Raw genomic sequence first — 142,616 nt, 5'->3', positions numbered from 1 at the left:
GATAAAATACCTGTTTTTTCCGAGAATTGAACGGCTTGCATGAATACGGGTTTCAATGTCGGCCAGAACGCTTTGTAAAATTCGATAGGAAAGCCGTCGTTGCCTGGTGATTTATTGTTCCGCATTGAATTAATTGCGAATAAGCACTCTTTTTCTGTAACTTCGGTTTCAAGCACCATACTTTGCTCTGGGGTCAAGCGAGGCGGGGAAAGGCTTGCGAGATGAGCAGCGATTTGTTTAGTATTCCAATTTGTGCGATTTGGCTCATATAGTTCCTGGTAAAAGTTTGCTAGTTCCGCTATTATTGCCGATTGGTTTGTTATTTCCCGGTTATCGCTTTTAAGTCTAAAGATAGTATTTTTCTCTCTGCGTATTCTTTCCAGGTTTAGGAAGTATTTTGTGCTTCTTTCTCCCTTCTCGGTCCAAAGCGCCCTACTCCTCACGATTGCGCCCATGGTCCGCTTTTCTACTAAGGTATTAAGCATGTTCTTTTGAGCTTCCCTTTGTTGTAAAAGTTCCGTCGACGGGTTGATTATACTCGTTATTTCGGATTCCGTTTTTTTAATTTTATTTTCAATCTCTTTTTGTTCAGCTTTAAGAGCTCGTGTCTTTTCCGCGCAAAATTTGATTGTTACTCCTCTCAGATGGCATTTTAACGCATCCCACCTCAGCGTCGGCTTAAACTGTTGCGGGGGGTTAAATGTACAAAATTCTTTAATTTCTGCCTTAATCATTTTTATGTAGCGAACATCAGATAACACAGTCGAGTTCAGTTTCCAAGTACCCCTACCTCGTGGGTTAGGATCAAGCATAACCTCAAATGTAGCGACGCAATGATCTGACTTTACGCCGGGAACTATGGACGCAGCACGCAGTTTTGATAGGACGAGTTTGGAGACTAAAAAGTAATCAATTCTACTAGCGGCGTATGGGTTGTTTTGGATGCGCGTGAAAACCTTTAGACCAGGATTATTAAATCTGAGTGGGTCTGAAAGGTTATGAGCAGTCATATTGGTTGTTAAAACGCGGTGGGAGTTTTTGTTTCGAAGGGTTGGGATGTTTCTGTCTAGCGCAGGATTTATCGTTACATTGAAATCTCCTCCTATTATAGTAGCTCCGGTATATTGGGTAATAAGCAGCTTTTGAAATAGGTCCTCGAAAAACTGAGGTTCATCCCTATTGGGGCCGTATATGTTTGTGATGGTTAATATCGTGCCGTTAATCTTTATCGTTGCCATTAACCACCGTCCGATAGGATCCGCAGCGTGGGTAAGCACTTCATATGACAGTCTTTTGTTAAAGAGTATTGCTACCCCCCTACTGTTATTGGTACCGTTGGCCCACAGAATTTCCCCTTGCCATTCCATTTCCCAAAGTTTTTGTTTCTCTCTCGAGCAATGCGTTTCTTGTAAAAAAGTTATACAGTATCGTTTGTTTTGTAAATAGCGAAAAATAGTTTTACGTTTTTTATCATTTCTTAGACCAGCTACATTAAAGGTTGCAAAATTTACAGTCATTGGAAAGTTGTTATTAAAGTTTTCTAACACCAATATCAACATCGTATTCATATTCAAAGCCACAGCTACATTTAAATGGTGCTTGCGGTTCTATTTCTTTGATATACCTTTTTCCGCAATCGCAGTGGATTAGGCGACATTTGCATTTAGCGTTAGTGCAAGCTTTACTTAAGGGTTTACCAAGAAGAACGTTAAATTGGTTGCATTTACAATGTGTGGAGTACCTTTGGCAGTTCGCACATTCGTATGTTCCATCTTCCAATCTGTATTCTGGTTGTACCGTTTTACAGCACGGCATCAATAGCATAGTTTCCTTGCATACTGGGCATGCAGTTGATTCACTATCGAAGCTTGTGAGGAATAGGTCGCTTCCACAGCACACTTTGGATATCAAAAATTCGTTGCTGCAGCTCCAGCAGAAGTAGCTTTCGGTTTGTTCTGTGGTGAGTCCTTCCATATTGCACTTTGGGCAGTTTACCGGTAGTTTTTTTTTCACTGACGCTAGCCGACTTGACTCTAGTGTTTCTTTGGTCATCAGGGCTGGGATAAGCTCTCTTGATTCGAGCAGCGGTTGTTTCGCTCTCCATAGCAGTTGACGCCTCCTGCGAGTCACGCGCTACCTGCGGCAGCGTGCTGGCGTTCTTATCTCTGACGTCAGGTAGCCTCGCACTGGCTGTCGGAGTATTCAGCTTCAGGCCGGACTCTTGCTCGAGCGTGGCAGTTTCGAGACGAGGGAAGTCGCTTTTTCTCTGTTTGCAGTCTGCTTGTTTGTGACCAGGTTTTGAGCAATATTTGCATGTAATCTTTTGGCCAAAGTATGAGACATAAAACTCAAGATTGTTAACTACGATATAACTGGGAATCGGGTTTTTTTCCACATCTTCTCTTTTCATTGTTATGTATCTGACTCCGGTCTTGAACCCATCTTTATCTATTTTGTGAGTGCTTTTAATTGGTTTGCCATATTCCTTTTCAATGTGTTCCAGCAGCGTTTTCTCAGGAAAGGGTATTGGAACCCATCCTATTACTACATTTACAATGTCGGATTCGTACAGTCGAAGGCCGTAAATTTCGTTTACTGTCGTTAACTTTTCGAACAGATCCAGAACATTCTGCCTGGTAACACAGGTGACATCCACTTTGTTACCTTTCATTGCTGCAATGCCAGCTATTCTGTTTTTTGTAAAACCTGCTTCTTTTAACAGAAATATTATCTCGCTTCTTGACATTAGCTTGTTCGTTCTAAACATAAGGCATGTTGGTCTTTTAAACACTATTCCTGGTGTATTAGCTGCCACCATCTGAGCGAAGCTGGCCCTTTCAGGTGCTGCCCTTGCGGACAACCGTCCGCTAGCCATACTAAACGTCGCGAAGAGATACGCTCGATAACAAGCTAAGCATAAGTGCTCTGCAGCGCCACCTTACTGTAACACAGATTTGTGAAATTCCATGTGTAATCTGCTGTTGGATTTTTAAAAACTCTGTCCGCACGATAATCCGCCTGTGGAGCTGTTATATACTTTGTACAGATATGTGTGTGTGGAATAAGGATTCAGTTATGTTTCAGATGACTAATAGACTAATATGTATATACAAGAGAGCAAAGCTCTTATGGATAAGCACGTATAATTTAAACATAGTAGCGGTTGAGAATGTATAAATTAGCGGCATCAGGTTAGGGACAAATGCGAAAATATATCTGTGCTCGAGACGCACTCAACCGCCCCAACATTAAGAATCGGTCAAAGAAACACCGAGTGGTCTCACTGCTTGCATTGTAAGTCCAAAATCAAGCAAACACCCTGACTTTTCAATGATCAAGCAAACACCCTGACTTTTCAATGTGTTTAGACAATTATGTTTTGTTGCAAACGTAAAATGGCTTACATTTACCCTGTCAAACATCTTTAGAAAAAAAAAAACATAGGGTTTAAACGTACTTGTTAAGTTTTGTTTGCGTTTTCCTTTTGTGGGAAGGTGTAAAATAGCTTTTATTATTCTTTTAATATTTTTTTTGCGAAATACCATAAAAATTACCCTTATTAAATGAATAAAATATCACCGGTCCCTTTAATTAGTGCATGTTCGCTATGTCCCCTATATTCAGTTCAGTATGTCCGCCATGTTTTGCTATGTCCACTATGTAGTGGGTCCACTACGTAGTACGCTTTGTCCACAAATTAATTACTTTAAATTCTATTAAGTATTTGTATAATTAAAAAAATATACGCCCGGTCCCTTTTGTATGGAATACATTTGTTTTGTGTTTTCGATGGAAGTATAATTTTACTGCGGTATCTTTATAAATAGTAATATTTAACACTTTTACTACAACGCATGATTATACGCGTTTTACAGACCGACTTACATAACATGTTATAATGTCCCAACCCGTACATTATAAAGTCGACGATAATTATAAAATCGGCAAATAAACCTATTGGGGGTTGCTCGTCCACATTTATAAAAGTTAGCATATCACAAAGCAACATTATGTTTGACCAGGTGACCTAGTTTAACTCACAGTTGTAAAACATATTTGCATTAAATAGTTTACTATGAAACTCATTTGTGTATAACAAAAAGTAAAACATGGTATTGTATGATAACAATGTATTGAATAAATCAGGTACAACCCCATTAGTGAATGGTAATACCCAACAAATTTAGTATTGCACAAAACAAAACGGTGATTTAAGATTGGCATCGGGATTCACATTGTAGCACAATCTTGGGTGACGTGATTAAAATGCATTTACGATCATAGCTTAAAACATAAACAAAATTCATTGAATAGTATGATTAGAGTATGGTTTGGGCCCGATTGTTTCTATACGCTAGACACTTAACAGCAGGTTAAAATTTGTAGTGATATGTAAAACTTGGGCTAAAACACTTTATCTTACAATTGTTTTGAAAATTGGGGTGACAAGGCACCCCCGGAACCCTTAAATGGACGCTTATGAATAGTCGTACATAAACATGATAAAGTATTATACTACACTAATGTCTGAGAAATAACTAATACATGTTCGATTCCTTGTTGCTATGCGTAAAAAATCATCTATTTAACTTCTATACTTTCCTTAAATTTGATCTGCATAATAGATTATATACAGAACACAATATGACTTACAATGTACAAGGCAACGATAAATAACGGTGCATATCAGTCTTTGCGTAAACTACGTTAACAACCTAAGTAACGGCATTAGCAAATGTAGGTAACCACAAACGTCTGTTGCCTGCTACTATGCTAGTGCTTTCCTTTAAATTGACTTTATTTAAGAATTCGTAGGAAATTAATGATCACTGTTATAAACACAACCAAAGATGTTCATTTAATAATCCGCAGTGAAATATTCCAATCCGCAGTTAAACATTGTCCAGGAATTAACCTCGACTGGTAAGTTTAGTAATTATTACAAAAATAATTGTGTAATAATTACTAAATTCATTTTAACTTTTATGGCAAAAATCACAAACCTTCCACCAGAGAGACGGCAGTATTACCCATCTTTGGATAGTTATATCAAGCATAGATGTGTGATAATGAAAAATCTTTATTGTTCTTTTTGTTTGTGTAGAGATTTGTAGACAACTTTACTGATAGCAGTAGTTCTTCCCAGTCTTTTTGGACAACCCCGGGTCAGTATGTGAATTGTTTATGTATAAAATTTTCAAGACTGTTGCTCGTAATTAGAAAAGAAGTTATATTTTCGGTTTTATTTAAAGAGGATTCTAGCATTGAAAGTACCAGAGAAGATAGTTTCCCTATTCTTCTGATGCTGCTACTTCACACATAACCTGCAAATGCAACTCAACCAGAAGAACCAAGTTGCAAAAGAAAGAAAACAGACAAACACCTGCAAATGCAACTCAACCAGAAGAACCAAGTTGCAAAAGAAAGAAAACAGACAAACAAAAAGTACAGGTACACTCTCTGAAATATTAAAATATAATGTATTGCAAACTAAAACCATCATAAAGAAAAAAAATTACAAAACTCTTGTGTCGATTCTAACCAAAACAACTAATTGCTATAAAACCAAAATTTATTGAGTTTACTGAGGTTTCTATAACTCATGGGCTGTGTTATTACTACAATAAAACCAACAATAAATAGAATTTTAGCTGTTGCACAACAGTCCACTTGGTTATTGTCTGCGTATTTTCTTTAATGTTCTTTTCAGTTCGTTTTAATAAAATTGAGAAAAGGATAAGTTATTTTGTTGTGAGGTGACTCAAAATACCTTACAGGTGTGCGGCCTACAGGTTGTGTATACGCCCGGACGAGAGCGCAGACTGTCTGGGGATTTCCCGGCTGCAGCCGCAATTATTTCCAGTGTGCATCGCTTTAATCATACCAATAACACACGTGTGAATTAAGTATGTAATATATTTTCTAGTCCATTGAAACATCCAGCAGTAATGCTATGGAGAAGGCTATAACAGATCAACACTTACCAAGAAGAAAAATGCTTGCAACATTCAAAGCATATTGTATGGCATGTTTCAAAAGGTTAGTATACAAAATATCATGATAACTGTACCGCATGTCAAATTAAAGGGGTTTTCCCAACAAGTTTCCGAAAAAAAATTACTCTGTATCAAAAAAACATCCCTCTGTATCTGCAAGGATAAAAACTCTGACGAATTATGTATATTACACAATAGTCCCCAGATGTTAAAGTAGCAAAGTGGCTATCCCTATTAAACAATATGACAGGCGTGCATAGCAGCCTGATGCACGATATCCAAAATGCGGACATGACCTATTTACCTTCAGATGTTCAGAGATCAAAGAAATGGTTTAAGCCAGGTTAAAATACTTCTTTATTTTAGTGAATATCAAAAATGCTAAATTAATTTATTTAGATGATGAGGCATACAATGAAATAGAAAAACTTGTTGACAACACCAGAATGATTGCTGATATTAGGCGTTTAAGCACAAAATACCAAAAACCAGTGTGCAGTTGAAGGGGTTTATTAGCTTACATTATTTTTACCCCTAAACGTTCTGCGTTTATGTATCGAGGAATGCTTAGGGTAAACTAATGCATTATTACCACATTTTAAACTATTCACCAGATTTCTATACAACTTCTGGCAGTTCTTTATTATAATGAAAACTGTGACCGGGTAAAAAAGGGGCAAGCACAAATCTGGGGACTATTCAATTAGAAGAAGACAGATTTAACCATGTTATGGTAATAAACATTGGTACTTTTTGATTCAATGGTGTCATTGTAATGAATTTATTCAGGTTACATAAAAGATTTGCTTCAAATGGTCATAAATTCCACAAAGCAACAGTTGACTGAGTTCAGGAAAGATTGGGACAGAATTGATGTACTCAATGCCAGTTTTGACCGTCCAAAACCATGCTAATATTTATCTATTTCATCGTTTAACAGCAATAACCTTTGAAAGCGTTCTGCTAAGTCAGCTTGCTTTCTTCCAGCAACTTACACTTTGTTTGGCCAATGCTTATAATATATTCAAGAAAATGCTCTAAACAGCAACTTACACTGTTTCGTGTATACCACCTGGCCAAATCTTTAAATTAAACAAATGCTCCTACAGGGCAACTCACACTGTTTCGTGTATGCTTGGCCATTGCTTTAAATTAAGCAAATGCTCTTACAGAGCAACTTACACTGTTTCAAGTATGCTTGGCCAATGCTTTAAATTAAGCAAATGCTCTTACAGAGCAACTTACACTGTTTCAAGTATGCTTGGCCAATGCTTACAGAGCAACTTACACTGTTTCGTGTATACTTGGCCAATGCTAAGCAAATGCTCTATTCGTGTATGCTTGGCCAGAATGCTTTAAATTAAGCAAATGCTCTTTGTATATTAATTGAAACAAATAAATTAAATTCTCGATGTTTTTCAGGTACTTACGTACGGATGGGAAAAAGTAAATGATGCGCAGTCGAATTCTCTACGGTCATGTATAAATATAAACTATTTATACTGCAGAATAGTTTTAATTTGTACAAATAGCCCGATCGGGTCACGCGTTTTCGAGATACAGATGTTTTAAATTTGTGTTTGAAGCGATGTGAACGAAATAGAGTAACTCTTGGTACAGCCTAATTTAGAATATTTTCATAGTGCTGATTCAATTCCTGACCTAGATAAAGATGTGGCGAAAATACATGGTGATTGTGGATATATGTTTGAGCCTGAATATTCCAAAATGAGGTGCCAATATTGTTGAAAATACGATTGGCAAACTCCTAATTACTGTTAGTTTTTTAGTATATCAAAAGATATTTAATAAATAATTTTTGTGTGCACATGTGACAATTTTATACCGACAATTTTTCAATGCCCCATCTCTTTTACAATTGTTATGTCGCTGTTAACTTGGAAGGGAGGCGACTGGATCAATTAATGGAAATCAGTGTGGTTACTTGTATCACGAAGCACCCCCAGGATTCCAAGGCTCAATCCCTTGGTTTTAGAGACAGCACACTTTAGCTTACAAGCAAGATTATGACAGTTTATTATAGATGTATATGTCTTTATGTCCGGTTTATTATCGTTTAAGAGATTCAGACATGTGGCCTACGGACAATTTGTCCGTTGGACATGAGGCCATGGATGACGTGTTCTTGTGCCTTTCCCATCAGCATGAGTTGTTTATTTCTAAATGACACCTGTACTGAATTCAAACTGCCAATTTAGATTTTTTTATTTTGTTAAAAAACGTTATTTGCAATAAATACAGAAAAACAATTTATATGGGCTAAAATTGCAACTTCCTTGTCATTCAAGGTAGTTAGAGGTTAAAAGTGGCGTCCAAGAAAGTTCAGTCCAGGAAAGATTGGGACAGAATTGATGTACTCAATGCCAGTTTTGACCGTCCAAACCATGCTCTAATATTTATCTTCTGCTAAGTCAGCTTGCTTTCTTCCAGCAACTTACACTTTGTTTGGCCAATGCTTATAATATATTCAAGAAAATGCTCTAAACAGCAACTTACACTGTTTCGTGTATACCTGGCCAAATCTTTAAATTAAACAAATGCTCCTACAGGGCAACTCACACTGTTTCAAGTATGCTTGGCCAATGCTTTAAATTAAGCAAATGCTCTTACAGAGCAACTTACACTGTTTCAAGTATGCTTGGCCAATGCTTACAGAGCAACTTACACTGTTTCGTGTATACTTGGCCAATGCTAAGCAAATGCTCTATTCGTGTATGCTTGGCCAGAATGCTTTAAATTAAGCAAATGCTCTTTGTATATTAATTGAAACAAATAAATTAAATTCTCGATGTTTTTCAGGTACTTACGTACGGATGGGAAAAAGTAAATGATGCGCAGTCGAATTCTCTACGGTCATGTATAAATATAAACTATTTATACTGCAGAATAGTTTTAATTTGTACAATTTTTTTGGTAAAAAAATTAGCCCGATCGGGTCACGCGTTTTCGAGATACAGATGTTTTAAATTTGTGTTTGAAGCGATGTGAACGAAATCGAGTAACTCTTGGTACAGCCTAATTTAGAATATTTTCATAGTGCTGATTCAATTCCTTACCTAGATAAAGATGTGGCGAAAATACATGGTGATTGTGGATATATGTTTGAGCCTGAATATTCCAAAATGAGGTGCCAATATTGTTGAAAATACGATTGGCAAACTCCTAATTACTGTTAGTTTTTTAGTATATCAAAAGATATTTAATAAATAATTTTTGTGTGCACATGTGACAATTTTATACCGACAATTTTTCAATGCCCCATCTCTTTTACAATTGTTATGTCGCTGTTAACTTGGAAGGGAGGCGACTGGATCAATTAATGGAAATCAGTGTGGTTACTTGTATCACGAAGCACCCCCAGGATTCCAAGGCTCAATCCCTTGGTTTTAGAGACAGCACACTTTAGCTTACAAGCAAGATTATGACAGTTTATTATAGATGTATATGTCTTTATGTCCGGTTTATTATCGTTTAAGAGATTCAGACATGTGGCCTACGGACAATTTGTCCGTTGGACATGAGGCCATGGATGACGTGTTCTTGTGCCTTTCCCATCAGCTTGTTTATTTCTAAATGACACCTGTACTGAATTCAAACTGCCAATTTAGATTTTTTTATTTTGTTAAAAAACGTTATTTGCAATAAATACAGAAAAACAATTTATATGGGCTAAAATTGCAACTTCCTTGTCATTCAAGGTAGTTAGAGGTTAAAAGTGGCGTCCAAGAAAGTTCTGATGAGCGAAACGCTATATTAAACTTATTCTCCACCACATTGTTTAAACTACCTTCATTAATTGCTTTTTACCTTTATTATTTGCTTTTTCATTGTGTTTAAAATTGTACATTTGTTGCAAGTTTTTAGGTCCTGTGGTGATGTCATCAAATTGATTGTTGTTTAATGCAGTGGTTCCCAACCTTTTTTGGTACATTCCTCCCCTGTATCAATTAAGCTTAACAAAACACACTGATTTAATAACGAAACCTGATTTATTTTAACTCATGGCGCCCTCTATAACAGGCCTGGACACCGTCGGCGCCTCTCTCGAAACTGGAGGCGGATGGTTTTGTAGCGCTTGTACGATTTGTAGACAGTTTTGATAAGTTATTTGACGAATTATCGCATTAGATAGTATTTGCTCGTGGTTTTAGCAGTTAATACAGTATGAATGTTTAATTTATTATTCAGTTTACGCGTATTATGTGTATAAAGTAGACAGTTGGTTATTTATAGTTGTGTTTGTACGGTAACGAATGGCCGCCGGTGTAAGATTTTCCAATCGCACCCATGAGGTTAATCTTAATGCAATCATAAGGTTTTTTGACTAAGTAAGGTCTATCGCCAGGAGTTATATTATACATGCTCTGCTGCTGCACTGCGTTTTAAAACTACAAAATTCAAAGATTTCTTAAAATGCACATACCACTCAAAAATGAACTTAAGTCATTTTATGGATCTTTTTTGCAGGTTCTTTACCTATTAAGTGAGGTGTAATTGACTTACACCATCTATTTAAAGAATGTTGTTGAGTATGTGACAGTGAGGAATATTTATTTTAAAACTGTAATGGTCACTTACATGTTGAAAAATATTAAAACCCTTGTGTTAACTTACACACTGGAATCATCTTTATCAAAATCTGTGGCCATCCAAATGTATTTCAACATTATGGCTAAAACTATTGGGGGTGTGGTAAAGAAGCAGCAAGAAATATTGTGCATTGGCGTACAGATTGCGTAACTCGCACCTCGCTCAACAGAAATCCGACTCAAGCAGAAAAGTAATGACTCTATGACAAGTCCAGGTTACAACCTAGTTCATTCGACAAAACGACATCACGCTACAGATAACAGTGAGAACTGCAAAGGCATTACAAGGCCCAACTGCCAGCCCATACAGCACTGGAAGAGCTTATAAAAATGGCGAGAATTCAAAATGCAAGAAGAAGCATTACACACAAGAAGAACATTATACAGCAAGGCAAAGTTTCTCTGCATTGTGGCAGGAAAAAGTCTGTCAGCATTATTGATAAATGCAAGCATTGTTATACATGGGTTACAGGAAACAATCAAGGTGCATATTGCATACACATTACGCCAGCTGGACAGATCACATTTCTTTGCCTTGATTTCAATGTTTGCATATTTCGCCTAAGAATGTCAAGTCATCAGTGTTGTCAATCTTGTAAGTCATTCTGGTCAGTGTTTTTGTACTGGGGAGCTTTCATATGATGCCCTTGAAGATGAAAAATAATCAAATGCCCCGGCAAGTGTGCCTCACCAGAATACACAAGCTTACCAACTAAATACGCAGTTGCATTTGAATTTCTGTAGTCTGTGAGAAGCATGTACGGCTTGCCACAACATTAACAGGATAATAAACTGCCTGTGCTACACATGATTTCTCACTATATCTTGCATACAAGCATTTTGTTATACATGTAACCTGTTTCAAAACTGACATTGCCTTTACCAGCATATACAAACCACAAAAGGGATAGCATTTCTTTTTAATTTGACTCATCTTTTTATTGTACAAATGTAAATGTGTTTTTTTTTAATTACAATGTAACCAAAAATAAACTCAAATGACAATTTTTTAAATTTATGTGACTTTGGTGCAACTCAACAGTTTAAGAAGGGAAAAGTTATTATCTTTTTATTGTACAAATGTAAATGTGTTTTTTTTTTAATTACAATGTAACCAAAAATAAACTCAAATGACAATTTTTTAAATTTATGTGACTTTGGTGCAACTCAACAGTTTAAGAAGGGAAAAGTTATTTTTAACTATGATTAGCCTTTTGCCTCGACTGTGCCAATGTGTCCTGCTATTCTACTTAGAACATCATTTCTCAAGTTTTTTTGATAGAGCAGGACAGGGCCCCTTCTTGAGATCAATATTAGGATTTTATGACAAAAAACAAATGCCAAAGCAGGACAGGGCCCCTTCTTGAGATCAATATTAGGATTTTATGACAAAAAACAAATGCCAAAAAGGGATTTCGAAAAGCAAGCAGTCTACTTAAATTCAAAAATAAACTGGGAAGTGGAAGGTCTCGTAGTTCAGAGAATATTTATGGTTAAAAAAGTTTTGCTAAAACGCTTGTGTGTCTTAAACAAACATAACTTCAGTTAAGATTTCACACTGATGGGCAATCATAAACATAATACACGCAAGCTAAATAAAAAAAACAAAGCATTTATACTGTACTAACTGCTCGAACTTAGAGCAAACACTATCTAATGCGATAATTCGTCATATAACTCATCAAATCGTACAAGCGCTGCAAAACCATCCGCCTCCAGTTTCGAGAGAGGCGCCGACGGTGTCCAGGCCTGTTATAGAGGGCGCCATGTTTTAACTCAATCAGTCAATGAGAAACTTGTGTTCGTTTATCATCCGAGAGTTGCTGAATGCGTGGCATAGCTTGGGACAAAGCACAGTGTTCGTTTATCATCCGAGAGTTGCTGAATGCGTGGCATAGCTTGGGACAAAGCACAATGTAAGTCCTTTTCAACATCGAGTCTATTTCTTTGTTTAGTCTTGATTTGTAGCCCCAGTTACGTAAAGTATGTAAGTCCCAGTTACGTAACAAATGAATTTTTCATTGCCAGTAATTTGTATCACTACTAAGATTGACTAGTGACCTCACTATAATTTACCAAGCAGCCGCAACTCGCAGTTTAAAAAGGACTGGAAGTGTTTACTATTGCCATGAGGCTGGTGGTCAGGAAATTGTCCAATACACTCTGCAATGGCTGCTGTTGTACAACATTCTTCTATCCAAGATACTTTTCGTTGGTCAAACTAGTCTAATGCTAGTTTTGAGAAATAGCTTCCTAGTTTAATAATATTTTCCTTTACAGGTTAAGGTTTTAATTCTTCGAAGTGCACAGTTTTGTTGCTTCTTCTTCATGTGCAAATCAGATTTTTAAAAAACACATTTTTAGTGGGCCAACTGTTTTTAAAAAGTAGGTGTAAAAATGGGGGTTAAGGTTTTAATTCTTCGAAGTGCACAGTTTTGTTGCTTCTTCTTCTTGTGCAAATCAGATTTTTAAAAAACACATTTTTAGTGGGCCAACTATTTTTAAAAAGTAGGTGTAAAAATGATCCAGACATCCATGCACCACAATCATCATCAAAGTAACGCAGTTGGCCACGTTTTCTTTTGGCTGTATTTAGTTGATTGTCAAAAACTACAAAACAATTTTCTTTTTTTGTCAGCAGGGATCATTGCAGCCTGTTTTACGTCATTTTTTGTCAGCATTGTAATAACGTTTTTTTAAGAATGCCAGCTGTTGTTTGGGAGTGGCTGCAACAATTGTATTTTGTCAGTTATGTACTTTTCTTTTTGATCACTTGCTTGGTGTTTTGGAAAAAAACAAAATGATTTGGCAACCACGTCCTATGAGTGGTAGATCCCACTTTCACATAATTCGCAAAGTATGCAGTCTTGGTTGACAGTGTATAGCATTGCACACTTAACAGTTCACAACCATCGTAAATATTAAAAATGGAAACCTGCAGTAGCACCATTTTGTAAATGAAAAAAACAGGTATTTTCAGGAATGTGCTGGATTTATACCCGTCATTTAGGTTCGCGTTTGGCAGCAGCCTTGTGCTAAATATTCATGCGTCTATATGTTATGAAAAGGTGTTTAGGTGAGTTACTTGGAAATGAAGTAATTTTACCATAGTATTAGTAGCAATCCGGGAAAATGTATCTTGAAATGTCATGTGCAAACATGTATAAGCTGTCGCTCCCGGGTATATTATCAACTTTTTAAGAAAACTTTCCAACCATGATAAGATTTCATTCCAACGTTTCGACGTCCTATAAGGTCGCCTGCATTAGGGTAAGTGGATGTGGCATGATAAGGACGACGTCGAAACATTGGAATAAAATCATATCGTTGCCAGTAGTTTTATTAAAAAGTTGACGTGCAGAAATCGTTGCTCGGTGGTCTATGGTGGCCTATGAGTGCCACCCTAATAAATAAAAAAATAAGAATATTACGATAAAAAAACGATAAGTAAAATGAAAGCGAAAAGTAAAATGAAATTAAAAAGTAAAATGAAATTGAAAAGTAAAATGAAATTGAAAAGTAAAATGAAATTGAAAAGTAAAATGAAAATGAAAAGTAAAATGAAAAGTAAAATGAAAATGAAAACGAAACGTAAAATGAAAATGAAAACGAAACGTAAAATGAAAATGAAAATGAAAACGAAACGTAAAATGAAACGAAAAGTAAATTCAAAACGAAAGGTAAAACGAAAACGAAAAGTTAAATGAAAACGAAAAGTAAAATGAAAACGAAAAGTAAAATGAAAACGAAAAGTAAAATGAAAACGAAAAGTAAAATGAAAACGAGAAGTAAAATGAAAACGAAAAGTAAAATGAAAGCGAAAAGTAAAATGAAAAACTTCACGTGGACGAGACGTGCCAGTGCCAACATAGACATCACAAAAATCTTACATGTAGTATTTCTATGGCAGGTCTTCTTTCATTTTAAATCTTTGCACGCGCTTTGAAACAAGATATTATCAACAAAAATGGCTGATATGTGGAACAAATTTAAAGAGGAGATGAAACAAAAAAGAACAAAGAAACCTGAACGTAAGGTTACCGGTAAGAATGACTCGCAAATTTTAGATAGGAAATGCATTACCATTCAAAGATGCAGCCCTGAAGTATCAGGCAAGGCTCAAAAATATTTAAAAATAGGAGCTCGCGAGTTTGTTCCATTTCTGTTTGATGAATTGAGCATTAAAAACATAAAAAAGGCATGTAATGCTCATTTTTCCTTTGAAGATGATGATATGACCTGTGACATTTTAGCTGGGGAGCAAGGTCCATCATGCTGTTTACTTGATCAATTACCAAACTTCAATGTCGTACATATTAGAGCAATTGCTAACACAACTGAACTAGCTTGTAAAGAAAATTCTAAGTTTAAACTTGTGGTATCAAGCTCTTTGCCCCAAATTAAAAGAAGAAAAACTGACCATCTTCAGCCGCAACAAATTTCTGTGGAATTTAGTGTGAAAAGGGAACACCCAATCCCCAAAAGTTTATCGGTTGTAGAAATGATGAAATTAGGAAACGTTATGGACGCTACCAGTACAAAAATTAAACTATCTCAGTTTCACATTTCTGACATGATGTGGAGTACTGAAATTGAGGAAATTATTCGGGTCGAAAAGGAAAGTTTTAGCCAAGGAGGCTTTAGAAAGGCATATAAGGTGCAATCTTCTTCCAAGCTGTTGCCTGGTACTTGGGTGTTAAAGCAATACTTGCCAGAAACATTGGACACACTTAATGAAATAAACCAAACCCCTGAAGGCCATACCCGCAAGATCGTGCAAATGCACATGCTTGCAGCAAATTTTACTTCCCAACTTGCCAAAGCAGTACAAAATCTGACTAAAGGCAAATTTGGATATATACCGACATATACTAAAATATACTTCGGAAAAATTACAGACGGCGAAGAGGACACATTTGTTACCTTGGAAGAATATATACATGGAAAATTTACAAAATATACATCGAATGATGGTACTGTATGTGGAAACAAAGAAACGACAGCATGTAAAAAAGCAGTATGTTTAGCACATTTCAGCTTTCAGCATTCTTCCCAGCAGCTGCTTTTAACCGACATTCAAGGAGATACTACTGTGTACACTGACCCAGAGATTGCTTCCATTAAACATGTAAACGAAGATGGAACTTTATTGTTTTGTGCAGGGAATCTAGCACAGCGAGCAATCTCTACCTTCGTTGCACAACACGAGTGCAATGATTATTGTGAAGCTTTGGATTTAAAGATGTAGTGAACAATAAATTAAGGATCTATTAATAATCTTGAAAAAGAATAAGCTTGCAAATCAATATTATACATAGCAGGCGAATTGTCAAAACGCTTGAGGTACCGGTAATAAAGCATTTCAGTTTTACGTATAAGCCAGCTAATTTCTTTTCACAATCAGGTGCACAAATCTAACTATTTGATAACATACCCGTACATATATTTTTATAATCTATTATAATATGGTATTTCTTTTATAGATTTCCTACACCTACATTTTGTTATATTGTGTACCCGGTACATATTTGCCTTTTACAATTTCTCTTGTTCCTTTCATTTTTCAACTAATGTTCTTTTTACCTTATGACAGTGTAGTTTTATTATAAATACACAAATGGTGGCTCACTGTTGCATTTTTAATGAATATTTTCTGCGAGAAAATTTCAGCAAAACTGGAAATAAAATCAGTGGTAATTTAATTTAGTTTTCTGGTATTTAGACTTAAACAAAAAAACAAACATATTTATGGTATAACAGGTTCTTTAGTAAGCTGAGAAACAAGCTTTCTTCTCAAAAACAAGTAAGCATCTGTACATTCATTTGCCGATAGGAGATGAGGGTTAGGAATATATTCTTGTAAAGTCTTTCGCTGGGATGACAATAGGAAGTCGGTTCTCACATCCAGAACTCCAGAAACCTCACAAACTTCCTTTAGCTGTGAATCAGTTATATGCTGGCCTGGAGAATCACTATTATTAGTACTGAACACCAGAGCAAGAATAACAATATAATTTACCACATTTTTCAAGACCATAGTTTTCCGGAAAATTGTAAATATGATTGGGAATGCCGTTGGGAAGATATGTACCCCTTTGATATCTTATTCTATGTGTATTCCAGTTATCCACGAATACTTTCATTTCCTTTTCCAGCACTGGTATATACACAAATGCAAGTATATCTCTGTTAACAAACATAAATAATAATGTTTTTGTAAGCTCTACTTTGGGTAAATGCAAATAAATGTTATTACTTACATCGTCCAGCTGCATATAGTCTGTTGTGCCAGAATTCAACCGAAAGGTTGTAGGGTCAGAAACCCACTGGTGGCTTAGTCATTTGTATCCTTGGGCAAAGCAATTAGCAAATATAGCCTGAACCCAGTGGATTAATGGGTTAAACTAACACAGTCAGGAACATCTGAATTATACACTGCAATACCTCCTGTAACTCGACAGTGGGCATGCTTGCATTTTCCAATGAATATCCTACATTGGCTATTGCAATGCAAAATTTAATTGCGTCATGTTACCTGTCTAAAGCTATGTCAGGATTGTAATGACCCAGATCTTTCAAAGACATTAATTGGCGTTTAAAATACTTTTCCAGGCGTTCATGTAACTCTTTCCACCATCTTTCAATCTACAAACAAAGCCATTGTATTAATTACAGAGTGTCAACCACTACTGTTAAAAAAACATATTTAGACTGCACCCCATGTTTTATGCTCACATTGAAACTGATTTCACCAAATCATATTAAGTACCGGACACTGGTATGTTTAAGCATTAATAAAAAATGTTAAGTTAGCAACATACCTGATTTGAAGTTGATTTTCCATAAATAACAGTATCACTCGCATCAGTAACATCAATATGAGATTTTCGAAGAAATGCATGCATTGTGGCCATGATACCAGTTTCTGTACCTTTGTCAAGCCTCATATATGATGCAATACATTTTGTCTCATAAATATAATCAAAGTACCAACGAGCAATTAATTTGGGGTCACAATTGTCGGTCCAAATTTTAAGCCACAGCAGATTTCGGCTAGCAGTGTCTATGCAACCATACACAGCTAGTGGAAAAGTACTTTTTTGAAATCCCATTAGTTTACAGTGGCCGTCAAGTGAATGTACCCAGTCAGGTCCTTTGCTACTAAAATGACCCTTTTTTAACCTTTTCTTCCCTGGTGTTCTTGCTTCCAGCCCATCGGGATCTAACTCCACCATGATTGCATATACTAGGTCCCTAGGTACATTCATATGGTGCTGTTTCCTTACTTTCTGATGCATGGCGCGATATCCTAAACACTTTCCAGGTCCATCAAGTTCTTTGGTTACTGCTGACTTTACATCATTTATTGCAATTGCTGGATCAATATAAGTGATGTTAAAAAATTTCAATCTTCGACAAAGAGTTCTTAGACTCCATGGGTACTGAGGAAAGTCACGCTTTACAAAATCAAGTATTTCTAATCTTTTAATGGATTGTCTCACATAGTTTTGCAATGCACCAGTCAACACAACGTCATTTTGCCAATCCATCACTGATGTCAGCAATGGCACTTAACAAGTTTACTAGGCCTGTGCTGTGGTAACATATTATTAAATGGTTAAAATTTTTGCATAGGGGTTAGTGCATAGTAAAAATCTGAGCATTCCGTAGTTTTAAACCTAATGCTGTCAGGGTGGGTTACGGATTAGTATAAATTTTCCTAGTTCCATATTTCTGTCTTTAAGTGGGCCTATACTGCCCATGTTACATTATTATGTCTAACATCTAAGTATAAACCATATCAAAACATAGAAAATACAATAACCTCAAGTTGACATTATTTCTTTATATCTAAATCTGCTATGTCTAGTAGTCTTGTACCATACCAGTACCTACAATGTACATTGCATAGATAAAGCGTAATAGTTTAGTATACTAGTCGGCCATCTGCGAAGCAATGATATCCACTTTAGTACCTGATCCGAACTATTGTTTACATGAGGCTTTTGAGGCTGGTATATCTACTTGTTCACCCAAGACCAAAAATTCACCTAATAAAAATTAACAAAGCGTTGACCTATATTACTACTTGTTTAGGATAGCCTACTATGGTTCTACTCCTAATATTAGGCCTACGCATAACGAATGTTTGGTTAGATTTAAAAGTTATGACAAATTGCAACAACATTGTTGGGTTGATTTGGCTAATAACAAGGAATAAATAAACAACTACCGGTACGTTAAAGCAACAAGTACGAAGGTTTAAAATGAAAGAAGACATTCCATAGAAATCAGAGTAAATAAAAAGTAATTTTGATAGAATTTTTAAGATTTCTATGTTGGCACTGGCACGTCTCGGCCACGTGAAGTTTTTCATTTTACTTTTCGTTTTCATTTTACTTTTCGTTTTCATTTTACTTTTCGTTTTCATTTTACTTTTCGTTTTCATTTTACTTTTCGTTTTCATTTTACTTTTCGTTTTCATTTTACTTTTCGTTTTCATTTTACTTTTCGTTTTCATTTTACTTTTTGTTTTCATTTTACTTTTCGTTTTCATTTTACTTTTCGTTTTCATTTTACTTTTCGTTTTCATTTTACTTTTCGTTTTCATTTTACTTTTCGTTTTCATTTTACTTTTCGTTTTCATTTTACTTTTCGTTTTCATTTTACTTTTTGTTTTCATTTTACTTTTCGTTTTCATTTTACTTTTCGTTTTCATTTTACTTTTCGTTTTCATTTTACTTTTCGCTTTCATTTTACTTTTTGTTTTCATTTTACTTTTTGCTTTCATTTTACGTTTCATTTATTTACTTTTCGTTTTCATTTTACTTTTTGTTTTCATTTTACTTTTCGTTTTCAATTTACTTTTCGTTTTCATTTTACTTTTCAATTTCATTTTACTTTTCAATTTCATTTTACTTTTTAATTTCATTTTACTTTTTAATTTCATTTTACTTTTCGCTTTCATTTTACTTATCGTTTTTTTTTATCGTAATATTCTTATTTTATTTATTTATTAGGGTGGCACTCATAGGCCACCATAGTGGTCATATGGAGCTTCACAAACAGTAAAATGTAAGAACACGTGCGTCATTGACAGCGAGGTCGACGACAATCGTTATAAAACGAGTGTCTTGTTGCATCCAAAGTTAGTATAGACCAAGTTAGGAACGGGATTGTAAAACAACGAGTCTTGTTATCCATTGTCTATGACGTCATAGTCGCCACCATTACGGAGCCCACCGCATAGCATTTTATCATTGCTGGGTGCTGTTTTTCGTTGGAACATTGCGATTTTTTTAAAAACCAAGCATTTCTGCGCGTAAAAAAATGGCTTTCTACTAATTAATAAACCTCACAAAAATAATCAACTTTTATTGAACACTCAATCGATTAAAAAAACATAAAATAACATGCCTAAAAGATTTTTTTAAAAACCAAGCATTTCTGCGCGTAAAAATGGCTTTCTACTAATTAATAAACCTCACAAAAATAATCAACTTTTATTGAACACTCAATCGATTATAAAAAACATAAAATAACATGCTTAAAATATAAAAATGCAAACAAAAACGCTTAAAATATAAAAATGCAAACAAAAACGCATAACATTACCATTAACTGGTGTATCTAGCTACAGTTTTGCATGTAAATTGCCGTGATTTTACTTTTTGGCTCAACCCGGCAACGAAACTTAAGGTATCTTTGTTGTAAAATTTGCCTAATATCGAAGTGACATTGAGGAAAACAATACTGAGTTACTTTTTTAGTCCTCTGCTTGAATTAGTAAGCTACCTTTTCTTTTAAGCAGTTTGGAGCTGCATGTCCACTCATGTTGGAGTAGTAAAGATTCGTAGGTATATGATCATATACTATTATGTAAACTAAGCTGATTGGCTGCTGGTCTTAATCGCCAACGTAAAGGACCCTGTTAAACCACACTGTACGCTGAAAACCAGTCAAAATATTAATTTACTTCACATTAATTCCTAGATTTAATGTTATATAAGAAATTATATTTTAAATGTTAAAACAACTGCTATACGTGTTTTCTAGCTTTGTATCGCTTACAAGAACTAAATGAACACATGCCGACCATGCATTTGTATAGGTGATTCACGCCCTGTGGGCTCCGTAATGGCGGACACGAGCGCCGTTTCCTAACTTGGTCTATACTAACTTTGGTTGCATCCAACTCTTGTACACTTGTACAGTTTTAATATGTGTTATGATGTCATAAACATTTATTATTTCATTTTAAAACAACGTAAACGTGGCGATACATTAGTTTAACTGGAACCACTGGTGTACTGCGGTATTTGAAGAGGTCCCAGTCACAGAAATAAAAAAGAATAGAACGCGCATGCGGTATTTGAAGAGGTCCCAGTCACAGAAATAAAAAAGAATAGAACGCGCATCTCTAACGTCGATAAAGGAGAGAGCATGATACACTCTCTCTTTTTCACGACTCGTTCCCGTTTACTATAGTAATCAATGGAAGCCAGGTCGTTTTATGTAGTTTTTCTTCGTTTTACGACTTAATTTAAGTTTATACGGAAAAGTTTATACGGAAAATAACTATTTCCAAACATATATATATTTCTAACAAACCGTTTTTTGAACGTTTTTAATTAGATTATATCACGGTCTTGGGCATATGCGCGTTCTACTCTTTTTTTATTTCTGTGGTCCCAGTTTACATCGTAAAATCAGAGAATAGTGCGCGTTACTCTTTTTTATTTCTGTGGTCCCAGTTTACATCGTAAAATCAGAGAATAGTGTAGCTTTCTTTGGTGAAATAAAGTTAGCACTTACTATACTCCGCACTGTAGAGATGGAATATTTCTCCATGCAGAATCTGTTTTGTCAATAATAAGCTTTATATTAAAATTTTGTTCAATTTCTGTTACTGCACTACTTTCTAGAATAACCTAATGTGAAAAGAAATAGCAACTGTCAAAACATAAATTGAAAGAAGGCACTCCAATATTTCAAAAGCTTTTCAAAATTTCAACTTGAACTAAAGAAAATAGTCTATTTGAACTAAAGAAAAAAGTAAAAACAGCAAACATAACCCAAACTTTACCTACTCCACTGCCACCATCCCAGCTAACACAAAACGTTCACACAACTTTGGCGACGTTGTAATTTGGTTCTATAAGGACATACGCCAACAGCGTTGGCAATGCGTTACCATTACTTTGTGGGAAACCCTTTGGGTTTAAAATGAATGTCTGCATGAAAAGTATGCGGGTACATGTAGTGTTCATGCTCATTGTTTATATTCATGCTATCATATATCACGAAGTATTTGATATCTATGTATCGTATCACGTGATCGGATCATAATTCATAACCACGTTATTAACTCGACTAACAATATACCGAACTAACAAACATTCCAGTCTAGTCTTTAAATGATAGAACAAATTTTGTTCAATTTCTGTTACTGCACTACTTTCTAGAATAACCTAATGTGAAAAGAAATAGCAACTGTCAAAACATAAATTGAAAGAAGGCACTCCAATATTTCAAAAGCTTTTCAAAATTTCAACTTGAACTAAAGAAAATAGTCTATTTGAACTAAAGAAAAAAGTAAAAACAGCAAACATAACCCAAACTTTACCTACTCCACTGCCACCATCCCAGCTAACACAAAACGTTCACACAACTTTGGCGACGTTGTAATTTGGTTCTATAAGGACATACGCCAACAGCGTTGGCAATGCGTTACCATTACTTTGTGGGAAACCCTTTGGGTTTAAAATGAATGTCTGCATGAAAAGTATGCGGGTACATGTAGTGTTCATGCTCATTGTTTATATTCATGCTATCATATATCACGAAGTATTTGATATCTATGTATCGTATCACGTGATCGGATCATAATTCATAACCACGTTATTAACTCGACTAACAATATACCGAACTAACAAACATTCCAGTCTAGTCTTTAAATGATAGAACTAGACAGTGGAACACTATAACTGGCGACGAGAATAACGTTACTTAAACAAGGAAACGTGCATTAGTCGATCAGAGAAAGCTAACGGACAAAAGACGTCCATATTACGAAGTTCGCAAAGCAAGACGGTAAAGAAAAACCAAGATGGCTGCTATCGCGTCTGATGGTATTTTTCCGTTTAATCCGTACGAATCTTCGACAACAGGCCCTCGCTGGGAACATTGGGTAGAACGCCTCAATAACTTTTTTGTGGTAAAAGGCATCACAGAAAATAAAGTGAAAAGAGCTAATTTACTACATTATGCTGGTGATGAAGTCTTTTCAATATTCAAAAGTCTACCTGACACTGACGATGCTGAATCATATGATCAAGCCATAGCAACTCTAAACCAACATTTTACAGACAAGAAGAATGTTGATTATGAAAGAGTAACATTCCGTGAAACAAAACAAGAAGAAGATGAAACAATGAAACAGTTTCACTCTCGTCTTCGTAAACTATCAAAGAATTGTGATTTTCATAACGCTGACGATGAAATCAAAACTCAGATAATCAGCAGATGCAGAAATCACAAAATAAGACAAAGAGCGCTTGAGACACAACAGCTTACTCTTGTCAATTTACTTGATATGGCGAATGCGATGGAAAGATCAGAAGCCCAAGCATCATCCATCGAGAAAAACATAAAGTCAGAATCAAATGCTCGAGAGTCAGCATATAAAGTGAAAAAACAATACACGAAGAAAACAAGACATCAACAAAGAGAAACAAGAAGCAGGAAGTGCTACTTCTGTGCTGGAAACTATCCTCATGCACAAGGACGGAAGTCATGCCCCGCATTTGGAAATCAATGTCGTAACTGTGGAAGATACAATCATTTTTCGCAATGCTGTTTACACATGAAACAAAAGAAGCATGTGAGACAAACTGAAGATAACTCAGAATCAGAATACAGTGATGAAGAACCAGAGGTACGTAAAGCATATGTTACCATATGTAGGCATAACAAACCTCAACGCAAACCACCCAAAGTAAAATTGGAAGTGAATGACAACAATATTACTTTCTTACTTGATACTGGTGCTGCTGTCAACATTATTGATGAAACACATTTCAAAATGTTAGATTGCAAGCTTGAGAAAACTAACACTAAAATTTATGCATACCAAGCAAAGAAACCACTACCTGTACTTGGAAAGATCACTGCAGAAGTCAAAACACCTAAATACATAATGAAAACAAAAATGTATGTAATAAAAGGCAAAGAAGAATGTTTACTGAGTTACCATACAGCTGAAAAATTGGGATTAGTAGTGATTCCAACAGCTATCAAAGACAAAGAAGAAATCTTCGCAACTCATGCAGAACAGTGCGATGAAGCTGATGATCAGGAAATTCTCACAACGTACTCCGATCGATTCAAAGGAATTGGAAAACTCCAAGGGTACAAGGCAAAGCTGCATATAGACAAAACAATACAACCTGTAGCACAGCCACATAGAAGAATACCTTTTCACATAAGAGAAAGAGTCACTAAAGAACTTGAGTATCTAGAAACAAATGACATTATTGAGAAAATATCTGGACCAACACCGTGGGTATCTCCAATAGTTACTCCACCAAAGCCAAACAGTCCAGAAGAAGTTCGCATTTGTGTAGACATGCGACAAGCAAACAAGGCTATACACAGAGAAAGACACATATGTCCAACGCTTGATGATATAATACACCATCTTAATGGAGCAACAGTCTTCTCCAAGCTAGATTTAAACAAAGGATATCATCAAATTGAACTGGATGAAGCAAGCAGATACATAACAACTTTCTCTACACATGAAGGTCTTTATCGATACAAGCGACTCAATTTTGGAGTTTGCTCAGCAGCTGAACTATTTCAAAAGATCATACAACAATTGATCGAAGGCATACCTGGAGCATTAAATGTAAGCGATGACATCATCATATTCGGCAAAACCAAAGATGACCATGACAAGAGTCTCAGATCAATACTGGACATCTTAAGAAAGAAGAACCTCACTTTAAACAAAAAGAAGTGTGAGTTCAACAGGTCAAAACTAGAATTCTTTGGATTTGTAATCAGCAACGCCGGAATACATGCTCAAGAAAAGAAGATCAAAGCAATCAAAAATGCTGACAAACCAAAATCAGTGCAAGAAATTCGAAGCTTACTTGGATTGGCAAATTATTGCTCAAGATTAATCAAAGACTATGCCACAATCACTCAACCATTAAGAGAATTAACACACAAGAATTCTACATGGAAATGGAACGAGAAACATGAAAGAGCAATGCAACAGCTCAAATGTAGTCTAACAAGTGAATCAGTCATACACTATTTTGATCCGCAAAAAGACACAGAACTTATAGTGGATGCAAGCCCAGTTGGATTAGGTGCTATTCTAAGCCAACGAGACAAACACAACAATATTTCAATTATTGCTTATGCAAGTAAAGTGCTTACATCAGTCGAACAAAGATATTCACAGACAGAACGTGAAGCATTGGCAATTGTTTGGGGATGTGAACATTTTCACTTATATCTATATGGAATTCAAAAGCCATTTACACTTGTTACTGACCACAAACCGCTTGAATTAATTTTCAAAAACCCATCATCAAAACCTCCTGCTAGAATTGAAAGATGGAACTTACGGCTACAACCGTACAGCTTTAAAGTAGTATATCGACCTGGAAAAGATAATCCAGCCGATTATATGTCAAGACATCCTATTTATCACTCAGCAAGTGAAGAGTCAGACAATGCAGAAGAATATGTTAATCTTATTGCAGCAACAGCAATACCTACTGCATTAACAAAAGCTGAAATACAAAATGCTACTCAACAAGATGACACATTGCAAAAAGTCATAGAGACAATAACAGCAAACAGATGGAAATCAAATGCTAAGGATTCAACTTTGCAACCATACCATTTAATCAGAAGTGATCTATCAGTTACAGAAGATGGCTTACTTTTAAAAGGAACAAAAATAGTCATTCCAAAAACACTGCAGAGAAGAGTCATTGATTTAGCACATGAAGGACACCAAGGAATAGTTAAAACCAAATCATTACTACGAGAACACGCCTGGTTTCCTGGAATTGACAAAACAGTGGAAGAAAGAGTCAAGAATTGTATATACTGCCAAGCTGCGACAGTTGCAAAGAACTATGAACCACTGCAAATGTCAAAATTACCTCAAGGTGCATGGAAAGAACTAAGTTTAGATTTTTCTGGACCATACCCATCTGGAGAATATCTACTTGTATTAATTGATGAGTATACAAGATATCCAATTGTTGAAATTATCAAATCAACCAAAGCAACAACAGTCATTCCTATTTTGGAAAAAACATTCTCATGTTTTGGAATACCAGACATTCTGAAAACTGATAATGGCCCACCATTCAACAGTAGTGAGTTCAAAAGATTTGCAAGGGAACTTGGATTCACACACAGAAGAATTACTCCACACTGGCCGAAAGCAAACGCTGAAGCTGAAAGATTTATGAAAACACTGAATTCACACACAGAAGAATTACTCCACACTGGCCGAAAGCAAACGCTGAAGCTGAAAGATTTATGAAAACACTGAACAAAGCTGTAAGAATTTTCAATGCTGAAACTAAGTCATGGAAAAGCAAGCTACTTACATTCCTACGAAACTACAGAGCAACACCACACACTACAACACAAGTCAGCCCTGCTGAACTACTATTTGGAAGAAAGATAAGCATTACAATTCCTAATGCTGAACAGATGAAAGAAGATACAAATCTTCGCAACAGAGACAATAGTGCAAAACACAAGATGAAGAAATATGCAGACGAACTTACACATGCAAAAGTATCTCACTTCAAGACTGGAGATAAAGTTCTTGTAAAACAAAGAAAAGAAGGAAAATTAATGCTTCCTTACAATCCACAACCATTCACAATTACAAAGATCAAAGGAACAATGATTACAGCAGAAAATGCATACAAAGAAATTACAAGAAACTCTTCATTCTTCAAGAAAATAAATACATCACAACAACATAAGAAACACACAGATGACGATCAACCATATTATCCATACAACCATAACAACACAGTGAACAATGAAGATAACCTCACTAATGAGACAAATGAACATACTGATAATCATCGATATCCGGTACGAAATCGTAGGCCTCCTGAATACCTCAGAGATGGTACCTTTATATAAGTACTCGTGCATGCCATGTTCATTTATTGCTTGTATATTGCAGTATTTCATTTCGTTACCTAAGCCACGTACTGCCAATTTAATACAACGTACTTCAAACTTTCTTTTATAACTTCATATACAGTGTTAAACAAGCTACCTGTGTTAATCCGAGCCATATTACTTCATTGTTTTATTTCATATACCTTCCAAAAATACTGTGTTATTGTGAACCAATTTAGATATTGTGCATTTAGCTAAACAACATTTTAAAATGTAATTTACCATCTAACTTGGAGAGGGATGTAGTGTTCATGCTCATTGTTTATATTCATGCTATCATATATCACGAAGTATTTGATATCTATGTATCGTATCACGTGATCGGATCATAATTCATAACCACGTTATTAACTCGACTAACAATATACCGAACTAACAAACATTCCAGTCTAGTCTTTAAATGATAGAACTAGACAGTGGAACACTATAGTACATTGCTAGTTTCATAATTGTGGCAACGTTTTAATATATCGTTTTCCGTCTGGTGGGCCTGACGGTTCGTTAGGAAATTATTTATGAATTTCATATGACGTTGTCCGTAATTCAGCTTTCTTAAATCTGTAAACTATACAAGATGTTTTCAAATTGTGTGTTTTACATTCTAATTTCTTTGTAATAAAAACTTAAAGTCCCCAGATAATAAAAATGAATTTTATAAAGGTAAAAAAAAACTCTGCTTGGAGACTAAATCAGCCCAACCAAATTAGAAAACAATTTAATAAATTGGGTTAATTAATGCACATTAAATAAAACATAATGACGTTGATGAAATATTATTACTTCAATATTTTACATCAAATAATGGTCAATTGTGCACAAAAACATAATGACGTTGATGAAATATTATTACTTCAATATTTTACATCAAATAATGGTCAATTGTGCACATGTATTCAACAGCTAAAGAAACTGATAACTTGGATGTTTTAGATTTGTCTATCAATATTGATGGCCTTCCTGTTTTTTTCCAGTACTGGTTCTTGCTTCTATTACCAATATATCACCACAGATTGTATTTACTGTAGCGATTTGTTAGGCACATCAAAACCTATTCAACAGCTAAAGAAACTGATAACTTGGATGTTTTAGATTTGTCTATCAATATTGATGGCCTTCCTGTTTTTTTCCAGTACTGGTTCTTGCTTCTATTACCAATATATCACCACAGATTGTATTTACTGTAGCGATTTGTTAGGCACATCAAAACCTATTCAACAGCTAAAGAAACTGATAACTTGGATGTTTTAGATTTGTCTATCAATATTGATGGCCTTCCTGTTTTTTTCCAGTACTGGTTCTTGCTTCTATTACCAATATATCACCACAGATTGTATTTACTGTAGCGATTTGTTAGGCACATCAAAACCATTAAATCTTGATTTCTTGACTGACACAATAGAACATTTTGGTTGCAATCAATGAAGGTCTAGAAGTTAATGGAAAGTTTTATTCAGTGCGGTAAAATTGTGCTTAATTTCTCCTGTGTTTCAGTGTAGGTATTAATAATTTGGTTTACCCTGAGGGTGCAAGCTTTTTACTGGTTCAATCAATTTGTTTCCCAATGTAACTATATGGTGACGAATTTTTAGTCCTACATTGTCTTGTTCACCTTGCTAATGAAGCCCAGTTATTTGGACCGCTGTATTGCTTTTAAATTTGAAAACTTCAACTGTTCAAGTTGTTAAGCGACTATACGAATCTGAACCAACTATTTCTGTGAAACAAGTGTATATGAAATCTCCTGATAATGCCTATTTATTTTGTCTTCGGAATGCTAAAACTAATGGAATTGTTGTTGTTTTAGCTGAGGCAAGTTCAGTTTTGATTAATTGGAGCATATAAAGGAAATGCAAATAGCCAAAGTGCATACTCAAGAGCAACTTACTTTATCTTGGGAAGCAATCTGTTGTAAAACTTTGTCTACTATTGTTTTTCTTGCTGTTTTACACGAAGTGATGTTTTATTTTTGAAGATACGGAACATCACTAATAATAATATTAAGTGTTTTAAATATTTAGAGCTGCTGTTATCGTTCTTCCTGTATACATGGTTTATGTAGAGCTATACAAAAAGTATAATAATCATACATTCATAATATGTGTTTTATTGTAAACTTTTGTTTATATTTTACAGGTATTTCATTAGCAGAAGAGTATATATATTGTAGGTTAATTTGCAATGTTTATGCTGTTGTTGGATTTTTAGAGGATGACTCAATTGACATTGTTTGTACATCTTGGATTGTTCATAAAGAGGATGTGAGTGCTGTTCGTTACTTTCATATTGCATCATAAATACTAATAACATATTATTGTTGGTGGTAGAGTAGAATCATATTGGCCTCCTGGCAATGCAAAAGTGAAAGTCGTCAGACAAGATGTTCCCGACCGGAAATGGACTCTACATCGTATCAGAATATTTACATATGAAAGTGAATAAGTATTGTTTAATGCAACAACTACTTGGACTAAATTTGAGAGGAGTTACCAATGAATATGGACTCTACATCGTATCAGAATATTTACATATGAAAGTGAATAAGTATTGTTTAATGCAACAACTACTTGGACTAAATTTGAGAGGAGTTACCAATGAATAGTTCATTTAATGTTTGTAGATGGTTATATAGTAATGCAGTTACAAAGGGGGCTAAATATGCGGAAACATCAAGTTTGTAGATGGTTATATAGTAATGCAGTTACAAAGAGGGCTAAATATGCGGAAACATCAACTGTAGAGACTGATGTGGAATTGGAAACTAGGAAAAGACCTCACAAAAAGCCGGGACGATACGTGCTTTCAGAGTTGCAGGGTAAGCGAGATTTATATTGTAATCAGTGTATGAACATTAATTGTGTTACTTATTTTTTAACAGAAATTCAAGTTGATGTTGATGAATCAACTCCACCGGCTAAAAGTACTTATACTTTTTTATTTTATCTTAATATTCTTTGATCCACATATTTTTTCATAAAGCTACAGTGATGAAGCTTTATGCTTCCCAAATTAATCTAATGGAAGGTTGGTATTACCATTATAACAGAAATTCAAGTTGATGTTGATGAATCAACTCCACCGGCTAAAAGTACTTATACTTTTTTATTTTATCTTAATATTCTTTGATCCACATATTTTTTCATAAAGCTACAGTGATGAAGCTTTATGCTTCCCAAATTAATCTAATGGAAGGTTGGTATTACCATTATAACAGAAATTCAAGTTGATGTTGATGAATCAACTCGACCGGCTAAAAGTACTTGTACTTTTTTATTTTATCTTAATATTCTTTGATCCACATATTTTTTCATAAAGCTACAGTGATGAAGCTTTATGCTTCCCAAATTAATCTAATGGAAGGTTGGTATTACCATTAATGTAAACTATTTTTATTTCATCTTAATATTCTTTGATCCACATATTTTTTCATAAAGCTACACAGTGATGAAGCTTTATGCTTTCCAAATTAATGTAATGGAAGGTTGGTATTTTACCATTAATGTAATATATGGTTTAAATAAATGTGGTATAGTGTTTCTTGTTAGTCTAATATACTATAAAAATGACAGATTTGGTGGTTTCAACAAAACATCAGATGTTGCTTCAGCAACCGTGTCGACTCCAACAACATCAGATGCTGTTTCACCAACCGTGTCAAATAAGGAAAACTGTTTACCAGTTTCAAACAATGCTCTTTTGCGTGAGTTTCATAGTATATTTATAAGTTATTTTTATGCCAGTTTTCTGTTTTTCCATATTATATACTATTTGTTTTTTATTTACTCTTCAATTTTTTGTCAAGATGGATGAAATTCTGCAAAATCAAAAGATCATTACAACGTTACTGCAATCGTCAACCCCAGAGACTGATGACTGTGATCTGGTAGAGCCAATCAATGGTCAACATGAAACCATAGATACTCAATACGTAGATAGGAGACAATTAAACCCGATGAGCAATATAGGATTAATAAAAGAAACAAATGCTCTTTGAGCCCGTCCCGCTTCAGTTAGACTCTAACTTACACTGCTGGTCTAATTCGATTTTTTAGCTACAACATTTGTACTAAATAGAGTTTTTATAAAAAAAACATGACCGAGAAGGCGTTAATAAAACAGTGTTGTTTGATGATCCCGTCCCGCTTCAGTTAGACTCTAACTTACACTGCTCGTCTAATTCGATTTTTCAGCTACAACATTTGTACTAAATAGAGTTTTTATAAAAAAAACATGACCGAAAAGGCGTTAATAAAACAGTGCTGTTTGATGATCCTGAATGGGATAGTTTAGAATCAGAGGTGTAAATACGGTAATGTATATGCTATTATTTTTTGTTTCGATTAAATGCTTTGGTAATGTATATGTTTAAATATAGTTGAGTAAGGGTTACTTAAGGGGAAGCGAAATTTTAAGCAGAGGTTTAAAAACCTTGCCTATAAAGTTTGTTTGACAAAAGACATGTCATCACCATCGGAATCTGCAGCTGACCTGATGGCAGAGGTGTACCAAGGTGTGTGTGCTTGTAGACAAAATAAGCCAGTATTGAAAAATTTACTGGTATATTAATTTCAGAATATTGTAAATGGCCTAGCTTTGAAGCACTAATGACAAAGCTCAGTAGAGATGGCCTACAAGTTGCCTGTCAATGTCAAATTTTAAAGTGTTATGATGTCATTCAAATGTATGCAGAACAAAATGAGCCTTCGGATAATAGCAGTTCAGAACCTAATCTTTTCGAAGAAGATGTGGCGATGGTAGACTATATTGCAGGGTATATTATAAAAAAATTAAGAATGAAGAAAAGGTTTATCGACTAATGAAGAAATTTTCTTGGGTGCCTGCGTAGTGCCCGCAGAAATGTTTTTAGTCAAGGTGTCTGAGCCTCTTAAGCGAGTTCGTATTGACTCTGAAGTTCATTTTAGAAAAAGCAGATGCTCCAAAATGAATGATCTGCATTTGGTAGATGAATGTGTTCAGTCTTCAACTACTAATGTTGAACAAATTGCATTAGATGTTTGCTTAGTGTTCATAAGAAAAATTTGCTTTTTTTGTAAAATAAGAGGTTATCGTTATGCTGCAAAACTTGAGGAGGAATTACTAACAAAGTCTTCATCCAGTAAAGCACTGCGGAAATCCTTAAAATTAAAAAAGCAGCCATGTTTTAACTTTCAGGTGATTTAAAAATGGGCAGTCAAAACTTCTGCAGTGCTGATTCAAATATTTGTTATATTTATCGTAATAAGTTTGGTCACTGCTTAGTAAACGTTGTAATTAATGGAATTGGGTATATGATAAGAGCCAGCTACAGAAACACAAATCAGTTTTTAGGTCTTTTTGTACAAGGTTCAGAGGTTTCCACAATATGTGGAGTAATGCAGTTGTCTTTTAGTTCTTACACCACAGTGTATGTCTGGGATTCTCATTTCTGCGACCTATCACACCACAGTGTATGTCTGGGATTCTCATTTCTGCGACCTATAGCTCGTTGATGGCTGAAGTAGGCCTCCAATGAATCCTGTGAAATCCGTCGAGTAGCAACAAAAGTAAGTCCGTGATTGAGTAAATATTTTACAAGTTCCACCATGTCCCAATGAAGCCATACACAACCCTTCATAAGTTTGGTGAGAGAGGAATCATTGCCAAATTTATTCTGATTGGCCTCTATTTCATTAATCTTTTTGACATGATTTAGGTTGTTTTTAATGAAGAAGTGAATAACCTTGATAAATGGCAAAAGATGTTTTATAAAAATTAAATTCAAAAACACACGCAAGAAGATATCACCCGGATGTAATCAGATGGGCTAATTGAACTTTTATGCTGTTCACCTGCTGCTTATGACCATATAAGACGAAGCAATATTTTAATTCTCCCGTCTTCACCAATAAAAGTTACAGGTTTGTGTGTCTTACAGATGTAATTTGCTGGTATTTATTCATGGAATCTTTAAAAAAGCATTACAGAAATTGCATTCCTTCTACAACAGGTTTAAACAAAACTGCAATTGCTGAAATAGAACGTGTGGCAAAGAAAAACAATCAATTAATTGGTTTCATTACATTAGATGAAATGAAAAGTGAGTTAGTAACCGAGTTGCTTAAAATACAAACAGTGGTTTAACCTTTTATTTATTATGTTTAAAGTTCGCGAGAATGTAGTTATTCGTGATGGAAAGTTAGAATGGGTTTGCTGAGCTTGAAACTGTTGAACAGTCTACAAATCCATAAAGGTTAGCTTTGTAATCACAAATCAAGCACTTTATACAAAACTAAACAGTTCAATATTTTTTCAAGTTTTCTACGTGAGAACAGTTAAACGGGAAATTTCCCTCCCCCTTGCATGGGGTATCCCACAAAATCTGCTGCAGCCTACCACATGGCATTATTTTTTTGGAAGCTGCTCTCTGAATGTGAAAAGAGAGGTCTGCAGATTCATGCTGTAGTTGCAGATAGACTGTCACTTAATCGCAGGTTTTTGAAACTGATAAGTGGCAGTAACCAGGTCCCCCCCTAGATGGAAAATTTACTGCTCCAAACCCAAATGCACCACATCGACCCATCTACTTATGTTCAGACCCATGCCATTGTTAAAGGTATATTCATTTTTATCTTACATAAAAACTAACTGTACAAAATAATAGCAGCAAATAAGGAATTATAAATTGCAGACTGTTCGCAACTAGTGGCACACGATATATGAATATCAATGGTGGAAATATACTGTGGACAGACATTGTTAAATTATATGAAGTGGATGCAAAGTCACCAATCCTAAATTCTTCAAGACTAAACTGTGGATCACATTAAACTTACACCATACAGCAAAGTAACCGACGAGTATCACTTATCCTAACTTGAAAATTTATGTATTAATTATTTGTGCAAATGAAAAAGTTAACTTAGCTAAGGATGTTTTGAGTTGGCGTGTTGTATCACTTATCCTAACTTGAAAATTTATGTATTAATTATTTGTGCAAATGAAAAAGTTAACTTAGCTAAGGATGTTTTGATTTGGCGTGTTGGGCAGTGTTTTAAGTGTTATTCCAGCAGCAAAAGGAACATCTGACTTTAAACTAATTGAATTTCATTAGTTATTATGCCTTGTGCATTGTAGATCATGAATAACTCAATATGTTTTGCAGATGGTTTGAATTAATTAATTGCAGTACAAGTTCCCCCATTCGCAACTGTTCAGACACAAGGTTGGAGTGGTTACAAAAGACGTTCATTAAAAAGTTGCTGAAATGGAAGGTTGCTTACTTGTTCTATTTATTTGTTACGTATTTGCAAAGTATTCTTTTTATCTAATTTAGAAAACTTTACCATTTCAGAATGATGTTAAAGTGAACCACCCAGGAGAAGACAAACGATTAATGGCCCGACCAACTCTGGAGGGGTTGTTGTTTACCACAAAATTTTTTATCGAATTATCTCGCAGGCTGTTACAATGTCTTGATTATGTTTGTCTGCATTCTTTTAGTCAGGACATTTTAGAAGCATTTTTTGGAAATCTGGTAAGTTGTGCAACTATTCAATATGTTTGAAATGTAATGAATAATATAATACAGGGTCAGATCAGAAAATCCTGATGCCTCCCAAGCTGCGTACGGGTTTCAACATATTGAGCATAGGTATTAAAAAAATTAAAGGGACTAATGTAACAACAACCCATGGGAAGAAGAATGCCTTGACATTTGTATGCGATACGCCAATGGCCGAACGAAAAAGAAAATAAATAATACACTGTTTTTAAATTCAAATTGATCTTTTATTTTTCAGTTACACAAACAAACCAAAAAAGAAGTTACAGTGTTTTAAGATTTTACCTTAACCTTTTTACCATAACGCGATGCTTTTAATTGCCAGTGTTTTAAGATTTTATCTTAAACCATAACGCGATGTTTTTAATTGCATAGATAGCTTCAAAAACAACTTCTTTGCAAAACCATAACTTAAAGCTTTTACAAAAACATTTACAGCATGTGTAAGTACCTTTTCTACCAGTGTTTCACAGCAGTCTGCCTCATTATGTACATGGTCTACCAGGTGTAAAAATGCAGAACTATTTAACACTTGATGACTTAAAGCTGTAAAATCAATACTGGTAGGTTTTTTATTGCATTCTATGTCATTTGGATATAAATATGCTGCAGTAGAAACATGTAATTTTCCGATGGATAAATTAATTTAAAATCCTTTTCCATTAACTTAATTAAGGTGCCAGCAGGGTTGTCGGAACATAACAAATTTACAATAGATATATGACTTGGGAATTTTGTACTCACTTTTCTAATGGTGAAGCCAGCAATATACTCGATTATATCTATTTCATTAAGAGTTAATAGGACTACTTTTTTTAAAGAATTTTTAGTAAAATTGTTGTTCGCTTATACTTTTTGATCAGTACTGATGGAACCTTTCTGTTTTCCTTTTCCAGTCATTCCTGTACCTATCGAACAAAGTTCTGATCAGCTGTGTAGCGATACTGTCTAAACAAAATAAACACCATAAACATGTGATTGACCATCTTCTTGGTATGAAGGCCACCAATAAATACTATACTAGTTTAAATTGATTTCGCTAAGTTTTGTATTCTATGCTTGGGTCTCAGTCAAGAATATCATAGGCTATTTGCAACACATATTGTGTTTACACACACATTTCAGCAAAAAAGACAGTGCAACACTTTAACCAACAGACTTATATGTCACATTCTTCAATAAATGCTATAAGATATTCTTAGTCAACCCACCAAATTGTATTTTTGATTTGCTCAGCTTAACTTTTCCATGGTGGTGAACTTGGCCTGTCTACTTCCCCAACACTTGCTTGCTTTTCACAGGTTCAAGCTGGAAAGGCTCAATACCTATTGCTGGTGGACTAGATCTTCACTTATGTCACTTCTTCAGATAAAATACTTCTACCTGACTATACATCACACACTTTTACATTATTGTTAAATGACAAATTTAAATAGTGTAATACTGTAATACACTTACAAACAATCCACGGCTACGCATATTTCTATACCTACGCATATTTCTTAATTTAAAAGTAACAGAAAACGCTATGTCGACGGTACACTCTGTTTTGCTGTGCAAACTTAATTTCATTTTCCGCTAGCAAAGCCCAAATCAGCTGATCGATTAGAACAAATAGTGACGTAACCTCATAGTGCCCGCGAGTGACGCAACAATAGGCGGATTTTTTGGTACTTTTTAAAACGTTTTTTTGAGCAAACTAATTTTTTTTTTCACCAAAAATTACCACAGATAGTATTTATTAAGTGTAAATTGTCATTTAAAACCAACTTATATGAGCGTGGTCCAGACTCTTTAAGAAATTCCTTACCGAGATCAAAATATTTCTAAAATTGTTTGAACTGTTCAATTGAAATAAAATATATATACATTAAAAAACTCCAAACCAGTTCATAAAAATCTGTACATGAGAGATTCATAACCTTGTCAGTACATTGCAATACTTGATGCAAGTATTCTTTGTGTCATTGACTGTCTTGGCATATCTTTATACTTACACGATTTGGTCTATACAGTTTAAAATCCATAAATGTCACGTTGCAAATGTAAATCACAACCACTTACTTAACACACTGTGAACCGTATCATAACGGATATCTCCAACAGAAATCAACTCTACATTTGCAGGCCACCCATAAAATGCAAAAACCTTAATCTTTAAATCATAACCGAATACCACTCTAAAAATTAAACAACAATATACATGTGTGAAAAAAGGTACAAGTTTGCAATTGTTATCCATATTGCATAGTGTCAGTTTAGCATTATCCTACGACCTACCTTGTTCTGGAAACTAGTATCTTTTCTTCCTAAAAGACCGCCTCGAAACCATACCTACTCAAATAAAATGACCACTTTTCTGCAACATTACTAAACGTTACAAATACTACTAATGTTTAACAGAATGAACTAAAGTCAACAAACCTTTCATTACTTAGATGCCCTTTCAAGATCTGAAATGCTCTTATGCTGGACAGCTTGCACAGTATTCCTCTCCAATGGCTTTTTGCGTGGAGTTGTAAAAAACTGTCTGCTTCGGGCAAATTCTTACATGGCTTAGATCCTTGTCTTAAGCTGGCACGTTTGTTTTTTCTGATGATGTCATTGCTATTAAAATGAACTTCGCAGATTGCAGCCCTACAATATATCCGGCTCACAATTCCATAATAAATTTATTTAAGAATTCTATAACTTAATTAAAGAATAATATTTTTCTAAAACTATCCTTTCAAGTTTTACTATAGGTATTACCTTGGACTCAAGTAAAAACTATGCATTTTGGTATATCTAGACAAACTGTCAAATATAAATAAGATTTATACATTTCTCTGTGAAGCATATCCTTTATTTTATCACCAGCCTGTGCATCTCTAACTGATAAAATAAAATTAGTGAGCATCTATCTGTCTATGTTTCTTTTCTTCCTCGGTTTTGGCAGCTGCTGGACGCAGAATTTTGTAAACAAGGAGCGTGTTGCATTTCCCTTGATCTTACGCCTGGACCAACTACAGCCAGGAACAGCACATAATGTGTTGCGGGCACTTTGACTTAATATACAAACGATGTTGTCCTAAAATGAAAAAATGTGGCAAACAGTAACAGTGTAGCGGTTGCAGGATGTTGTATTCTCTGATCCGGGTTGCGTCACCGATGTATTTTGACGTCATAATCACTGTTTTGCTGCAGCCTTAGAAAACTCGTACAACGCAGTGTAAAGTATAGACGAGATCGTAAATAGAGTTAATAAATAGAGCTATAGAGTTAATTAATTAAAAATGCCAAGCTGTGTAGATAGGCTGTGTTACAACAACAGCACAAAAAAGCGCTTGTTTCGTCGCTTTTCCAACACCGATAGTGGATCGTTGCTTGTGAGGAAGGCAAATAGATGCTGACTGGAATCCAACAAGCAAACACACCTATTTTTGCGAGGATCATTTTATTACAGGTATTGGCTGTTATGGTACAGGTATTGGCTGTTATGGTACAGGTGTTGATGTGTATAATGTATATCATATTGAGATAAAAAGTGCTTAGCCTATGCCTATTTCTTGGCTATTCTATTATAAACAATATTTTTCTGACTGTTGAGTGTTGACTGTATGCTGCTTTTTAGGACAACCCTCTTTGTTAAAGTGCCATCCAGATTTTGTGCCTTGCATGTGTCTGCATCTTTGATGACAACCCAGGGGACATGTTTTGGACTGTTTAAGCACTGGGATGGCATCACCTCTGCTGCAAAGACTGTGCAGCTACAATTTTGCGACCGTGTTTTTATGTATAGTTGTATACGAACAATTTTTGCAAAAACATTCTTTATTGTTACATGATCCATCAAAGGTTTATTATTTATTTACAGTTATATGGCTTAAAATATTTGTTGTAGGTATAAAACTTAGCATTTGATGCAGTGTAAGAGGGTATAATCCCTGCAGAAATCTTTGCACCTCACACCACTTGTTGGTTGTGCTCATCTTTGCACCTCACATCACTTGTTGGTTGTGCACAGACTTCTTTAACATTTGTAGCTTCAAATTTGTTCTGCTCCACATCATAAAGACATCAGATGAACTGACTTGTTTTGAGATCATTTTACAATGGTTATCCTGACTTGTATTCATATCTTCCTCTTCCAGTGTCAGGGTTACAGGCACTACCAATGTAAAGCTCAAAATCACATATATATGTATTAATAAAAATAACTGATTAATAAAAGGAATATATATAGAATAAAAATAACCATTCTTGTTTACAACTGCCAACAAATAAAACTGAATAAAGCTTTAATCTACAATAGTAACCTTTATAAAAAATTGTCTTGTTTCCACATTATTACATGTGTAAATGTATACTGAACGTCAACTATACACCGGAATCTCAGTAACACAGCACAAACTGCCTTCGTAGATTACTATATTATGCAGCAATAAAGAAGTCTCAGTAAGGAAAGAACGAATACAAAAACAAGCGGCTTAAACTATCAAAGCATACACCGTGCAACAAATGCTTAGAGGGCGCCAGGCGCGATAAGTCTGCCGCAAACAAAGAGTTTAAAACATCCCTATATATAACTTAACTCACACCAAGTAAGTAAAACTCTGTTAGGTTAGCTTTTTGCATCATAATCGATCGTACTTACTGGTTTCACAATGCGAGCGGTAAACTAAGAGGGCGAATGAACACGAGACGCGGTATTTATACGAAAGATAAACGTGAGAAAAAGGCACTAGTGTACGCGTCGGCGCACACACACGTGGCGGGCCGCCACACACTTCCCCCCCATAAGCCCCGATAAAGCATGCTTGTTTGCGCAATCCGTCCCAAACAATATTCACGGCGCTCAGCTTCTTCGTCGTGCGGAGGGAAGAATAAGAAAAGCCGTGTTTCTTCTCGGAAAACGGTCTGGAATGCTGGCAGTAATGTAGCTACTCTCGGCCGTGCGTCTCTGAATGTTCTTTCCTTTAATGTGCTGAACCTGGTTTCGTCTGCCTCTCTGTCACAGAAACAGAGAATTCTGAGCTCAGGTGTTAAGCGCATGCCATAGTAGATCCGCTTTCTTTGCCATTTCCCTCGTGTCTTTAATGTCGTCCCCAACGTGCTGAAAAAAGAGAAATGCGTACAGCAAGCCGAACTGATGATTTTCGAGGAGAGCAGGCATGTTGATTAAGCGTGCAGTCGCACCGCGTTCCAAACGTGGGAAGTCGAAGGCTTCGAGCAGGCGTTGCTTAATGACTTCGTAGTGGCTCCGGTTTGGTAGTCGTTCCAAAATGTCCATTGGTCGACAGGCTGTAGCCAGTGCCGAAACAACATGATGGAACTTGGTTTCTTTCGCGGTGAAGCGTTTCAGTTGAAACTCGGCTTCAGCTTGAAGAAACCAAACACGTGGCTGAGAACACCAAAATGCTAGAAGTTTGACCGCTGCCGCATGTTCCGAATCCATTTTGCGTGTTGCAGCTATCCAAATGTCGATTTGGACGTCGGGGTCACCAATGTAGCGGTTGCAAGATGTTGTATTGCGAGCGGGGAAACTAAGAGGGCGAATGAACACGAGACGCGGTATTTATACAGAAGATAAACGTGAGAAAGGCACTAGTGTACGCGTCGGCGCACACACACGTGGCGGGCCGCCACAACAGAGCATTTAACAACAATGTTGTTAGATGCGTGCTTCGTCTACGAAAATTCAAGCGATGTAAATATTATGTCATGCGTGACGAAAATGCGCAGGAGAATAAAAGAAACAAAGGGGAAGGAGGGAGCTGGACTACCATATGAATATACTATGGAGGTTGAAAATAAGCTGTGGATGTTAAGAAAGGAAGGTGCAATATTTTTCACGGAACTAGAGGCATATTTAAATAACTTTTGGCAAAAACAGTTAAGTTCAGAACTCAGTGATGACAACATAGTTAATGATTTTATGGATAGTGTGTCTAGAAATAAGTGTAGGATGTCGGCAATACGTCGAACAGCTACTTATCACATATGCTTTAAAAAAAAGGTGTTCGAACTAGAGGTCACATTTATGCCAAACGATATACAAAGCTTTAGCAACGACAAAGGTTTAAAATAGAAAAATGAATTCTAGCAAGGGTCGGAGAACCTCACTAAGAGACAACCTTGCTTCATCACATCACAATTAACTGAGATTTTAATAAACTTACTGCTTCATTATTTTTATTTCTAAATCAGACAGCCATAGGCGAAACTGGAAAAGACTATTTTTGAATAGGAGACAAAGTAAACAGTAAAGTTAGTAATTCAAAGATGATGCGTTAGTAATTCAAAGATGATGCAGACTTTTATATATAACAGGTTACTGCTTTTTTATTATACTAGGAACAGGATTATTTGTGCAGTGCAACATTTTAAATCTTTTTTTAACATTTGTTTACATTTAATGCATTGCACCCCAACACCGAAGTCAAAATAATTAGGGTGTTTCTATTGCACCCTTTTAACTGCCCAAAAATCCTTCTAAAATATTCCTGTGAGATTCTTCGTAATATTACATATGGGGGCACCATTGTTAAGCATGTGTCGAAGATTGCAGTAAACTTTAGAGTTTAGACCATTTAAAGTTTCGGCTGACGACATCATCTTTTCAAGATTACTAAAAGTGTTATCATTCTGCTTGCGCCTGTTGTTGACAGTAGTTTCCCAATTAAGAAAATATTCTGGAAAATAATTTTCCAACCATGCCAATCTTCATCTGCTTGTTTGGGTGGGTGGTAAATAACTTTCAATTCATTGGCAAAAGAGCGTGATAGCACTTGAGCTGCAAAACTTACTTTCATCTTATCAAAAGTGTAAAGATGTATATGGCGATAGCTTATCTTGTGCAGTTTTTCCAACCCTTCGGCACCAGCAACAATGCACTTCTCATAAACTTCAGTTACAGCACTCCACGTGATATCTCCCCCATTCCACAAGTACCTTGTGGGAACCAGATGTTGGTCTACGGCTGTAAATGTGGTTTCGAGTTGTTTTCATTAAATGACTCGGATCACTCACAAAGAACAGTTTCTTGGCTAGCTGTCAAAAATAGGCTATATTCATTATTCAATATAACATATGTTTTGTTTGGGCCAACTTTAAAACGTGAAATGTTTGGTGTATGAATGCATTTTAAACAAATATACGTTTCCAAACCTACAAAACCAAACTCAGAAATAAAATAAATTTTCCCTGGTAAGCTATTTTATACCAAACTTGATTTTGTACAACATACTGATACTGATTTCTCAACAATAATACTCTGTTGAAACTGTTAATATATTATCTTTTTAGCTAAATCAAAACTCAAACTGTTAATATATTATCTTTTTAGCTAAATCAAAACTCAACATTGGTTTAACTGTTAAACTGTGCATCACACTAGGCTAGAATAGTCACGAAAGAAACCTGTGGAATGTTAGAGGATAATTCTTTGACTTCAGACTCTTCGTCATCACTGCCTGAACTATTTTTGATCTTGGTTGGCTTTTAGAAAACTTTCTCTTATTGCAGCCAAAAGCCATAAACTGTTGACCTCTTTGGGGTAGAAATACTTTATAATACATGCGACTATACGAAGAGGTAGATACACTTTTTCCGCTAGGTGTCGGTAACTATTTGAATTAGAAATTACGGAAAAACGCACAAAACAACACTACAAAGTGTTAATAAGTGTAAAACAAATTAATTAAATAATAACAATACAAAAATACATAAAAACACATAGTAAGAACATCTTTCCCACATTAGGTCGGTTAGGGGTTAGCGGCTAGGGAGTGCAGGTTATGTGTATATACCGTGAAACTAACTGCTTCCTATAGAATAGAGAAACGTATTTGTCATCGCGTCCTAGCGGAAACAGTGTACCTACTTCTCTGTCACAGAAATAAAAAAGAGTAGAACGCGCAACTTTCCAAAACCGTGATATATTCTTTTTTCTATTCACGTGACCGCCAACTCCGTCCCCATTTCCCTTCGTCTCCATTGTAAAAGATAGGCGCATAATGTTTTTGAAAGGTTTTAGCTGTTTATTTTAAAAACTACACCAACTATTCAAGTTTGTTAGGCTAGTTTAGTTATTTGGTACGTTAACGCTTACAGTTTACCACTTGTTTAGGAAATTTAATTATTTAAAAAAAATTAATTTGTTAGGCTAGTTTAGTTATTTGGTACGTTAACGCTTACAGTTTACCACTTGTTTAGGAAATTTAATTATTTAAAAAAAATTAATTAAAAATTTCAAACAAACGGTTTTTTAGAAATATATATATATTAGAAAATAGTTTTTTTACACAATAACTTTAAATTAAGTCAAAAAACGAAGAAAAAGTACACAAAACGTCATCGACTCCATTGACTACATAGTAAACGGGAACGACCCGCGAAAGAGAGACAGTGTATCGTGCTCTCTCCTTTGCCGACATTGGAGATGTGCCTTCTATTCTTTTTTATTTCTGTGACTTCTGTATAGTCGCATGTCTTGATAATATTACTCAAATATGAATTCAAAAGCTGTTGAATGACCAGATTATTAAAAATCTGCTAACCGCTAAACATACAAACAACCAAAATAACCCGTATAGCCAATAAACTCTAACTCCTATGACCACTAACTTTTTTAAATCAGAAAATGAAAGAAAAACTACATACGCGCCATAGATTCCATTATTGCCTGCAATTAAAACGGGAACGACCTGCGGTCACGTGACCCTTAAAGCCCAGTATGTCAGCTCTCCCCTTTGGCATTGGAGTACGCGTTCTATTCTTTTTTATCTTGTGGTCCAGTCGACCTTCTCGTTTCTTAGGTAGTATAGTTTACGCAGCTTTGTGTTAGCCATGTGGCGGTTTATTATTCGCGACTGTATTAATTCTTATTGCTGTATTCTATTTGAATAAGGTGTTTGTATAGTGCTACATTTTTCGAAACATTTACTGACACTCCATTAAGGATCGTGATATATGTTGGATTACAGCTCAACTTGACTGGATCGTGATATATGTTGCACCCGGCGCCGTGGCGTAGTGGTTAGCGCGCCTGCCTGTAACCATTAGGTAATGGGTTCAAGACTCGTTGCTGCTACCATTGTGGGCGTATGTGTCTTTGGGCAAGACACTTAACGGCAATTGCTCCAACCCAGTGGTCCAAATTATCAGCCATACATAAAAAAAGGAAAAATCCAAAAAAATAAATAATCACCCACAAAGTAACATACATGGTAACTCATAAGCTTGCACGAGGTGTTAAACCGGTGTGATAACGACTGTCGTTTTACAGCCACGCTAGGATAAAGTAATTACATTCATTCATTACAGCTCAACTTGACTTTGTTAACTTGGCAGTTCGTTTGTGCCTGGTTTGTTTGGATTTGGGGTTTGGCTAATTTGAGTGGATTGTTAGGTTGAATGTAACAACTTACTTTATCCTCGCGTGGCCGGAAAACGACAGTCGTTATCACACGGGTTTAACACCTCGTGCCAGCTTACGAGTTGCCATGTATTTTACTTTGTGGGTAATTATTTTTTGGGGATTTTTTCATTTTTTAATTATTTCTGATAATTGGGATTTTTTCTTTTTTTATGTATTTCTAATAATGTCTTGCCAAGGACACATACGCCCACAATGATATAGCAGCATCGAGCCATTTTGAGTTGTTGAGAGGGGTCAATGCCGTCTCTCAGGCCTTTGGTGGCTACACGGTGTCGTAACAGAGCACAGCTTATACTTAGTCAAAAAGCATAATTTTGAGACGCTGTAACCTAAAACAAAGTGAGAGACGTAAAATCAGACATAATTTAACACAGTATACTGGTTAACTAACAGTGACTCTGTAGAGCCAGAGAGCGCGGTATATAACAGTAAACCGGCTTTGGCGTCGCACGAGAAAGTAATAAGAAGTGCCAGTGTTTCCAACAGAATAACGATAACATAGAATCGATATGCTAGACTGGTGCATGTTAAGAACATTCCCCGATATGTTATTGACGGGTAGGTTTGGTTCGCTACTCGATATTGGACGTCCAGTACAAACATAGGGCAAGGTCCGATGTTGACACGGTGCTCTCTCTTCCATCCTAGTGGCCGCACACGAGCGTACAACAGGTTTGCGTCCAACAGAGTAACAAAGTTACAGAGTGGTTCCCCTTTGTTGCGTACGAACCTACGCACAGAACTTTGTTTCCGTTAAGTAACCACGTCGGCATTAAGGTTACAGTCAAGGCTCGTCTAAGTGCCAGTGTTTCCAACAGAATAACGATAACATAGAATCGATAGGCTAGACTGGTGCATGTTAAGAACTATTTTCTTCGACATTCCCAGATATGTTATTGACGGGTAGGTTTGGTTCGCTACTCGATTCTGGACGTCCAGTACATACATAGGGCAAGGTCCGATGTTGACACGGTGCTCTCTCTTCCATCCTAGTGGCCGCACACGAGCGTACAACAGGTTTGCGTCCAACAGAGTAACAAAGTTACAGAGTGGTTCCCCTTTGTTGCGTACGAACCTACGCACAGAACTTTGTTTCCGTTAAGTAACCACGTCGGCATTAAGGTTACAGTCAAGGCTCGTCTGGAGAATCAGAAAAAAAACGTTCGTGAGGTGTTTCGTTCGTTGCCCCACAAAGCAGAGATCAAATCGCGTATAGTGCTTAACGCGTAGCACATCTCCCTATTGTCTCTCTGGCAAACATCGACTGTGAAGTAAAAGTTTAATAGTTTTCCATATGGTTTGATTCGTTCTCTCGCACTGAGAGTTTCCGGTAGGATGATACGGGTCGAGTTATTTGTCGCTATTCCTCGATTGTGAAGGTAATAAACCAAACTCACGGTGAGCTGTTGAGAGGGGTCAATGCCCCGTCTCAGGCCTTTGGGCTACATGGTGTCGTAACAGAACACAGCTTATCTTAGTCAAAAAGCATAACTTTGGCTTTTTAACATAAAAGACGCTGTAACCTAAAACAAAGTTGGAGAAGTAAAATCAGACGTAACAGTGACTTTGTAGAGCCAGAGAGCGCGGTATATAACAGTAAACCGGCTTCGGCGTCGCATGAGCAGTGTTTCCAACAGAATAACAATAACATGGAAATACAGGGTTTACTTAAAACAGTGATCAAAAAAGGGCGATTTAAATTCGTTACACATATGGCCTTATGTGATTCAATAGCAGCAAAATTTGCTGAGGTCCATCATAGCAGTGAGGGGTCTTCCCCGGGCCCTAGTGGATCTGGGAAAGCAGGGTCTGGGACTTTGTCACAAATCTCAAGTCATGGACGGGGTAAGAAAAGACGGGAGCTAGCACTTCAAGAAGAAAATTTGAAGAAGAGAGCAGAATTGGAGATTGGAGCGTTAGACAGGTAAAGGTCACAAGTTGAAGATGAATATAATCTTCAGTTGGAAAGGATCGCCTTGGACGGCGAAGGCTGCAGTGCGGATGAATTGTACAGAGAAGAGGGAAGTTCTAAAAGGTTTGCGTCAAGGGGTGCATTGAGACTTAATGGAATAGGCCGATAGGCCAAGAAAGGGTTGGGCAATGGCTAGGGATATATTCCATTAGCGGCCGCTTTAGAGTATCAATTGAGGCAACAGAGACCTGCTCAAAGGTCCATCTTCTTTGATCCAGTGGAAGCCACTCATAGTTTAGATCAAGAACATACGCCCACAATGATATAGCAGCATCGAGCCATTTTGAGTTGTTGAGAGGGGTCAATGCCGTCTCTCAGGCCTTTGGTGGCTACACGGTGTCGTAACAGAGCACAGCTTATACTTAGTCAAAAAGCATAATTTTGAGACGCTGTAACCTAAAACAAAGTGAGAGACGTAAAATCAGACATAATTGAACACAGTATACTGGTTAACTAACAGTGACTCTGTAGAGCCAGAGAGCGCGGTATATAACAGTAAACCGGCTTTGGCGTCGCACGAGAAAGTAATAAGAAGTGCCAGTGTTTCCAACAGAATAACGATAACATAGAATCGATAGGCTAGACTGGTGCATGTTAAGAACTATTTTCTTCGACATTCCCCGATATGTTATTGACGGGTAGGTTTGGTTCGCTACTCGATATTGGACGTCCAGTACATACATAGGGCAAGGTCCGATGTTGACACGGTGCTCTCTCTTCCATCCTAGTGGCCGCACACGAGCGTACAACAGGTTTGCGTCCAACAGAGTAACAAAGTTACAGAGTGGTTCCCCTTTGTTGCGTACGAACCTACGCACAGAACTTTGTTTCCGTTACGTCGGCATTAAGGTTACAGTCAAGGCTCGTCTGGAGAATCGGAAAAAAAACGTTCGTGAGGTGTTTCGTTCGTTGCCCTACAAAGCAGAGATCAAATCGCGTATAGTGCTTAACGCGTAGCACATCGACTGTGAAGTAAAAGTTTAATAGTTTTCCATATGGTTTGATTCGTTCTCTCGCACTGAGAGTTTCCGGTAGGATGATACGGGGTCGAGTTATTTGTCGCTATTCCTCGATTGTGAAGGTAATAAACCAAACTCACGGTGAGCTGTTGAGAGGGGTCAATGCCCCGTCTCAGGCCTTTGGGCTACAACATGGTGTCGTAACAGAACACAGCTTATACTTAGTCAAAAAGCATAACTTTGGCTTTTTAACATAAAAGACGCTGTAACCTAAAACAAAGTTGGAGACGTAAAATCAGACGTAACAGTGACTTTGTAGAGCCAGAGAGCGCGGTATATAACAGTAAACCGGCTTCGGCGTCGCATGAGCAGTGTTTCCAACAGAATAACAATAACATGGAAATACAGGGTTTACTTAAAACAGTGATCAAAAAAGGGCGATTTAAATTCGTTACACATATGGCCTTATGTGATTCAATGGCAGCAAAATTTGCTGAGGTCCATCATAGCAGTGAGGGGTCTTCCCCGGGCCCTAGTGGATCTGGGAAAGCAGGGTCTGGGACTTTGTCACAAATCTGAAGTCATGGACGGGGTAAGAAAAGACGGGAGCTAGCAATTCAAGAAGAAAATTTGAAGAAGAGAGCAGAATTGGAGATTGGAGCGTTAGACAGGTAAAGGTCGAAAGTTGAAGAAGAATATAATCTTCAGTTGGAAAGGATCGCCTTGGACGGCGAAGGCTGCAGTGCGGATGAATTGTACAGAGAAGAGGGAAGTTCTAAAAGGTTTGCGTCAAGGGGTGCATTGAGACTTAATGGAATAGGCCGATAGGCCAAGAAAGGGTTGGGCAATGGCTAGGGATATATTCCATTAGCGGCCGCTTTAGAGTATCAATTGAGGCAACAGAGACCTGCTCAAAGGTCCATCTTCTTTGATCCAGTGGGAGCCACTCATAGTTTAGATCAAGACGGAAGTTTCTTGGAATGAGAATCTGGATGGTGGTGTTGGGGGTGCTGAAGAATTTATTCATGGCATTGCGACAGGAGCAGAAGAGATAATTACCTCGGTTTGCAGGTGACCCAGTTGATTATTTTAGTTTTATCCGGTCGTTTGAGGATATTGTACTGAAGCGTATTGATGATCCTATAGCCGGGTGCACACTGCCAAACGATACGATAACGATAGGTCAGATCAGAAGGCGTTAACGACGGCAGCGTGCATTGGGCTTATGACACAACTTCACTACTTGCAAGATATGGTGTGCATTGGTGGTGCCGGTCAGGCGATAAGGCCGTGCGTGCAGTTTGATAAGGTCTCCTGTGGATGGTTCAGGATGCGCTTTAAAGATATTACAAGAGCGATTCGGTCAGCGTCATCTACAAATTAGGCATCATAAGAGACAATAATTGCTGGAAGGCCCAACAGTAAACAGCACAAAAGACTGTTTGGGAAGATTGTTGAATTCCATGGCTACCTATGCCTCAGTTATGCGAGGACAAGGATGTAAGGTCGAACTGAATTCAGAGGAAATTACTCGGTATCTTTCAAAGGTTACCAGGTCGAACTGAATTCACAGGAAATTACTCGGTATCTTTCAAAGGTTACCAACCAACCTTCAAGAACGCTTATGTAGGATGGGTAGTGGAAGAAGATGGTGGTAAAACATCCTTTGTTATGATAGAAAGGGTTCGGAAGAAGCAACTGAATATTTTAAATAGTCAGTTTGGGGAATTAATGGAAAATAAGCATCTTGATAAGGAGAGGAATCAGCCCAGTGTTAGCCGCTTACCAATGTGTAAACGGTACATTAATATATTATTCCATGGTTACCACCCACAGATGATGGCTTATATTCATCTGGAAGGGAGATATGGTAAAAATGTTTGATCGAGACTTTGAAGTAGAACAACATTCACTTGCTAATCCGAGCATAGTGAAGCGTTCGATTCGAAAGATTGATGGGAGGAATGAAATGGGATTGCCCTGGAAATCTGAATCTATTGCTTTGCCGTACAAAAGGTGTTTGGCAGAAAAGCGTTTGGGGCGATACCTTAAGCGAAAACTGAACGGTGACCCAGATTTGTTAAAAGAGGTATGCAGAGAAAATGAAGGAGTCTATTCGGGGTGGCCACATTGAGAGAGTAAACCATGCAGATGGGGTTTCGGGATCTCGTATATGGCTATGTGCCTCACCATTGTACTGGTCCAAAGTTGCGTGTGGTATTTGACTGTGCTGCTCGATTTCATGGGACTTTTGTTTAAATGATAATTTGTTACAAGGTCCTGATCAAACGAACCGCTTAGTGGGGGTACTCATGCGCTTCTGTGAAGGAAGATCGAGATGCACTACGCTTATTATGGTGGTCGAATGAGGATCTAAGTCCAGAAGACCATAGGCGCCTAACGCGGTCAGGCAGTTTATGCACATTGCCTATTATTAATTGTTCCATAATAAAACAAACGCAAACAATTTATGTATTTCATAAACCATTACATGTCGCCGATTGAAGCTCGAGTGTTTACGCTTTAACTTCTGGCTAGATTTACGTTGCTGCTAGTTGTTAAAACATGCGCCCATCAACGTAACTGTTACATCACAAGCTGTATTGTGATCACATCTCGAGATGCTAAAAATATCAACTTACGGCGATACATTACGTCACAAGCGGCATCGTGACTTTCGTATTGCGTAATCCTATGATGTTACATTACTTCACAATCGTCATTGTGACAAAAACAGGATCCTAGGTAGGATATTGCACCTCCGTAACCAGTGCGTAATGTGAGGGTGCGGTAATTACCTTATATTGTGATGTCGTCCATTACCGTAAACCGTAAGGTAAAAAATACTTGCGGCGATATATTACGCAAGTGGTATTGTGATGCAAACATAGGCACCTAACGCGGTCAGGCAGGTAAGGCAAATTCTGGAATTTTAAATTACTTTTTCGTAACCGCAATTGCTCTATACAATATTACCACATGTCCGCACTTCTTAGCGCGTCGCAGCCAGTAACCTACATGTCACAAATGCTTTGTATCAATCAAAGCGATATCCTGGGAACGTTCTGATGAAATAGAAGCGAAGAAACGTGCGGATGAGATTGCAGAAAAGAAACGTTCTGATGAAATAGAAGCGAAGAAACGTGCAGATGAAACCGTGCAGAAAAGAAACGTTCTGATGAAATAGAAGCGAAGAAACGTGCAGATGAAACCGAAGAAAGACATCGGGTTCGCCAACACGAATTGGAATTGAGAAAGCTGGAGCTGGAAGATAGACAACGACGTGATGAAACTACAAGCACGGCGTCGGTAGTAGTGAGTGTCAATGGCACTAGCAAGTGGCCAGAGCTACCAAAATTTGTAGACAACACGGATGACATGGATGGCCACCTGCTTCGGTTTGAGAGGTATGCTGAGAATAGCGGCTGGGAGAAAACCCAATGGGCAACCTGGCTAAGCGCACTACTTACCGGAAAAGAATTGGGGGTATTCTCACGATTGTCAGCCGAGGAGGGAAGAGACTACGAAATATTAAAACGTGCGCTCCGAGAGCGGTATGGGTTGCGTGAGGATGGATACCAAAATAAGTTCAACAGTGAGAACCAGCAACAAGACGAGACGGTTTCTTAGTATTTTATTCGGTTTGAAAACTACTTGGACAATTGGGTAGAAATGGCTTGAGTCGAAAAGACGTACAAAAGACTCAATGAGCTGTTTCTTCGAGAAAAATACCACAGAGAAAGTTATCGCGACCTATCCTTGTATATGAGGCAGCATTCCACTACAAACATGACACAGAGTTTGCGAAAATGGCCGACAAATTCCTAAGTCCCTTGAAGAAACTGATAAACGGATTTAGCTCAGAATCAAAGCGCACGCGAGCTACAGTGTATATTATGCCAACCACGAGAGGACAGGATCATGGGACGTAAACCAGCGTGCGTACCGATCGGGTCCTATTGGTCGCCAGTGTTTTAATTGTGGAATGTATGGGGACACGCTGCTAGGGAATGGTTTACTTTCATCTAAATTAAAAACAAATTAAAAACAGTAAATTGTTGCTTGTTTCTAACTTTAAACACACTAACCTTAGAAAAATTGTTCAATGACATATGTGCTTGTGTAAGCCGAGTCCAGCGTGTGAAAGGAAGAGACTTTTCCAATGAATAAAGATCCGAAATATGCTTCCAAATTATTTCTCTTCCACATTCACCATTTATGTTTAACAATCTCTTTCCGCTCCAACCGGATGAGAGCAATCCATTCCGAACAGTCGAAATATGGCAAATGAAAATAAGAACAAAAATTATGGTTATTATGAGAAATGTCAATTCACACACCTTCAATAAATGTTGAACGTCAGAACAGAGATAAATTGGGTTGTTGATATTATATGGGTTTGGTGCAGAAAAAACTCCTTGCAAGGGGATGTTCTTTTTTCCAGATAACTGCTTAAAGAATTTTCTATTCGTGGCTGCACCATCAGCCACTACAGCATGGACATGAATGTTTCTTTTTTCCAATTCATACAAGATTTTTCAGAATTTTAATGAAATTTGACAGGCTGGTGTGCTCTTTGTGGGATACCAGGCAAGCGGTATACTTCTTTTTTAAATGATCGAACATAGAAAACTAAAAAATAATTTTATTTAAAATGTTATTAAAAACCCTATTATCATTAATAAAGAAAATAACACATACCAATAATATGGGTTGCAATTTCATTTGTTTCCCACCCAAAAACAAACCCAGATATGTCCATTTTGATATACTAGATTCTCGCGAACTGAAAATAATAAATAAATACAAACTGTCAGTACCAATCAAATTTACTAACTTTTCATTTCATCCACTGTGATGTACACTGGAAGTGATTCATTCTCTTCCATTATTCGATCCAATTCCTCAAGAGCCATTTCATTTATTCCGGGCGTAGCTTTAAAGTTATTTCTAAAGAATAAAAAAACATTAGACACCTAGTGTCCTAGTAGTATACCAGTGTCACATACATTATTAATGGATAGTAACTTATCCATGAATTCAGTTTACCTGTACTTTGAAATTGTGGCTGGAGAAGGTAAAAATAATACATCACTGTTACGAATATGATGATAAGCAGCCGGAGACCGTGCATATAATTCAATAGACCAGCGTATCATGTCAGGGTGAAATTTTCTTCCTTTGGGGTCCACTTTGGCATTCTTGATCTGTTCTTGAAAAAACAATATTTGCCATTCATTGAGAGTTGAAACATCCCTCCCAAAAAGCTTCTATAATATAAAAAATGTTAGACTTACTTAGATGCTGTGAACTGAGTTTATTAATGCTCACCATCGTGGTTTTATCATCCACTGTAGAAGTAGAACATGGAACATCCTCGGAACTTTTGGTGGCTTGATTGTTTATGATTTCACATTCAACACAACAGCCTGCAGGATCTAAATACAAACGTCTGTAATACCACACAATCATATCTACAAAAAACCTACTTGAACAAATGACATGGCATTTATTAGGTCTGAAGTATGAATACTTTTTACATATTTGATCTTTTTTTCCATCCCAATAATAGGCACAATGATTTTTGAAACATCCTTGATTTTCAACTCCTTTACAGATGCTGATGTTGTCAAAGACAGCTGAAAAGTATTTATACCAAGTTAACCAAGCAAATTCAAACTACAGAACTATGAATACATACACAGAATATTAATACAGGAGTTCATTTTAAAATTCACCAAAGGCCCTTCTTTGCTTTATTTTCCAACCAGCAACGTATAATTGTTCCATTTGAAGGTCATTGTTAATGACAATCCTAAAAGTAGTTTAATTAAAAAATGAATGAACGATGCTGCATAATAACTTGTCAAGTTTGATATATGTAACGGTCTATGAGAGGCGTGTCCTAGGTCGCCCCGACAGGTCACACGAGGGTTGTAGATTGACGAAAACGCGTACGTTGATTTGTTGTAAACGAATTTATTTTGTACGGGTACGCACGCACGCACGCACGCACGCACGGTTTTCTAAAAATATATACACGATTAAATAATACACAGACACTTAAGTGATACATACACACTTAAATAGTACACACACACAGGGCGTACGGTTTACATAATATTACACAAAATAATACGATATATAAAAAACATAGCACCTACCGAACAATTTTAGGACAAGATAGCAGGCACACACAGGGCCGCTCAGGGGTAACTATTCAAACAAGATGGATGTTGGCAGATATAAATACAACAGTACACTTGGACTGCGAGGTGATCGGAAAAGAAAGATAAAAAATGATTACCAGCAGCCAAAACGTGGCGTAATTGTGACGTCACATAACACATAAAATACACACGCATGAGAAATTAAAATTAGGGGACATAAACAAGCTGCTACAAAGCAAGAGCGAATTATGAAGCAAATTAAGACGTTACATCCTCCCCCCAAATGTACAAAGGTAGTACGAAACGAAGTACATTTAAAATCAAAACCAGAAGGAACGGATAAATTGCGGAATAATAACGAACAGTATAAACAAATAGAGGTAAAACTACTACGTACGATGTAAACAAACAAATTTTTTACCAATATGACGTCACTGACGGAATGTAAACAATGCGTAAAAATGTAAACAGAAACTTTCATTCATAAATTCAGAGCGTTAAAAAACAACACAACATATACTGAAATATAAACAATCAATGAAGCATAAAGAAGTATAACGCCAGAGGACAAATATATTAATAACAATCTGGCATAAAAAGGACAAAACGGGCTATATCGATAACACGAAACGAAATGCACGATAATTTATTGCTCGACTTTTGTATTATCTCGGCAGATTAGGCATAACTTATGGATTGGACGTTTGATGGTATTCAGTTTTGTTTTTAACTCTACTTGGCGAACAATGCCATGCTTGTCAGGGTAAACACGTATGACTCTGGCCATATCCCACTTTCGACGGGGAACAGAATCATCGGGAATCAACACAATATCTCCAACATGTAGATTTGGTTGCCGATCCGGCCATTTTTGTCTTAATGCGATAGTTGGTAAGTATTCTCGTGACCATCTTCTCCAAAACTCATCTGTTAGAAATTGGATCTGTCGCCAGCGTCGACGACTATAACAATCTTTGGCGTCGAATAATCCGGGTGGCATGTTCGGTGACGGATGACACAACAGCAGATGATTTGGTGTCAGTGGTTCGTTGTCAGTGGGGTCAATTGTTATCGGATAAAGTGGCCTGGAATTCAGGATACTTTCTACTTCTACCATCAAAGTGTGCAGCGTGTCGTCGGTAAGCGTTTGATACTTAGTCATCATTGTATTTAGGATCCTCCGAATGGACCTAATCAGTCGTTCCCATGATCCTCCCATATGCGAAGCAGCAGGACAATTAAACTTCCAGTCAATTGCTTGTTGACGACAATAAGACTCCACTCCTCGCATATTCTGTAGTGATTCACGTAAAATTCGCTCGGCTCCAACGAAATTCGTTCCGTTGTCGCTGTAAATTTCCTTGGGTTTGCCTCGCCGTCCGATAAATCGCCTTAGTGCATTGATAAAGGCATCTGTAGATAAATCATGCACGATTTCAATATGGACGGCTCTCATTGATAAACATGTAAAAATACATCCGTATCGTTTCACTTCAGATCGTCCGCGTTTGCACAACCACGGACCAAAACAATCAACTCCAGTATAAGTGAACGCTGGTTCATTTGCCGTCAATCGGACAGCAGGTAAGTCGGCCATTTGCTGTTGTCCGCGCGGCGCGTTTCTCTTACGGCAAAGCATACAATTGCGTAATATTCTTCGAACGGCGGCGCCGCCCCTTGCGATCCAGAATCTTTGGCGTAACGATGTCCATGTATGGGCAGGTCCAGAATGCCCAACCATTCTGTGATGTCGGTTGACGATCAACTCAGTAAGTTTATGATCATATGGTAAAATAACAGGGTGTTTGAGATCAAATGCGATCATAGCGTTCTCCAATCTCCCCCCGATGCGAAGAATTCCGCCTACCAGCATCGGGTTGAGTTTTGACATCCATCTTGACTGTCTCTTTAACTTACGACGGGAACAGCGATCAGATTGAACGTCGGCAGTTTCAGACGATATAAATTCAATTACAGAAGCAAATGCTTGTCTTTGTACGTATTTAATGACTTCGTTCTCAGCAGTATTCAGTTCAGCAGTATTGAGTTTACCAGTTGTTACCGAACCCTTCTGGCGCAAATATGACTTATAGCGCATCAGCCAAGCTACTGACACTTTAAGCTTTTCCAAACTCGAATATCGATCGATGAGTCGGTCAGTCGACTCCAATTGGGTGCACAGGTTAACTGCTATCGGTTTTCTATCAATAGGCTGAAATTCATTTGGTATAACGCGTTTGGCTTCCGGTGGCTTTGGCCAGAACTCTTCGGTCTGCCACAAGAACGTCGGTCCTTTTAGCCACCGCGATTTAATCAGGTTTTGCACGGACATACCACGAGAAGCAATATCGGCGGGATTAAGTTTAGAATTCACATGCTTCCACTGCGAAGGCACTGTCTGTCGGTGTATCTTCGCCAGCCTGTTGGCAACAAAGGTGTGGAAGCGTTTTCCCACGTTGCATATGCTCTGTCGAACAGCACACGAGTCCGTCCAAAATATAGATTCACAGTTAGGGAAATTCAACTGACTTCGTAGCCATTTGTCGGCCTTCACAGCGAGAACTGCCGCTGCAAGTTCCAATCTCGGAATACTTTCTGTCCTAGGGGGAGTGACCTTTGATTTGCCACACAGAAAGGCACAATGTGTGGTTCCTACGTCATCGATGGTACGGAGATACGATACAGTTCCGTATCCATTGGTTGATGCATCAGCGAAATGGTGCATCTGGTACGTATTTACTTCTCCAAGCTGGGGAGGTATAAAGCAACGGGGCAAAGTGAGTTTGTGTAGATCAGGTAATTGATTGAGCCAGTTATTCCACTCGTTAATATCGGCTTCCGGGAGTTCATCATCCCAATCAAGCTTCTTTCTTACAGTTTCTTGTTGCAGAATTCTGGCAACCAAGGTTACAGGCGCTGCAAAGCCTAACGGATCATACAAAGTATTTACAGCGGATAAAATGTTACGACGAGTGAACTTCTTTCCTTCCATAGAGTTCGATACGTCAAATCCAAATTCGTCTTTGTTCACGCTCCAATGAACACCAAGTACCCTTTCCTTAACGGAACCTTGTAGGTGTACGTCTGTAATAGTTTTTGCTCGTTCAGCAGCCGGAATTTCGTCGAGAACTTCTTGATGACTAGACATCCATTTCGTAAGACGGAATCCTCCTAACTGCAGAAGGGCACGAAGTTGCTGCGCTAAAGCTATTGCATCTTTCACGGTGTCTGCAGATGTCAGACAGTCATCCACATAAAAATTATTTTTCACAATGTCAGCGACGCTGGCGCTGAATCGGTCGCCGAATTCTTCGGCTGTTCGGCGGAGACAGAATGCGGCAAGGCTCGGTGAAGAGGTGGCTCCAAAAATATGAACCAACATTCGGTGCTCCACGGCAGGTTTAGATAATTCGCCTCCAGGCCACCACAGGAACCTAAAAGCGTCGTAATCTGGTTCTTGGACACGAACTTGGTGGAACATTGATTCCACGTCAGCAACTAGTGCTACTTTTCCTTTTCGAAATCTTGTTAGAACGCCCACTATACTGTTTACTAGGTCTGGGCCTTGCAATATCGCATCATTAAGCGACACTCCTTTATATTGTGCGGCACAATCAAACACGATGCGCACTTTATCGGGTTTCCTTGGATGAAAAACTGGATGGTGTGGTAAGTACCACAAATGTTTACCACTTTCAACTTCAGGATTAGAAATCACTTCAGCGAAATTCTTGTCGATGTAGTCTTGGATCTGATTGACATATTTTTCCTTTAACGCTTCGTCACGGTACAAGCGATTCTTTAACGACGACAAACGTCGCTCGGCCATCTGGCGGCTTCCTGATGGGAGTGATATTCCAGAACGCCATGGTAGCGGCAAATAGTAGTGTCCATTGCTGTGTTTCACAGTTTCTTGCATAAGTTGAAGAACGTGCCGGTCTTCAACGGAGGTGGGGAATGGAAGATCACGCGGGTCATCCGTAAAATCTTCTGTCCACGATCTTTGTATTCGCTCGTCCAACTGTTCGGAGCAGAGCAGGAAATTCACGTGTACGTTGTCTATGGCTGGGTATCGCAAAGAAGGACCAACAAGAGACCAGCCAAGAGGTGTCCTAGCAGCAAACGGGTGCTTAGTTTCTCCTGTCCGTACCTCGAGAACTCTATGTGCGTACGGTACGTCAGTACCGATCAGTAACAACACTTCTCCCCCGCTCGAGTCGGGTAGATCCAAATCACGAAGATGAGGCAACAATTCAAGTTCCATGGCTGAGGGTTTCGGATTCGGGAATACGGGTATTCTGTCTATGGATAAGGCATCTTCGATTTGGATTTCCACGCTGCCATCGAGAGACGTGACCGTAAAGTCGACACTGAATCCGTCGTGCTTCACAGGTCTTCTTCCAACTGTGTTCATGGTAACTTGTCTCGACTTGCCGGACAAACCTAAGCGTTCGATTACTCTCTTGTCACAAAACGTTGTATCAGAACCTTGATCCAAGAAGGCGTGTGTAGCCAGTTCTTTCCCATTAGCATAAAGTTTGACAGGAATCACACAAAAGTAGGAACTCGAAGTTTTCTTGACAGAATTACAGTTCGCAGAAGTTACATTACTAGAAGTACGACTAGTCTCAGATATGTCTTTTCTATTAGTCGCCACTGGTGGTTTATTGTCATGTAGTAAACCGTGATGCATTCTGTTGCATCCCTCAACATTGCAGGCGCTTCTCTTGGAGCATGTCCTCGACGTATGGCGAGAACCAAAACAATTAAAACATCGGAACCTCTCTCTAAGAAAGTCTCGACGTCGTTCTAACGTCCACTTACGAAAAACCTCACATTTCGATAAGTAGTGGTTTCCGGAACAGCAATAGCAGCTGGGGTACCCCTTGACTGGATAGCCCTGTGGTGCTTCAGCACCAAATTGAGTGACATTATTCGCACATGTCGCGAATCTGGCTTTCGGTCGGTTCATCTTTTTATTATCGTCGTTTTTTCTAAATACGCACAGTTGGCCATTTAACGTGTTGGCAACAGCGGCCTCTTCATTAACAAATTCTACCAGATCTGAAAAGGTGGCTTCACTTCCGAAGCGACTTTGTATACGGGCGACACGACGACGCCACAACTTCTGTGATTCGTAAGGCAGTTTATTTGCTAACGAAACGAGACGATCAACGGTGTTCAAATCACCTAAGTTGTTTATCGAACGAAGTATAAGCAGACATTTCTGCAAAATCTGAGCGTACCTACGGATCCCGGCAGCATCGTCCGGTTTCAGGTTGGGACCCTCAGTGAGCTCTTTCACAAATGCTCTTGCAACGACATGAGGCCTTCCACAGGTCTCATACAAAATCTTACTCGCTTCAATGTAGCCTTCATGAGGATCCAGAACGGAACAATGGTGGATAAGACTCTTGGCTTTTCCCTTGCACTGTTGCATCAGCAGTGTCATTTTTAGCTTATCGTCAGTGACCTTGCTTTCGAGATTCGCTTCGAAGTTGCGAATAAACATCCAGTAGTCCATCGGGTCACCAGAAAACGTCAAATATTCGGGTCTCGGCATATGCATACCCTCGCCGACGGCTCTTACTATACTAGGAAAAACGTCTGCCGTATCGAATGAGGATGCATGTTTGACATCAGCCAACTTCACCAGGGGAGTATTATTATTGCGATAGTTCTGAGCTGTCTGTTCACAGTAAGTCTCTCGGGGACTAGGTTGCTGATCAGCTCGGGAGTGGTCACTTATCACCTCGGGAGTTGTATTCTTAACTAGGTGGTTTACAGGTCCAGGACGTAGTACGGAAACAGGGCTTGTAGCTGGTGGTCGAGTACCAACAGCACGATCTGAGCAAGCAGACTCATCTTTTAGCTCAATCGGTTGTAGCGGTTCATTGAGTATTCGGGCCTTCGCATCCGCGATTCTGAATGCATACGTTGCATCTATTTTTCTTTCGCTTTGTTTGTTCTGCAGCTGTTTCGACTCTATTACGGCGTGAGCTTCATTTCGTTGCATTTCGAGGAATGCCAATTCCCTCTCTACAAGGGCTTGTCTTCGCTCCCTTGCACTGGCAGATGTACTTGTGGTCGAAAAACGAGTACGACTTGAACGACTGGATGCAACGATGCTCCGTTCGGGCACGGACTTTGGTCTCACTTCTGACTGGAGTGGACACGGGAGTTCTAATATTCTGAATTCGAATTCCTTTTTTGACCGAAGTATTAACTGTAGTTCTTGTTCCGCGTTATCGCGTGCTTCTCCTTGGAGGGATTCAATCCACGGGTTGAAGAAATTGAAAAGTCTAGTATGGGCCTCTTCCAGCTCATCTCTAAGAAATTTTAAGGACGTATCGTCTCTGGCTAATATAGCCTTTTCGGCCATTATATACAGATTGTCAATTTTCGTTTTTATGGGCTGTAAGTCAGTCGGGCCCGCGGCGGGTTTCACTGAGGCAAGATTTTTAAGGTTGGTGGCCATTCTTTCAGGCGTCTCGACTGGGGAAGGTGTATCTATTACTGGTGATTCCGCGGGGTGGCTTATGTTCGAACGCGTAGACATTATAACTTTACTTTAAAAAGGTACAAAGGGTTAATACCCAAAAAACGTACAACAAAAAAATACAAAAGGGAAACAGCGATAATTGTTCAATAACTCGGACTCGTCCGAGAAGCTTAGAATAGCTCGCAAATGTTCAAACTGGAACTCGTCGAAAACTTGACTGTTCGAAAACTGAAATGTTCAAAAATGTTCGAAAACTTTCATGTAACGGTCTATGAGAGGCGTGTCCTAGGTCGCCCCGACAGGTCACACGAGGGTTGTAGATTGACGAAAACGCGTACGTTGATTTGTTGTAAACGAATTTATTTTGTACGGGTACGCACGCACGCACGCACGCACGCACGGTTTTCTAAAAATATATACACGATTAAATAATACACAGACACTTAAGTGATACATACACACTTAAATAGTACACACACACAGGGCGTACGGTTTACATAATATTACACAAAATAATACGATATATAAAAAACATAGCACCTACCGAACAATTTTAGGACAAGATAGCAGGCACACACAGGGCCGCTCAGGGGTAACTATTCAAACAAGATGGATGTTGGCAGATATAAATACAACAGTACACTTGGACTGCGAGGTGATCGGAAAAGAAAGATAAAAAATGATTACCAGCAGCCAAAACGTGGCGTAATTGTGACGTCACATAACACATAAAATACACACGCATGAGAAATTAAAATTAGGGGACATAAACAAGCTGCTACAAAGCAAGAGCGAATTATGAAGCAAATTAAGACGTTACAATATATGTTGTCACTAACTGTCACAGTGCTGTTGAATATACTGCATTAAACTGGACTAGCATGAATTATTATAATATCCTACTTGATATTGGGAATCAAGTTTTCCTCTTCATCTTGCTTTTCAATGACAAAGCTGTTCATACGAAAGTAGTAAATCCAATTCACTAAAAAAAAATTTTTTCTGAATATATATATGGTTTTCTGTGTATAATCAGATTTTTCGGATTATATGGTTTTCTGGCTAAACACAATTCTATACCAAGCCAGCTGCCTGCATGCATAATTACATTAAATTTAAAGAAATATGTTTGCTCTAGTTGGTATATAGGGTAAAATGAATTATTCTACTTTCGCCAAATCTACTGTATGAATTACTTGCTTCTACTTGCTTGATACTATGTCACCACTGTGAATTTAATGCTTACTGTCATATTCTGCACTAGGATTGTATCTATTATAAAATAATGCAATGCTAACTTTGATACTTTTCCGGCATCTTTGTCATGTTTTTGTGCAGTTGCTGAATGGTACTCTGCCATACTTTTGCTGGAAGTGGGTGTTTCACTGCAGGGGGCTTCCTGGGCTCTTTTTGTGTTATTGCTTTTGGCAAATAATAACATGGCACTGCTCGAATGCGCAACTTATTTTTGGACTGTGACTTGACTATGTCTTCTTGTTTAAAATGTCTTTCACAAATTGCTGCACTATATATAAAATATTAATTAATTCACTGTTGTAGATGTAGCCTTGTATTAACCTAGCCTACTGAGAAGTTTAATTTCAACAACTCGATATTCTCACAACAAACAAATTACAAAAGAGCGGACGGTCAACAAATATGAATTAAACCTAGATAAACTTACGCTTCTTTGTGAAGAAGTTGTTTTATATTGTCTCCTTTCTTAGCATCCCTCATCGACAAAAAGCATATTTGTTAGTTTTGTGTAATGTTTACGTTCTTCCATTGTTTTCTTGCCCAAATCAGGTCTGCATACCACAAAAAGACTAGTACCCGAGTCACGATAAGATCTCCCACAGTCGGGAATGGCACAATTAAACGGCATTTCAACTTTAAACACTGATCAAACTACTTATTCTTAATAGAAAACACGAATTACATACAATAGGCTATACACCGAATATGTGATATACTCAAAATGTATAGGTGACACAAAAATACATATAATATGGCTGTAACATTTCCATATCTCACGCTAGTGTTAATATGGCTGTAACATTTCCATATCTCACGCTAGTGTTATCTACCTATCTAAATTGCTGCAAAACTTTTTCAACATCGATTAACTATTGATTCCTTATCAAATTTTGCACTTTTTCACATCAGAAAGATTCGATATAACTGGTCTGTAGACGCTTTCGCGCGAATCCGACATTTTTTCTCATCGAGCTGTATAAGGTCACTCAAGCGTGAAGCGTAACACGTGAAGTGGCGCAACGTGCGCTTCATAAGTCAGTTTAATAGAATGTCTGCCGAGACAACAACGAGGGAAGAAAACCCGGATGTCTGGGAATCCCCAGTACTGTAACTCCAACCATTCGGGGAGTCACTACAATAGGCCCCCCCGATGGCAGACATGGTTAAAAAAAATATTAAAGAAGACACACGAGTACAACAACACAATACGTCGAGCATTGACTAAGACAAAGCGTAGTTGTGGTCGCCGAAAGACGGCATCGGAGTCGTGTCAGGTGCCGGGTCGACGTACGCGGGCTTTAGTCGGTCGATTGAAATCGAGTCGCGACGATGCCCTAGATCAACCACGAAGTATTTTTGGTGTCGACTCACGACTTTGAACGGCCCATCGTATGGTCGTTGAAATGGTGTACGCCGAGCGTCATGTCTTACAAAGACAAATGAGGCGTTTGCAAGAGCTGGGTGGGTAAAAGTTCTCGAGTTACCATGCCACAGCGGAGGCGGTGCTCTTAGCTCCTTCATCTTCGACCGGAGATGCGGCAGGAAAGATTGCTGGTCGTCTGAGTTTATGTCTGTCGGTGGTTCGAAAAACTCGCCCGGCAACCGGAGGGTCATGCCATAGACCAACTCAGCCGGTGAGCACTGAAGGTCTTGCTTCACTGTAGTTCTGATGGCCAACATTATGATTGGCAGCTCATCCGACCAAGTGGGCGTTGTAAGTCGTGCTCTGATAGCAGCTTTGAGTTGCCGGTGAAGGCGTTCCACCATACCGTTGCTTTGTGGGTGATACGATGTTGTGTGAGACAGGCGACAGCCGAGCAACTTTGATAGGGCATTCCAAAGGCTGGATATAAACTGCCTGCCTCTATCGGAGGTGATTCGTAGAGGAATACCAAATCGAGCAACCCAGACATTTACGAATGCTTGGGCACAGGTGGCTGCAGTGGCGTCAGTCATAGGGACTGCTTCTGACCATCGTGTAAAACGATCCATCATAGTAAATAAGTAACGGAAGCCGGATGACACCGGTAAAGGACCAACAATGTCCACATGTACATGCTCAAAACGACGTCCTGGTGGTTCGAATAGGCGCTTCGGAGCCGTTGTGTGTCTGTGTATTTTAGACGTCTGACAGGGAAGACAGGTTCGAACCCACGACGCGATGTCGGATCCCATGCGGTGCCACGTAAATCTCTCGGAGATTAGTCGATGGGTCGCTCGTTTGCCTTGGTGTGCTAAGCCATGGAAAGCGTCAAAAACCTTTCGACGCCAACTCGATGGGACGAGGGGTCGCAACCGACCTGTCGAAGTGTCACAGAGCAGGGATGAACCACTCGGGAGAGTATGTTGCTGTAGCGTTAGACCTGTGATGGCAGTTCGGTAAGCAGGTATTTGGGGATCGACGCCCTGGGCGGCAGCAAGGTCGTCATAGCTAATGTGCGGTAGTTGCTGGACAGCATTAATAGAGGGGTTTCTGGACAGAGCGTCTGCCGCACGGTTGTCTTTCCCCGGCAAATGTCGTATGTCCGTTGTGAATTCGCTTATAAGACCTAGGTGCCTGGACTGTCTGGGAGTATAGTTTGTCTGCGAACGTAAAGCAGTGGTAAGGGGCTTGTGATCTGTATAGAGCGTGAAGGCTCTTCCTTCGACGAAATGTTGGAACCGCTTTACGGCCAGGTATGCACCAAGAAGCTCGCGGTCGAAGGTACTGTATCTGGTCTCAGCTGGTTTTAGTGTATTGGAGAAAAAAGCGATTGGTTGCCACGTTCCATTGATCAACTGCTCCAGCGAACCACCAACAGCGCGATCGGAAGCATCGACTGTGATGCAGAGTTCAGCTTGCATATCCGGGTGAACGAGCATGGAGGCTGAAGCCAAGATGTTCTTTGATGTACGGAAGGCTTTATCCATCTCTTGGGACCAATGAAATTGCCCAGCAGACTTGCGCAGCGCCTGATGTAGCGGATATAGGTGATGAGCAGCGTGAGGAACAAACCTGTGATAATAATTGATTAAACCCAAGAATTCTTGCAGTGATTTTTTGTCTTTTGGTGGAGGAAAGTTTCTGATTGCTCCCACCTTATCGGCCAGGGGGCTAATTCCTTCTGCATTTACTGTATGACCAAGAAAAGTTAATTGGGATACTCCGAATACACACTTTGTTTTTTGTACGGCGAGGCCATTCTGGCGCAGACGCTGAAAAACTTGTCGAAGTAAACGCCTGTGCGATGCCTCGTCAGGTGAGGCCAACAGTATATCGTCGAGGTAAACAAAAACACCCTCGATGTCGCGTAGAACGATATCCATCAGACGTTGAAATGTCTGTGCAGCGTTGCATAACCCGAAGGGCAAACGGACGAATTCAAAAAGTCCAAATGGGGTTATGACGGCCGTCTTCGGGATATCCGCGGGTGCAACGGGAATGTTATAGAAGCCTTTAATAAGGTCGATTTTAGAAAATACTTTCATACCTCGCAAATTTGCTGAAAAATCTTGCACGTGTGGAATCGGATATCTATCTGGTGTAGTCATAGCATTTAGAGCTCTGTAGTCACCACACGGGCGGAAGGTACCGTCATCTTTTGGAACCATGTGTAATGGGCTGGCGTAAGGACTCTTCGAGCGTCGAATTATACCTTGTGTTTCTAAAAAGCGGAATTCCTTTTTGGCCATCGCGAGTTTGTCAGGGAATAGCCGACGTGCTTTTGCAAATGTCGGTGGACCTGTTGTCGCGATGTGATGGCAGATACCATGCATACTGGTGTTAGTGTTAAATGTTGGAGACAACAAATCGTTAAATTCACGTACCAGAATACCTGCAGGTTCTGGTTGAAGTGCTGCGTGTAGGCCCAGCGGTTTGCTGGTAGAAGAGCGGAGTCGCACTTGACGGCTGGAGTCGAGATCAAGAAGTCGTCGTCCGCGGAGATCAATAGCCAGGTTGTTGCTCGACAAGAAATCAGCGCCGAGTAGTGGTTGCGAAACATCCGCAAGGATAAATGTCCATTTAAAGGTTCTAAAACCCAGGTCCAGCACGAGGTCCTGGGTGCCGTACGTTTTGATAGTCGATCCGTTGGCCGCAGCAAGGTGCAGCGCGTCCACTCCTCGATAACGTTGACGGTGATGTCGTGAGGCTGGAGAAACGCTTACTGCGGCTCCTGTATCAACAAGGAACCGACGTGCGGAGGTTTTGTCCCATACGTACAAAAGGCGGCTAGTTTGACCAGTGACACTCGCCGCTGTTAGTGGCTGGTCGGGGCGTTTCCCGCCCAGCTGCACGGTTGTCTGCATTGTTTTGCCTGTTTTCCCCATCGACGATGGTAATAGCAGAAGTGTTCGGTACCGGCTTGAGTGGTAGGCTGTGGTAGTGGTCGTGTCCGCGGGTTTAAGGCGGTGATTGGGTGTGAGGAGGTAGCCATAACTTCCTCGGCTGCAAGGGCCATCTTCTCGACATCTGTAAAATCACGGGCAGCCAGGATAGCTTGGACGTTCACTGGAAGTTGGCGAAGAAAGAATGCCATGAACAGGACATCGTCCTTGGGTGCCGAATGTAGCGTTCGCATATACCGATAAAGCTGAACTGGGGTTCGGTCACCAAGGCCGTTTAATTCAAGAAGTAGGCGCTTCTTCTGTTTCTCCGTTAACTCGTAAACTGCCAACAGTTCCCTCTTAATAGTTTCAAATTTGTTCTGGTTTGGTGGTTGGTCAAGAACAGTACTAACCGCTGTCGCCGATTCGCTGTCAAGGGCCGAGACAACGTAATAATATTTAGTGTTGTCGGCTGTTATGTTACGGACATGCATTTGGGCCTCTACAGTGTGGAACCAAGCGGCTGCATTTAATTTCCAGAATGCCGGAAGCTTTAGAGAGACTGCTGCTAAGTTGGAATCTTGATTCTCCATGCTAAAAGCAATATTTGATCTACAAATATTCTTCGGGGTCACCAATGAAGTGGCGCAACGTGCGCTTCATAAGTCAGTTTAATAGAATGTCTGCCGAGACAACAACGAGGGAAGAAAACCCGGATGTCTGGGAATCCCCAGTACTGTAACTCCAACCATTCGGGGAGTCACTACACACGCAAAGCATTGCAGATAAATCCCTATCTTCACAACCCTATAATATAACCATATTCGAAGCAGTCAAGTTTTAACCTTGCCTTGTGCAAAAACCATAAAGAACTACAGGTATAAATAATGGAAATTATTTGGTCCAGTTATTAAATTTCGTTTTATCAAATCAGAAATTCTATACTACCAATACCGGGTATTAGTCAAATTAGTGTTGAAGAACTTGAACGAGCTGTCAAGAATACAGGCCATTCTTTACAAGGATACTTAACACTTGATGAGATGAAAAGTAAGTCTATCATTTTCATATGACTACAATTAATATTTACCTCTGTTTTATACAGTAAATGAAAAGCTGGTGATTAAACATGGAAAACTTGTTGGTTTTGTTGATTTTGGACATGTTAGTTTTCTTCTGAAGAGAGCTGTTTAGCAAGTCATATTTTAGGTAAATACAAAAATATGTATTAAATGTTATGTGCTGTTTGTATGATTTAATTTATCATGTTGTTTGCAGTATTTTATGTCCGCACAAAACAAAGGGAGGTATCTATTCCCATTGCATGGTACCCAACAAAATCAACTCCAGCATGTATTGTCATTAATGCAAGTGTGAAAAAGCAGGGGTGCAAATTCTTGCTGTTGTAGCTGATGGTGCAGCTTCTGTTAGTGGCTCCAATGAAATACCTAATTTATCATGTTGTTTGCAGTATTTTATGTCCGCACAAAACAAAGGGAGGTATCTATTCCCATTGCATGGTACCCAACAAAATCAACTCCAGCATGTATTGTCATTAATGCAAGTGTGAAAAAGCAGGGGTGCAAATTCTTGCTGTTGTAGCTGATGGTGCAGCTTCTGTTAGTGGCTCCAATGAAATACCTCTGCATAAACCTTTCGCTGCACCAAATCCACATGATCCAACTCGGAAAGTGTTTTTATGTTCAGATCCCTCTCATTTGTTAAAGGCATAGGCGTAAAGTTTTACTAAACGTTAGGGTTGCAAAAACCAGAAAAAAAGGAAGTCTTCGCGCCGGCAGGCGCGAAAAAAAAAACGGTTTGCAACCCTTTGTTTTCGGTTTGCAACCCTTTAAATATGTGCTTTGTAAAAGCTCATACAAACGTAAACGTATTCAGAATTACGTAGGGATGAGACAAATTAAAATTACGCGCGTTCCGCGAGTCCGTGTAATGAGAAACGGTCGAATCCGATTGCCTGGCGAGTGACGTCACAGTAGCTATGTCGCATGCGCCTTTCGTCAAGCCCGCACGAGTGTGTGGTTATCTTACAAACGAAGACCCGTCCGTCGGAAATAGTAGGTTTCCAGAACAAAATATCGCGGAAATAAACTGCCTAAAACGTTTCCAACACTGCTTTATATTTATATGCAATGTTTTCCTCAGGCAAGCAGCATATTTATTACGAAATAGTAGGGATTCACACGTGGATTCATTGCATCATAATAGCGGTTGTTTGAACCTGGCAATTGATTACGACATAATAGCGATTCACACGTTGATTACTGACGTCACAATAGCGATTCACACGTGAATTATTTAGCAAACAGGAGTTTAAATACCAGTTGAATGCATTTGTGTCGTGAATGACGCATCGGTATTGACATATTTTAACGAACGTAAACGAAGTTTGTTCGCAGTAATAATGGCGTCTTCGTTTGGTCGAACGTAATTCCTTACGCATTATTAGTATGGAGAAAATCAAAGGGTTGCCAGGCAACCCTGCAACCCCGTAACTTTACGCCAGTGGTTAAAGGTATGGGTTGAAATTACAAAAATGTAAGCACACCAGTAACCACAATTTCCTTTTATATTTAGACTGCTAGAAATGGACTTTACGGTTCTAAGCCAGGTGGGTCTCGTCTTATGACATTAGATGGAAAATGTGTTATGTGGACGCACATTGCTGAACTATATGCACAAGAAATGGCAATGCCAGTCCTTTTTAGAACAAACCTGCGAAAAGAGCATATTGTGCTGACACCATTTTCAAAGGTGGTTTGCATTTTATAAATAATCTGTTAATTTCATTGACTGTTAAATGTTGAGCAGATGAAAGTCAATCTGGCCAGGGATGTCGTCTTAAGTTGGAAAGTTGGTCAATGTTTGAGTGTGATGCAGAATGCTGGTGGCACAGCAGCCTTTGTATCAGTAGCCTAATATCATTCTTTAACAGGGGATTGGATCTTTTATAATTGGAAAGATAATCTTGTTGGGGAGTTAAAGGGAGATTATCTTATTCCTTTGATTAGGTTAGTAAACCGCTATTATCAGTAATAAAATATTTTTTTGTTAATTTCCATATTTCTTGCCTTATAGGGTGACATTTTCTCCAGATGCCACAATTGAGGAAGTTTTATATGGGGGCTGGCATGTTCCATTGGATAGATTAAACATTGGAAACCCCCGATATGAAACCCTCTACTCAATTTTAGGTCAGTATTTTATTGTTAGTTTGTAACTTTTTGTTTTAAAAATTAGCCTTGGTACTCTACGCCATACTAACATTTATGTAATATTACAGTTGAATTGAATTCAGTCCATTTATGTAATGGAGTGCCACAACTAGAAACAGAGTTGGCTCACCCGCACCACTTGCCGTTATGGGACTGTAAAGAAAAGAAAGTTGCAACAAAAACCTTCTATCGTCCAAAGACTTGCTGCATTATCGGTATTGCAACTTGATCCACTTCAATAAAATGTTTTTAGAAATAACATCTACTTTTATGTTTCATTAGTTGATTCGAAAAAAGAAAATTGCACAACCTGCAAGAATTGTGAGAGTTTTTCCATCAACAATGAAGGCCAAGTGCAAGGTGATCCAGATTGTATTAAAGATTTGGTTGAGGTCAATGACGATGGAGATGAGGTAACCCAGATAACATTTTTGTGTTGGCGAATTGTTGGCCTTACGACTGTTTTATATCGGCCCAACTCGTAGGGTTAATGTTGGGTCAACGTCTAAATGCTCGTTGGTTCCTCGTGGGCTTCCGGTTGGCGAAGCTGTAAGGCCAACTAACGCCCAACGTTGACGCCAACTATAATTGTCATCAGGCCAACCTCAACGCATTGTTGGCCCAATAGAAGGCTTTCGGTTGGCGAAGCTGTAACGCCAACAATAATTGTCATCGGGCCAACCTCAACGCATTGTTGGCCCAATGCTTTTGCCAACGTTCTGAACGTTGACCCTGCATTTAATTTGCCACTTTCACACATCACAATGCTTTGTACAACAACACTTTTGTATTGAAACAATGAACGAATTTGGGAAGATGGGAATATCATGAAGTATATTGTTAATTTCCATGTAACTCAGCTTCCCATTTCTTCCTCTCCCTCTCTTTGCGACCTCCATCGCGATCCTTCGCAAACCGTAGCCAGTCTGCTGTTACAGAATTGATATCTGCATCCGTGGCACTGGCAGTGATGTGGTTACGACGCACTGCTTCTGTAAAAATGATTGTATTGATAAGCTACTGCAGGCAAAGGTCAAATTTTTACTACCAATAACTATGTTTACCACACTGTCCATGTGCATAAATATGCTTAAATTATAATGAGCTAAAACATGTTATTTTCCTGTTAAAAATGTTTTGTTCAATATAGAACTTATACAGAGCACACGTATTGTTCACAAGAACCATTTCATACATTCATTGAGTGGTAAACCAGCTTTTGACACATTCTGACGAACTAATTTAATGTAACTCCTAAACCAAGTTGTTTTAAACCAAGTTAAAGTTTTGGGCTGGCTACGCCACTACGCCTTTAAAAAGAATAAGTATCATAAAAACAGCACATACTTTGAATCATCTTGTTGAGTTGCAGAATAGAAAAGGCATGTTTTTTTCCTTTGCCTTTCATGTTGAAGTGCAAAGCAAATTGATTATCCATGCACTGAACCAATATATTTCTTACAGTTGTGCTGAGGTCTTTTCCTCCAATGCTGCCAAAATACAGCACCTGAGGTAAAAAGAATAAAACAAATATTATGCACTGTAAACAAAGTATAAATGAATATCAACATGCAAATTACATTTATGAAAACCCATTTAATATGATTACCCCATACAAAACTTCAATAAAGTGTTAATCTTACACTATACATTCTTTTTATAATTACACGTACACATATCCTTACCAGGTTATTTTGTGTTGTTTGATCCTGTAAAGCATCTTCAATGTTTTTCAAAGATTCCATGTCTTTTAATGGAAAAGAAACATCAGATGGCAACTTAATAGGGTTGCAAGCATTCTGGGAGTTGGTTTTAAGTACAGCCAACACATTTGCCAGTTGCAGTTTCATTTGTTCCATGCCACATAAAATTTGTTTTATAGCAGCTAAAAAAAAATACCATGTTGAATGAATGAATGTAACTTACTTTATCCTCGCGTGGCCGGAAAACAACAGTCGTTATAACACGGGTTTTCATACACCTCGTGCCAGGTTACGAGTTACCATATATAGTAAAGTGGGGTAATAAAAAACAATGGGGTACTTGGGGTAAGAAAGGACAACCCCCCTAGCCCGCTAAAAAAATCATTTTATCGCAAACACATTTTGTGGGTAAAAAGGACATTTATTTGGCTTATTTTTTATCCTAACTGTCATTCTAGGAGGTAATTATTTTTTCGGTAAAACACAAATTACTAAATCAAACAAAAACTTGACAAAAAAACTTTTCATGGGGTTTGCTAAACTTTTTTTTGTGAGAAGACCTTTCGTGATAAATTTATTATGAATGCAGTTATTTGCTACATATTTAAGTACCTTGCTGCTGGTATATTTGAATTTTAAATTTTACGAACATTTCATACTTTTTTCTCTTGTCTTTTTTTATCCCAAAATCGCCTTATGGGAAGGGTTAAAAACAACTGTGTTTTTTTTCGGTTTTTGTTTTTTCTACCCCAACCAATATTAACTTTGTGGTAAAATTAATTTTTAAGTTATATATGTAAATTATTTTAATTTAATTAATGATTTAATTGATTTTAAAGGTAATCAAGTATCAAAAACAGATGTTTTACAGCTTTGCCTACATTTTCTGATGATATAATTTATGTGTTAGGTTAAGACTGTTTAGTTACATTTACATGTCATTTTTATGATTATGTTGCTGAATTTAGTTTAGATAAAGTCAAGATGTCATTTAGATTTTCAAAAGCCTTTATAATTTAGTTAAATCAAGTGTAATGCTCTGGTTACTTCTTGTGCTTTATATAGGGTATTAAAGTTATGGGCTTTGTTTTTAGTTCAGTTTTTTTATTATCCCACTTGACTATATGTTACTTTGTGAGTGAATATTTTTGGGGGGGGATTTTTTCATTTTTTTTATGTATGGCTGAAAATTTGGACAGCCCATTAGTGACCACTGAGTTTTGGAGCAATTGCCGTTAAGTGTCTTGCCCAAGGACACATACGCCCGCAATGGTAGCACCAACGAGCCTTGAACCCATTACCTCTGGGTTACAGGCAGGCACGCTAACCACAATATATACAGATACAACTGCAAAAACAAAAGGACATACCTGTGTTATCATTTTGCAAGGTAGAATCGACTTCAGAAAAGGAGGAATTGCATACTTCAATTGTGTCATCGAGCTAAAAAATAAAAAAATAAAAAAAAGTTTTACACATAAGGGTCTATGGGAACAGCAGAAATATGATTGAGTCTTTATTAAAACAAGACACACCTGGTCAATTTCTAAAAGTTGACGTTTCAATTCCTCTGGACTTCTTGCACTCGATGTTCGTAGCAAAGGTGGGGGTGCAGGTGCAGATTGGGTTCTTTTTTTAAGAGGGGGAGGTGAGTCATCACTATCAGAATCACAATCAGCATAACGAGCTACTGGTCTGAAAAGAGTAGAATAGAGAATTCGTACATGCGTGAAGTTTGATTTGGCGGTGTGTGACGTCACATACCGTTTTGACGTATATGAATTTTAAATGTATATAAAACAAAAACTAGAGGTTTTTTGTTTATTTTTTTTTAATTAATGTTATAAATCACCAATATAGTATATATAAAAAGAATTGGAAATTTTTTCTCTACTGTTTAATGTGCCTTTAATTACACACTTAAACATATTGCTGTTCTGTACATTCAAAACAAGTAAGATCAAACCTTTTTTTACGCTTTTTTGACATTTCTGCATCTGATTTGTTTGAAGATCTGACACATCTTCAGCTTGTCGCAACTTTTCCCGTGCTTTCAAGTAGGAGTCTATTGATTACATTTTAGAAAATATGTACAACATTAAGAAAAACTATAAAATTATAAATAAAATTACCTGTTTTGTACATGACCCTTTTGATAGTGCATTTCATCCAAGTTGAATCTGCTTCTACATTGTTTTTAACCAACTTTGCAAGTTTTAACCTGTAGGCACATGGTGGCCAATAACAGAACTCTTCCTTTTCTGATAACCACCCTAAGGGTATTATTTCAATCATTGAACAACCATCACCATTGTCTTCTTCAGCAAACTCTATTACGGCATACATAATTCTAATAACCTGTAAATAACAAATAAATAAAAGGTTTAAAATATAAAAAAGAAAAGGTTTAACAGTGTTTCTCAAATGCAACAAAGCCATGTTTATGAGGCAACAACACATATTTGCTTTCAATTTCTGCCAACATGGAAACATACAGTTTTTCATAAAGATCATAAACAAAAAATGTGCCAAATGTCACAGAGGTGCAAGGGTAGGAATAAAACTCGATAGCATGAACAAATTTTTTGTAAACTAACATAACCTTGTTTTTGTTGTCATTGGAGACTAAAATGTTAGATATTTTTACAATCTGCCCGTTCACTTTAAAGCAGTTGTCGCCATCCATCACAGAAATTGAAAAACTCGGTAACACCAACTTTCGATACTGTAGAAACCCATTGGCAAAAGCTTGTGGCAAAGGCCCAGAGGTATGTAAGTGAAGAAAAGAATTACTTTGTAAAGTCACAGAAGAAGCTGAAACACTTTCGGACAACCTTCTTAAAACCTGTTGTAAAGGATACGTGGGCTTACGCACCATGCGTTTTAATTTTTGAAGATAGTTTTCAAAGGAAAATGATGAAAACTTGTCTAGTGCGCCATATGTTTTAACATCATTACAAATATGTAGTAGACCATGGATATTATAAACCACATGTTCACATCCATACAGCTCAGAAAAATGTTTTACAAATAACTCTAACAAGCTGTTAGCGTAATCACACCATGTTTTACACAAATCAGGGCTCCGCAAAATAAATATTGCTACATGCAAAAGTAGTAGACCATGGATATTATAAACCACATGTTCACATCCATACAGCTCAGAAAAATGTTTTACAAATAACTCTAACAAGCTGTTAGCGTAATCACACCATGTTTTACACAAATCAGGGCTCCGCAAAATAAATATTGCTACATGCAAAAGCATAAAATTTTTGTAAATATTGTCATCAAGAACACTTTTTAAAACTATTGGCCCAGTATACAACAAAAATTGTCGAAATTCTGTAGCTTTCCATCGGTCACATTCATTTAAACCCCTAGGTTTTCGGGCAAACTCAGATGGTATGTAACTGCGCAAGGCAAGCAATGAAGATGAGATGGTCTTTACCTGGGAACCACTAATGCGAGTCATTAAAGGACCACGACACCACATTCCAATTAGGCGTCTTGTCACACCCAAGCAGATTAAATGCATGTAATCAAGAGGGAAGTTAGATACTAGTCCAACTTTAATAGACAGAAATGGAGATAAGGATAAATGATGCTCGTCATCGTCCATATCAGCAAAAGATTTGTCAGTCCGCAAAGTAGCATTGAAATCAGGATAGGTCATTCGATGATTGTTCCAAAAACCACGTTGGGTACATTTGTCACAACCTGCGTAGCCATTATGTTGCTTGATGCACTTTATTAAGGACCGGGCAGGAGTATCACAAACAACAGCCGATAGTTTAACAGTAAATCGCCTTTGGTTATAAATTAAACCTTGTTCTTCAATGGATTTCATTTCATCAATAAAGTCTTTTAAATATTGTTGAACAGGCTTTGGCTTACAGGGTCCATAAAAAAGACCAATGAGGAAAGGACTTGAAGATGAAAGATTAGTTATCATTCCTAATATTGGCCAAAATTGACTGTTGCTGCTTTTGAACAACGGCAAACCATCAATGTTTAATTGCATTAAAATAAGCATGCTCTCTGGCAATGAAGAACACTTACTAAGTTCTTTACAAGTACAATTCCTCACACCAAAATGAAAGTACTCGCCTCCGCAAATTGACTTCACATCATAAGATGTAGCCGTTCCTAGCAACGTGCGAGGATCCCTGGGCAAAATTGGGAAAGGAACCTTCATAATATGCAACAGAGATGACAAGGAGGCATGAGGGACTTTGTGGGTAGTAGCCCATGCTGCTAGTTCACCTTTTATATCAAATTGTGATTCTTGTAGGTCAGTGTCATCCCCATCAGTGCTATAAACACTACTAGTACTATCATCTTCTTCTATGTTATTAAAGGTTATTTCTTCTGTTGGGGCAGAAGTTTTGTCAAAAACGTCCAGGTTTACTGCCTCATATGTGCTGGTTTTGTTGTTAACACTTTTATCAATAACTGTGTTGTATGTTTGCTTCTTCAACGAAGCAAGAAACTGGTTAACATTTCGTTTAGCTTGGCGTCGAATTGTCCACTCTGATTTTACCTTTAACTTGCGCGGCATTTTAAGTAGCACACTGCACTAATCAATTCATAATTAACAATCCTGACATAAAATAAACACAGAACTAAGCAGTTAACAACATGCTGAGCTGGACCAGGCTACGTCATAACGTTTTTGCGCGGAAATTGAAGCGCCATCAGTTGGCAATGTATTAACCAATTTTTTTTTAGTTTACACGATTTAACCATACGACGTGTTTAAAATTAAACTCATGTCCCGTGAATCAAATATTAAAAGTGTTATGATATTACGTTAGGTTCCCAATACTTTCTTGTTATAGCGCCACCAGGCGGTATTTGGTGAGTCACGTGTGACGTTACGACATTGAATGACATTGACTAAGGTTTTTGTTTTTTTTACATTATTACATATTACACCGTGACGTTTGAACTACTTCTTAAGATCTGTTTAGTTTGATAAACGTGTTTCTCATTTAATAAACGACCGAAGGACATAACAAACTGGCGACGAGGATAAAAGAAATACGTTACAAAAGTATTCACGTACACTGCTTCAGTTATACATGAACTGAAAATGGCAACGACGAAAGATGTTTTAAAGACGCTACAGGAACAGATCGAAATACAAAGAGAACAAGTTGAACAACAGCAACGTCAGATTGATTTACAAAGGAGGGAAACCGAAGCACAAATGGATCTACAGAGACAGCAGGTACAACTACAGCAACAGCAACTACAACTCCAACGACAAGAAGTGGAAAACCAAGCAAAACTTTTTCTAGCATCTCTAGAAAAACTGAGTAGGGATACAACCCCTTCTACTACAGTGAGTAACATTCCTCCATTTCAAGCTTTTGAACCAACTACAGAACTATGGATGGATTATGTGTCACGCTTCGATACATTTATTAAAGCACATTCAATACCTGAAGAGAAAATACCACAAGTATTTCTGACCAACCAGTCTACAACTACATACAAGCTTTTACAAACTGTAGCTGCACAACAAGAAGAATCAAAGGATATTAATTCACTTACTATAACAGAAATTGGTGAAATAATGAAAGAACATTACCACCCAAGAAAATTTATTGTCCGTGAACGCTTTAAGTTTTGGAGTGACATGAAAAGAAAACCTGGAGAATCAATAAATGAACTGGCAGCAAGAATTCGGCAGGCAGCCATGACATGTGATTTTCCCTCAATTAAAGATCCCTTAGATGAAGCTCTATGCACGAAATTTATTTGCTCTGTTCAAAACGAAGCCGTGTTAAAAACAATATTCAAAATGCAAGACAAGAACTTAACATTTTCAAAAATAATCAACTTAGCTACAGAAGTTGAAGATGCAGCAAAGGTTGCCAAAGAAACGGCTCAAAACCAACAATCTAGTGTTCAAGAACAAATGCATTTAATAAAACGAAGACAAGTAACTCCAGCTACACCCAAGCCAAACAGGAAACCACCTGTAAGGACGGCACCACCACCTGGCTACAGAAATACACAATTACAAGGGGCATGTATAAGATGTGGAAAACCTGGACACAGACCTAGAGATTGTTACCACTTGAGAACAACTTGCAATTACTGTGGAATTCAAGGACATCTAGAAATTGCATGTTTAAGAAAATCTAAAGACAAAGGAAATTTCACTAGAAACAAAAGAACATTGGTTACAACAGTGAAGTTAATAAACTCCCCACCACAACTACAGCAAACATTAACGGTAAATGGAAAAAGGAATATTGTTTTGAAGTTGACACAGGAGCAGGTGAAAATTTTTTATCGGACAAACGATGGGAGGAATTAGGAAGACCAACACTACAACCGATTTATGGGAGATATGAATCGGCATCGCATCATAAACTTCCAGTATGCGGAATTTTCTTGGCACAATGTACTGGAACAAGGAAAGGTGGTAGGGTCAATCCACCAACAGGTATGAACTTTGTTGTTACAAAAGTACCGGGATTAAACCTGATTGGTCGGGAAGGCATTAGACAATTACATTTGTCCATTGACTCAATGTTTCAAGTAAAACAAAGCAATACGGTAAACATTATAAGTTCACAAGAAGTACCAAAATGCCCCAAATATTCTGCACTACAGCAATCATGTGTACAATTATGTAAGGAGTTCGAACAAATATTTGAGGACGAGCTAGGATGCCTCAAAGATGTCCAACTTGACATTAAATTTAAGCCGGATGCTAAGCCCATTTTTTGCAAACCACGTCCTATCCCTTTCGCATTACAAGATGAAGTAGTACAGGCCTATGATGCGGGTATAAAGAAAGGGGTATGGGAACTTACACAATTTAATGATTACGGAACACCAGTAGTGCCGGTAAAAAAGGCTACTGTTTCCGGGAAGTCTGCATCAATACGTATTTGCGGCGATTACTCAGTCACCGTGAATGAGCAGTTGGAAAGCCATCGGCATCCCATTCCACTTCCCGACGAATTAATGCAGAAACTGGGGGGCGGATATGGCTTCACCAAAATAGATTTAGCCGATGCGTACAATCAAATTCGACTCAGTAACGAGAGTCAGCGGCGGCTTGCCCTAAGCACGCACAAGGGGGTGCTACTACAAAAACGCTTACCTTTTGGAATTAAATCAGCACCTGGTTATTTTCAGGAAATAATGACCCAATTAACTTCTGATCTTAAAGGAGTGGCCGTTTACCTAGATGATATTCTGGTGAGTGGACGAAATTATGAAGATCATCTACAGAACTTGCGAAACTTGATGAAACGACTGAAAGAGAAAGGACTGAGGTGTCGTAAAGAAAAATGTGTTTTTGCGAAACATCAGGTAGAATACTTAGGACATACCCTTTCCAGGGATGGCATTGCCAAAGGAAAAAAAGTAGATGCCTTATTACAAATGCCATCACCCCGAGATGTGACCGGTTTAAAATCATTTCTAGGTTCAATTCAATTTTATGCTAAGTTTTTGCCACACTTATCAACCCTAACTGAACCATTATACCATCTTACACGTAGGGGCGTATCCTGGAAATGGAGTAAAACGGAACAAACGGCGTTCCAAGAATTAAAACACTTGCTAAGTACCGATTTAGTGTTGGCCCATTTCGATCCAACACTCCCTATTGGCATAGCATGTGACGCTTCTAATGTGGGGATTGGAGCCGTGCTATTTCATCGCTTTACAGATGGCAATGAACGACCGATAGCACATGCCTCTAAGACACTAAACGAAGCACAACGACGATATAGCCAAATACAGAAGGAAGCCTTGGCGATAATATTTGCCCTACACAAGTTTCATCAATTCCTTTACTCACGTACTTTTATTTTAATTACAGATCATAAACCCTTGATTGCGTTGTTTGGTCCTTACAAGGCTACCCCGGCTTTGGCAGCCAACCGGCTATCACGATGGGCACTAATGCTTAGTCAATACGATTACACTATTGAATACAGGAAAACTACAGACCATGCGAATGCTGATGTACTTAGTCGACTTCCGGTGGGACCTGACGAAACGTTTGATGGGGAAGAGGAAGAAGATGATGTACATATTGCGAACACAATACATACAATTGGGAGGCAGTTGAAACCGACTGATCCAAAAGTGATGTTGACAGAATCACGCAACGATGCTGTCATTTCACAGCTGATGCGATATACTCGAGAGGGCTGGCCTCCAAGTGATGATCAAACTATGTGACGAAGTACGAAATTTTAAAAAGATTCAAGATTCCTTGTCAGTGGTAAATGGATGTTTATTATACGGGACGAGATTGGTAGTACCTACAAGTTTACGACAACCGGTGTTAGAATTATTACATCTCGGACATTTTGGAATACAAAGAATGAAACAGCTTGCACGCACGGCTGTTTATTGGCCGAACATTAATGACGATATTCTGAATGCAACTAGAGCTTGCATCACGTGTGCTCAGTTCCAAAGCAAACCTCCGAAACCAGTGGTGCATCCCTGGATACTACCAGAGAAACCTTGGAGCCGAGTTCACGTGGATCATGCGATCAACTTCAGGGGACATAATTGGCTCGTCATGATAGATGCTTTTTCAAAATATCCCTGTATTCACATGACCAGTTCAATTTCAACCAAGACAACTACGGACTTATTAGAGATCGACTTCGCTCATCTGGGGTATCCCCATACAATTGTATCAGACAATGCCACGTGTTTTAAATCGGAAGAATTTAAAGAATGGTGTAAAGAACGAGGTATTACACAATTGTCTGGCGCGCCCTATCACCCATCTACAAATGGAGCTGCAGAACGTCTTGTTCAATCTTTTAAACAAGCTTTACGAAAGTCCACACTACCCCCCAAAGCAGCTTTACAGGAATTTTTAATACAGTATCGACGTACACCGTTGATTACAGGATTTTCACCCAGTGAACTACTACACCATCGACAAATCCGTACCAAGATTGACGTGATGGTACCTTCTCCTGTTCATGTGGCTCAAGGCCATCACCTACAAACAAGACTACACCCTACAGGCCCTGCCAAAGACAACCCTTTTATTGTTGGATCCCTATGTTATGCATTGTGCTGTGGGCCCCGAAAAAGTACCGATCCCAAATGGACTGCGGGGGTGATAGAAGAAATTCTGGGTCCGAGAACTTTTAAAGTTAAGGTTGAGGGAGACAATATTGTAAAGCGACACTTTGACCAACTACAACCGCGATACACCGATAACACGAATATACCCTGTATTACAAATGTACCTACTACTACTAGTCACCCACCAATTCGCCGATCTACACGGCCACATAAACAACGTGTTGTATATTGACCGCTACTGTACATATTTACTTTTCGTTTTTGTTCTATTACATGTGCCTCAAAGTTACTGGGGAGGTGTTATGATATTACGTTAGGTCCCCAATACTTTCTTGTTATAGCGCCACCAGGCGGTATTTGGTGAGTCACGTGTGACGTTACGACATTGAATGACATTGACTAAGGTTTTTGTTTTTTTTACATTATTACATATTACACCGTGACGTTTGAACTACTTCTTAAGATCTGTTTAGTTTGATAAACGTGTTTCTCATTTAATAAACGACCGAAGGACATAACAAAAAGGGAATTACACTTTATTCTAGTGCGCGCCAAAATTCGATTTGTCACTTGCCAAAGTTGGCGGGGTCACGTGAGAAATTAAACGCGGCAAAACATTTTTAAAATATATATTGCATATAAAACCATACTCTAATACGTATTAGAGTATCTATGATAAAACGATGCTAGCTCAATAAAATGAGTGCCTTTAGTTTAGAAGATCATATACCTGTCTAGTTAGTTTGTATAAAACTCATGTCCTTATATTCTAATATAAGCTAAAACGCATTTAGTTATACACATTAATTACGATTTTAACTTTTAAATACATAAAATGCTTACGCGTTATGTTTGGCTATTACATATAAAATACCACGGCTTCTGAATTTATAATGTTTTTTTTTGTCTGTATATATGTTTAATTCAGAAGCCGTGGTATTTTCTAATTGTTATGGCGGTCTTAAAAAGGACGCGGCCCTGCACCCAAACCCCGTAATATGGCTATTTAAATCGGAATAAAGTCCATATGAAAATACACTCTGACTCTTGAAATTTATTATACGTTGGTAGGGGACTGAAGAGTATACTGACGAGGTTTTCAAATTGTGACTAAGTAGGGCCAACGGGTACGGGAAACAACAACACAATTAATATTTACACCCTTGTCACCTTATTCAAATAGAATCAGTGGTTAGGCACATAAAGTAATAAATATTCTAAATACAACAGACACTAATACAGTAGACACGCACTGACCTCTAACTATAAATTAAAAAATGGCCGACACAGGTAAAGTGAAGAAATGCGTAACAATGGCGCTAATTGTCTATGTTCTAAAAATGTCACGTGCTGGCCCGGTATTGGTCGTGACGTAAGTTGTAGGATTCTACACTAATTCTATAAAGTATAACGACTAACGTATACCAAACGTTTTCGCTTCTGGCTGGATCATATATAGTAATAGCTAGCGATAACACAATGACGTATTTGCGCAACGAACTCCCACTGAGCGTGGAATCCTTTTAACTTATATCGAATATAACTTACCATCGTTTCGGTTGGTTAATCTTGAGTCAATCTTCGATTGGGATGAAACCGATTATTATATTATTTTAACTCAACTCAGTACGATTTACAGTGTGGGTTGATAACGGTGCGCCAACGTAGGTGCAAAAAATAAATATAAACACACAAGTTGGAAAAGTTCCAAATGGATATATTAATTGCATCCACTACGTTATAACAAATGTTTATCTAATAAGTTTCTCAACCAGGCTAGATTTTACGAAAGGACATTGCTCCATCGTTGGGTCAAATACCAGGAGCCAACGTTATCCAAAAATATGTTGGCCAACGGTACGCCAACAAAGGCGCAAAAAAAAGTATAATTATAAAAGTTTGAAAACTATCAAATTAATTGTCCCCTTATATTATGAAAAAAATTCAGCTAATAAGTTTCGAAATCAGGCTAGATTTTGAAAAAGGTCATTGCACCTTCGTTGGGCCAAATACCAGGAGCCAACGCCAACCAAAAATATGTTGGCCAACGGTCTGCCAACAAAGTCTTGCTATCTGGGAACTTAATGAAGTCCTTTAACTAAAAGCTGAATTATATTATAACTTTATTATAGGACATGTGTGGTCCTGAACAAAACAAAAAACAAAATGATTGGCAAAAGCTGTTCTTCACCAACCAAAAAATAAACAGCGGGAAACCTTTAAAATCACGAAGGTATCATCCAGATATCATAAGGTGGGCAGTGGAATTATATAGCAGATCCTCAGCTGCATAGGATCACATTCGATTGAGTGGAGTGCTGATCCTGCCATCTCCATCAACAATCAAAAATGTTAGGTATGAATTATTGTTGCATTTAATTTACCAAAATATATATATTTATTTGCCTTTTTAATTAGAAATTGTATTGCACCAAAGCCCGGTATTAATGAATTGGCCTTGGAAGAGATGAAACGTTTGAAGAACGAAGAGCATGATGGTTTACCTGGCTACATAACTCTGGACGAGATGAAGAGTGAGTTATTTAAAAAATCTGAATTTTAATATCACATCACTTTCTTAAATGACCTTTATCTGGCAGTAAGAGAAAATCTTGTTTTAAGAGAAGGGAAGCTGGTTGGTTTTGTTGAGCTAAATACAGGTGTTGATTCTTCACAGCTTGCGAGTCATATCTTGGGTGAATATGCAATTGATTTGTTACTTTTTGGGTTGAATTTCTTCTAAGTTTTAAAACATTGTTCCTTAGTATTCTATGTGAGGACCATAAGAAGAGAGCTGTCATTGCCGCTTGCATGGTACCCTACTCGCACTGCCCCAGCTGAACACATATCGTTAACAACATGGAAACTTCTGTATGAATGTGAATCACGTGGCATCAACATTCATGCAATTGTTGCTGATGGATCACCTATAAATCGGAAATTTTTCAAATTGATGAGTGGAAAACAAACCATTAACTTAAGTTCCCAACTTACAGTACCAAATCCGTTCACAAATGACACCAGACAAATTTTTCTTATTTCTGACTGACCCTTCACATCTGCTGAAAGTAACTAAAATTTATATTTGTTTTATATTGTTTGTAACTTAATAACTTTTTTAGACAGCGAGAAATTCCTTGTATTCTTCAAGGCCAGGAGGGGCACGCTACATGTGCATGCAAGGTAACGATGTGTTGTGGACACATATTTTAGATTTGTACCATCTGGAGAAGCGATCTGCATTACTTTCCCGGTGGACTGAAGCTCATGTCAACTTAAATCCTTTTTCCAAGGTCAGTATTAACAGCAAAGAAATCTTTTATTAATGCATGTGTTATTATTAGAATTACACTGTATATAAAAAAGATTCTCTTCAGAAGCAAGCGATATTCCATAACTAAAACTCCCTACGCAACTCTGCAATATCAATCATTTCGAGATTTATTACGTAACTCACTACAACAAAATTAGCAAGACATTACTATAACCAACGCTGATACAATATATTACAATAAGACGACAGTATAATGGCGCTTCTAAAATCATATCCTAGTCACTCATGCGTGACGATTGTCTCGTTGTCCTACTACTGTTTTAGAGTACTTGGTTTAGAATTTTTATTTATAGAATATTCTGAACTAATGGGATTTTTTTAACAGATGGTTTGATATTGTTAATCGTGGCCCTTCATGTCTAATCCGAAGCATGAATGACAGTCGAGTAAAGTGATTGCAGGAAGAATTTCTTGGTACATTGTTAAATTGGATGGTAAATTAATGAAGTGGAGTTTTAAAAGTTATAAACTTGATTGGTTTATTTGTTTCAGGGAGATATAAAAGAAAATTATGGTGGTGAAGGAAAAAGATTATTGCCACGTCAAACTTTGGAAGGGTTAATTTTTACTACCAACAATTTAATTGTTTTATGCAATTTCATGTTGAATAGTTTTGAGTAGGTATGTTTGCATACATTCACTCAAGACGTTCTAGAAGCTTTCTTTGGAAATTTGGTAGGGGATAATGTAATAATGTACCTTAACTGTTAAAAGGGGGATTGAAGTCAAAATTTTGTAATTCGTATACAGACCTTATCAACTTATTAAGTTTAATATACAATTTCAATTTTTCTGTTATCGTTTAAGTTTAAGAGAAACCGTATCGTTTTCGAGTTATTATCACCTATATTTGCATCGGTGACGTCACTAGTAGTACTGCTTATTTGAACGAGAGTTTTTAAACATATTTTTAGGTAATATACTGTATTAAAATCAAACAATTTTACAGAGATCACTTGGCAGCAGAGCTCAAAACCCAGATATTTCTCAAGCTGCTTATGGAATACAGCATATTTCTCAAAGAAAAATAATCCAAAAAATAAAAGGTGGCAATACAACATATGGATCAAAAAATGCTTGGACAGACCAATCGGATGAGCCACTACCAAAGAAAAAGTTTATTTAAAGTATGAACGTCTTTGTCTAAAAGATCAAGGCTTAAATGCTTTCTGAGTCCTCCCGAACCTTTCTTTAAAACATTAAATAAAGCTTAGAATTTTTTCTTTGCATAGCTATGGCTTATTACTTTTAAAAACAATGAGATGACATATTCCATTAATTTTTTGCATTCATCCTCTGCAATGTCAAACTCCTCTGAAACTTGTAATGTTTCTAAAAATTTTACAACATGTATGTCTGTGTAACAGGACTTCAGAAGCAATTTAAAGTCGACTTCTTGGTGTGGTTTATTAACTTCCTTTGAAAATTCTAAATAGAGATGTTCCAACAGTGTCACGGTTGGCTGACTGCCAAACTTATTTAAGTTTAAATATCTATGTTTCTTTGCTTCATTGAGTTTCTTTACGTGGCAATCTCAGTTTACTCTTGGCGCATAACTTTGATTTCATTTAAGTAAAGGATTGAGGTTACATTCTCTACGTGGTATGTTCGTGTATTTTCTTTCTATTTAATTTATACTAATATTCTTTTCATAATTGCAGATTACCCACGATTGTTTGTATTATTATTTGCAACTTTTAAACGCCGAAAATTCAGGTATTAATTTAAATTAACATCGCTGTTTAAATCATGTGTATATATATTGACGTGTATTCCGTTTCTTTTTAGTTACCGCGCATGAATTACAACCAAACGAAGCTGGTTAGCATAATAAAGCGCGTCCAACTGAAGTGCGTATAAGGAGTGCCGAGTCCTTTAAGCACGAACGTCTGCAGCCGCGACAAACAGCGATAAAAAGTCTTGATTTGGCCTAACCATACATCCTCCTTTCCTTGCTAGCAGTGTAATTAAATCAGACTGAGTGTTTGCACTTGAATCCGACAAAATTTGAAGCACTTGCTCAAGATTTGGAAATTTCTTTCTGGACTTTTTTATTACACAACCTGCAATATACTGTGTAATATATCATTCTCCGATATTCCAAATGATTGCTGAATTTGATTGACCGATGGCTTTGCTACTATGTTATTAATGATGCTTAATAAATGATCAGCCGCCTCTGTATTTTCTAAATTACCAATAAAAAATAATGTAGCCTCTGTGCAGTGCATTGGATATAGCATTACAATTTTGTCGGGATTTCTGTTCAATGCAAACTCTTCACACCATTTAGTAGCCAAAGCTAAGCCAACATCGCTCATCTCTATATTCGACAGTATCGATTGCTTAATAACGTTTTCATAATAATCTGTTGTGTAGGGTGCTGGCACTTTCTTCCTCAACAACTACGCCGTCTTCAAAACACATTAGCTCGCAAATCACTTCCTCACTGAGCTCGGTTTCCCATTGAACAGACATAATTTTGTTTAAACAACAACTTCTAATCTGACGGACAGCTTTAATTAGTTAATTTGATTTATTGCAAACAGATAGTCGTGAACGAAAAAAAATCATTTAGATATCTCAGCCTTACACGAAATAACAAACATTTATCAATACTTAGTTGAAATACATGGTAATTAAAAATATCATTTTCAAATAATTTTGATCTATCCAACGTAACAAAGACACGCTCCTTTATATAGTAAACTGTCACTGAAGCGTGACAATAACAATGGGGCCAATTCGTTGCCCTTCTATCTGTAAGTTAGTATTCTATGGTTCTACTATCTACCTAGCGCACCTAGTGGCCCTAGCGGTGGACCTGCACTAATTAAAGGGACCGCTACCATAGTAGTGCCCTAATGGTTGTGGAAAACACGTTTGGAAGACTGAAAGCACGATGGCGCATTTTAAGAAAAATTGAATGTAATATTATTTAAGCCCCTAAAATAATTGGAAAATCAAATGTTTGACCTGAAACTGAAGTATTTAACTTTGTATAATGCTTCTTCAATACGAGTTGTACTTGTATTGAGTGCTGCAAAATAAAAAAGAACTAAAGTTTCGGACCAAAATTCAAAATAATTGCAGTACCTTCACTTTCACGTAGTCCGTCCTGTTCCAATGAACTAACTATTAAAGAACATAAAGGAAAAAATGAGTGTATTTTTTAGATTAATAATTACTTTTAAAATTGATTCTCACCATCCATTAGTCTTGAAGAAGGTTCACTTCTCCTGTGTTGCTCATTGCCTTTAAAAAATATACATTGTTACATTAGTATAAGCTTATTGAAATAACATTATTTTATTTAATTTACCTTTGCTGTGGGTCTGTTTTGAAGCAGGGAATTCGTTTTGCTTGATGCACCCGATGTACTTAAATTTAGTTTAATTTTGTTATAATTTTTTCAAAGATTTTTCCATATATTTCGTAGCTGCTCCCTTTTATAAAAAAGAAGTTTGTGAAGAAAACACCTAGTACTAACCAACGAACTTTAATGCACAATATCTATACTGTACTGTTACTGAACTTTCTTACTTATACCTGTGTACTCTTTGTCTTGTACAAGTTGTTCTCTTATTATAGTTAGTAATAAACATTAAACACCAATGGAGTAACTTAACAGATGTTCACTACATCATAATATATAAAACCAAGTTAAACATCAAACACTAATGGAGTAACTTAACAGATGTTTACTACATCATAATATATAAAACCAAGTTAAAATTATACTGTGAGCTTACAACTGGGACCTTACGTTATTTCGATTTTCTTTAAACATACTTACCAAGTGTACGAACAGTTGATTTCTTGCATCTGTTTTGCTAGGTTTTGAAAAATTACTTTGTTTCTCTGAAGTCTGCCATCAATTTTCTCAAGAACTCGTTTTTCTTGTATTAAATCTATTAAATAGTAAATATCTCTAGATGTCCATAGGGCTCTCTTGTAGCAATCAGGCTTGTTTTTATTTGCTTCCATGTTAAGGTTCAAAACATGAAACGACCACTCTTTTGCAAAGTTTGCGCGTTAACCTGCCTTTTACACGCGAGTTAGAAAGCGCCTCTCAGCCCGCAAAACAGCAGTCAGCCGTAACGACGCAAACCATACGTCAAAAATGTGCTTATTTTGCGAGTTAAACCGATTAATTTGTTCATGTAAAGAGGCTTAATGACAAAAATCTAACGGGTCAGCTTGGCAGAGTAAGTTACGTGCCGCATAAGGGAATATACCATCCAAAAAAAACACAGAAGAAATAGCCTGGAACCGACTTAACAAACACAACCTTGTAGGGTGTTCTTACCCGATTCAGGAAAGAAGTCGCCGTGATGGCAGATATTGAGTCAATGTTGCATCAGTTCTTTGTTAGAAAACAAGATCGGGATTTCTTGAGATTTCTGTGGTGGAAGGACGACTCGTTTTAAGAAATAGTACCGGATGAAGGTTCATTTGTTTGGCGCCAAGAGCTCACCGGGCGTCGCAAATTATGGATTAAAGCTAGCGGCAGATGACGGTGAGGACATTTTTGGGCAAGATGTGGTAGATTTCGTTCGTCAGAACTTTTATGTTGATGATGGTTTGTTTGAATGAAATTTATTTCGTCTCTTCGGTCACGATAAGAACAGGAGACTTGACAAAAGCGAAAAGACCGGTAGTAGTAACTGTAAAACAACTGTTAGAAAGAAATAATGTTTTGAATAAAAAACGTAACCGTTACACACCCTACAGACGATGTTTATCAGCAGTGCCCAAAGTTAGTATAGACCAAGTTAGGAAACGGATTGTAAAACGAGTCTTGTTATCCATTGTCTCGCGTCTATGACGTCATAGTCGCCACCATTACGGAGCCCACGGCATAGCATTTTATCATTGCTGGGTGCTGTTTTTCGTTTAAATATTGCGATTTTTTAAAAACCAATTGCACTTCTGCGCGTAAAAATGGCTTTCTACTAATGTTATATTTTATCATAATAATAAACCTCACAAAAATATAATAAACCTCACAAAAATAATCAACTTTTATTGAACACTCAATCGATTAAAGAGTAAAAAAACAGAAAATATCCAGTTTACTAACCAAAAACATAAAAGAACATGTTTAAAATACATTACCATACTGGTGTATCTAGCTGCAGTTTTGCATGTAAATTGCCGTGATTTTATTTTTTGGCCCACAAACTCAACGCGTATACCCGGCAACGAAACTTAAGGTATCTTTGTAAAATTTGCCTAATATCGAAGTGACATTGAGGAAAACAATACTGAGTTACTATTTTTGGTCCTCTGCTTGAAAGCTACCTTTTTTCTGCGTTCCGGGTCTTTATGAAATCGGAAAACGCGAACACCTTATCTGCTAGTACTTAAGCAGTTGGGAGCTGCATGTCCACTCATGTTGGATTATAAATGTAGTAAAGAATGGCTCTGTAGGTTCGTAGGTATGATCATATATTATTATGTAAACTAAGCTGATTGCTGCTCGGGTCTTTATGAAATCGGAAAACGCGAACACCTTATCTGCTAGTACTTCAGCAGTTGGGAGCTGCATGTCCACTCATGTTGGATTATAAATGTAGTAAAGAATGGCTCTGTAGGTTCGTAGGTATGATCATATATTATTATGTAAACTAAGCTGATTGCTGCTCGGGTCTTTATGAAATCGGAAAACGCGAACACCTTATCTGCTAGTACTTAAGCAGTTGGGAGCTGCATGTCCACTCATGTTGGATTATAAATGTAGTAAAGAATGGCTCTGTAGGTTCGTAGGTATGATCATATATTATTATGTAAACTAAGCTGATTGCTGCTAGTCTTAATCGCCAACGTAAAGTACCTTGTTAAAACCACACTGTACGCCGAAAACCAGTCAAAATACTAATTTACTCCACATTAATTCCTAGATTTAATATTATATAACAAGATTTATATTAGAAATTATATTTTATATGTTAAAACAACCGCTATACGTGTTTTTTTAGCTTTGTATCGCTTACAAGAACTAAATGAACACATGCGGACCATGCATTTGTATAGGCGATTCACGCTCTGTGGGCTCCGTAATGGCGGACACGAGCGCCGTTTCCTAACTTGGTCTATACTAACTTTGGTGCCCACTGTAGATACCGCGTTGTCGGTTACCCTGTTTACATGACGGTTTAAGTCTGATTCGAATCCGGATTTAGCGATCGAGTTGGGTTGATGTTTATGACTTGTTATGCAGTAATTTCCATGAAACAACATGACAAATAAATTACATTTTTCCCGACAAATGCATATTTCGCTCTTTGAAATAGGTAAAAACCAGCTTTTTATAGTCTACAAGCAAAATTTGTGCTACTGAAGAATTTTCCAACCACATGCGTATTGCCTCGATACCTAAATATAGTACCACAAAATTGTTGGGAGCATTCTTTACCAGTACTGCATATTTTACTACCCTATTGAGGAGATAGACCACCATAACATAGCATAATTGACCAGCATTATTTGCAAGGGCACTTGCTTGTGTACATGTACCAGTCAAGTAACACAATAATCAGAGTAGTAGTTTACAGCCAAACTTCTTTTTCTATTATAATCTTGGAGGATTGTTTAACACATTTGGCAGCAAAAAGAACATGTAGCGGTTGATTGTGCTCTAGCACAGATTTAATGATATAAAGATAGCTAAATTTAATACTAATACATAAAGATTGAATTGTATAGCGAAAACAAAAGCATGACAGGAATGGAATGCAGTTTCGCTGCTTTCGTAACATCTACTTTCCCGTCATTCTAATCGTAATAATAAAACAATTACCCAGTTGTGTGTATGCCAGGCGATCAATTTTATTGTTTTACTACACGTGTTTTTTGTTATATAAACCTTTCACTTTCCTGTACTGGAGGCAGTACGGGACTTGCAATACCCCTGCTGTTCTCACTTTGTCTCTAAGCTCGATGTCGCTCGTTCTCCGTACAATAAATTGAGATGTGCCGTACAAGTGTCATACATTGGTGTGCAATGCGTTGCGGAGTCGGATAGCGTGAGCGTCGGGGCAGGAAGGAACAGCGTCGTCGCGAGGCTGCGGAGCCCGAACCCACAAATTCAACATTAGCCGCCCCCCACAAACAAAAGTTATGCATTGAATTCAAAATGGTAGAGTAACTGAAGTGATGGAAGATTAAAGAATGCAAATGAGCAAAAGGTTAGTATGCCTGGAAGGACTTTGTGCATTCATCAAAACTGACAGCGTCGTCGCAAGGCTGCGGAGCGCGAACCCACATCTTCAACATTAGCCGCCCCCCACAAACAAAAGTTTTGCATTGAATTCAAAATGGTAGAGTGACTGAAGTGATGGAAGATTAAAGAATGCAAATGAGCAAAAGGTTAGTATGCCTGGAAGGACTTAGTGCATTCATCAAAACTGAAACTTATATTTCAGGAACCATCAACACCACGAGAACAACATGTGAAGTTTTACTGATGATGGTTTAACAAGCTAATATGTTTATATTTTATTATTATCGATATGCGACAGAAACACTTGCTGCTTTATTTAATAATGTCCGAGCTTTATTGCTACTTCCTTCGAAAACAGTGTTTGTGATGTAAAAGCCATTCTGACTTCTTTGTCAGAGTGTATTTGGTTGTCTGTATGAAGTATGTTGTATGTGATACCCAAATTTTGTTTTCTGCAGATAAACATGTGGCGTTACTGTTTTGTATATTTTGCTTTTGTTAATAATTTATTGTTGCAGTACCTACCACCAATAAATTAAACAAATAAAACCATTTGACATATGTCATACTTGTTAAAGCATAGGACCAAAACTTAGCACACTTTTGTGAAACTCAGCTAGCAGAAACACAATATGTTTTAGTATGTTTATGGGGGAAGATCAGCATTGTCTGTTAATAACAACAACCCATTTGGAATTTTGGATAAACCAGTTCAGTAGATTACAGTAATGCACAAATGCACTTAAAGGCTGCTGATTGTTATTTTTCAAGCTATACGGTTATTGCGGGTAATAAAGTTTATTAAAACTGGCGATTACAAACGCTTCGGTTCCCATTTCAGTTTCAATCCGATTGAAACGCGCCATGTAAATATAACGTTTTAGCGGATCGGATTTGAAATTCGTGTGACGTCACATCAAGTCGGATTGAATTCAAATCCAATCCGTTCATGTAAACAGGGTAAATTACAGTGTGCACGGTTGAGACTGCACAAGTTTGTTAGTAACAAGCCCGAAGTTGCAGTCTATTGCAGATTTCGTCTGCAGATCGTGCGGACAGGTTAAAATGTTTTGACGTTAACTGCAGGGAACTCCCGACGGAACGCGTTTTAGGTTTAATGTGGTGTGTGCAAAACGATTCTTTAAATTTCAGGATTGAACTTAAAGACGACATGTACGAGACGAAACATGCTATCAGCAATTTGTTCCATGTCCAGTGATACTGGAAGGAAAGTGAATCCTGCAGTGGGAACCACCCGACATCCACGAGTCCTGGAACCTGTAAAAAGAGACATTCTAGAACTGGGATCAACAAAAGGTAAAGCGGCGCTTTAAGCCTGAAGAATTCGGAGATTTTCAGGCCGTATTCCGCTGTATCATCTCGAGAAAGAAATTATTAATCAAACAATACCTGGAAAAACTGTTCGGAAACAATTAGACAAACTACTCTTAAACACCAATAAAACCTGATTTTTATAATCTTTTCTGTTTTTAATGTTTTGTTTATATTAGTTTGTTTTGTTCTTTCTGCCCTTGTTTTGCCTCGATCTTTAATTAACAAATTAAAAACTTGGTACGGAATTAAGTTTCCATCAAAACACTACAAGAATACGCCAAAAACTAACTGAAACAATAACCGAAGGGGCCAACCAACAAAAGTTAATTAAAAACTTGGTACGGAATTATGTTTCCATCAAAACACTACAAGAATACGCCAAAAACTAACTGAAACAATAACCGAAGGGGCCAACCAACAAAAAATTAAAACTTGCATATGGATAGATATGCTCAAATGTAACCTGAAACGGCTTCTATAAAAAGTGTGAAAAAAACAGCTGGAGTAAAAAAATAGAAGGCTGTTTCGACAATCTATAGGATTTCCCGTAAGAAAAATTTTACTCAACTTTGATCGTTTCTAGTTTCTATAAACAAAGTCCAAAATTTATTTTTGATTTAATGCATCTTCTTTGAGAATATTTAAAAAAATGTATATACTTTATTATGTTTTTAATTTTCGAGTGAACCTCAGCATATTTTCAAACCTAATGTTGAACACGAAAAAATGGAGCATATTGTTGTTTAGTGTTATTTTAAAGTTTTAGGTGTAGGCCTGGAGCATATTTGATGTTCGTGTTATTTCATTGTTTAGTGTTATTTCAAAGTTTAAAGGTAGGCCTGGGGGATATTTGTTATTTCGTGTTATTTCATTGTTTAGTGTTTAATTAAAGTTTTAGGTAGGCCTGGAGCATATTTGATGTTTCGTGTTATTTAATTGTTTAGTGTTATTTCAAAGTTTTAGGTAGGCCTACGTTTTATTTCATTGTTTAGTGTTAAATTAAAGTTTTAGGTGTAGGCCTGGAGCATATTTGATGTTTCGTGTTATTTCATTGTTTAGTGTTATTTTAAAGTTTGAGGTAGGCCTAGAGCAGTGGTTCCCAAACTTTTTTTTCACCCGGCGCCACTTGAGCTATTCAAAATGTTTGCGGCGCACTTAGCCAAAGGTCTTAGAAATAAAAACGCATTTTCACAGTATTTTAAGATTAGGCTCGTTTAAGCATATGAACTTAATGTGAAGTATGAGCTTGCTGCTCTGAGCACATCTTTTCAAATCGTGGTGGAATGCTTGAAATACACACACGCATTTCTCTTTCTATATCCAAGCGTGATCGATATTTCGTTTTGATTGACGCTACCGCAGAAAACCCAGCTTCACAAAGATACGATGTAGCAAAGGGCAGTAGTACACGCAGCGCTTTGTCGCGCACTTGTGGATATTCTTGGCAAGTGTTGCTCCAAAACTGAAATATTTCGGATGATTCAAATTTTGTTTTTAGTGTAAAGTCGGATGCTAAATCGGCGAATTGTTCCGCCTCACTTGTTGAAAAGCAATCCGGAATAATCAAAGATGAATTAAACGGATTTCGAATCCAATCATGTTGACCCATGTTTTCAGGAAAATAATGTTCAAAGTGCATACTAAGGTTGTCAAGGTGTTCATAAATTACGTCTTTATTATCGTTTTCAAGATTATGGGAAATAAAGTTTTCCATCAGACGTTGTTTTAAAAATGGGAAATCGCTTCGTTCATTGCTCTTTAATAAGTCCGCCTTCCATATTTGAATTTTTTTTCGAAAGCCAGTGATTTTATCAAAAAGACCGAGAACATGAGTATATTTTCCTTGAAGAGTAGTGTTAAGGTGATTAAGTTTTCCAAAGATATCGCAAAGGTATGCTAAGTTAGTTAGAAAGTTCACATCTTTGAAATTTGCGGCTTGTTGGTGTTTTTCTTCTTGCAAATAATTAGCAATCTCATTTCGCAACTCGAAGCAAAACTTTTCCTTTTGATAGCCAACGAGCACTGCAATAAGAAAAAAGTGCATTGTGCTCTGCTCCTGTGTCATCACACATCTTCTGGAAGAAACGAGCTTTAAGGGGTCGTGTCTTAATATAGTTGACCGCTTTAACAGCATCTTTTAGCACCGAGTTTAATGTGCCACTTAATTGTTGGGATGCCAGAGCTTCTCGGTGAATAACACAATGTGTCCATTCAGCACCCGGTGCAACATTTTTGACCAATGTTCGGAGGCCACCGTAGCGTCCAGACATCGCGCGAGCTCCATCAGTACAAATCCCGACACACATCTTCCATTCGACGCCACTGCTTTCAATAAAATTGTTCACAATTTCAAATAGATTCGCAGCTCTGCAACTTTCAGTTATTGGACGACAAAAAAACAAATCTTCAACGGGCACGTTGTCATCACCAATAAAGCGAACATAGCAAATAAGATGTGCATCTTTGTTGCTATCTGTAGCTTCATCGAGCTGGAGTGCAAACACTTTCCCTCGAATTGCGGACATGAGTTGGTCATTAACATCAAGCGCGATTTTATCAATTCGCCTTGCAATAGTTTGTTTGAAAGCGGGATTTTTTGTAGGCTTTTCGAAGCGGGTTCTCCTATCATAATTGAAACCATATCAATAGCGGCGGGAAGAATTAAGTTTTCTGCAATTGTATGCGGCTTTTTAGCCCTGACAATGCGGTAAGCAACTTTAAATGAAGCTAGTTGGGCCTTGGAAGGAATTGTAAAAGCGGTGGAAATTGACGCTGCCTGCCGTTGAAAACCTGCCAATTTACGAGCGAAAAATGCTCTAGGTTTGTCAGATAAACTAATATGCGTCGACATAAGATGTCGCTTTAGTTTGCTTGGCAACATACTTTCAACGGACAAAACTTTTAAACAAATGACACACTTTGGGTGCTGACAACCATCTTTCTCCACGTACGTGAAACCAAACTTCAAATAACTTTCGTCATAATTTCTACGCCGCTTTTTTGCACTGGAACTTCCTCTGTCCATCTCTGCCTGATTGTTTCTCATAACGCTCATTAAATCATCCATGATAACTGACTAACCTATTTTTCGTAATGCTTGATACCACTCCGTCTTGGAAATATCTTTCCCCCAAAAGGCCTCTTCCTCCTCGCTATTTCGCGATAGCTGCGCCACGCGGATATGGGAATCTATTTGCTTAGTATCTGTTGGTCTGCTTGAATATAGCTTTTGATAGAACTCTTTGAGTGTGGTCATTATTTCCCTGCGGTGCGCAATGACTAGCCCGCTTTGTTAGTCGAACGATTGTATTACGTTTTTTTTATTTTTATTTCCCAGGCTTAAATATTTTGTATTTTTTCCCCGTTCTCGGCCCAGTTTGTTCGGCTTCGCACGATAGCTGCCCACGTTTTGCCTTCCAATATTGCATTCAGCGAGCTTTGTAAGTCTCGTATCTTATGTTGTAAGCTGCCCACGTTTTGCCTTCCAATATTGCATTCAGCGAGCTTTGTAAGTCTCGTATCTTATGTTGTAAGCTGACTTCGCCCGAATCAATGCGCCGCTGAGTTGCTTTAAGTAATTTTTCTATTCGATCTTTTTCTTTGGTTTGTGGTGTTCTTTTCTCGGCGGCATGTTTAATAAATTTTCCTCGCAACCAGCATTTTAGACTATCCCAGATTATATGCTGGAGTTTCATTGATCGTTAGGAAGGCGCCCAGTGATTTACGAATTGGGGGCCAGGAAGGCGCCAGTGATTTACGAATTGGGGGCCGTCTAAAAGTCTGTTGTTTAGTTTCCAATACCCTGGGCCGTTTGCTTTAAACTCCGGGTTTAAGTCTGTGATCCGATTTTTAATACTGGGTTCTCTATATCACAGTTTTTCATATGTGGTGTTAGACCTTCTGAAACAAGAAAAAAATCGATGCGACTTCCGGTGAATGGATACCTTCTGAAACAAGAAAAAAATCGATGCGACTTCCGGTGAATGGATTTTGTTGAACGCGGGAAAATCTCCGCTGCCTCGGGTTTAATTCCCTAAATATATTAACCAAATCGAATTCTTTCATGTAGTTCTTAATTTCCGAACTGGATTTTTTACCATTTGTGTGTTTGTTGCCCGGTGACTTGTCTAGATCATTTGACATAATTGCGTTAAAATCTCCTCCTATTATAGCGTCGTTATCTAAATAGTCGTTTATTATCCAAAAAAAGCGAATCAAAAAAAATTGGGTTATCGGATTTTGGTCCGTATACATTTGACAGTAGTGTAAGCCGTTTTGGTCCTGCCGAAATTGAGGCGATCAGGAATTTTCCTTCAGTATCGCTCTCTGTATGATGTACAGTCCAATTCTTTTCCGCACACGCATTTTAAAAATTTGTCATCTTTTAACTTGCTTGAAACAATTTTATCACAGTCGCAGTGTAAAATTTTCTTTTGGCAGTTTGTGTTATTGCAGGTGATGCTTGTTGTTTTGAGGGATTACGTTTAGATCGTGGCATGAACACATGACTGACCATGTTCTGCAGTAAAGGCATTCCAGTTTGTTGTCAATACAGTTTCTCTCGGGGGTGTATTTGTGGCAGCAGGGAGTTCTGCTTAGTTTTTGTTTACAGCATAGACAGTTTGTGTACTTTGCATTTTTTGCTACAAGGAAGCGGTCGTTGGTCGCACAGCAAGGTGTTTTCTGCAGTAGCATCGATCGTTGGATTCATGGACAAAACCTTCCCGGTGCACACAGTTTGTGTACTTTGCATTTTTTTGCTACAAGGAAGCGATCGTTGGTCGCACAGCAAGGTGTTGCCACCGAAAAGTCAGTTCTGCAGATGTATCGATCGTTGGATTCATGGACAAAACCTTCCCGGTGACAATTCATTTTCTCCACCGTGGCTTAAAGATTTTGGTGAAGGTTGATCCACAGAAGGGCTCTGGACCAATCTTCGTTTTCGTTGGAATCATGGACAAAACCTTCTCGGTGACAATTACACCACACTTCACTCCGTAATTTTCTCCACCGTGGCTTAAAGAGTCCGGACCACGGTTCCCAAGGTTGGGCAGATTTTTGTATAAATACAAACTATTATGTCTATTGATGATTAATTAAAAGCTAGTTTGTAAAAGAAGCTTTAATTTAAAAGATATGAACGTTTAAAAAATGAAATTTTGAAGCTGCCAAAAACGTCACTCGCGGGCACTGTGACGTCACAATACAATACTTCGTATCTGGGGAAAACCCGGCCTCACAGTTGTTACCGTTTATTGCTGCTGTAGGAAAGTCATGTAATAATGTAGTAACAATATTTTAATCGAACCAGCGGCTTATAGACAGTTACTTCTTAGAGATCAATGGGATAAAATGATAGCAGTGAATAGGAAAACCATTTAAAATAGCCTACCAAGCTTGGTGGAGAATTAGTTTCTGTAACTTAGCCGGGTTCAGATTTTTAATGGTTGTTTTTGTTTTTAAACAACATATTCATATGATATCTACATTTAAAGTTACCATATAGGGGGTTTACCAAAAACGAAAATCTGAATAATCATGCCTGATTATTGCTGTGTACAACATTGTAAAAACAAGGCAGAACCTAAAAAGATCAGTATGTTTTCATTTCCTAATAACTCTCAATTAAAAGAAGAGTGGAGCTTGTTTGTGCAAAAAACCAAGTCACATTGGCATGCTGGTACAGCCCAGAAGCAAAGTTCAATTTGTAGTAAACATTTTACTTCAGAAGAATTTACTAACTATCATATGTTCACAACGGGGGACATGCAAGAAAACTTGTTTTAAAAAAAGAAGCCATTCCTTCAATATACCCTGATCCTGTAAGAAACATTCATTTGGAATCAACAGAAGAATTTATAAACTTGAAAGAAACAGATCCACCACCTGGTACAAGTCAAGAATTAATTAATTAATCAAAGCACACAGTTTTGTCCAGTTATGAAAGACAAGGGAACACAATGTTTCTTTGTAGATTTTAAATCCACTGAGACTGCTTCAATAGAAACCCAAACAGCAAGTATGTTAAATTTGTTTGTTTTTTAATGTGGTATTTGTACTGAACTGCCATGTACATATTACAGCCATAGAAAGCAACATAACAAGATTTGATCCTATTGAATCTTCAACGCCTCATAAAAAAAGAAAGCATGATGAAACATTAGAGAGTACAAGTATGACACACATTGATGATGAAATTACAGACCCAACATTTGTTCCTGAAGATGCCTCCATGAACGCAAGCAACATCGACCTTTTTCCAGGGTACAATACTGCATATATTTACCAATGTACAGTTCTTAACACTAGTGAATTTTTTCTGATTAAATTTAGCTTTACATTATTTCCAAAAGGCATTGAAATGTATTTTCCAGTGACACATCTTTTAAAGAGGCTGGCCCAATTCAGGAAGAAAAGTTCATTGTGTTTAATAGTAATAATCTCATGGAATTGTTTGCCACCTGCCCGTTATGCACTGGAGAATGTCAATCTGCAATTAAAAATAGAAGAGGATCCTTTGAAGTGGAACAAGCATGTACCAAATGTTCCTTTTTACGGAAGTGGTCAAGTCAACCACTAATTCGAAATGCCCCTGTTGGAAACTTGCTTTTGTCTTGTGGTATTGCATGTAATGGCTTATCATATACAAAAGCTGTACGGTTGTTCAAATCCATCAACATTGCAGCAATTTCGCAGACAACTTTTAAAAGGCATTTTTCTAACATTATTCAGCCCATAGTACATTGTGTGTGGATAAAAGAACAGCAGACAATCTTGCAAGAAACTAAAACAAGAAGTAATGATCTGGTTATATGTGGGGATGGCAGATGTGACAGTCCTGGTCACAGTGCGAAATATGGGACATACACCATGCTTGATGCTCAATCCAACAAACTGGTACACTTTCAGCTTGTGCAGGTTAGTATAATAAATGAAGTTACTTACATTTGCTTTACTTATAAAGGGCATTTTGTTTACAGAGCAATGAAACAAAAAGTAGCAACGCTATGGAAAAGCATGGATTTATAAAATGTGTTGACTTTCTCGAAGAACAAGGTTTCCGCATCAAAAGTCTGATTACAGACCGACATATCGAGATTGCGGCACATGTCAGAAAAACAATGCCCGATACAGAGCATTATTATGATGTTTGGCATGTTGCCAAAAGTAAGTGTATGATGGTAGTTTAGATGATGAACACTAACCAGTTAAAATTATTCTAAAGGTATTAAAAAACGTCTCATGAAAATTCAAAGAAAAAAAGATTGCCATATTATTCAAGAATGGTCTAAAAGCATAATTAACCATCTGTACTGGTGTGCTATGTCATCTGATGGATCCACTCGAGAATTGGTTGTGGACAAATGGAAGTCAATCCTGTACCACATACAAAATGTACATGTTCATGATAGCCTTATCTATCCACGCTGTGCACATCCACCTTTATCCGAAGACGAACCAAGAAAGAAATGGTTAGATTGCAGTAAGTTGTTTTTACAATGTGTCCATACTTTTATTACAATTACTATTAAAAAAAGGTCAAACATTTGCTTGATTTTTTAACTTTAGTATAATCCACATGTTTATTGCCTTGCAGCTACACAAGCATATGTAGAACTTGAAAAAGTAGTTCTTAACAAAAGGCTTTTAAAAGATATAGCTCAGTTGAGCACCCGACAACAAACGTCATCATTGGAGGCATACAACAGTTTGCTACTGCAGTTTGCCCCAAAGCTTCGTGCGTTTTCTCACCGTGGAATGCTATGCCGGTAATATTGTGACTTTAAAAATACTAATTATTTCTAAAAAGCTATAACGTTTACAATTTTCAGACACTTTTTAGCTGCATTGCACTACAATGAAAATTGTGGAAGAAAGTTATTAAAGCGAAACGATGGAAGCTCTGTGGTAAAATATTATTTTCCAAAATACAAAAAAGGCGAGTTTTCTGTCCGAAGACAAAAAGAGGAAGCCACTTTTGGTATAAAAAGCCCAGTATACAAATAGTAAGCAATATATTTCAATTCATTTTTATGCTCTAGGTTATGTTTCAAAAGTCCTATGTGGTGCTTTAAAGCTTGATGCAAATGAGCTTAATGTACTACAACAACAATGGAATGGTGTTGCCACTCCAGAATTCCTAAGTTCTACATATTTTCATCCAACACCATCTCAAGCTGCCAAAAGTTACTATTCCAGATTTCCACAACTAAATGTATAAATCTAGTGATGTTGGAGTGTACTTTATTAACAAATGGATTCTTCCGTCTATATCACATTTTGTATGAAACCAAATCATTGAAAACTGAATGTTTTATAACGATGGTAAAAATCCTGTAAATGTTGTTGAACTTTCACTAAATTGTTCTCTTATTCTTTTCACTACGCATGATGGAAGAACCTTTCTGTTTTCCCAGCCATTCCCATACCCATCGGACAAAGTTTCGATAGGCTGTGTAGCGATATTGTCTAAACAAAATAAACATCATAAACCTGTGTTTCATTCTCATTTTGGTATGAAGAGTAGATAACTAAATAATACTTACTCCATTACTGTAGAATGATTTCGGTATATTTGTATTCCATGCTCTTGTCTGTATCCAAAATATGACATTTGCAACACATGTGTATTTAAACAAACTCCAGTGAATCCAGGATGAAAAGTATAATGCAATGCACTTGAGCTTCATCTGTTTTTAATTTTATAACATCAATTTCCATACAACAAATACATTCTCGTTCCGTATTCATGATATCACAGTTAGAGCAGCTACACCTGTCCAAGTACATAATACCAGTTTATTTTTCTATATTTGAAAACATCACAGTAAAACAACAAATAAACTTTACTGTCACTTTTGTAATAGTACACTTAAAACAGTCAACCTACCAGTTTGTACTTTTGGTTCGCTCAGCATCACTTGTTTTACTGGTGGGTGAACTTGGCCTGTCCACTTCCACAGTACTTGCTGGAAGTACAGGTTCAAATTTGAAAGGCTCAATACCTATTGCTAATAGGTCAGGATCTTCGCCTTCTTTGCTAACATCACTTTCTGATTCAGCAGATGAATACAATACTTCTACATCAGTCATTTTTAGGTTTATTTTGAACTGACAAACTTCAACTGTGTTAATATACTAACAAATAATTTCATAAATAACTAATTTTGAATAAAAATCACACAAAGGCAATACCTAACATATATTTCTTAAGTTAAAACAACCAGATAACACTATGTCGATGGTACACTGTGTTTTGCTGCAAACATAAATTTATCTCCGCCGAACAAAACACAAATCAGCTGATCGACTAGAACAGATCGTGACGTAATTTACGTCACAGTGCCCGCGAGTGACGCAACAATGGACGATTTTTTTCCCACTTTTTAAAACGTTTTTTTGGCTAAACTAAACATTTTTTTTACAAAAAAAAACCACAGATAGTATTTTTTAAGTGTATATTTTCATTTAAAACCAACTTGTATGAGCGTGGTCCAGACTCTTTAAAGATTTTGGTGAAAGTTGATTCACAGAAGGGCTCTGGACCAATCATCGTTTTCGTTTTGATGTCGTGATAATATTTGTTGTTTTCGCATCGATTTCTGCAGGGGAATTTTCTTTATCGTCGAACTTGCCCGCGGGCTCACTAGTAATGTTCTTGATAATATTTGTTGTTTTCGCATCGATTTCTGCAGGGGCATTTTCTTTATCGTCGTCGTCCTTGCCCGCGGGCTCACTAGCAATGTTCTTGATAATATTTGTATTTTTCGCATCGATTTCTGCAGGGGCATTTTCTTTATCGTCGTCCTTGCCCGCGGGCTCACTATAGTCATGTTCTTATCAGGTGACGTGAGCGCGTCAGGAGCTCAAGGTGCGTTGGATACGCTTCTTGCTTGACGCGGCGCGGGAAACTCGTTTTTTTTTCTGTTTGGGCGCGCTCGCAAAGTTTACCAGGTTTTTAATTGGCCGCTTTATTTCACGTAGAGTCCCTTCAACCCATATGTAGCTTGGCAGGGGGGATCTAACAATGTCATTTTTCTTTGTTACCGCAATTCTGGTTCCCAACAGCTTTCCGTTTTTATCCTTTTTGGACCTTACCTCTTGCACGGCTACATTTGCAAAGCTTCTGCAATACCTTTGTTTTGGAGTGGTACCGGGACCCAACTAATCAAAACTTCAATATTTTCGCTCTCATACAGAAATGTATGTTTGATTTTGTTGTCTTTTCTCAATAAATCAAGAAGTTCCATCACCGTTTCCCTGAAGGTACACGTAATATCGATCTTTGAATTTTTCCTTTCTACAATACCAACTACTTTGTCAATTGAAAACTTTATTCGTTTCAGCAACTCGTATACATCCTTTCTCTTACATGGTTCCTCTGTCCGGAACCACAAACAGCAAGGCCTTTTCAATTTAACATTGGTGTTTCTCTTCGTTTCAGCAACTCGTATACATCCTCTCTCTTACATGGTTCCTCTGTCAACCACAAACAGCAAGGCCTTTTCGATTTAACATTGGTGTTTCTCTTCACTGCCTGTGAGTAGCCAACCTGTTGCTGTATAACCATTTTCGTGGATAGTAGGAGACAAACCTTCCACCACGACAGCCAGAACAGAATGGCAGGGTGAGTTCCCCTTCTACCGTTTTTCAGCAGTAGCGGGGCGCCCAGTAGTGACCGCATCCGTGGCTCGATGGATGGTAGCTAGATACAAACGGACGTGGCAAATTCATGAAGGCGAACTTGAAGCGATCAGCCAACACCGACCTGCGGAGTCCGACTTCTTACTGGCAGTAGAGATTACATGCACCAGTGGGATGTGCTAAAGGTTATAGACGGGGTCCTTTACCGTGTGTGGGCAACCGGTGACAGACAAGGTGACGATAAGTAATTGCCAACACCGACCTGCGGAGTCCGACTTCTTACTGGCAGTAGAGATTACATGCACCAGTGGGATGTGCTAAAGGTTATAGACGGGGTCCTTTACCGTGTGTGGGCAACCGGTGACAGACAAGGTGACGATGAGTATTTGTTGGTTGCCCCTAGGTGACTGGGCCGGATTATTTTTAAGCACTTGCATGTGTTCCGCACCTCCGGGCATCTGGGTATAGACGGTACCACCGTAGATATCTAAACATATATAGACCGAAAACTGAGGTCACGTGACAAGTGATTTTTTTTTCCGAAATATTATTATTTAAACAGAAACAATTTACGTTTTTTTTATATTTGAAACTTTCACGTTATAAGATAATACTTTATTTGAATTATCAACGAAAAACCAGTTTCAGACGCTTTACGCTTGATTGGATCTGGTATAAACAGATCGAACGCATTTAAATCAGTCCAGTCTGCAGAGTGTGACACGTGTATGTGCAGACTATTAGTTTTAAACAATATCTTATATATTCTGAAGGCTGGAATTTATTTACGTTCCTTCCAATGTGTCAAATGGCTTACAACAAATATTCTCAAACATATACATAGATTATATAACAGGAAATTTAAATTTCATAATGTGCAGCAGTTTAAAGTCAGAGAAGCGTTGCTTGGGTCAGAAAATTGTAGTGCTTCATTTTATGATCCATACGGTTTAACCGTTCACAAACAGAGTTTACAACACAGTCGATGGTAGAGACGACGAAATAGGATTGATATACCATGCAGGGCTTACAACATCCACATCTATAGGTTTTGTAATTCCAGAAGAGTATTATTCAATGCCACAGCAGTCATACTAAACCATTAAGGATTTAGTTGGAAACTACAAACAGCATCAGAATTGTGAAAAATTGTACAAGCTTTGTACGAGTTCAGAAGAAAATCTAGGAAAACAATAACACACAACAGCATATACTTGTGTGCTCTGTGACCTAAAAATTTGGATCTCGGGAAGCGCCTCTGTCCTGCCATAACAAAAAAAACTCGAGAAGTGATCAATTTGGGAAGAGCAGCTGGTCAAACCAGGTATCTCAAGCACCCCGAATTAAAAGGCTGTTGCTTGTTAATTACTATGTATCTGTTTGTTGCAAACTTTGCAAATATAATTTGAGAAGTGATAAATTTGGGAAGAGCAGCTGGTCAAACCGGGTATCTCAAGCACCCCGAATTAAAAGGCTGTTGCCTGTTAATTACTGTGTATCTGTTTGTTGCAAATATAATTTGTACACCAGTTTATTTTAAGTTTTGAAATTTTTACTTAAGAAACCTGATTTAAAACATAATGCAACATAAAAAAAATTAAGTATAGGAAAACAGTGTAAACAACAGAAGGGATTGTGTAGGAAAGAACCCCCACGTCTGTCTTTTTCGTTCCTTATGGACACTTCACATAGTAACCGCTAAGTATTACTTAGATGAGAATCCTTAAAGTAAGAGATATGCCACGTACTCAAGTAATCCTGTTAACTTTTAACAGGCAAGTCTAGAATTAGAATTAGTTTTTATGGGATCGGTACAAATATAAATAGTATAGGTTTGGAGCAGTAACGGCACCTTCACACATAGTGTATGACCCTTCATGTAAAATTGAAAATATTGTTTGATTCGTCGGACCACCCACCATCAGCAACAATTGCATATTTGCATTAACATGCACGGTTAGTCTCACATCTGCCAACCGTTTCCCAAAAAGTAGACATCAATTGAAGTTCTGTGGTGACAGTACTTGGCCACAATGATGGAGGCATGAAGATTTCTTCCTTCACTGATCGCACATAAAACACTAATAAAAAATGTTAGAAATGAAAATAATACAGAAATATTATTGTACTACTTAATACAAATATGTGTTGCAATTTTTGTATCTACTGTGCGATTCCCAAAGTCTACAAAGCCAACCAACTGGCCTACTTGATTTAACAAGCCTTCCTTTACTGAAATTACAAAATACGTCATTATCAAAAAAACACCTGAAAATGAATAAACAAACCTTTTAACCTTCTACTAGTTCTTGAAGTCTCCTTCATTGACTCCACAGCAACTGGATTGATGCCAGCAGAGTTGGTTCCTGATTTAACTTCCTTTACTGAAATTACAAAATACGTCATTATTAAAAAACACCCAAAAAGTCTGAAAATGAATAAACAAACCTTTTTAACCTTCTACTAGTTCTTGAAGTCTCCTTCATTGACTCCACAGCAACTGGATTGATGCCAGCAGAGTTGGTTCCTATATTCCTGTTTTCAAGTTTATTTGTTACAATCAGATAAATGCACGTCGTTGTTCATGGTACAGCTTGTTAAATTTAAATTTTTTTTCATACTTTGAACACACTTAATTGACATTGAGATTCAGCCGAAACTTAGGAGATAAATGATTTTTAATTTGGGTAATTGACATTGAGATTCAGCCGAAACTTAGGAGATAATTGATTTTTAATTTGGGTAATAAATGATTTTTAATTTGGGTAATATTAGAGGTAGATCTAACTTGAATTTATGGGGCTTACTAGCTATTTACATCCTGGTGATCTAGTGATAGACCTTGATGACAATCAATCATCACTACATTGTTGAAGATGATTAATTCTACAATTTCGTGTTTAGCATGTAGAATCAATTCCCTCACAAAGCTTCAGCTTCATGACTTCTGCTTCAAATGTATTGACTACCTTTCAACAGTGTTTGAGTTAAAAATGCTACCTACAAGCTGCAACTTTTTTCTCACCATGAATTCTTTTCTAATTGTCTAACTTAGCTGTGCCTGACTTTTGCAGGCGGTACATGTCGCTCAACTGGTTTCTTTCTGATATTAACAGAATATCCATAATTCTAATGTCACGTGCACGTGTATCCGGCCGGCGGCTAATATTATCATTATCGTTGTGTAGACCGAATGTTAATCATAATAACGGAGTTCGTACTAATCGTACATATACAATATAAGCTTCTTTAAGGTCACGCCTGCTTATATAATCGAATCCCAGCATATTACATGGTGCCTAAGTCTTGTCTATTATCGCATATTGGTAATGTGTTATCTGGGTTAGATTTAGGCAGGAAAAACTCATTTAATCCAAACAAAAAGTTAACCTACGGCTGATTTGTTGAGTCTGTGGTGCTAGTGAAGAATCTCCCCCCCCCCACCTAATTTTCTAACAACTAACCCCTAACCATCAACACCTAACCTAGGAGTTAGTGTAGAATAATACTTTTGAAAGGTTAAAAACTCATTTAATTCAGTCAAAAAGTTTACTTTTAAATAAAAACGCCCTGAAAAGTTTAAACTGTTTGTACTAGTATTGTCCCTGAAAAGTTTAAATTGTTTGTACTAGTATTGTCCAGACACCCAATATTTATATTAATATTGCAATTTGTAGTAGAAGGAAGGTGGACACTACACTTAAAAAAATATTGGGTAGAAAATTAGGTCATTTTTGGGTAGTGTCGAGTTTTACCCAAAAAATCGCGTTTTCGCTTTGGGTAATTGTGAAATTTACCCAAATTAAATGAGGGAAAGTTTGTACCCAAAGTATATTTTGGGTAGAACAAACCTACTACCCAATTTCCGCGTTACGTTCGTTTTGGGTACTTAGTTATTTTACCCAAAATCAAAACTGTACCCAAAGTATAATTTGGGTAGAACAAACCTACTCCTACCCAATTTCCGCGTTACGTTCGTTTTGGGTACTTAGTTATTTTACCCAAAATCCAAAACAATAATTATACCGTTGGGTATAGTGTTTAATAAAATACCCAGTTATAAAATATGGTGGGTAACCAGATATTTAATTGGCACAGACTTTTAGAATTTATAAATATATAGAATTAAATCAGATTTGGGAACATTTTTTTTATTTTGTAATTGCTACCACAGTTAAATCAAATATACACACACGAAGAGTGCTGCTTTGACCATTCCAATCTAAATTTGGGACAAATAAATTTTTCAAACGAACCAAATGGAGAAACTACAGACATAGGGTGGGGATAAAATAAAGAATTTTGCAGAACATATGCCTTAACAGATGTGTGTTCTACTTACCATGCATGATAATGTTCATTGTAATATATTTAACAGTGAGTTTATGGCCAAAAAGTATTACACCACACGAGCCACTCACATAAACAGCATCAACTTTATCACTAGTAACATTAACACAAACAACACATGTCCAAAATATGCTATTCCATTATAAATTAGATTATCAGTCATTTTTATGTAAGTTTCATCAGTAAGTGATCCAAACACAGTAGACAGATCCACATCCAATTCTTGCTCGAGTGAAATTCTTCGTCGCCTTACGATTGAAGTCAGGGCAGTTCCAGCTGTGTTGTTTTCACGTCTTTTAGAAGTGGTGGGGCTGAACTGAACACGTCTTTGTTGTTTTACTTGGTTATTTATCTCTTGTGTAATCTTATGAAGCCAAACTTTCTGAAATACATCATAAGGCAGTTAGTAATATTTAAAGATGTCTAAAAGTCACTTTTAAATAAGAAATAGGTTGATTGTCATGTTACTATATTATCATGTTTATTTTATGACCTGTTAGTGAAACATTAAATCAATTATGCATTTGTGACTTTGCAGGGAATGCACACACACCCATGTTAGGCTCCTATGGTAATATTATTAATGTATGTAATCTCTATACCTTAGCCTCTTCTTCGGTTAAGCCTAGAGTGGCCTTTCCAAGTCGAACAAAAGAACTGACTGCCTCTTGTTGACCTCGTTGGATGTCTATAACACAACATTTGTATAATAATCACAACACAAACAAAATACTTGTGTACCTTTCATATTTTCGCATGACTCTGATTAGCTCAGAGGTGACCTCTCTTTTCCCTTTTTCAGTGATTTGGCCAGACTGTATTAGCTGTTTTGCATGAAAACCAAAATTACAAAGTTCTTTTGGAAAAATTTTGGGAACGGCCTGTGTTAGGTTTGAAATATCTTCAAGATTATTACTTGAACCCGAACTGTCAGCACTAGATAAAAAGTTCATCTAGGCTACTTAAACTTCCACTTTCATTTGTGTCTAGGTTTGAAATATCTTCAAGATTATTACTTGAACCCGAACTGTCAGCACTGGATAAAAAGTTCATCTAGGCTACTTAAACTTCCACTTTCACTTGTGTCTAGAATGGGTTCTGTGTCATCTGAGTCATTTTCTAAGTCGTCAGCGGTTGGAAGGTTTTGGATTTTGAGTTCTTGGTACACTTTCAACAAACATCCCTTTGGAGTTGCGGGGAATATTTTAAACAAAGTGGCAAGCTGATCAACAGCTGACAGTGCCATGCCATCAATTTTGTTATCTAAAAACAATATAACTATAAGGAGATTTATGTTTTGAATTTTAATAAAATGCAATTTACAGCATACAATGTGACATAATTAACGATTTAATTATGTTTTCTCACCGCGAAACCTTTGACATATTGATTCTTTTTCCTCTTCATCTTTAGGGCTTTTGCCACGACTTCTACAACCCCTTCTACACTCAACATATTTAATGTAAAATACTAGACTTAAAATTTACAGTATAAACCTGAACAAACGAATAAAAAGTAATCGGGAAACAGAAATTGCCGCCTAATTGCCCCAGGAAGCAGACTTGGCGCTGTGGGTTTTCGTGCCACTTTTGAATTGTGGCGCGAGGGCGCCAATCGTAAAAATAGACAAGAGAGCAAAGCTCTAATGGATGGGCACGTATAATTTAAACATTAAGATAGATGATATCGGTCATAGAAACACCGAGTGGTCTCACTGCTGCTATTGTGAGTCCAGAATCAAGCAAACACCCCGACTTTTCAATGTGTTTAGACAATTATGTTCTGTTGCAAGCGTAAAATGGCTTACATTTACCCTGTCAAGCATCTTTAAAAAAAATGTTTGCGTTTTCCTTTTGTGGGAAGGTGAATAGCTTTTATTAATCTTTTAACACATTTTTTGCAAAATAATATAAAAATTACGCTTATTAAATGACTAAAATGTCACCGGTCCGTTTAATTAGTGCAAATTCGCTATGTCTACAATATTCAGTTCACTATGTCCGCTACGTTGGCAACGTCCCAAAAAAGGGATCCAAATTTCACAAATTACCCGTTTCTAGGTCTTGTTTTTGACTTTTTTCAAAACAGAAAACAAATTACCGATGTGTTTAAACTTTCAAACCTTTAAATTTGTTTTTAAGCCCAAGCTTTACCTAAATTTACTTTTTACATAACATTCTATTGGCTGTGGGAGATTTTTTATTGGGATGTCGGGAGTGTAATTGCATAACTAAAAAAATATACGCCTGGTCCCTTTTGTATAGAATACATACGCAGGGTCCCTTTTGTATAGAATCTGTCGCAACCCCTACCTTTTTATAAAATCGCCACTGCTGGTATATTGCAAATAAACCTAATGGGGGTTGCAACATTATAGTTTGACAAAGAATAGTAAAGTTTGACAAAGAATACATAAAATGTTTATGTATATTATAGCTTATTGCACATTTATTACTTAACTGCACACATTTTGGATACTAAAACAAATGAAGAAGCATTGTCTATGCATTATATCTGTCTCGTCCACATTTATAAAAATTAGCATATCACAAAGAAACTTATTTCTGTGTAACAAAAAGTAAAACATGTTATTGTATGATAACAATGTATTGAATAAATTAACAGGTACAACCCATTTTTTGAATGGTAATACCACAAATTTAGTATTGCACAAAACAAAACGGTGATTTAAGATTGGCATCGGGATTCACATTTTAAAAATCTAGTGTGAAGTGATTAAATGCATATACGATCACAGCTTGAAACATAAACAAACTTCATTTAATAGTATGATTCGAGTATGGTTTGGGCCTGATTGTTTCCATAGGCTAGACACTCAACAGCAGGTTAAAATTTGTGGTGATCTGTAAAACTTGGGCCAAAACACTCTATCTCACAATTATTTTGAAAATTGGTACAAGGCACCCCAGAACCCCTATGAATAGTGGTACATAAACATGATATGGTATTATACTACTATAGTATGTTTGAGAAATAACTAACACATGTTCGATTCCTTGTTGCTATGCATAGAAAATCATCTCTTTAACTTCTATACTTTCCTTGAATTTGATCTGCATAAATATATTATATACAGAACACAATATGACTTACACTTTCCTTGAATTTGATCTGCGTAATATATTATGTACAAGGCAACGATAAATATTGGTGCATGTCAGTCTTTGCGTAAACTACGTTCATAACTTAAGTAACAGCATTACCCTTTGTAGGTAACTACAAATTTTAGTTGCTTGCTGCTATGCTAGTGCTGCTAAAGTGAAAGTATGTAAACATTGGCATACCTTTCTATTAAATTGGCTTTATTTAAGAATTCGTAGGAAATTATTGCTTACTGTTATAAACACATTCAAAAATGGCCATTGAATAATCCGCAGTTAAATATTCCATCTCTGCAGTGCTGAGTAAGTAAGTACCAACCTCATTTTAGCAAAGAAATTACAGTCTTTTTTGATTTTACGATGTAAACTGTACGAAACCGATGTTAGCATTTTGACAGATTTGTGTTCCAGACAGTGTTTCCGCTATGTAAAGTACACGAGGAAAGTAATCGTGTTAATTAATCGCTAATCAAAATTTAATCCAAATATTATAAATATATATTACGATTTGATTTCAATCAAGAGAATAAATGCTAGAATTGCGAATTAAGATAAGTGCGAAAAATAAAAACCCTATCAGCAACAACAACAACGCCAAGAACAACTGTTCGACGAAAAAGGATCTATATGGTCACTTCGTTATTGCTTATCTGCTACTATGGTTATCCATCATCCAAAGCCAGAATAGATAAAATAGAAAAATTTGATTTATTAAAAACGGACCGCTACAGTATTACAGCTATGACGTTAATATGAAATTAAAAACTGATGTCATGTTACGAACTGATAACTGAAAAACACCATTTTTTAACATTAGGTATGGAATATAAAAAATATAGATAGTATTCCGCTAAAACCTATAAACTAAATCCGTTTTACTTTTTACGCAACCGTAAATGTGAATTGATAAAAACGTACAAACAAAAAACGGCTATGGGTAGAAACATGCTGCAGTCAATAATGACTGATTCTGTTCTTAACGTTATTTAACAAACTTGACTTTAATTTAAATAAAACCTCGTCGAACTGTTTATATTTTATTTTTTAACTGTTAATATTACAATACTGCGGAGAAAAAGACTACCAACGCTGTCATTCCTAAAACCCTCTGGCCTGTAATAAAGTTACCCTTATAGATAAATCTATAAGGGACTATGAAATGTTACTCCCATGGGAACGCGAACCAAGGCATGGTGATAACAAAAGGAGGTTGTCAGACTGCTGAGCGATTTTACTTTTTATTATGATAAAACCAGGCTATGTCATTTTCTTTAAGGCAATAAATTCTTTCTTTAGGGCAATAAATTTCCTATAAATTCCATAACTAGACTGGTGAGCGATTTTACCCCTTCTTATTACAATAAAACCAGGCTATGTCATATTTTCCTTAGGGCAAAAGCGACCGCTTAAGCTATAAGTTCCAAAACTGGAAAAAGCCTAAACAATTATTTGGACACCCCACTGATAGTATTTGCGTTACGTCATTTGTGTCAGATTCAACAATTCACACTACATATATATACTCTTGTTTTGTAAAGAATTAAGGCGTTTTAGTTGTCAATTGTCATAGAATGGAAGTTTTTTATAATTGCACTTTTTGTGGAAATGATTTTAAAAACAAGCTGGCTGTAAAAAGGCATGTGTTCTCGTGTCATACCTGCGACAACGACTTCAGGCTAACTTGCAACATAGATGGTTGCTTATATCAAAGAATACTCTACCAAGAATGAAAGCTTCAGTCACGTGACTTAAGCTTAATGTCGATTTATGTTCATAAAAAGCTTTCAGACAACAAACAAACATTTAAATTGTATAAAGACCATGCCTAGCTTTAAAATGAGCTATTGGGAGAAGAATTTCGTCATTTTAAACCAACTTTAAATTCAATATAAACCAAAAGATGGCGGGTCAGATTCGTCACGGTTGAATTGCGCGGGTAGAGTTCGCCCCGCCATATACAATAACAGACAGTTATGGTGTAAAGTACTTGCGTCTGTTGCGATCACTAAGTTGCATCAACGACGTTGTTTCTTTTGTTTTATTAGAAGGTGCTTAATTACCTCTGTGGAAAAACAAGTGCCAAGCCAAAATCCAAGTGCCAAGCAAAATTGTACGTAGAAAAATGTATAAAGTTAAAGAATTTCAAATTTTACTGTTTAGCTAAAACGCTCCTTACCTTAAGATTCACTCAAGTTTTGCAGTTTCTTTAGTAAAATATTTTAATTCTTTAGTAAATATTTAAAATGGACGCAGCTTTTATAAAAGATATAATAGAGGATTGGGACCAATTACCAGATGCTGAAGTTGAGCAAAGTAACCCAGCAGATGAGATATGCAATCAGCCAACAAGCAGTAAAAGGAGAAGACCTGCTGCCGAAGACACTGTCATTGAAACCAACTTTAATAATGGCTTAGTTTTTAAAATATTCAACAGTGCTGTTCAATCTCTTTTTAAGATTGCTGTCAAATGCCCTGATGGTCTTTCCTCCCTAACTCCCACTTCCGAAGCCGTCAAATTAATAGATACCTTATCTCAGGACTACATCAAAAATAAAAGTGAAAATACCTTATACAGTCAATATCCGGAACTATTAAGGAAAGCATCAAATATTTTACAGTATCCGCAACACTATGCCGCACAGTTGATGATTAAAATTATTGACTCAACCATACTTTGTATCAACGAAACTAAGAAAGAAACCATGATTGCCGGAATAAGTTGCAGAGAGCATGAAGTTATACAATATATTGGTGGATATGTTGTGAAAAAGGCAAGCTTAAAACACAAGACCATTTTTGAAAAGGTCAAACCTTATTTTGTGCAGGAAATATCTGATGCCCGTTGGATAAAGTTAATGAAGTACCATGATAAAGCCAGGTTGTGTTTTCCTACACCAGAAGTAACACAGATTATAGAACGCATTTATTATATTCACAATAAAGAACACTGGGAAAATGATTAATGACATTGACCTTACAAGGGTACTATCCAAAGTTTTAAATGATGCTTGTTTCATGCAATTTCAAAACTGTGTTACGGAAGAGGCTAATGAAGATGGTACTAAAATAACTACCTATATTGCTGGATTGGTCGTGAGAATATTTAGCCATAATTTTCCAAAAAAAATATTAAACAAACTGAACACTAAGACAAAGACGAAGAATGCCCTACGAAAGTCATTGAAAGCATAATATAGTGGGGTTATGTGGGACACTTTTTTAAATTTCTTTTTGCTGAAACCCAATAAACTAAGATTTTACAAGATTATTTAATAGAATTCTCATTATATAAAGCGCAGTAAGGCGATTCTGTTCTTAATTATCCAAAATCGGTGTTAAAAAGAATTTTTTACAATTGATGAAAAGAAAGGCTATCTTAAAATAAACGTGCTAAATCATATTATTTATGACCCTCGAATTCATCATAGTTTGTGAACTTAAAACAATCAATTCAGATTAGTTGGTAAAATGGCTGAAATATTTCCTACAGTTTGTTTTTGTCCGATAAAATTAGTTGTAGTTTTGTGAGAAAAATAGTCTGGTGTCAATTTGGTTTAAATTAGAGTTTCAATAAGTACAATACTACATTTTTAAATTTTAGGCATTTGAAGCCAAACTTTAAAAGATTTGATGTGTAATTCAATAATTTCCACCTTAATGAGTAATTCAAATATAATATACTGATATAATAACAAGATTTATAATCTGAATGACTATAACAAATATATTTGAAATTCAGTCACATGCACTTGGACAAATTAACGAGAGGTAGTTTAAGGGCAATAAGGTGTAGTACTACCCAATTTGTGAAACAAAAATATATAAATAAACTTTATTATACATATTATATTTATATATATTATACATAGGTTATTAACAATTTTAAAATAAAAGATCCGAATTAAAAATAAAACTGTCATCATAGTCATGTATATATTATATATATTGATTTTATGTCCCAATTTTCCCCACCCCACTATATCAAAATGAATGTTTATGTGTTTATGTTTTTTTCTTTCTTTTACCCAAAGGATCATTACAAACTTTCGTCCATGCATTAATTGCACCATGTGAACCAGTGGTGTTGCCACCTTTAATTTTAGAAATTATTCTTCTCTTTGAAAGAGCATTTATTCCGTATCCAACTTGTGATATATCAGGATTTGTATTCCGATGCATGTATTGTCTCTGAAAGTAAAAATACAAGTTAATATAAAAATACAAGTGAATACTCTTACTGATTTAGATTAGTATGTAGAATGAATTTACCAGATTGCCAAACATGGCTTCGAGGCAATCTTGTGTGAGGTTGCCAAGTGAAACACCATCAATATAGTGCAACAACTGCTTTGTTAAAGGTAAAATGTTGTTGGTGCTGAAGAGAAGTCCTTCAAACGTTTGCTTTGCAAGAATACGCTTCTCTTCTCCCGGGTGCATGCTTGTCACCTCACTCTACAAAAATTAGGTTGTAATCTAAATAAAAAATATAAAATCTAAATAAATAACTACTATTACCCTCCATTCCATCAGATAAGGAATAAAGTGGTCTTTCAGCCACAACAGATTTTCATCCTTCAAATCCGTTATGGGGCGCTTGCTGTTTATTATGGTAAACCATCTGAGTTACAATGATTGAGTTAATTATTACTAATAAATATTTTATTAAATGATAACATACTTGTGAAACAATTGTATAAACTCCGCCGTGCCATCAGCCCCTTCAATATCTTCCAAAGCACATGCCACATTGTGGCTCAATGTCTGTCGAGCAATGTCAACTTTCATCTGGAAGTTGTGGAGCACATTATGCAATTTGCTCTTCATTGATAGCAGCACTTACCTTGTTGTAAGGATTTAATAATATGTGCAGGTTAGACAATCTGGTTTTACTTAATAGCGTTGCATTATCCAAATTGTACAACGAAACTATATGGGACCATAAGATGTCTTTGCCACTTTTATTAAAGTATTTCGTTCCGCTCGGCTTTGAGCTATAAAGCCCATTACGAGTTGTCTGTAATTAGATAGTCCTATGAACCACTAAATTTCACAATATTTTTTAATGCAACTTGCCTTCAGTAAATGACAAAAATCCGAAAATATTGATATTTTCCGAGAGGTATCATATGAGTTGATACAACCATAAAATTCCTTAGTATCAGAGGAAAATTTTCCTGCCAGCAATTCAAAAAACTTTCTGTTGGTGGAAGCGCCATCAGCAACCACAGCGTGAATCCTAACACCATTACTTTCACATATACCTACTGCCTCCCAAAATGTTGAACACAGCTGAAAAGCTGGAGTTGTAGTAGTGGGAAACCAGGATAAAGGAAGCGAAATGGTCTTGTGAAAAGATCTCAGATATATCACTAAAATTAAAATTATGTCAGTATTAAATATATTTATGACTAATGCATATAAGATTCATACCACAAATATGACTAGCCAATTTATCCACGGATGTGCGATCACCAAAGTCCACCATTCCTGTTACTTTTCCATTTCGATACACTAAATTTTCTCGAACTAATAATAATAAGATTTTACTAAAACAGTATATATACCACAATAATAAAAGTTTCTGATTTGTGGTAACAAATTTGACCATTTTATTGAATTAATACATTAAATGCTTACTTTTCATTTCATCCAGTGTTAAATAGGCATCAATATTCCCACCAAGTCGTTTGATTTCATCTATTGCCACCTGATTTAAACCAGGTTTTGGAGTAACCATGTTTCTGAAAAACAGACTTGTAAAAACATATTCTAGCAATAAAAGTATGTTTCATTTACCTATAAGTTCTTAAAGTGGTGGCAGAAGGTAAAACAACAACTTCGGTTACTCTAAGATGATTGTATGCAGCTGCTGAGCGAGCATACATTTCTATACACCATCTTATAATGTCAGGGTGGTGTATCTGCGTCCACTTTTTTCTCTTTCTCTATTTTGTTCTTGTTGAGCATTAAACAACTGCAGCCAGGGATTTGGGGTTTTCAGTTCTTCATCCTAACATCACATGCACTCAGGTTTTGATTAACAAAAAATAAACGTAATAGTTACCACATCCGTACTATCACATTGATTATTAGGGGTTGTTCCAACCAGATTAGACTTCTTGTTATGAACTGTTTTTCGCTCATAGACACAGCAAGTTTTGCACTTTTGCTCTTTGTTTTCATCAGATACTACTCAACAACAAAATAGTTTTGTATATAAGTTTATTTGTGCTTAATTAGTACCCAAACTGCATGTACAATATAACTACAGTATTTCACAAACAAACCTATGATTAAACATGATGGAGACCTGATGCACTGCTTATTTTGAACATGGTCATTTTCCATGTTTGAACAAAGTGAATCCAGGTGTTCTTTGTTGAATGTTCAGTTCCAGTGCAAAGTTTGTAACCCTCAAGTTTATCTGAAAATGAAGAATATTAACATAGTAATTAAATCAAGCTACAGCAATCACAAATTATAAACCATACTTATAAGCCAAGAAAGACTGTCTTGTGAGGGAAATTGGAGTGGAATAATGCTTTGGTCAATTTTCCAACCATGATATGCAATGGATAAAATTTCCGCATTCTGTGCAAATGTTAACGAGATGAAAAAAAATATTTATTTCTTGATTTCTAAAAACAGCAAGATGTTTTAGTACTGTACCTTATGTCTGGTGTAATATTATTTTCTGTCATTTTTTCCGCAATTAAATTACTTTGACGATAATAAAAGACCCAGGTTTCTGTTGTAAATTCAAAACAATTTTAAAATTTATTAGCCTGAACAGGCAGATATTTATTGTGTCAATTGGAGTGGAATAATGCTTTGGTCAATTTTCCAACCATGATATGCAATGGATAAAATTTCCGCATTCTGTGCAAATGTTAACGAGATGAAAAAAAATATTTATTTCTTGATTTCTAAAAACCGCAAGATGTTTTAGTACTGTACCTTATGTCTGGTGTAATATTATTTTCTGTCATTTTTTCCGCAATTAAATTACTTTGACGATAAAAGACCCAGGTTTCTGTTGTAAATTCAAAACAATTTTAAAATTTATTAGCCTGAACAGGCAGATATTTATTGTGTCAAGAACTTACTTTTACTCTCAGATGATAATCTTTTTGCAGCTTTAAAAATTTGGCTACTGTTAGAGTAAATAGTTTTTTTGTTCGGAGTATTGTTCCTGTCTTTGGGAGGGAGACGAGTTGACTAAATAGAACATCATTTTAATAAAAAACAAATTAAGTAGTGAAGGAAAAACAAAAATGACAATGTTATATTTGCTTGTAGTTGTAGCAAGTACAGTTAAGTGGAAATTGACATAGACTTTATGAATGTGTGTATATGGTGGCTGCAATTTTACTGTATGAATGTAACTTGCTTTATCCTCGCGTGGTTGGAAAATGACAGTTATTATATATACTGTACTATCATGATCCATGTATATGCATTAGAGACTACATTAGACTTGATTGTCTTTAACTCCACAACTGTTTAATTCAAATACTATACCTAATACCCAGTACGGTATATCACTGTCACTTATTACACACATTCAAACTGGCCCTTTATTTACTAAATGTATTCTATGCTAAATCCTAAAACATCTGAAAAGGCTAACTTTGCAATGTGGTAATTCTCTTGGTAAATTTTCTGTAGGCAATGCCCCTTGTCTTAATCTTTTGGATGACTTGAACACAACAATGTCACTAACTTTAAAGTGAACCTCACATATCCCTGCGCTGTTAAGAAACATAACACATGAATTATTCAGATTGATATGTTATAGACTTATCTGTTTAACTGGCTGTTGTTAGACTACAGGTCTACCTCAGTATACTTAATACAATATGATAATAAAACTGTTCAACTTACCTTTCCTTGTGCAACTGGTCCAAGATGGTGTCGTCCTTATTGTTTGGGTCCCTCAAACTTAATATAATTTTACGTAACTCAGTTCGATATTCACGCTCCTCCTTATTTTTAGCAAACTCCGGATGTTTAATAGCAAATAAACTTCGTTTAACCTTCCATTTTTTATTGTACTTACAATTCGGTATGCTACAATTACTTGGCGCCATGATCAAATTCTAAATTGACAGAAACCGTTACCGTTGATATAATACTTGTACATAGGCAGAACCTTACACTTAGTAAAGGATTTATAGTCACCCTTCTGCATTCGCACTTTAAAAACACACTCTTAGTCAGCGATTTAAAGTCACCTTTTTATATTCGCTCTCTAAACTATACAAAACACATTCACAGCAAGTCACTTTACTACTGCATTGTCGCTACAGCGTTTATATACGCATTACCAGAGGTTGGGCCTTGGCAATCGAGCGTGACGAATCTGTGACAATGGGCAACCTTTCATTCTTGGTAGAGTATTCTTTGCTTATATATATTAAACAGCAAAGCTTCATTAAAACAGCATATTAAAAAAAGACACCGAGGAAACTCCTGGAAAATGCCAACCAGTTGGTACAAACGTTATGGCACAAACAACTTGGATTATCAAATGAGACTTTAATGGAAACAGAACCAGACTTAAATGTTCAACTGTTTACAGAAGACAGTTGTAGTACTGTCGGTGATACAGAGTATATCAGTATCAACCACAGAAATAAAAAAGAATAGAAGGCGCATCTCTAATGTCGGCAAAGGAGAGAGCACGATACACTGTCTCTCTTTCGCACTATTGTAGTCAATGGAGTCGATGACGTTTTGTGTAGTTTTCTTCGTTTTTTGACTTAATTTAAAGTTATTGTGTAAAAAAACTATTTTCTAATATATATATATTTCTAAAAAACCGTTTGTTTGAAATTTTTAATTAATTTTTTTAAATAATTAAATTTCCTAAACAAGTGGTAAACTGTAAGCGTTAACGTACCAAATAACTAAACTAGCCTAACAAACTTGAATAGTTGGTGTAGTTTTTAAAATAAACAGCTAAAACCTTCCAAAAATACTATGCGCCCATCTTTTACAATGGAGACGAAGGGAAATGGGGACGGAGTTGGCGGTCACGTGAATAGAAAAAAGAATATATCACGGTTTTGAGCAGTTGCGCGTTCTACTCTTTTTTATTTCTGTGGTATCCAACAGTGATTGTATTGGTTAGAAGGATTTATGTTGGTTTGTGTATTAGTTGTACACAATAACAAGTTTGATGATTGTAATTTGGTAAAGATTACTACAGTGGATGATTTTGATGATGTGAATGGTTATAAAAGTTTTTAACACGGAGAGTATGCATGCACACATCCTCTTTTAGCTCAAGGAAAGCCAAATTTACAACTTTTGTTTTACTATGATGGGTTTGAAGTTGTCAATCCACTTGGATCTAAAACAGGCACACACAATATGGGTGAGCAACATAAATACCCATTTTAATTGTGACAATCAGTGTAGAATCCCCGGCTCCTATTCTTTCTGTTATTTCTATTGTTTTTAGTTTCAAGAAACGTGGCCTTGTTCGTTTGCCCTTTTTGTTCCTCTTTTCCAGTAACCGAATGCGGATCGGACGTAATCCATCCGTTCGTATATATTTCACCGTTAGAATGTTTGTATTAATTATATATTCTTTAACCCTAACGAAGCATTCATTCTATTTGAATAAGGTTACTACATGTAAGTGAAATTTGTATTTATTTGTAACTGTATGTAACACCTGGGAGTGGGGCCCTGTCCTCTCACCCTGTTTAACCGTCCCGTATCCTAAAGAGTACCGTCCCGTAAAGTGTACCGTTCCTCTACTTCACACAATAAATCTTAAGACAGTTTGGAAGGCTGGTAGCTCTACTGATAAAGGACGCGTTATAAGCACAGAGAGAAGTTCAGACGTGACACACGGTCACGTCTACACCCAATCGAATAGTTTCAGTTGTATACTGCCCCGGGACAAGTGGGCCACGCCCGACGAAAAGGCATCTATAACAATCAGCGTCTTATTGTTTTATTTTCAGGTGCCATTTACTTTTTGATATTGAACACTCATCCCAAATTTACTTCTGCTGTCAATAGAATTTTCCTTAGTACGTTGTTTTACACCAAAGATTTAAAGCATCCTGAAATTGGTTGGGCTAAAAATCTTAGAACCACTTAATCAGAACATAGAGGAATTTGAAGAAGTAAGTTTTTAGATTACAGAATGATGTCATGGAAAATAAATATATTTATATGTTTTTATCATGCAGAAGGGTGTTACATTTTATTACATTATGTACAACGAGTTACATTATGTACAACGAGACAATTCTTTTTTATACAGCATTGTTTATCAATAAAGATCTTTTAAAAAGAATATTACATGTCATAAAACCATATTTATAAAATCTTGCACCAGACAAGCTTTGGAAATGTAATAGTGCTTCTGAATAACTAAACAATGAAACATTACGGGGATGGGAAGTAAATATTGTAAAGAATATTGATATAGTTTAAGTCACTTTACTGTTAATTGAACTTGTTTTTCAATCAAACTTCGAAAACAAAAGTTGTTTTTGTAACTTGACCCATGTTTTGCAATAACATGTTGTTGTTATTGTAACCGTTCACTTGTTTGGCTCGAGTATGATATCTCCGAGTTGATAATGTTCGCGCCCGACGTTTGAAGTGGTGGTGGAGCTTTAATCAGAGGTTGGAGCTTCGTTAGTGAAAGTTGTACATAAACCCTGTTTAGAGGTGCGCAGTCATTCCAATTCCTGTGAACACCGTTGCTCTGACAGTTTACACAGTGATTGCAAGTATACCGAAGTTCTGCCGAATGTTTTTACGAAATCTGAAGATCATCTTTTACAATTAAGACGAACGTGATAACTAACGTACACGCGCCAAATTTGCTCAGCGTGGTGTGAGGGCACGTTTAGTTCGATCCAATTGGGATTTCGGGGAAACAAACAGCAAGGTTGTTTCCAGAACCAAAATAAAAGAAGAAAGCTCTGTTCATCACGGACAGCAATGGGAGATTTGGTTTTACCATGTTGGTTCGTCCTTCTAATGATTACCCATTCAACCTTTCCATAATTTCTGTGCCCGGTGGCTGCATCATGCACGGAGGAGACATTGAGTTGCGATGTCCCGCCTCAATCATGAAGAATGTTGATGCTGTTATTACTGGTCTAGGTACGACTAGGGTTCGAAGTGAACGAGAAACCACAGTACGTCGTGAATTCGAGCTTACGTCGAGCGAAATGCATCATTGGTGCTGCAGCACGAGAACTGTATCCTCATGACAACGGTATATTTACATTTTGTGTATGTACATTAACAATAGCTTTATACATTTATGTTCTCAGGTATATTTCAATTCCATTTTGCCACAGAGCTCACCATCCGACAGAATCGTGCTAATGCTTAATGTAGTACTTTTAAGCCTGCGGTTATATCTGTTGGGGCAAGTTTATTAACATTGGCATGCATAATACCAGTAAATTATGGTACGACTCTATCCATTTATCAGATAAAGCCTTGTCCCAAATGTTAGGGACAGCTGCTAAATGGTAATCGAAAAGTACAGGTTAGAGCAAATAGTGGGTTCGGATTAAACGGTAAATATATATAATTTGTATTAAGCATACTATATTTGTTATATCTTTAGCAGCGCGGCACACCGAGAAGTCTTCCCAGGCCGGTAAACTACGATCACCCAGTTTGTTACACTATTCAAATATACCATTTTACATTTTTCAAGTTAGCAGCGACTGATCGAACTTGTTGAACGAGCGGGGTGGGTTCGTCGAAAGCGAAAACGAGCGGGGTGGATTCGGCTGTTGGACCGATTTATTTAGACGCGGCTTGGCGGAGAGCAATCCGTTTTGTAGTGTCTTTACTTCTCTAAAATCAACACTGGAACAAAACATGCATGGTGAAAGATGTGTTTCACTGCACAGGCTGTGCAAATTTACAGATTGCGGACGAAAATTTAATATTAATTTGTATGATGAGGCCACCAGAAAATTTCATGTAAATTATGAGGGTACTGATAAACATGACACAAACGAACTTCATGGTACTAGGTTAAAGGGGGATCGTCAAAGAATATGCAAGAAAAACTGGTAAATGTAAATCCGAGAACTGTTTACATCGATAACATTAAAGGTTTATCTCGTGACGTGTACGATTCGGGAAACCGTACCGACACCCCAAGAAAATGTGTGCTTAAAAGGATCTCGGTACCAGGCTAGAAAAATAGACGTCCCGTGTGACAATGAGAACACTGCATTGGAAGTTTTAAAAGACAAACAGGAAAATAATCAAGTAAAGCCTCCGATATGCAACATGCCTGCAAACACCCATTTAATTCCAACAAGTAAGCTAAACTTCAGCTATATCGTCAATTTTTACAGTTTAATGCATTTGGCAGGTTACTATATTTTGTAAGTGACCCAAGCCGCTTGATTAAAACTGCAAGGAATAACTTGATCAGTAGCAAGGGAGGGAAACATAAATGTATGTGGAATGACGGATTCATGATATGGGACATGGTGGTTGGTCTTTATCTGAAGGATGTTGATTCACCAAATAAATTGACCGAGCTGCCTAAACTAACATCCAAACATGTTTTTCCCAACAACTTTGACCATATGAGAGTGTGTTATGCTGCGCAGGTCGTGTCACATTCGGTTGGAAAGGAGTTGGAAAAGGATGGGCACTTAGCAATGGCAACATTTGTAAAATTAATGAACAGGTTTTTTTGATATTTAAACAGTCGGCAGCACACACATCGACAAAAAACATTCTATTCAATGAATGATGACAGAATTGTCTGACTGAAAGAAGTTTTTATACCCTAATTTTGAATTGAAAAAATGCAGTTAATGATCGCCAGAAGCCCAATGGAGAAACTTATACAACAACTGAAAAAGCGAATTTCAAGGACTCCTTATGACAACAAAATCTTTTATTGGAATTTTGGATTACATGCTCGGTCTCGGTGCTGAATATGTTTTTTCTTGCGGATTTCACAAGATGTTTTGGAGACATTTTTTGGTCGAATCCGTTAAGGTGGAAGCAATAGAAATCCTACTGTGTCGCATTTCGCCAACCACATGCAATTGCTAAAATGTTACCCGTAACATGCAACATAGTGATACAGGTAGTGGAAATGTTTCCTAGATCGAATTATAAATTAATTGAAATAATGGTTATGATTTACTGATATGTACATGTTAGTCTCTATCTAATTCTAATAGTAATTATTTTACACGGCAGTTACACTGTATTGTAAGTAATAAAGAAATGCTTTTTGTTTTTAGGTGGTTGTATACTTTATATTGGTACCATTTCCTAGTCCCCTGAACCAACTTGATGATTCATATTATACTGAGCACAGTACAAATGCTACAGTGGGTATCATAGTAGGTTAGTACCACTTATTGTCGCTAGGATAGAGATTATATCTTGGAGTTTTTTCTAATTTTCAACTAAAGCTAATTAAGCATGTGAAACTTATCTGCTGCTTCCGCTTTGTCTAAATGACTACCTGGACCAATAAACGAGTTTCTGTTGTGACTGCTTCATTGATTTTAAAGGATAATGAAGTTGACTGACCCGTTTGGCATATTTATGAGATCTTGTTCTGATATACCTTTCGATCATTGCAAGTAGTAAATTTTTGGAGTTGTTATCCGTAACCAAGTCGGTCAGAAGAATTGCATTTTTTTGGTACCAAATAGCTGACAATTTGTTTTGGCTTATAGTTTCTTTATGCCATTAATCAATTTAGCTTTAATAAGCAGTTCCATAGACCCGAATAAGCATTGCCCAACCTCGGTTAGCAGCCAGCAATTAAGTTTGTTTCCAATATCTGCAGTTCCACTCAAGTTTATGGATGTTTAGTTTCTCTTTCATCTCCATCAATAGAGATACTTTGTCTGTTAAAACCACTGGTGGTTTTTCAGACGTTGAAGTGCAATGACCAGTTTCAAGCATTGGAAGCAATTCTACAAGGATAGCTCGTAGGATTCTGTGTCATTTGGAGCACAATGAAGACTGACATTTTGTGTGTAACTTCAGTAACACCAACTAATTGTTTTTCTGCAGCTTTAATATAGGCAACCATGCGTCCCGTAAAGCTGGAAAGAATGGCAAAACCACCAACGGCGGTAAAGAGCGTCATAGCTATATATGCTTTGATAGATGCGTTAGTTAGAATTTCGCGAAAAAAAATATTATTCGGGTTATGACCTTCATACTTGTCTGTATTCTAAACCCAAGCCCGCATTTTTTTAATTTATTTTTCAGGTATGACGTAGCGCTACAACATATTTAAAGCTGGATCGGGAGAAAATTCTATAAACATGTTATTATGACGAATATTTATTAATGTTCATGATTAATATTTTTTCGAGTTTTTAAAATTTTATTTCAGAATGGGTACCGCTTGGGTTAGTATAGTTTCCAAATTTTAGGTTGGTGGCACCAGTAAAAGGTATCGAAAATGGCCGCTATAATATCTGTATTCTAGGGTCACCTTGGTGCCTGATTATGGCAAGACCTGCTAAACTATGTTAAGAGTTAAAAGTTTCTCACGTAAATCGTCAGTAAAAGTCGGGTCAAACGTCGCTTTTAAAAACGCAGGCAAGACCTGCTAAACTATGTTAAGAGTTAAAAGTTTCTCACGTAAATCGTCAGTAAAAGTCGGGTCAAACGTCGCTTTTAAAAACGCAAAAGCTTAAAAGTATAAACATACAGACTCACTAAAGAAATATCTGTCGCAGGTTAACTTTTTGTTTGGATTAAATTAGTTTTTCCTGTCTAAACCTAACCCAAAAATCATATTACTAATATGAGATAATAGACAAATGGGTCACATACGATTCAAAATGGCGCGCCTCAATTGGCTTTAATTTTGAACACCAGATGCGCAATCTAGTTATATATATGATATCTATGATCTCATATATATGATATCTATGATCTCATCTCGCAAAGTAGCTGTAGCCGTCGCCGACTATTCCTGGGTATTAAAGCTTCAAACGAGGAGCTTAAAAAACCTTTTGCGGTTGCGGGGTTTTGAAATAAATTGCTGCATCTTGGATAAACGCAAAAGTGCAAGCAACTGAGGGTTTGTTGATATTTGTTCAGCACGTGCGCTTGAACACCACGAAACTGCCCTGCCATGTTTGCCGTTCCATCATATCCTTGACCACGTAATTTGGATATATCGAGCCCCCATATTCTTTAACTTTTCAATAATTGAATAAGCAACACAGAAATAAAAAAGAGTAGAACGCGCAACTGCCCAAAACCGTGATATATATTCTTTTGTCTATTCACGTGACCGCCAACCCCGTCCCCATTTCGCTTCGTCTCTATTGTAAAAGATATACGCATAGTATTTTTTGAAGGTTTTAGCTGTTTATTTTAAAAACTACACCAACTATTGAAGTTTATTAAGCCAGTTTAGTTATTTAGTAGGTTAACGCTTTGTTTCGGAAATTTAATTATTTAAAAAAATTAATTAAAAACTTCGAACAAACGGTTTGTTAGAAGTATATATACATTAGAAAATAGTTGTTTTACTCTATAACTTTAAAGTAAGTCAAAAAACGAAGAAAAGCTACATAAAACGTCGTATCGATGACGACACTCTTTTTAAAATTCTCTTTGTCATTGGTTGATTAACAAAAGTGCCTTAATGCACTCCCGCCAGCTCGTGTTGGGGCAAAAACGACGCATATTTTACAGGAGGCCCCAAGCTTTACACCATATGCCAACCAGGGATATTGTTCCAACCACTGTCTCCTGGAATTTCAAAAAAACGTTTTGTCTTTCACATTCCGAACAAACTTTGGAAAATCGTATTGTAAATTTGGCTTCCAACATTTCGTAAGTACGTTGAATTTAGCAACATCATCCAGATTTGTTCTGCCCTCAACCAAAGTTCCAACATCTTTAATATGTAAAACTGAAAGGTTCCTAGCAGGTTTAACTAACTGTGCACTTGGATTTGCTTCTATTTTACTCGGGCCTGCAGTAGTGTCTAAGTCACGATGCCGGTTACATTCGTCTCTTTTAAAAAATGTTGTTAACCTTGCCTGCTTTGCTGGTGATTGCTGCATATTTGTATATTTGATTTTAATGATTTAATATACTATGGTAATGTGGTTAGATTCGTCTCTTTTAAAAAATGTTGTTAACCTTGCCTGCTTTGCTGGTCGCTGCATATTTGTATATTTGATTTAATGATTTGATATACTATGGTAATGTGGTATATTGCTTCTTTGTGTCATGTGACTTGCAAGCCTTTGTCTTTTTTCTGTGTGTGTATGATCTCATACTAAGAGAATGAAATATAAAAAAAAGAAGAGAAATATCATTAGCTTGGACGCATCTTGGGTAGGAGGGAGAATGCCTGCAGGGTCTGTATATTTAGTTTTGGTAAATTGTGTCTGATTTTAACAAACGCGAAATGACGCTATCCACTCTTATACATTAAAGGCGCGAATGGCATTTTGTCGTTGTCTTAACCCAAGTTAAAATAAAAAATGAAGAGCGCAATAATTTGACAGCAGACTAAGCAAACGTGTTGCATTTCCTATGCAATGCGACCACGACTAAAGGCGTACATGGACAAACTTAAAGCAGAAGGAATGATTGCAGACGTTGATAGACCGACAGATTGGGTAAGCAATCTAGTTGTTGTCGAAAAGAAAAACAAGAATTTAAGGATATGTTTGGTGGATCCGAAGCCACTTCATAATGCGTGAACGGTACAGGATACCAACACCAGATGATGTAAAGGCCACTTCATAATGCGTGAACGGTACAGGATACCAACACCAGATGATGTAAAGGCCCATTTGTCAAACTATTTGCGGTTATGGATATGAAAGACGGATATTGGCATGTCAAGCTGACAGAAGAGTCGTCATACCATATAGACAACTTATAATAGACCGCAAGCGTCACTTCTGGGATTCCCGTAAAAACATATTTTTAGACCAAAAAAGTAATGTTAGTTATTCCTAAACGCAAATATTGTGTGTGTTTATGTAGTTTGGTTCTAGCAAGATTATTAAAGTAAGAAAATAGGGTTAAATAATGCAAAAAATCAAGTTTATTTGTTGCAGATACGTTCCGCTTTAGTGCACCCAGGTTAAAGCAATATGTTTTCGTTGCTCGGGTAAGCCATACGTATTATCTATGAAAGTAACCAAGTTTTTAGAATATCGGTATGGCGGATTCAGTGGTGTGTAGTTATTTAAGCAGTCTAGAGATTCAATGCGACGTATGTGGTGCAATGATGGCAAGCACCACGACCAAAGGCGTACATGGACAAACTTAAAGCAGAAGGAATGATTGCAGACGTTGATAGACCGACAGATTGGGTAAGCAATCTAGTTGTTGTCGAAAAAAAAACAAGAGTTTAAGGATATGTTTGGTGGATCCGAAGCCACTTCATAATGCGTGAACGGTACAGGATACCAACACCAGATGATGTAAAGGCCCATTTGTCTGAAAAGAAACTATTTGCGGTTATGGATATAAAAGACGGATATTGGCATGTCAAGCTGAGAGAAGAGTCGTCATGCCATATAGACAACTTATAATAGACCGCAAGCGTCACTTCTGGGATTCCCGTAAAAACATATTTTTAGACCAAAAAAGCAATGTTAGTTATTCCTAAACGCAAATATTGTGTGTGTTTATGTAGTTTGGTTCTAGCAAGTTTATTAAAGTAAGAAAATAGGGTTAAATAGTGCAAAAAATCAAGTTTATTTGTTGCAGATACGTTCCGCTTCAGTGCACCCAGGTTAAAGCAATCTGTTTTCGTTGCTCGGGTAAGCCATACGTATTATCTATGAAAGTAACCAAGTTTTTAGAATATCGGTATGGCGGATTTTAGTGGTGTAGAGTCGTCATACCATATAGACAACTTATAATAGACCGCAAGCGTCACTTCTGGGATTCCCGTAAAAACATATTTTTAGACCAAAAAAGCAATGTTAGTTATTCCTAAACGCAAATATTGTGTGTGTTTATGTAGTTTGGTTCTAGCAAGTTTATTAAAGTGTGTTTATGTAGTTTGGTTCTAGCAAGTTTATTAAAGTAAGAAAATAGGGTTAAATAATGCTTTTTAGAATATCGGTATGGCGGATTCAGTGGTGTGTAGGTATTTAAGCAGTCTAGAGATTTAATGCGACGTATGTGGTGCAATGATGGCAAGCATAGGAGTTGCGAACCCATTGCTTAATGCTGCATTACGAACAAGGGCAAGTCAAAATAAACAGACATGATGTATTTACAAAAACGGTAGCTTTATGTCAGAAGCAGTCTATTTACAAAACACCAAGTGTCTTTTGATTTAACCAGCAGCACATTTGGGTTTATAAGAACAGTACTAAAAACAAACGGAACAAATTCTATTCGATGTATTTATTTCACATGGTGTGTAACTGCAGCCGAATGATCTGGGTATGCCACAACAATAAGCTACCTATTTTCTTATAAAACTGATGGATGATATTGCGGCACACGAACAAACAGATCATAAAACAGATAACCCGGTTATAGGAGTGGATGAAAGAGATTCAGGTAACACAGAAAAATACTTTACTAGTAGTGTGTTATGTACAGATATTCTTGAATATATTGGTGGTATTCTTCTGCTAAAGGCAAAACGAAAGTTTGAACCAAATTTTATTGAATCTTTAACTAAAAATCAACCACACAAAAGATCAACCTCAACCTTTACATCTCAAATGGAGAAAAGATGGAGAAATTTGTTGCATCCTTCAGACCAATTCTAACTATTTATAACATGGATATCTATCTGCACAATAAAGAAATTTCTCAAACCATTGGTGGTATTCTTCTGCTAAAGGCAAAACGAAAGTTTGAACCAAATTTTATTGAATCTTTAACTAAAAATCAACCACACAAAAGATCAACCTCAACCTTTACATCTCAAATGGAGTAAAGATGGAGAAATTTGTTGCATCCTTCAGACCAATTCTAACTATTTATAACATGGATATCTATCTGCACAATAAAGAAATTTCTCAAACCTTAAGGAGTCTGGACCACGCTTATACAAGTTGGTTTTAATTGAAAATTTACACTTAATAAATACTATCTGTGGTATTTTTTTGTGAAAAAAATATTTAGTTTGGCCAAAAAATGCGCCTATTGTTGCGTCACTGGCGGGCACTATGACGTAAATTACGTCACGATCTTTTCTAATCGATCAGCTGATTTAGGCTTTGCTGTTTGCAGCAAAACAGAGTGTACCGTCGACATAGCATTTTCTGTTACTTTTAAATTAAGAAATATGCGTAGGTAATGCCGTGGCCTGATTTTAGTTTAAAATTAATATTTTTTAAAATTGTTTGTAAGTGTATTACAGTATTACGCTATTTAAATTTGTCAGTTAACAATAATGTAAAAGTGTCAGTGTGTGATGTATAGTCAGATAGAAGTATTTCATCTGATGAAGTGACATAAGCGAAGATCCTAGTCCACTAGCAATAGGTATAAATACAAATTTAGTGAAATCAATTTACTCTAGTCTAGTATTTATTGTTGGCCTTCATACCAAAAAGTTGGTCAATCACATGTTTATGGCATTTATTTTGTTTAGATAGTATCGCCACACAGCTGATCAGAACTTTGTTCGATAGGTACGGGAATGACTGGAAAAGGAAAACAGAAAGGTTCAACATTATAGTGACAGTTCAACATTAGTGACAAAGAATTTTTCATCATTCAGTTTTGAATGGTCTTGTTTCATACAAAATGTGATTCATGCAAGAGTTATGTTGTTTTAAATTAAGTACATTCAACATTACAAGAAATACATATTTAAGTATTGGATTATTTTCATTGTTTTGAATAAAGAATACTTGTACCAGATGGTGGATCTGTTCTTCTGCGCTCTTCAAATACATGCTGCTTACTTGATCCGAACAAGTTTCCTTGCATATCCTAATTAGAACATATCATAGTAAAGCGATCTGATGTAAAATGTGCACTACAAATATGAGATGACCAGCATACCAATGTAATGTTGCTTGCTTTTTTCTAAGCCCCACTCTTCCTTTTGAAAATGAAAACACACACATATCTATATTATATACACTTATCGCTTTACAGTCATTCTTGTCTTGCTATTTTAAACACAGCACCTATCAGGCATGATTACTCGGCTTATGGTAAACTCCTATATGGTAACTTTAAATACAGATATAAATAAAGTCTATGCCATATAGGGAAGAAACAAAAAGAATTTAAAATCTGAACCCTAGAAAGTCACGAAAACTAATTTCTCCACTAAGCTTGGTAGGCTATTTTGTTTGGTTATACACTGATCCCTAGGAAATAGCTTCCAATAAGTTGCTGAAGCCATAGGTATATTGTTAATACCTTAAAAAACGTTTTGATTTGCTTATCTATCAAAATTGCACCAATAAACGATAAACCGCTGATAGGCCGGGTTTTCCCCATAAACGAAATATTGCATTGTGACGTCACAGTGCCCGCGAGTGACGTTTTTTACAACTTTGAAATTTGATTTTTTAAACGTTCATAACTTTCAAATTAAAGCGAATTTTCACAAACTGGCTGTGAATTTAGCATCAGTAGACATAAAACTTTATATTCTTATGCAAAAAACTGCGCAACCATGAGAACCGTGGGCCGGACTCTTTAAGTTTTCAACTTACTTTTTTTTAGAAACTTTTGGCAGTGGATCGTGCCATACATGTGTTCATGCATTTCTTTTACCAAATGTAGTATTGCCTCCTTTAACTTTTTTAATATAATTTTTCTTTGTGTTATTGCAGGCTCACTGTAGCTCACTTGTGCAAATTCCGGGTTTGTAATTCTTCTCATGTTTGATCTTTTTTAATATAATTTTTCTTTGTGTTATTGCAGGCTCACTGTAGCTCATTTATAGTGTTACGTAGGAGATTAGAAGTTTTCAGTTCAAAATACTAGCGATATACTAAGTCTAATATCACCGTATTGCAATTGATAGTGTTACGAAGGAGATTAGAAGTTTTCAGTTCAAAATACTAGCGTTATACTAAGTTTAAAGCGTTCTAAATCAATTATTTGTAAAGTTTAATATTAAGTTATTTCCATTGTTTTCCTTCAATATTTCGTCAATAAAACCTTTTTTTATTAAATAAACTTAAAGGCCTTTGACAGTCGTGACCGGTATACCACATGCAGAACAATCAAGGTAAGCTTTGATCATACTGTTTAACATTTTTTTTATTTTAATACTGTTGTTCGTGTCTGGCTTTATAAGCTGAGCTTTGTTCTAGTATTTAAACTCGAATTTTGTCTCTAAACAACAATGAATTTTGAAGTTTAATGTCTTATTTTATGTATTTGTTTAACTTAGATCAAGTTCTGGGACTCTTCAAGTCAAGATCTAAGAATGTTTCCCGATTTAATGTTTGCGGAGGTTGAGAGCTATACAAAATCTATGTCTGGGTGTACTAGTACTAGTAAAGCTTACAAATTTTTTGCTGAACCTGGATATCTACATAATCTAAATGGTAAGTATATATGTAAATGGGGGTGAAATTAAAACGGTTTTCAGATTTCAAAAACAAAGTTCTCCTAAACTTATGATTATTATGACACGGTTATGTAGTCTTGATCTGTGTAATAAGATTGTTGTCACTGTCATGTATTTTTATATTTGTGTATTTATATTTATTGGAAATTTGACATATAACTACAAGTTGGTATTTTTTTCCAGCGACCTATTTGGTGGATAGAGTCAAAGTGACAGGGAATTGCTTTAGATCAATGAGGAAAAGTGCCCCCACACATTCTGGAGCTGTGTATAAAGTTTGAGAACAAAGTCATCAACGCCAAATGTTCATGTGTTGCAGGTGCTAGTGGCTATTGTCATCATTTAATAGGCTTACTTTTCTACATGGCAAATGCAAAATGTGTTAACTGACAGCTATACCGGATGACTTAACCTGCACAAGTGTACCACAGCGCTGGAGTGTACCAAGGGAACGACATATCCAGACAAAAGAAATCCAGTTTGTGAAGAAGCCAAGAATGGGTGCGAATTACAACAAGTTTATTAAAACTACTTTATACTCACCATGTACTCATTATGGAATTCTTTGCAAGAGTGATTTTTTAGGTTTAAACCCCCCATTACCATTGGCAGCTGACATTGCACCTACAGCAGAGAAAAGACAAAATTTGCTTCAACTAGTCACAAAATATGGAAATGTCCCCAAAGGTAGCATATTAAGTTGAAGCTGTCTCAGGAATATATTAAATGACTTTCTTGCTGGGGATTTTCCTAAATTACCACTTGAAGATGCAGGAGAAAAAATTAATAACAATTTGCAGCTCAGTTTAAACCAAGAAAAGCAGGCTGCGCTTCAAGCTTTGTCTGTAACCCAAGCAGTTGCTTTGGACATTGAAGAAAAAACTGTAGCCCAGAGTGCAAGTAACCTCTGGCAGCTTTTGCGCTCTAAGAGAATCACTGCCAGCAGGTTTGGCATTTGTGCTAAGCGTTTGTCAAATTTTGAAAACTTGGTAAAACAAATCAACCCTTCAAGACATGTTGTAACTGCTCCTATGAGGAGAGGTATTGAATTGGAACCCCATGCTGCTATGGTGTATGCCAGTGTGGTCAAAGCAAGAATGGTCAACATTTACCCATCTGGATTGGTAATCTGCCCAAAGTGCCCTTGGCTGGGGTGTTGTCCTGACCGCAAAGTGTATGATATTGCAGCAGCTAATCAGGGATTGAATCCATGTGGCTTACTAGAGATTAAAGTAGTTAAAGAGGGTGAGTGATTAAAGAGGGTGATTTCAGGAATGTGAGATATATTCATATTGATCCAGTTACCAAAGAGAAAAACACTGAAAATAAACCACGAGTACCACTTCCAAGTTCAATGTCAGTTGGCACTTACTGGCATTAAGTGGTGTAATTTTTTCAGTTTTATGAATGACAGTACATTTTTTGTCAGAGAATCCTTTTTGATAAATATTTTTTCCAAGACAGCAAAGACAAAGTAGACAAGTTTTTTTTTTAATACTTTTTAAGGCCAACATAGTATGCAAGGATGCAATAGTCAGAGAATCATTTATGACAAAAAATTTCCTATACACAGCAAAGACAAAGTAGACAAGTTTTTTTTATTACTGTTTTAGGCAAACATTTTATGCGAGGATGCAATAGGGCTGTGTGCAGAACAGATCCAGGACACAGAAAAACAAAAATATTTAAAAAAATATGATTTTTTTTTTTTATTCTTTAAAATTAAGGGCCCCTGTGAAAATTTGTCAATAAACAGGCAACTGTATATATTTGATTTGTTGAGCCCAACATTGACAGTGGTACATCTGAGTCGAAGATGTGAAATTCTTTGATCCTCCTGATTGCCCTTTCAACATGTATTCTCAATTTGGCAACTGTCTTTGTGTTATTGACTTCTGCAGAAAACTGCCTTCCTATCTTGTAAAAATGGGGAAAGGTTAAGGCCGACCCCCCCCCCCCATTCCTCAACATATCCTCTATATCAAAACCCTTATCTGCCATCACAGAATCCTCATTCTTCAACAAATCAAGTATACCTGAACATCTTGTAATTTCTCTATCTGAAATTGATCCTGTAAACATGGATGATACAAATGTTATTGCACCATGTGGGTGCAATGCCTACCAATCTATTTAGTGTGGTGCTACTCTTATAAGAAGAGTAGAGCTGTGATTGCAAAAGGAGCAACAAAATATTTCGGTGCAATCGAGGATTACACAAGTGGTGGGGTAAAGGCTTTTAAATTCAGCTGGCATCTTAGCCCTAACATCAGTCCTAGTTGGCCAAATTGATTTTGGGGGTTGGTTTGAAGCATCATCCGCTTCAATATCACTTTCATCTGTTTGTGCCCACTAAAAATTAATTTCTGGTTTTGAAGCATCATCCGCTTCAATATCACTTTCATCTGTTTGTGTCCCACTAAAAATTAATTTTCAATTATTAGCAGAATCAACATAAGATAATGATATAAGCTAACGACAATAAATTTGTGAATTACTAACTCCAACATATATACACACCTTTCACAAACATCATGCCTTGAAACTTTCCGCCTTGTATTTGTGGTTGCTGTCCAATCAAATACAGAGGGCAATGTTCCTTCTTTTAGAAGTCGTCTCCCAGAATTATCGGGAGGACGGAAATCTTCTTCCTTAAAATGTTTGCTACACACTCTTGTCTTGGATGTTATCTACAAATTTCAGAACATGTGTAAGCTAAATACACTGAATTTTTGTCACATAAAGGAGCATTTCTGTGTTTAAAAAAAATATGTGAACCTACCTGAAAATTTGGGCCAACGTCCCTTCTAATTTTGACAACCCATTGCTTTCGCCTTTGCTCGTCCTTGGGCATACGGTGAATATTGGGAACCGGAGAAGTCAAGTCGCGCAACCATCTGATACTAATATACTAGAACAAAGCTCAGCTTATAAAACCAGACACGAACAACAGTAATAAAAAAAAAAAATGTTAAACAGTATGAACAAAGCTTACCTTGATTGTTCTCCATGTGGTATACCGGTCACGACTGTCAAAGGGCTTTGAGTTTATTCAATAAAAAAGGTCTTATTGACGAAAGTCTTGGATGTTATCTACAAATTTCAGAACATGTGTAAGCTAAATACACTGAAAAACCAGACATATTTTTGTCACATAAAGGAGCATTTCTGTGTTTAAAAAAAATATGTGAACCTACCTTAAAATTTGGGCCAACGTCCCTTCTAATTTTGACAACCCATTGCTTTCGCCTTTGCTCATCCTTGGGCATACGGTGAATATTGGGAACCGGAGAAGTCAAGTCGCGCAACCATCTGATACTAATATACTAGAACAAAGCTCAGCTTATAAAACCAGACACGAACAACAGTAATAAAATAAAAAAATGTTAAACAGTATGAACAAAGCTTACCTTGATTGTTCTCCATGTGGTATACCGGTCACGACTGTCAAAGGGCTTTGAATTTATTCAATAAAAAAGGTCTTATTGACGAAATATTGAAGGAAAACAAACGAATTAACTTAAGATACTATTAAACTTTACAAATAATTGATTTAGAACGCTTTAGACTATCGCTAGTATTTTGAACTGGAACCGGCCACTCCTTAACAGCGATCAACTTCTTCGGATCTACAAATAATTGATTTAGAACGCTTTAGACTTAGTATATCGCTAGTATTTTGAACTGGAACCGGCCACTCCTTAACAACGCTCAACTTCTTCGGATCACACGAAACTCCATCTCGCGAAATGACGTGACCTAGATATATGGTCTCTTCTTGTAACAATTTACACTTCTTAGCTTTTAACCGCAGACCAGCTCTCTCGATACACTGGAAAACAGAACGAAGGTTATTAAGGTGGCTGGAGACGTCTTGTCCGAAAACAACGACATCATCTAGGTATACTAAGCAGCACTTGTGAATCACCGTTCTTAGCACTTGCTCCATTAGCCGTTCAAAAGTTGCGGGCGCATTGCATAATCCAAACGGCAGTACCCGAAATTGATACAGCCCGTGGCCAGGTATTGAGAACGGAGTTTTCTCCTTGGCGTTCGGATCGAGCTTTACTTGCCAATAACCACATTCCAAGTCCAGTGTGCTAAACCATTTCGAACCCCGAGAAAATCTAATGCGCGGTAAAGGATACGTGTCTTTCCGGGTCACCGAATTGAGCGCTCGGAAATCGACGCAAAACCTTGCTGAACCATCCGGCTTTTTAACTAGCACAACCGGGGAACTCCAAGGACTATGAGATGGCTCAATTACCCCTCGCTCTAACATCTTGGTGATTTCCGCCTCCGCAGTGGCCCGTTTACCCCATGCCATCCTTCTCGGTGGTACGCGGATGGGATGAGCGGTACCCGTATTAATATTATGGTTCTCACAATAGTCGTCGAACCAAGTTCGCTACCGGGAGCATCAAATACATGTTGAAATTCGATTAGAAGTGTCCTAAAATCTCGCAGTTTCCTAGCAGATAATTTTGATGACACGCCATCGAGCAACTCCGTTAAATGGGTGGGTAAGCGCCCTTTCTCTACCGACGTGGCCGCTACCGATGCAATACCCCCCCGTATCCATTGACGGAACCTCTCGTATTGCCCGGAGGAATCCGATTGTCAAATCCGCCTTAAATTTTACTTCCTCCGTAGACAGATTTGCAACCAGAACCCCGGTCCTTTCACTTGCTGCATTCACCACTCCCGGCGTAACACACACCGGGCCCTCCTTCCCGAAAAACTTATACGAGGGTTCAAAATAGCCGGTTTCGACATCCAACCCGCCAACCCAATACGCAGCCACAACCATTTGACACCGAGCAGGAACCACAACTTCTCGGGATACTAAAACTGTACGAAAAGGAACAGACTTATTCGTGTTTAAAAGGACTAACTTTTGGTCAATAAAGATCGTTCCGCTTTTCGTGTCTACAACACTGCCGTGGTCTTTTAGAAAATCCAACCCCAGTATTCCCGCGGTGTGTCCCAGCTCCCCCACAACAAATGAATGTGCGAGCTCTGATCCATTTACAAAAAAACGAATGTGAGACGACCCTGTCGTAATTAACGAGACCCCGTTAGCAACTTTTCAATCAACATAACAAGGGTCAAGTGTTTTATTCGGAAAAAGTTCATAAAAAAATGGATTGATCTATCACAGAAACGCTTGCTCCCGTGTCAACGAGGAAATTAACATCAACTCCATTAACGCAGACCGATAGAAACCATGGTGTAGAAGGTGAAATATTTGATTCGGCCTTTTGATTACGTGGGGCCGAGTCATCCGTAGGTGACTCAGCCATAATTAGTTTTTTAAACCCCGGCGTGGTGGAACAGGTACAGTCGGGCACTCGTTGCGCCAATGTCCATGTCTTCCGCAACTGAAACAACGGCCCCAGGCATTTCCATAGGTAGCACTGTTGTTCTCGGAGGGACGCATGTACCCTCTTAACTCGCTTAATAACTGCCGTAGTTCACTGGTCAACGACTTAAGGTCGGCGAGTTCATTGGTCTCTTTCTCATTACGTCTAGATTCAAGCCGAACACCACTTACCGGAAAAGAAGACGACCTCGACTGATACCTTGGGCGTACTCGTTCACCACACTCTTTATAGGCAGCAATCTCCATAGCAGCATCGAGGGCTTCCCGGAGCGTACTAGCCCTCTTAGAGCCAACCGCAACTCTGGGGTAATCTCGTCTGGAATGCACCGTATGAATGCGTCAACCAGAAGTTCTTCTCGAGTTTGGTTCGGTAGTTGCGGACAGAGCCATAGAAATACCGAGTAGTCCAACCCATTGTTACGTAAAACACAAATTGAACGGCAATTTGGGTCCAAAATAACACAGTAGGGATAGGGAAAATGTATGTTTTTCGGTAAATTACAGAAAAACTTGGGCCTAAAAACAAATTTAAAGGTTGAAAAATGAAAAACAAATTTAAAGGTTGAAAAATGTAAAAAACATGTGTTATTTGTTTTCTGTGTCAAAAAAAGTCAAAAATTAGAATTAGAAGCGGTTGATTTGCGACATTTTAGTCATTTAATGCGGCTAAATTTATACATTTTTTCTAAAAAATGTTTGGTAAGGTAAATAGAAGCTGTTTTACACCTTCCCACAATAGGAAAACACAAACAAAACTTAACAAGTTCGTTTAAACCCATTGCCAAAGTCACTACTTTTGCTCTATTTTGGACACACATAGACAGCAGTTGGACTACTCGGTGTTTATACGACTCTGGTTGCGGATACCCTTGCTTCACAAGCTGCCGCAAGCGAGAACCGAGATCAACAAGTTTCTCTCCCTCCTCGAGCCTGGCCGTGTGTAACATGGTTCGTGACTTTTGGCAGCTTTGCTGCCTGGAGAAAGTCTGCTCCAGGGCGTTACACAAAGCTTGATACGAGAACCGCTGTTCCTTTGTCAAATGGTCTTGGACCAGCAACGCGTCTCCTGTCAATGAGGCGGCCAACCGCAGGCCCATTTCGGAGATTGACCAACTATAATAGGTGGCCAGGTTTTCAAATCGTTTTACGTATTCCTCCCAGTTTTGCTTACCGGAGAATGTATCCAACGGCAAATTCCGTCCATCACAGGCAAATTCCGTCCAGAACAGGCCTTTATGACCTGCTCAAGCGTTCTCGAACCCTCTCCCACACCAATGTTTGGCCCTTGACCTAGATTCAATGGGCCATTCGAACTTCGTGCGGTGTCGTACTTTTCACTTTCACTGACTTCTGTCTCTTCGAGACTTTCCGCCGGCTGTTCGCTCTCCCTGCCGACCACACATTCCACGTCATCGCTCTCGCCTTTACCGATCAAGTTCATTCTTTCTGTACATCGCCTCGTGAGCTCCTGTACAGTTTCCTCCATCCCTTTTAACTTCTGGGCAAAATTCTTGGCTTCCGACATCTTGGTCACAGCACCACTGTGGCGTATCGTATATTTATTATCACAACCTTACACGATCAAATCATATTGCAACTGCCCTTCACCTCCACAACATTGTCACACCCAAAAAAAGAATAGTAAACGTGGCGAGCACGTGAAAGGAGGTACACAGGCGCGTTACACAACAATAATAATAATACGACGAAACCATGGTGTAGAAGGTGAAATATTTGATTCGGCCTTTTGATTACGTGGGGCCGAGTCATCCGTAGGTGACTCAGCCATAATTAGTTTTTTAAACCCCGGCGTGGTGGAACAGGTACAGTCGGGCACTCGTTGCGCCAATGTCCATGTCTTCCGCAACTGAAACAACGGCCCCAGGCATTTCCATAGGTAGCACTGTTGTTCTCGGAGGGACGCATGTACCCTCTTAACTCGCTTAATAACTGCCGTAGTTCACTGGTCAACGACTTAAGGTCGGCGAGTTCATTGGTCTCTTTCTCATTACGTCTAGATTCAAGCCGAACACCACTTACCGGAAAAGAAGACGACCTCGACTGATACCTTGGGCGTACTCGTTCACCACACTCTTTATAGGCAGCAATCTCCATAGCAGCATCGAGGGCTTCCCGGAGCGTACTAGCCCTCTTAGAGCCAACCGCAACTCTGGGGTAATCTCGTCTGGAATGCACCGTATGAATGCGTCAACCAGAAGTTCTTCTCGAGTTTGGTTCGGTAGTTGCGGACAGAGCCATAGAAATACAGAGTAGTCCAACCCATTGTTACGTAAAACACAAATTGAACGGCAATTTGGGTCCAAAATAACACAGTAGGGATAGGGAAAATGTATGTTTTTCGGTAAATTACAGAAAAACTTGGGCCTAAAAACAAATTTAAAGGTTGAAAAATGAAAAACAAATTTAAAGGTTGAAAAATGTAAAAAACATGTGTTATTTGTTTTCTGTGTCAAAAAAAGTCAAAAATTAGAATTAGAAGCGGTTGATTTGCGACATTTTAGTCATTTAATGCGGCTAAATTTATACATTTTTTCTAAAAAATGTTTGGTAAGGTAAATAGAAGCTGTTTTACACCTTCCCACAATAGGAAAACACAAACAAAACTTAACAAGTTCGTTTAAACCCATTGCCAAAGTCACTACTTTTGCTCTATTTTGGACACACATAGACAGCAGTTGGACTACTCGGTGTTTATACGACTCTGGTTGCGGATACCCTTGCTTCACAAGCTGCCGCAAGCGAGAACCGAGATCAACAAGTTTCTCTCCCTCCTCGAGCCTGGCCGTGTGTAACATGGTTCGTGACTTTTGGCAGCTTTGCTGCCTGGAGAAAGTCTGCTCCAGGGCGTTACACAAAGCTTGATACGAGAACCGCTGTTCCTTTGTCAAATGGTCTTGGACCAGCAACGCGTCTCCTGTCAATGAGGCGGCCAACCGCAGGCCCATTTCGGAGATTGACCAACTATAATAGGTGGCCAGGTTTTCAAATCGTTTTACGTATTCCTCCCAGTTTTGCTTACCGGAGAATGTATCCAACGGCAAATTCCGTCCATCACAGGCAAATTCCGTCCAGCACAGGCCTTTATGACCTGCTCAGCGTTCTCGAACCCTCTCCCACACCAATGTTTGGCCCTTGACCTAGATTCAATGGGCCATTCGAACTTCGTGCGGTGTCGTACTTTTCACTTTCACTGACTTCTGTCTCTTCGAGACTTTCCGCCGGCTGTTCGCTCTCCCTGCCGACCACACATTCCACGTCATCGCTCTCGCCTTTACCGATCAAGTTCATTCTTTCTGTACATCGCCTCGTGAGCTCCTGTACAGTTTCCTCCATCCCTTTTAACTTCTGGGCAAAATTCTTGGCTTCCGACATCTTGGTCACAGCACCACTGTGGCGTATCGTATATTTATTATCACAACCTTACACGATCAAATCATATTGCAACTGCCCTTCACCTCCACAACATTGTCACACCCAAAAAAAGAATAGTAAACGTGGCGAGCACGTGAAAGGAGGTACACAGGCGCGTTACACAACAATAATAATAATACGACGCCTTCTCTGCCTCGAGCGAACTCGAGTTGGCGCGCAGAACATACACTACAGCACGTTATACATGTGAAACCAAACAGCGCTACAGTACCTTTGCTTCCTCTGAAGAATGTAATGATCAAAACGCTTTAACAAACAAGGATATTTCACAAAGCTTACCAGAAACCGACCCAGCCACGGATTGCAAGCTATTTCCACTGCCATGCAATGAATATTTGCCTGTTGAAACATGCATTTCTTTCCTGAAAAGTGAAATTAATTACAAAAAAGTAAGGCCAAGTACACCACGGGGAGAAAAAAACAACATCTATTTCCTCTTAGATAATACAAGGAACATACAAAGAAAAGAAAAAAAGTTGAGGAATAATGTGTTTGAGGATGATTGTGGCGGGTGGTTTAGTAACCGAAAAATGTTTTGTTATTATGTTGAAAATAATAATGGATATAAATGCATTTACAAACACAAAGGCAAATTTTGTACCAGGCAACGTGACATTCAAAATAATCAAAAAATTGTGTACGTTGTACTGAACCCGCAACCAAATGTGAATGATGTTGTTGCCCTTTCTCGTTATTATTCGAATCTTAATATTGATAAGTTGTATCAACAAAGAATTACATGGTCAACTAACTCCCTCAACAATATCATGATCGTGGAATATCGAGGATTGTTTCCTGGAGTTAAACACCACAAAAATTCATCTAAAAATACAAAATCACAGTAGGTTAGAACACCGTTTGAAATTATACAAAACATTAAAGATATAACCAGCAACAGACTGATGATCCCATCATCTCAGCAAGAAATCTACAACAAATTCATAATTTTAAACATAATGAACAGTTAAAAAAATTGGGAAACAAAAAGAAAACTTACTCAACAAATTATGAAGATGAACTTCTTTGTACCTTAAACATGCTACCTGGACACCCTTTTCCAAGAAAAGTAGCCCATTTTGAAAGCAAACCAAGTTGTGCTGTTTTGTATAGTGACTTTCAACTACTTGATCTGAAACGGTTTTGCTTTTCTGGATTGTGCGTATGGGGAATATAGACAAAACATATAACCTTGGGAAAGTTCTACTAACTGTAACTGTGTTTAAAAATTTATCGTTAAAGTCAAATAAAGACTTAGGCACCTCCGATACAAATCAGATCAGGTTACTTTCACTGAGTTTTTTTCTCATTTAAGGAGTGTCGTTCGAATGGATTGTTCTAAATTGGTAGTTGGTACGGATGACGAACTTTCCTTACATTCTACAATAGTTCAGTGCTTTCCTGAGTGCAAACATATTCTTTGTACTTTACACCTAAAGAATACATTCCGAAGACATCTGCAGGATTCAGTAGTTGTCCCTCTGCAGAGTAGGGAAACCATTGTTAATAATATATTTGGTATTTTAAAACATAGTAACGAAGAAAAACGGGACAACAAAATTGATGAAATTTGCGCAGAATTAAAACAAAACTGTTGTCCATCAATTGTTATTTACCTAAAAAACAAATTTATTATTCCACCTTTGAAGGAAAGTGTTGGATTGGGTTGGAAACCACCGAACCTCCGAAATATATTGACGAACTACAGGCGTATTGCGCATGGGAAGGATAACTTTAAATCTCCCGGTTCGTATCCATGTGGCTACTGTGCCCTTTGTGGCATGCACGGCCAGCACAAAACGAGCATGGTCACCCCCAACACGCAACTTTCTACGCCACGAGGTATGGTACGCCTCACACAAACCCTCAACTGCAAATGCTACGGCATATACGTGGCCACTTGCAAATTTTGCGACAGTCAACATGTAGGCCAAACCAAGAATAAATTCTCTACCCGTTTGGACGGCGCACAGGAAAGTGTGGAGATCGTTTGATGCTACCGAGGTCAATGACGGGACGGCACTCCTTCATCATTATGTGTACAAGCACCCTAACATATTGTTAGAAAACCGCCTATAGCAGAATGCTATAATGTCACCTTCGTGGAACGGCCACCGGCGAATCTGCTAGATGTTTGCGAGGACAAGTGGTACCACACAATTTTGGCCAACATTAATATATCATCAAGAAGATGATACTACCTCGTATCAAATAGTTTTCCACTATTTTGCCTTTTGTTTTTCGCTTTTGGTTGCTTTTTGCTTTTGGTCGCGTTTTACTTTCCATCTTGTCTATTTTACTTGCCGTTTCGCCTTATTACTTTATCCGATTACTTTATCCGACGCACGCTCCTGCGTTATCTCGCTTCCTCGCCTTTTACACCTTTCTGCTTTCCTCTGTTTGTTCAGCGTGCCTCTCCCGTTCTGTTGTTTTTATTGTTCGTAGATGCAGGTGTTTGTGTTCCTTGGTTTTCTCCAATCCATTACTTTGCTATATTTTTATACGCTTCTTTTGCAGAGACTGACGATGCCCTTTAGGCGAAATATATTTCTCTATTACTACTAGTGGTTGGACTTGATTTTTGTTGGTTACGTTTTCGTAGCACCACTAATACTACATATGCAGACTTCTACTACTGTTCAGTTAAGCTGATAACGGCTAACGAGAAATCCAACAAGGAACTAAACACTTAAAAGGGAACACAAAAACAGAATGTAAACAAGTATTCGGAGGATCGAAGAATGAATGAATAAATGAGAACAAACTGAAATTTCTTACAGTTTTTTATTTTGCTCTTCTTGGATTTCTTCATCAAATATAACCTAAAGGAGGATCGAAGAATGAATAAATGAGAACAAACTGAAATTTCTTACAGTTTTTTATTTTGCTCTTCTTGGATTTCTTTATCAAATATAACCTGAAGAATTCGACGCACTACTTTCCTTGTATCAGAAAAACAGCGCAGCTTGCCTGCAACATATTTTCCGAATGTACCAGCATTATCATCATTTTTTGCAAGACATTTCTTTAATATCCCCACTACTATGTAATGCTTCTTTCAAATTTTCTGTGTTATCGTTGCTTATTTTTCCTCCTTCTTTTCTTGCTTGTGGGTGTGTTTCATTTTCCTTTATCGGCATTGCATATCCTTCTTCATTGTTATCAATGTAAATGGTCATCTTTTATTGATTTAATATAGATCAACACGACCCAGTTTCTGTGAATGCAATTATTGATG

General features: G+C 37.4%; 12 protein-coding genes, 5 long non-coding RNA genes and 6 pseudogenes across 22 annotated transcripts; 6 read left to right on the top strand and 17 right to left on the bottom strand.

Moving 5' to 3' along the window:
* Positions 1-1,530: 1,530 nt before the first annotated feature.
* Positions 1,531-2,877, bottom strand: LOC149732024 (uncharacterized; annotated as a pseudogene).
* Positions 2,878-13,979: 11,102 nt separating this feature from the next.
* On the top strand, positions 13,980-16,234 carry LOC149732023 (myosin heavy chain kinase B-like). 2 transcript variants are annotated; one of them, XM_089882193.1, is made up of 2 exons: positions 13,980-14,637; positions 14,833-16,234. In XM_089882193.1, the coding sequence occupies exons 1-2, from the start codon at positions 14,574-14,576 to the stop codon at positions 15,852-15,854; spliced, it is 1,086 nt and encodes a 361-aa protein (XP_089738319.1). In that variant the 5' UTR covers positions 13,980-14,573; the 3' UTR covers positions 15,855-16,234. The 2 variants fall into 2 exon arrangements, with proteins under 2 accessions (XP_089738319.1, XP_089738318.1); XM_089882192.1 differs by having other exon boundaries at positions 13,980-14,649.
* On the bottom strand, positions 16,227-19,222 carry LOC149732022 (uncharacterized). Its single transcript, XM_089882194.1, has 4 exons — positions 17,428-19,222; positions 17,142-17,251; positions 16,626-16,792; positions 16,227-16,567 (listed from the first exon to the last, which is right to left on the bottom strand). The coding sequence occupies exons 1-4, from the start codon at positions 18,154-18,156 to the stop codon at positions 16,353-16,355; spliced, it is 1,221 nt and encodes a 406-aa protein (XP_089738320.1). The 5' UTR covers positions 18,157-19,222; the 3' UTR covers positions 16,227-16,352.
* Positions 19,223-37,866: 18,644 nt separating this feature from the next.
* Positions 37,867-39,893, bottom strand: LOC149732021 (uncharacterized; annotated as a pseudogene). Its single transcript, XR_016385591.1, has 2 exons — positions 38,359-39,893; positions 37,867-38,323 (listed from the first exon to the last, which is right to left on the bottom strand). The product of XR_016385591.1 is annotated as an uncharacterized LOC149732021 (transcript).
* A 5,619-nt stretch (positions 39,894-45,512) lies between these two features.
* LOC149732020 (uncharacterized) lies at positions 45,513-50,776 on the top strand (annotated as a pseudogene).
* A 676-nt stretch (positions 50,777-51,452) lies between these two features.
* On the bottom strand, positions 51,453-52,034 carry LOC149732019 (uncharacterized). Its single transcript, XR_016385559.1, has 3 exons — positions 51,781-52,034; positions 51,569-51,681; positions 51,453-51,517 (listed from the first exon to the last, which is right to left on the bottom strand). It is a non-coding gene; the product is annotated as an uncharacterized LOC149732019 (long non-coding RNA).
* On the bottom strand, positions 51,892-52,471 carry LOC149732018 (uncharacterized). The gene is made up of 4 exons (XM_089883051.1): positions 52,433-52,471; positions 52,221-52,370; positions 52,029-52,169; positions 51,892-51,938 (listed from the first exon to the last, which is right to left on the bottom strand). The coding sequence occupies exons 1-4, from the start codon at positions 52,455-52,457 to the stop codon at positions 51,892-51,894; spliced, it is 363 nt and encodes a 120-aa protein (XP_089739177.1). The 5' UTR covers positions 52,458-52,471.
* A 219-nt stretch (positions 52,472-52,690) lies between these two features.
* On the bottom strand, positions 52,691-60,225 carry LOC149732017 (uncharacterized). The gene has a single exon (XM_089882195.1). It carries the CDS (start codon positions 59,458-59,460, stop codon positions 53,548-53,550), a length of 5,913 nt encoding a protein of 1,970 aa, XP_089738321.1. The 5' UTR covers positions 59,461-60,225; the 3' UTR covers positions 52,691-53,547.
* A 4,318-nt stretch (positions 60,226-64,543) lies between these two features.
* Positions 64,544-65,734, bottom strand: LOC149732016 (uncharacterized). Its single transcript, XM_089882273.1, has one exon. It carries the CDS (start codon positions 65,556-65,558, stop codon positions 64,899-64,901), a length of 660 nt encoding a protein of 219 aa, XP_089738399.1. The 5' UTR covers positions 65,559-65,734; the 3' UTR covers positions 64,544-64,898.
* A 2,168-nt stretch (positions 65,735-67,902) lies between these two features.
* LOC149732012 (uncharacterized) lies at positions 67,903-82,859 on the top strand (annotated as a pseudogene). The gene is made up of 9 exons (XR_016385498.1): positions 67,903-67,994; positions 68,062-68,177; positions 68,267-68,413; positions 68,481-68,611; positions 81,124-81,347; positions 81,410-81,525; positions 81,592-81,687; positions 81,757-82,059; positions 82,114-82,859. The product of XR_016385498.1 is annotated as an uncharacterized LOC149732012 (transcript).
* Positions 68,968-72,298, bottom strand: LOC149732015 (uncharacterized; annotated as a pseudogene).
* LOC149732014 (uncharacterized) lies at positions 72,301-74,462 on the bottom strand. The gene is made up of 2 exons (XM_089883672.1): positions 73,117-74,462; positions 72,301-72,966 (listed from the first exon to the last, which is right to left on the bottom strand). Exons 1-2 carry the CDS (start codon positions 74,460-74,462, stop codon positions 72,309-72,311), a joined length of 2,004 nt encoding a protein of 667 aa, XP_089739798.1. The 3' UTR covers positions 72,301-72,308.
* Positions 74,711-77,179, top strand: LOC149732013 (uncharacterized). Of its 2 annotated transcripts, none has more exons than XM_089882271.1 (2): positions 74,711-76,361; positions 77,097-77,179. In XM_089882271.1, exon 1 carries the CDS (start codon positions 74,997-74,999, stop codon positions 76,230-76,232), a length of 1,236 nt encoding a protein of 411 aa, XP_089738397.1. In that variant the 5' UTR covers positions 74,711-74,996; the 3' UTR covers positions 76,233-76,361; positions 77,097-77,179. The 2 variants fall into 2 exon arrangements, with proteins under 2 accessions (XP_089738397.1, XP_089738396.1); XM_089882270.1 differs by having other exon boundaries at positions 77,063-77,179.
* Positions 82,860-89,149: 6,290 nt separating the features above from the next.
* On the top strand, positions 89,150-90,114 carry LOC149732011 (uncharacterized). The gene is made up of 2 exons (XR_016385516.1): positions 89,150-89,696; positions 89,753-90,114. It is a non-coding gene; the product is annotated as an uncharacterized LOC149732011 (long non-coding RNA).
* Positions 90,115-92,113: 1,999 nt separating this feature from the next.
* Positions 92,114-93,952, bottom strand: LOC149732010 (SCAN domain-containing protein 3-like). The gene is made up of 3 exons (XM_089883050.1): positions 93,804-93,952; positions 92,954-93,450; positions 92,114-92,907 (listed from the first exon to the last, which is right to left on the bottom strand). Exons 1-3 carry the CDS (start codon positions 93,950-93,952, stop codon positions 92,114-92,116), a joined length of 1,440 nt encoding a protein of 479 aa, XP_089739176.1.
* A 2,706-nt stretch (positions 93,953-96,658) lies between these two features.
* LOC149732009 (uncharacterized) lies at positions 96,659-99,383 on the top strand. Of its 2 annotated transcripts, XR_016385500.1 has the most exons (5): positions 96,659-97,803; positions 97,866-98,052; positions 98,111-98,654; positions 98,718-98,866; positions 98,928-99,383. XR_016385500.1 is itself a non-coding variant. In XM_089882275.1 (4 exons), exons 2-4 carry the CDS (start codon positions 98,644-98,646, stop codon positions 99,104-99,106), a joined length of 339 nt encoding a protein of 112 aa, XP_089738401.1. In that variant the 5' UTR covers positions 97,688-98,052; positions 98,111-98,643; the 3' UTR covers positions 99,107-99,383. The 2 variants fall into 2 exon arrangements, 1 of the variants encoding a protein (XP_089738401.1); XM_089882275.1 differs by having other exon boundaries at positions 97,688-98,052.
* Positions 99,220-100,079, bottom strand: LOC149732008 (uncharacterized). Its single transcript, XM_089882276.1, has 3 exons — positions 99,776-100,079; positions 99,432-99,661; positions 99,220-99,354 (listed from the first exon to the last, which is right to left on the bottom strand). The coding sequence occupies exons 1-2, from the start codon at positions 99,976-99,978 to the stop codon at positions 99,517-99,519; spliced, it is 348 nt and encodes a 115-aa protein (XP_089738402.1). The 5' UTR covers positions 99,979-100,079; the 3' UTR covers positions 99,220-99,354; positions 99,432-99,516.
* A 5,867-nt stretch (positions 100,080-105,946) lies between these two features.
* LOC149732007 (uncharacterized) lies at positions 105,947-107,334 on the bottom strand (annotated as a pseudogene).
* A 4,397-nt stretch (positions 107,335-111,731) lies between these two features.
* Positions 111,732-114,596, bottom strand: LOC149732006 (uncharacterized). The gene is made up of 6 exons (XM_089882374.1): positions 114,432-114,596; positions 113,842-114,370; positions 113,680-113,786; positions 113,517-113,619; positions 113,271-113,453; positions 111,732-113,189 (listed from the first exon to the last, which is right to left on the bottom strand). The coding sequence occupies exons 3-6, from the start codon at positions 113,784-113,786 to the stop codon at positions 113,004-113,006; spliced, it is 579 nt and encodes a 192-aa protein (XP_089738500.1). The 5' UTR covers positions 113,842-114,370; positions 114,432-114,596; the 3' UTR covers positions 111,732-113,003.
* Positions 114,597-114,652: 56 nt separating this feature from the next.
* LOC149732005 (uncharacterized) lies at positions 114,653-115,100 on the bottom strand. The gene is made up of 3 exons (XR_016385612.1): positions 115,066-115,100; positions 114,798-115,011; positions 114,653-114,742 (listed from the first exon to the last, which is right to left on the bottom strand). It is a non-coding gene; the product is annotated as an uncharacterized LOC149732005 (long non-coding RNA).
* Positions 115,101-115,106: 6 nt separating this feature from the next.
* Positions 115,107-115,600, bottom strand: LOC149732004 (uncharacterized). Its single transcript, XR_016385611.1, has 3 exons — positions 115,493-115,600; positions 115,289-115,425; positions 115,107-115,190 (listed from the first exon to the last, which is right to left on the bottom strand). It is a non-coding gene; the product is annotated as an uncharacterized LOC149732004 (long non-coding RNA).
* Positions 115,601-116,001: 401 nt separating this feature from the next.
* On the bottom strand, positions 116,002-117,409 carry LOC149732003 (uncharacterized). The gene is made up of 3 exons (XM_089883049.1): positions 116,886-117,409; positions 116,108-116,219; positions 116,002-116,034 (listed from the first exon to the last, which is right to left on the bottom strand). Exons 1-3 carry the CDS (start codon positions 117,089-117,091, stop codon positions 116,002-116,004), a joined length of 351 nt encoding a protein of 116 aa, XP_089739175.1. The 5' UTR covers positions 117,092-117,409.
* An 11,107-nt stretch (positions 117,410-128,516) lies between these two features.
* On the bottom strand, positions 128,517-129,567 carry LOC149732002 (uncharacterized). Its single transcript, XR_016385505.1, has 3 exons — positions 129,015-129,567; positions 128,867-128,942; positions 128,517-128,650 (listed from the first exon to the last, which is right to left on the bottom strand). It is a non-coding gene; the product is annotated as an uncharacterized LOC149732002 (long non-coding RNA).
* Between the last annotated feature and the right edge of the window lie 13,049 nt (positions 129,568-142,616).

This window comes from Ciona robusta, chromosome 8 (genome assembly GCF_009617815.1).
Source record: "Ciona robusta chromosome 8, ASM961781v2".
In the NCBI taxonomy this organism is placed as follows: Eukaryota; Metazoa; Chordata; class Ascidiacea; order Phlebobranchia; family Cionidae; genus Ciona; species Ciona robusta.
Note: the sequence above shows the minus strand (reverse complement) of the source record. Positions and strands in the feature narration are given on the sequence as shown.

Excerpts from the sequence above, each read along its gene's own strand:
- LOC149732023 (XM_089882192.1), top strand. The coding sequence starts at position 14,574 with ATGGCTGATATGTGGAACAAATTTAAAGAGGAGATGAAACAAAAAAGA. Across the intron at positions 14,650-14,832 it reads ACCTGAACGTAAGGTTACCG|ATGATGATATGACCTGTGAC; the intron begins GTAAGAATGACT and ends TTTCCTTTGAAG.
- LOC149732022 (XM_089882194.1), bottom strand. The coding sequence starts at position 18,156 with ATGGATTGGCAAAATGACGTTGTGTTGACTGGTGCATTGCAAAACTAT. Across the intron at positions 17,252-17,427 it reads GAAAATCAACTTCAAATCAG|ATTGAAAGATGGTGGAAAGA; the intron begins GTATGTTGCTAA and ends CTTTGTTTGTAG. Across the intron at positions 16,568-16,625 it reads CTATGGTCTTGAAAAATGTG|GCCAGCATATAACTGATTCA; the intron begins GTAAATTATATT and ends GTGATTCTCCAG.
- LOC149732018 (XM_089883051.1), bottom strand. The coding sequence starts at position 52,457 with ATGAACTCCTGTATTAATATTCTGT. Across the intron at positions 52,371-52,432 it reads CTCCTGTATTAATATTCTGT|CTGTCTTTGACAACATCAGC; the intron begins GTATGTATTCAT and ends AATACTTTTCAG. Across the intron at positions 51,939-52,028 it reads ACTCAGTTCACAGCATCTAA|ATCAAGAATGCCAAAGTGGA; the intron begins GTAAGTCTAACA and ends TTTCAAGAACAG.
- LOC149732017 (XM_089882195.1), bottom strand. The coding sequence starts at position 59,460 with ATGTCTACGCGTTCGAACATAAGCCACCCCGCGGAATCACCAGTAATA.
- LOC149732016 (XM_089882273.1), bottom strand. The coding sequence starts at position 65,558 with ATGGAGAATCAAGATTCCAACTTAGCAGCAGTCTCTCTAAAGCTTCCG.
- LOC149732014 (XM_089883672.1), bottom strand. The coding sequence starts at position 74,462 with ATGCCGCGCAAGTTAAAGGTAAAATCAGAGTGGACAATTCGACGCCAA. Across the intron at positions 72,967-73,116 it reads AGCCCTGATTTGTGTAAAAC|ATGGTGTGATTACGCTAACA; the intron begins ATGGTGTGATTA and ends TTTGTGTAAAAC.
- LOC149732013 (XM_089882271.1), top strand. The coding sequence starts at position 74,997 with ATGGCAACGACGAAAGATGTTTTAAAGACGCTACAGGAACAGATCGAA.
- LOC149732010 (XM_089883050.1), bottom strand. The coding sequence starts at position 93,952 with ATGGATGATTTAATGAGCGTTATGAGAAACAATCAGGCAGAGATGGAC. Across the intron at positions 93,451-93,803 it reads GATGGTTGTCAGCACCCAAA|GCGAATTGATAAAATCGCGC; the intron begins GTGTGTCATTTG and ends AACTATTGCAAG. Across the intron at positions 92,908-92,953 it reads TCGTTTCTTCCAGAAGATGT|TGCTCGTTGGCTATCAAAAG; the intron begins GTGATGACACAG and ends TTCTTATTGCAG.
- LOC149732009 (XM_089882275.1), top strand. Across the intron at positions 98,867-98,927 it reads AAAAGAGGAAGCCACTTTTG|GTTATGTTTCAAAAGTCCTA; the intron begins GTATAAAAAGCC and ends TTTATGCTCTAG.
- LOC149732008 (XM_089882276.1), bottom strand. The coding sequence starts at position 99,978 with ATGACTGATGTAGAAGTATTGTATTCATCTGCTGAATCAGAAAGTGAT. Across the intron at positions 99,662-99,775 it reads CGAACCAAAAGTACAAACTG|GTGTAGCTGCTCTAACTGTG; the intron begins GTAGGTTGACTG and ends GTACTTGGACAG.
- LOC149732006 (XM_089882374.1), bottom strand. The coding sequence starts at position 113,786 with ATGAAAGTTGACATTGCTCGACAGACATTGAGCCACAATGTGGCATGT. Across the intron at positions 113,620-113,679 it reads TTTATACAATTGTTTCACAA|ATGGTTTACCATAATAAACA; the intron begins GTATGTTATCAT and ends ATTGTAACTCAG. Across the intron at positions 113,454-113,516 it reads CTTATCTGATGGAATGGAGG|AGTGAGGTGACAAGCATGCA; the intron begins GTAATAGTAGTT and ends TAATTTTTGTAG.
- LOC149732003 (XM_089883049.1), bottom strand. The coding sequence starts at position 117,091 with ATGGCGCCAAGTAATTGTAGCATACCGAATTGTAAGTACAATAAAAAA. Across the intron at positions 116,220-116,885 it reads GACCAGTTGCACAAGGAAAG|TCAACTCGTCTCCCTCCCAA; the intron begins GTAAGTTGAACA and ends TGTTCTATTTAG. Across the intron at positions 116,035-116,107 it reads ATTATCATCTGAGAGTAAAA|AAACCTGGGTCTTTTATCGT; the intron begins GTAAGTTCTTGA and ends AATTTACAACAG.